A 121,896-nucleotide genomic window follows, 5' to 3' on the forward strand; every position below is an offset into this window, starting at 1 on the left:
AGTGAGGGACCACACCTGGAGAGGTGCAGGATCCATCCCTGAACATCACCTTGCAGGCTGTAAAGTGCAGCCTGTATTACCTGTTTCTACCTGTAGCCTCCCTCAGTCAGGAGCTGCACTCATGGAGAGGATGCAGAAGTACATTGTACCTTTCCCCATCACTGCCCAGCACCTCATGGGCGTGCTGACCCCTCCTCACCGTTCCCTGTGCTGGTCACACACACAGCCCCCTCCCACCCCTCACGCCTGTTCCTGTGGCATTGGCTTTTGCAGAATTCACAGAATTCATTAAGAAAATCGTTATTTACATCCAGGAGTTCAGCAGCACGGTGTGATAGAGGAGCTGAGACGAGTTCACCCAAGGTGGCTCCATCACACCCTGGCCTTGGGCTTATTGCTGACTCGGGCTCAGGGGCCGAATCTCCCAGGGCGTTTCCCATTGCCCCGGGTCCACAGCGGTGCCAGAGCTGCTGCCTGCACCCCATTGTCACTGGCTGTGTTCACCCTCAGGTAGAACCAACCCTGGGCAAGGTTCTGCACAGACACCACACCCTGGGCAATGTTAAGGCATTACAAATACACAGGAGCTATTCAGAGATTTAGAGAAACCCACTCGGAGTGTAAACATTTTTGCACATACAGTCATTGGACTTCCACACATGAAGTTTTCTGTTGTTTTCTGCATAAATCATGAGATAAGGAGCTACACAAAGACCACTCAAGCAGATGCCTGGAGCACTTGGGGATTCTCTTACAGCACAGCAGCATGCAACACGATGGACTCAAAGTAGTAAAAACATTGTAAGTCTCAGTCTCAGTCCAGGATTTCAGGTATCTTCCTACATTTCATATATAGTTTAGGTAAATGTCATGAACAACTACGTGCTGGTAACCCAGGTAAGATGGGTGGCTGTGTGATGAGCACTGGGTGATTTCAGCTCATTTCTACCTTACCTCTAAGTAGAAAAGGGAGATACTCTGCTTCTGTTCCTGCATCTATGGAGGTTGCTCAATGACCCCAGGTTGCTGTGCCAGTGGTGCTATAGGTTTAGGTATCAGTGATTCTGCCTTCCTCAGGGACTTTGGCACATTGACCCCAATTCATACAAGATCCCTGAGAACGTATCAAAGCTGCAGTACTTTACAATTTAGCCTGGCATGAGCACTTGGCTCCCTGCCATGCTCATGCCTGCTTCTTGTTGTCTATGCTGTGCAGCAGCGCCAGGAACTCCAGGATGAGGTTGGCTGTCTTGCGGGGCCGCTCCACCACCACGGAGTGCCCACAGTTCTCCAGGATGTACACGTGGCAGTCTGGAATAGCACCTGCTAAAACACTGGCACCAGACACATCCAGGACCTGGACAGCAGGGAAAAAAGCAGTCACTGCCACAGGCAGAGATGGGGTTTGCTAGACACTGCAGAAACCCTGCTGGGGTCCAGCTGAGATCTGCAGCAAGGATGCAGACACAGTCCTTGTGTGCCTGGGGACAGGCCAGGGAGGCTGCAGGGTGCCAGTACTCTCTTGTATGCTTTTTGACTGCTGTCTCAATGCAAAGGTATCATTGCAAGCAAACACTTGCATCTTTGCATCTACAGAGCCCTCTGCATGCCTGCAGCTTGCTTCCTCCCACATCTTCCCTCCCACTCCTGCCTCTGAAACAAACCCTAAGATTTTGCCTCAGAGCCTGCCCACAAACAGCATGTCTCTTCCCAGTTGCCAGGACAACCCTCTTTGCTGACACTTTATTCTTCTTCCCAGCTCTTGCCTGCTTCACCCCCCACCTGCCCCCCAGCAGCCCCCAGCCCTGGCGCTGCCCTCTCCTCCCTCTGGAAAGCTGGCTGCCAGCTTTCTGCTCATCACCCTGCTGATGCTGTGTCTAACCCACTGGGGACCCAGACGAAGTGCCAGCTGCCCACAGAGCGGTGCACAGCTCAGCAGCACAGCCCCACCGTGCCCCCGTGGCTGGGCAGGCAGACAGGTCTGTGAGGGATGTGCAGGGGGCTGCCTACCTGGTCCTGCTTTCCCCAGATGACCTGTGTCGGTGCTTTGATCTTGCTCATGTTCTCATGGAGAGAGTGCCTGGACTTTTCATCCACGATTTCTAAAAACACTAGTGGGACAAGAGAAGAGTCAGTCCTAAGGGAGATGTTTTGCCTCCCCTTCTCAAAGGGGGCCCTGTTAGTATCCCCCCACTGGGAAGCCCATGCAGAGATGATGGGCTGTCACCAAGCCCTCAGAGGGGCCCTCAGCCAAACCATCTGCTCACAGGTGCCTGTTAACCCAGACGGAAGGGCGAGGGTGAAGCAGCAAGCTCGTCACCAGTGGGGGTGGCAGTGCATTGCTACCAAGGTGTGTCCCCAAATCTGTTAATGACATCGCCCCCTCCCACCCCCAGCACGGGGATGCTGGGCCCGCCCGTGTGCTGGGTCCCCACGCCCCGGGGATCCTGCAGGAAAGCCAGCGAGCAGCTGCCACCCTGCACTCACGTTTCCGGTAGAATTCATTGTGTGGGATGCGAACGTCAACAAGGCCCTGGAGGATCTGCAGGGAGAGCAGAGCAGAGCTGCTGGACAGGACCTGTGCCCTGCACAGGGCTCAGCATGCCCAAGAGCAGCCCTTGTCTCCCCAGCAAGTCTGGCCCCAGCATGAGCTTCTTCCTAAGCATGTCGGGCTGTTGAAACCACGCTTAAGCAATGTGTATTTCAGCAACAAATAATATTGTCTTTTATGATGCAGGCCCGATTTCTGCCCCTGGCCAGCAGCCACCTCAGACATGACTGCACTTTTCTTCCTTCTTGTATTCCTTTGCCAAAAACACAAAAGGTCTTGGCATTACCTTACATTTTTTTCTTACTATCCAATCTATTCACTCCAGACTTCCTAAGGAAAACTAATTTAGTAGTAGCCCCTCACCAAGTTCCTCTCACCTGACAATGACGCAATTAGCATTTCCATCACTTCTACATAAAAAGCAGCAAACAATCCCCCTCCACATCAGACAACAGCTGCCTTAGCTATTTAATGCTTCCTGTCAGCAGTATTTACTAAAAACCCCTTCTACATCCCAGCCTGCTGCCAAAAACTTCATGGGAGGAGGAATTTCAGCAGGGACTGCCAGAGAGAGGTTGGAAAGAAGGGTTTGAAGGGAAAGCGCTGGAAAAATGCTGGGAGTGGGGCTGGGTGTGTCTCACCCGGGTGATGGCAGGGTTGGCAGCTCTAGCTCTACTCCCAGCATTGCCCCATTGCCACCATGGAGGCTCAGGGAGAAGCAAACCCACTCACCACCTCCAAGCCTCCTTTCCCAGCCACCACAACCTGTCAGCTTCTCACCTGCTGTGGCACCTTGAAGCGAACATAGGAGCAAAGCTTCAGCATGTCTGCCATCTCCTCGGGTGTGGAGGGGATTAAAGGGATCCTGTCAATGCGTTTGGACTCTTGCATCTCCCGGAGCTGCTTAATGAACTTGCTGTCAGTGGTACTTGGCAGACCTGGGTGAAATGAGAAGGGGTGAACAAGCTGAAACCCAGATGAGATCCTCTCAAACAGCCCAAACAAAAAAGAAATCCTTGTACTGACCTCCCTCATTCCTGCCTCTGGCTTCCTGCTTGCTCAATCTTTAAAAAAATTTTATAAAAAGGGGAAGAAAGCATCTGTACATACAGCCATTTCAATATGCATGCAGAGATAACCAGCCTCCCTCCTGCTCCAGGGCTTGGCACCAACCCCACAGGCTGGCATAGCATGAGGTGTAGACATGCATGACTACTTCTGCAAACTTTATAGTCCTTATTTTATTTTATTGTATTTTATTTTATTTTATCTTATCATCAGATGCAAACACTAGTGCCCAGGCTGCCACCGCACAGGACTGGACAGAAAATTTCAGCAGCCCCATCTGTATGCACCACTGAGGAAAAATTTCCCAGCAATTCAATCCTAAATCTTTCTGCAGCCCCCACACAGAGGTTTCAATGCAGAAAGAGCCAGAGAGGCAGTTGACACCTCTCCAGGAGGGGAGTGGGAACCCGACGCCCCCAGAGCCTGGTAGCTAGGTAACATTTGCCTTGTTTCATTCCTCAGTGCTTATTTGGAAGCCTCTTTCCTTGTGTGGGAGGGGAAAGGAGCTGCTATGACAACTGGGATGCAGCAAAGCCTCCCTGGCAGAGAAGCTCCCTGCCTGCTCTGTCTCCTGCAGCATGTCATGCCCAGGCTTCCCTGAGCCCCTGTCCAGGGAATGCTGGGGGTGAGGGGGGTAGAGGGGACACCCTGCTGACCTGTGCCCAGCCCTGAAGTGCTCTTCCCACTCAAGGCACCCAAAGGTGGGAGGTCAGAGCTCTCCAGCTCCCAAAGCCCCAGGCCTTCAGCACAGCAGGGCTTTCAGGAGGCCAGAATGGGGGAGCCATTCCTGTTGCAGTCTTGATTCCCTCTCCTGAACCAAGAGGCTGCAGACATGCCATGTAAATGCCTGCCATCCCAAGGGAAAAGGCATTTTCCTCCAGAGTGGAACTTGTCCCATTTGCCCTAGTCCTGACTCTAACCAAAGCACAGTGGGGCAAATGCCAGACTCCTGGAGAAGGGTAGTCAGCACAAAGCTGTGATTTGCTCTTGTGCCTGCCAGAGATTTCCAGAGTGTAAATACAAATTATTCCTAAATGCCTTACACTACATATCTATGCTGCCTCCAGCACTGCCCTGGGCTTTCGCACCAGCTTCTGCTTGCCCTCTCTGTCTTGCCTCCCCTGCCTTACCCACCTGCAGGACAGATGAGGGTCAGGCTGCAAATATCTTCTGGGTACTGAGCAGCGTAGACGCCAGCAACATTCCCCCCCATGGAAGTGCCAACCAGATGAAAGGGCCTTTTGTTCAGCTTGATGCACTCCACAAACTGGCAGGGAGCAGAAGGGGCGTTGTTAGGAGAAAGGAAACAACAGCATGGGGTCAGGTCATTAGAGAAGTTCAACTCAAAAGCTTGAGGCTGCTGGCTCTGGCTGCCTGGGCAGGGAGGGAGTGAGGCCACACAAGGCAGACTCACGGGGCTTAGCATCCCTCACGTTCCCATGTCCCTTGCATCCCCACATCCCTCACAGCCCCACATTCCCCAGAAGAGGTGATGTGATGCTGGAGCTTTACCTGGTGTATTCTCTTAGCTTGCCCACTAATGGAGTAATCATCCAAGTCCGAGCGGGTCGTGCCCTCGTGCCCAGGCATGTCCACACATACCAAGTGTAGGTTCTTTGGCAGAAACTGAAGGAACAAACCAGGAGTGGTTACAGTGCAGGGAAACTGCTGCAAAGCACAGGGATGGCAAGTGGGGAGCCTGTGTGGGAGCAGGGGAGGGTCACTCTCCTCCTGGCATGGAGCTAAGCAGAGTCCCACCATGTTACAGCAGTCATCCCATCCCTTGCATGCCAGCATTGAGACCCCCATACTACCCCCAAGCCCAGGACCATCAATTCTAAGGAGCAAGATGATAGAAATTGAATCCCACCTTGACTATGGACAGCCACATGTCTTTGTGGGCTGAGAATCCGTGTAACATCAGGATGGACGGTCGGTATCCTGGTCTCCCTCTATAGGAATAACAAAACTGATAGTCATCGTAGTTTGCATATCTGACCTGCATGCCCAAGGCTCGGCGCCAGTACCTGCAAACAAGGAGAAAACAAGTGAGAAAGACAAGACCAGGGCCCAGCCAGGATATAAGCCAGGTGATAAGTCTGAAGGCAGCCACAGATTTGTTGGTTTACTGAGGCAAGTTAGGCTGAGCTGTCACTGGTGCCATAATGGGACTACTGGGCCTAACCCTGTGCATCTGATCTCTGGACAGGTGCAGTACTAGCTGCTGGCTGCACTGCAGATGGTTTGTGGAGTCACTCTGTCTGTTAAGAACTTTAAAAAAAAATACTCTAATAACTCATTTAACAATGGAAATGGGCCAAAATAACAATGGTAAAAGAGAAAATACCCAAAGGCTGTATGAGGACTTAAGACAGAGGGGCAGCACACTTGGCAAGGCAGCACACAGGATGGGCAGGCCAAGGGAGACAGTTCTCCCAGGTGGATAAAGTGGGTCTGTCACAGGGTTATTTGGACACAGTCCTGCATCAATGGGAGTACATCATCCCACAGACAAGCACATCAGTTCCCAATGAAAGCAACCATGTCACCCTGGAGCACCACAGAAACCCAATTCCCATGGACCAACTAGACAGCCTTTGAAAATGCATTTATACACACAGAGAGGACTGGTGGACCATCCTCATACTGGGTTTAGCACCCTAGAAGACAGCAGACTAACCCTAGGCTGTTCCTCTAAAAGCAGAGGCAGACAGCTCCTGCCAGCATATACTTGCAGCCTGCTCAGAGGATGCAGTGAAACTGCTGGCCAGAAGGACCTGGACAGAGATTATCAGTGACACTTTGGACACATGATGTGTACATCCAGCCCAAGGCAGAGAATGGACTTGCTTTGTCTGTGTTTCCCCTGTGCTCAGATATAACCCTTGTCAGGACAACTCCTGAGCTACTCCTGGTGGCCAAGACACTGGCAAGTACTTTTACATGCCGTATCAGAGTTTATTTAAGATACAAGAGCAAGGTCACCAGCACTTCTGGGCTGTCCTACCTCTCTGCCCACTCAAAGCTTATGCACAGTGAAATCCTCTTTTAGCATAATCCCTTTTTCGAGGGAGTTAGTGGGACTTAAGCAGCATCTCAGCTCTGCACTGGTCCTACAAGGAGAGGTGAATTTCTCCCTAATAAGTGTCTTAAGAGTTCCTTGCCTCAAAGGCACTGGTGTGAACTACCGATGGGCAAGATGATAACATTTTTAGCAACTGATCCTAATGGATCAATTCAGTAGAAGGCAAAATAATCTGTGCAAAGCTGAACTGATCCCTCACAAGGTGTTAACTCACTTAGTGGCAGCAGCTAAACTGATTAACCCCTGTGGCAGCACAGGCAGAGCTGTTCCAGGGCTGGGGTCAGTGGGGCAGCCCTGGATATCCTGCCAGGCAGGAAGGCGCATTAGTGGCAGGGAAAGCAGCGAGGCCATGGGTGAGGGGGCCCAGCATGACCCTTGACTGCACCAGATGAGGACATACAGACTGGCAGTGAGGAGAAGGGGGGAGCAGGGAATTGTGAAAGAGGGGAGAAACTTTCCGTGGGACCTCCCAGAAACAGCGCCACATTCTGTACTGGTGCTGCATGGGGCTGAAAGAGGAGGGCAGCAAGGAATGCTGCCTGCGCCTCTCCTGCCTCTGCTGATGGGAAAACACAGACATTTCACCCCTCAAAAAAATCCAACTTGGAAAGAAGCCAATAGGAAAGGAACAGTAAGGGCAAACCCACGCTTCTTGTCCACTGTTCCTAACAAAAGAGGTGCCCATGACACACGGTGCATTGCAATTACTCCTGCAAGAAGCCCATACTGCCAGAAATGCTGGGAGACAGAGAAATGGGGGGACCACACCCTTCAAAAGAAGACAGTCCTTCTGATCCCTGCTCACATGCTCTCTCACTCACCCAAACATAGACCAAGCTGCCCACAGTGCATTTTCACCCAGCTCCTTATTTGCAACCCCAAATGAACAAAGGCAACAGGGCATTCTCTACCTTCCACTCAGCCTGGCTCCTCCAAGCTCCTGGCATCAGACTCTGTGCTGCCTTTGCCCTGTCCTGCCACCCCTGTCTGTGGCTGCTGAGGGCTTCACCCTGACCCCACTCATCCAACAGTGCTTTCCAGGGATCCTCCTCAGAACCTCAATCCATCAGAGTCCTCCCTGACTTCCACCAGCCACTCATATACCCAGCGAAATAAACCACTTCAACTGCTAAACCCAATTCCACCCAGACATCCACAGGGCAGCAGAAGGCTGTGACACTGCCTGCTCTCCTCCGAAGAGTGATGATCCCATCACTGCGGTTTTCATCCCATGCTCCCTCCTTTCTCAGATGCTTTGAATAAAAGGTTGCTAAATTAAAGTGCTTTTAGAAACAGGCTTCATCCCATTGTTGCACCTAAGTGCTGCGGTGGGCAAACAGCTTCTTCTCACAGGAGGTCACTTGGATTTGGAAACACCCCTGAGCTGAACTGTAGGAGCCACCACCTAACAGCAGCACTGTTACCAACACAACACATCTACCAACAGCCTGACATGCTGCCTGCTCTGCCTGTGCTGTCTGTCTGCTGCTGCCTGCCCCATGCTGGAGAATGAGACTCTGCCCTGACTTCTGAAGGGAGTTATTCCAGCTTTTCCTTGCAACAAACTCAAAGAGGAAAGCTGCCAGTGGGCTTATCACTGGGCAAAGGAGGACTGAAGGATTTAGTGCTTGCCTCTTGGTATCAGAAAGGAAAAGATTCAAGGGGATAAGGAGAAACATCCCTCCGTCTTCTCTGATGCTCTATTCCAGAAGAAAAAGAGAGGATGAGAAAAGCCTCATCCATAACTACTAATGAGGGAAAAGTCTCTGCTGAGCAGGCTGTCAGCTGGGATGGAGCATGTGAGCCCAGGGACACCCACACCACGGCCACATTGAGGTGGGCAGTCACCAGACTGCCACGGCTGCCAGGCCAGGCTGCACCAGCAGTGCTCTCTTCCCAGTCTCAATCCAGTCCTTGGAGAAAGCAGCCCAAAGAGGTTTGGAGAGATCTTGCGGCACTGCAGTGGCAGCCTGGCCAACTGCCCCTTGGCACAGTCAAACCCCTGGGACAGCAAGACAGACACTGGCCCCAGCAGCAAAAACGCAATAGGAAAATGCCATTTTCTTCTCCCAGACATGCACACAGCTGCACACAGCTGGCACGGCCCTGGAGGACCTCAGGTCACCTGCTGTTACTGCAGTCAGGGGCAGGAAGCCCCAGCTCTGCTCACACCACTGTGATCTGGGTGTCTGGAGTCCAGGTTCCCCCCCCACCACACGGACAGAAGAGGGCTCGTGCACTCACCAGTAGTAGATGCGGATGAGTGCCGAGGGCCAGAGGAGGAAGGAGGCCACGAAGGCCAGGATGGGGATGGCCAGGGTGCCACCAGCGATGACAAACATGTTCAGCATATCCAGGTCCATGGTGCTCTTCACTACTCAGCCTCACCTGCCTGCGTTTAGGGAAAGTTCTGAGGTTAACCACCAGAAATTATGATGTCATTACTAAATGAGAACTCTGTTGCCAGATGAGGAGGAATGCAGCTCTGCAAGAGGCAGATATCACTCAGGAGCACAGCAAAGTCTCCTTCAGTTTTAAAACCCACCTATTTTCTTCTGTCTCCTTAATGGACCTAATTACTGCAGTGTTATCCTCTCAGGAGAGAACATCTTGAACAGGCAATGAGCCTCCTAAGAGGCACGGAACATGTCTGGGGTGACACGGCTTTGCAGACACAGGAAGCACAGCCCCCAGGGGTGCAGGCAGCCTTTCCCCCACCATGAGTGCAGGCAGCCTTTCCCCCACCATGAGTGCAGGCAGCCTTTCCCCCAAGGGGTGCAGGCAGGGCCAGTTTCAGGCAGGCTCCACGCTTTGTTTTGGAGGCAGGCATCCAGCTCTGTCTCCCTTCTCTCCCCCCTGCCTGATCCCAAATCCCCAGCACACAACCACTGACCTAGAACTGATGGGTTGAGCCCATCTGCCTCTGCACAGGCACCAGCTAATCAAGGAAGCAGAGCCTATTAATGGACTCGGGAACAGAAGGAAACAACTTGGCAGGACATGCTTTGGTGTCCAGCCCTTATCAGGAACAAATTTATCCCCACCTCCACATCCTCACTTCTGCCCCACATTTTGCACTTGCTGTGGATAACAGGTCCCCATGCCTGCTCTGAAGCATCCTTCACACAAGTCTCAGGGACAGCAGGTGGAGGACACAGGGAGCGAGGGCGAGCTCTTGCACAATGTCATGTTTGTCCCTGAAATCTCCCTACCACAGGGATATATTTTTCTCATTAAGAGATTAAACGCTGCCACATACACATCTCTAATTCCCTCTGCTAACCAACTCCTGGCTCTCCCCTTCCTCCCTTTCCTTGCACCAGCACTTTTGTCCCACATTTGTGAAACGAAACATCCTCAGTGCCTGCTCTCCCACCAACCATTCACCCCCCATCACCACCTCCACATTTCTCCGTATCAGGACAGCCAGATTTTTCCAAGCTTCCTGCAAGACTCCCAGTGGTGTGTGCGTGGTATGTGATGCCATGAAACAGGAATGCAATCACCATAGCCACAGCCTCCCGCCCCTAGACGCCGTCACACCGGATCACATTGGACCCCCACGTTACACACAACCCAGAGAAAAGGTTTACAGAACCTCTGAAGCACCAGCCACGTTTGCCCTCTTCCCCCAGGGAAAATAGGAATAACTGAAATTTGAGGAATAATGTAAATACTTCCACCAGGCACCTCCTTAACAAAGATAAACCTCATTTCCGTCTTCAAACCTCAACAACACGTCGTTATTCATTTAATTAGCATTTTGTAGAAAGATCCTTGATCTGCATGGCTTGTTCACAGATAAATACTTTATGCAACCGATAAACCTTATCCATACGAGCAGGGCTGCGAGGGAGCCCACCCCAGAGTGCTCGCTGCTTTTTGCTATGTCACTAAAACAGGGCACAAATTAAGCATGGCAAATCGCCATTGTTCCCATCGGTGGCCCGTAACGAGAGAAGGCTGCAGGAAGCAAAATGCGGGATGGTGGAAGCCCCTGTGCTCCCTGGTCACCTCCTCTGCCTCCACCTCCACACCACTTTTAGGAAGCTAAACTAGCAGAAAGCCTTTAAAAAGCCCGGCCTACCTTGCACAGTTCCCCTCCTCCTCTCGGTACAAGTCCTGCTCTCTCTGGGCAGCGGCAGTGTCTGAAAACACTGTCAGAAGAAGGAAACGAAAAGCAAGGTCAAAATCGCAGTCCTGCCGTCACTCCTCCCTCCAGGCTCGGCGGCCCGGTGACTTGGGGGTATTTAAACCATCAGCATCCCTTCAAGACGTCTCATAGTCACCTTCGGACCAACCTTTTCCCTGCTTACATAGATATGATATTCTGTGTGATAAAGCCCGCGGAGTGCACTTGTTCCAAGCAGGAGCAAAGTGCGAGCTGCCATCGGGAGCGGCGGGGAGCGCCGAGCGCGGCAGCGCCGGGCAGGGCAGCGCCGAGCCAGCGCCGCGGGCTCATGCTCGCCCTCCAGGTGATTACTGCTGCTGGAACAAAGCCAGCTAAGCTGCTTGTCATCCCCTTCCTCTTTGTCTTAAGGGTTCTTTTCCAAGCGCTCTCCGAGCCCCCCCCCCGAGCCTTCCCGGTGTGAGACAGGCTGAAGCGGAGCGCAGCCGCAGGAAATTACTGGGGTGGCAGCAAAAGGCTGGCCTGAACTCGCTGGCACATTTTGGCTGTGAAATTCACGGGGAATGATCGGTAGGAGCAGCGGAGCCACGCGGCGTGAGTTCTGGGGGCTGCTTTCAGCCAGAAAATCCCCGAGAGCTGCCCTTACCCCGGGGACAGTCGGGGGCTGCTGTCCCCATCACAATGTCCCCAAAGCAGTTCGGCAGGGCCATGGCAGCCACCGCTCACCAGGGAGCCCCAGTGCTGGCCACGCACCCCGGCAAGCCCCGCTCAGGGCCCCGCTGGCCACGGGTGCCTGGGGGTGGCAGGATGCTCAGGGAGCCCCATGGCGCTTCCGAACCTCTTCTGCGTGGGCAGGGCATCGTCACTGATTCCCATGGCTAGCTCCGATGGAGGAAAATGCCAGCAGGCTCAGCTACACAATCAGGGGCAGCCACCATCACCACAGTCCCCAGCACCCCTGCCCAGAGAAGCCACCCCTGCACCCATCAGTGCTGCAGGGACCCCGGCTCCCCAAAGCCTCGTGGGAGCACCCATAATAGCAATGCTCTGCGGTGGTGCTTCGCCCATCAGGGAATGATGGCCCTTCCTGCTGCACTGAGACCCAGCTCCATCACCCCAGGCCCTGGCACAGTCCTTTGCTACCAGCTAGAGAGTAGATTCTGGAGCTGCTGTGGGTTTAAAAATAAAGCAAGTCCTCTGGTAACAGCCATGAGTCTTCACACCGCAGCTCATCCATCATTCTGAGGTGCCCTCTGACCAGGAGTCACAGCAACTGGCCCCAAGTGTTGCTACTGCTTCTCAGAAGGATCTCCACACACTTCATAAATTAACTTGCAAACATCAGCTGGGCAGCTCTAATAAATGATGCGTGATCATTGTGGTGATAATGCCGAGCAAGCTGCACACATGGCAGGGCATGGGATGGAAACCAGGAGCACTGGTTCCTATACTGGCAACATGCACTAACCACCACAGCCTGCATCCCACCTGGCAGGATCCCCAAAACAAGGCACCCCAGGTAAGGGGATGGTCCCAGGACAGATGCTAATGGGAGGCTCCACATCTCCATTTGTTTGCTACTTCCTCCCCTACGTCAGATTCAAGTAAGGGTCTCAATAGTTGAGAAGGGAGAGGCCAACAGAGGGGTCTGGGGGGCACTGCAGATGACAGCATGTTGGGGACACTCCCAAGGCCATGGGACAAAAGTATTTTTCCTCTTTCAAGCTCAGTGTGTCACTCCAGGGAGGCTGGGGAAGACCCAAGAATGCAGCTCAGGTGTATCTTTAATTTTTTTCCAAGCCCCACAAGAGAGGCAGGAGCAGCACAAAACCCACCCTAAGGCAGAAAGGCCTTGGGGTGGAAGAGGAAACTGGCAGCTGATGCACTGGGCAGCCTTGAGGAAGGCCAGGCAGGGATTTCACAAAACAGGAATCACGTGTATACCATCGCTGCCAACATTCAGGCACAAAGGCTGTCTTGGGCTGTGCTCATCAGGACTGGGCTGCACAAATGCTTTTGCACCCAGGGTTTAGCTCAGCCCACCTGCACCCAGTGCAGTCCATGTCTCACTGATCACTGAATAGCTGAAAGCTAAGCAGCACATTTAGGTATATGTTTTTTGTCTTGTTTTTAAGAGCTGTAAAAAAAACCAAAAAACCCACCAACCAATTTTAAGATTCCACTGCAGAAATAGGGAGCTTTTCAGAGACCTTGGTGACTGAGGTGGGCTCACCAGAAGCCCTGACTCACACCACTAACCATTGAAAAAAAAAACCCAAGACATGCAAGTGAACCCTTTGCCCTGGAAACTCCCTCACCCTTGCATCATCTGCAGCCAGAAAAATAATATTGACTATAAACGATGACATAACAACTGTTATGTTCCCCAGTGGTGTAGTTTGCTATGGGATCCTTTAGGTGCTAATCACAGTGAAGATGTAATTTAATATCTATTAATGTTTGAAAGATCTCTGTTACTCAGCCAGCTTTCAATCTTAATGTGGCCTCCAGTGAGCTGAGAGTAGGAAATGTGCCCTTTCACCTTAATTTATTTATAGATGGCAGAAATGTCATCATTATTTCTGCAGCGGCGTTTCACAAAGCATACATGTCTGAGCCATCTGTATCTGTGCAGCACGCTCCAACACGAGCCAGAGAGTCTGGGCTGGTTCCTGACCCTACTGCTGTACCCCGGGCTGGGAATACGCAGGGACAAGCTATCAACATCACTGCCAGCCCGCCTGGGGACAAGGTGGATGAAAAGAATGACCCAAGCAGGCTGTGCTGCCAGTCAGCTGCGGGTTTAGAAATTCATAACGTGCCCATCCTCCTTCCGGCCCCCGTCGCCATCCTCCTCCTGCCGCACACGCACGCAGCACAGCGCGCACGGCACATCTGGTGTCACGAGTGCGCTCGGACTCAGCCGGCTCCTGGGAAGGGGGTAGGAAAGAGTTGGGCAGGGATGAGGTGGGGGTATTCGGGGACCACATCCCGGCCCCTCCTGTCAGCACACAGTGCCGCCCCGCCCGCCCCAAAGCATCCTCCTCCCGCAAAATGACAGCCAGCATCCTCCGAACAGCAGCAGCTGACACCATAGAATCCTTTACAGTCATAAAACGGGTTCCTTTGGAAGGAACCTTAACAATCATCTTGTTCCAGCCCCCTCGCCCGAATGATTAACTGTTGGGGGAGGGGGAAAAATTAAAGGCAAATTAATTAAATCTTTGAATACATATTTTAATGTTTTCTTGGATTTCGTCTTTGCTCGGCATCTTCTGCCCACCCGCAGCGATACCACAGTTGGGACCCGGACGACAGAACAGCCCCCGCTCCGCTCCCTTCCCCCGGTCCTGTCATTGCCACCGTCAGCCCCGCACCCGCCCCCCCGCCTCTCACCGATCCGAGCCGAGCCGAGCCGAGCCGGGCCGTGCTGGCAGCGCCGAGAGCGGAACGCGGCGGCTCCGCTGCGCCTCCCCCCGCGCCGTGCGGGGCCGCGGGGAGGCGGGGATGCGGCTCCGCGGGGCGGGATGGAGGGGAGAGGCGGGACACGGCCGGGCTAGGAGAGGGGCCACAGCGCGGTTAAACGGGCTGTGGGACACGGCTGCCCTGCCCCAGCGACGGGGGAGACAAGGACTGCACGATGGCTACAACAGGGGGATGCCAGTGGGTATGCAAGGGGGGATGCCACCAAGCTGCAAAAGCAAGGCAGGGGAGAAGAAATGGGGCTTCCATGGGGATTGCGACAGGAGTGGACAGGAGGGTGCAACGGAGGGATTCAGTGGAGCTGTGATGGAAATTCAGCGGGGTTAAAGCGGGGATGCAGCTGGGCTGCAGCGGAGGTACAAGTGGTAGATACGGTACGACAGGGATGTAAGGGGACAAAGTGCGAGTGCAAGAGGGGACACAGATTGGCAACAGAGGGATGTGGTGCGACTTGAGTGCGGTGTAAGGGAGGGGAGGAAGCGGGCTGCAGGGGGTGGGCCGTTACAGGGTTAGGGTGAGGTTTACCCCAGCCCTGGGAGGATGATTCATCCCGCCAAGGCAGCGTGCAGTCACTTGTTAGGATTGCAAACAGCCTCATCCCTCGAGATATAAAAGAGGGCATTGCAAGGGGCACGCAGCAGCCAGGAGGATGCAATGAGGCTACAGGGCTCTCACAATGGGATTGCCATGGGGATGCAACAGGGATAAAAAAGGGAATGTAATATAGCAGCAACAGGGTACAACAAGGAGACACAAGGGTGGATACGACAGGGATGTTAAGGGGATGCAATACAACTATCACAGAACTACAAAGCAAAGTGCAGTGCTACACCCCACAGAGAAACCTCACAGTCCCCTTGCATGAGACCTGGGAGCAAGCTTGGAGTGGGGGACAGCTGTTCCCAGGTCTGGGGAGGGCTGTGATAAGGAATGGAAAGGACACAGTGGTTGAAATCAGAGCATCCCACTTATAAAAACCCTATTTCAGGTGTAAAAGTAAGTCTGTCACTTAAGTTACAAATCATTTACCTTCCCAACAGATGACACCGCTCTCAGAAGCTTCCTTTCAGCTTGCATTTTAAAACTTGCTCTGAATTTTCTTAAAACTGCCAGCTGAATCCTTTTGCTACAAGCAAAGTTACTTTCATTCTCCCTGGGTCACATATCAGGCTGGTGTGTACCTTTAAAATATGCCTAAAAATTGTGAAAAAAACCTAATTAAATCGGAAATTAATTCATCTCCCGAGTAAATGCAAACTGGGTCAAATCCTCACCCCATCTGTGATCTGATAAAGAACGTCCCTTTGGTCTGGCAGGCTGGGGAAGGTGAGATAATTGGGGTAAAGTGCTTTCCAGGTCAGAGTTTACTACAATAATCGTAAGCTTTTGATAGCATGAACTATCAAAAGAGATTTACAACCAAAAATCAGGGGGTTTAGGTGGCCTGGTGAAGCTGAGGCTCAGACAAGCTGGGCTAAATAAAGCTGAGCTTCCACTAAGGTGACCTAAGTGTAATGGGAGGTATTTCACAAGCCTGCAAACATTGTCTGCAGTCAGGGTTGTTTGTTCAGCTTTCTCATGCATGGCCCCAGGCTCCCGTGGGACACTTGCAGGGCAGTGCTGAATCACGAAGGGATGGATTACCCACCCAATGGGTATTCCAGGCCACCCACTGGGAATGCCCCTAGATACAGACACAGCAAATGATGGTGCTTAAAATAGAGAAGCTGAAGCAGAGACCTGCGGTGGTTTTGTGTCGAAACACGGCATGAGCTGAGCTCAGTGTGCAGCCACAGGGAAGAGTCATTGAGAGTCTCTTTTGGTGGTGATGAGCTCCTCTGATGCAGCCACAGCTCCAACAGGTCACAGTCCTGCTGACTTTGCCAGGCAGGGGCAGAGGCTGCTCCTCTGTCCCAGCACAGTGCAGGAGATCTTGCACAGGGAGGAACAATGGGGAGAGTGCAGGGCACAGCTGGGCTCCCTGTGCCCACAGAGAGCAGGTGAGCCTCAGGCTTCAGAGGAAGCCCAGCAGCTCTGTGGGCACCTCCTTCGGACCCTGCAAGGGGTGGTCACAATGTGGCAAGCCCAAATTAAAGGCGGTACCTGCACTCACCTGCTCCATGAGTTTTGTTTCTTTTCTCAGTCCACAGACAACTCATCACACAGCTGTGGCAGCTGGCAAGGACTGAGTCACCCCTGTGTCACCCTCTGAGGTTGCTGGCATTTCAGAGCCCCACACTGGCTATGCCAGCCCTCAGCCTAAAATTATTCATTCCTAATGCCAGTGTCAGGAGCTGGGCTTCCCACTGGCACAGGAGCACAGCTTTGATCCTGTGAGCAGGACAGACAATGACCACAACAATGACTTATGATCCAGCGAGGAACAAAATGTATCTCTAAATCAGAGCAACCACATGACAGAAAAAACATTAAAAATACTCAGAATTAGCTGTCGCATGGCCTCAGAAACCAGGACATGAGACTTTTATGTAAACAGTCTTGTTTTCCATAGGAAGGTGGAAGTTCTGGCTGGACTCAGTCCAGGATGGCTGTGGAGAACTCCGGCTTCTGCCTCACCAAACCAAGAAGCAGCACTGCTCCACTAGGTGAAAAGTTTCCATCTTATTTTCCCCTGCTGGGTGATGGATCCCCAGGGCAGGTGGTGAAGCTGTTTGCAATCACAACAAGTGGGGTGAATAATGTTGCCAGGGTGACTTGTCCCCATCTATTTCCACTGGCACAGTGGTGGCCCAGTGGCACAATCCAGGAGCGATGCCCAGGGCACTGTGGCCATGGGAGAGAGCCCACCATGGAAGCTCTGTGGAGAAAGGCCTTGCCATGCCCCATGCCCTGAGCAGTGCCACTGATAACACAGAGATTCCAAAATACACCCCCTAGGACAGGGATAAGATCTCAGGTCACCTCAGTTTGTAAACAGCAGCTCTGGGTGAGCTCAGGGGTAAAAATCTCCTCTGGGCACCACCTTGAGCAGCCACCATGTCACTCTTCAGGGACTTCATTGCACAACCTGGGACAAGCACAGGAATAATATTCCTGCCTTTTAAAACATTATAAAGCAAGACCTACTTGCCTAACAACAGCTACTCAAAGTTAATGCATATATTGTGTGCATTTTAATTACATCTTTAACTGCTAACAATATGGGTGTACTTACTGGCACAAAACCTTACTTGGTGGCTGCAATATCTTTATAGAGAATTAACTTCAAAGCTTCATCTTGTTGTCATGCATCAAAGCCTGTATTTCAGATTACCTCCTGCTCTCCTACAGCTCAGATAAGCAGCCTCCTTCAAGAAACTGAAAACCTCAGGAGGCATTTTTCTTTGGACTGCCTGGTAGTGGGCAGGCTGTCATGCTTCAAACCACTAGCTGAATAATACTGACATATTAAGTTGAAAAAGAAAACCCTACCAGAGTCCTGGACCAGCAAAGGAATTGTGCCTTGACAGTAATTAATTAAGTAGAACACTTACCTTCCAGAATTATCAATAAAAATTGAGTATCAAAGATTTGATTCAAAACATTCCACGTATCTCGCCCACCAAATACTTTTACCCAGCTTTGCACTGAAATGCCAGAGGGTCACACCATGACAACTATTGCCATTATTTTGACAATGAAACCACTCACTTCCCAAATGACCAATATGGTCTGCAGCTATGAACTTTAGCAATACAAAATAGCCCAAGTTCTTCATTACTTATTAACTCAAAAGTCAGGAGACTGATAAAATACTCTCTCTGATGGTTGAGATGAGGTCATCAAGAGCCCAAAGGTAATTTCACTTGCCCAAAGGAACCTACTTTTATGGTGATGACATCTTTGGGGCTGGCCCTTCCTCCCTCCCCCTGTCATAGCAGATGTCGACAGAGCAGCAATTTGTGTAGAAATGGTAAAATTAAGAAATGTGCAATACTTTAAAGCCTGTTATGTGGGAGGGGACGCCCTTTGTCCAGAAAACAGAGCTGTGGTGGCACCTGGGGAGCACCAGCGTGGGGGTGTTGGTCCCCACACTGCCCTTCACACCCAACATCACCTCTGCCCGTGCTGCTCCTGGTTCCCTGGAGCAAATCTCCTCTTTGGGGAAATAGGCTGATGGGGATGTCAAGTGGGGTAGCAGGGACACCCCAAAAGACCGGGGCTCAGGCAGACCAGGCCATTCTTTGCACCCCCTGCTGAAAGGGCACAGCAGCACTGGTGTCCCCAGCAGTGCCAAGCCCTGACCAGCACACAGACATCACATCTTTCCTACAGAGGAGAAATGGAGCTTCAGCCAAGCCTCAAGCACCCCATGGGTGCTCCCCCCTCGTGGAGCAGCCCCTGAGTCACTGCTGCCCTTCAAGCCCAGAACAGGCTTCCTCTGCCAGGGCACAAGGGGATGTGGGCTGGCCCAGCAGCGGCTCCCTCCAGCCCTCCCAGGGAGGCACAGGAAACCTCAGAGATCCTCTCAGTTCATCTCTGCCAACAAAAACAATTTTGTAGGTTCCCTACAGGCAGCCAGGACTGCAGCCAAAAGGAAGCAGCTGTGCCTGAAGGGAAAGGAGGAACTCCCACATGGCTGCAGGACCCTGACACCCCTGTCCATGGGGACCCTGAGCAGTGTGTGATACAGGGACTCACTCACCCCATCCATCCCACTGCACCTTCTGTGGAGTGAGGAGAAGAGGAAGGGCTGAGTTTCTGCTCCAGAGGTAGTGACACACCAGCCACAGCCCCCACACACCCAGCACAAGCTTCACCAGAGGGCCTGGGCAGCACCTTATCTCTGCTCACAGCTCTTGCCCAAATTGGTTTCTACCTTACCCTCAACCTCCTCAGCTGCCTCCAGTCTCCTGGGACTGGGGAGAGGCTGAGGAAGGCATTTCTTAATGAATGTTCCACAGGTGCTGCTCAGCTGGAGAGGTGTCCCTCCCCTGGCATCATTCCAGGTGGGGACAAGAGCTGTGTTGGTTTTACCTGCAGCTTCTTGTGCAAGAGCAGGGCAGCCCTGAACTGTCAGTGTTCATCAAGCATGTTTTATGATCTGATAAGGAGCAAAGAGAACATTCACAGAAAGCGCAGTAAACAGGGATTAAAGTGCTGCAGAGAGGAACACGAGTCACCCCACTACAGGTTGACGGGCTGCTGTTTGTCCCCCTGATGATGCCTGGGGTAACTGGAGGAGAAAGGGGGAACTGATAAGCCAGGAGCCCTGAAAATAAACACAGCACTGACAGCCACGGTTCAGGGTCAGAGCCTTCATGGGCATCGCAACAAACACTTGCTCTTTGATGCCATGGTAGCCAAAACAAGCCTGATTTTGGGGAGAGCTCTGGGTTTTGATGACTCTGACCCTGAAGCTGCAGCTGCTGTTGCAAGTGCTTGGCTCAGGCTGTGCTTTTAGCAAGGTTAAGCAGGAGATTTACACCCCTCCAAGGCTGTCACTTTCCCTCCCCTCTCTATGAGTTTCTTCCAGAGCCTGTCCTGCCTGGGGACAGCTCACTGGAGACCCAGAGCAGAGGAAGCACTGCCTAAGTCCTGTTATTTTGGAGGATCACCTGCCCGCTCCTCAGATAGCTGTGTTGGTTGGCAAACACTGGAGTAACGTGGTGACATGTTCCTTGCTGGCAGGCAGTGCTCCAAATTCCAGTAATGCCAAAAGGGATTTGTGGTGCCTATTCCAACACCTGCAGCACATTCCCTGGAGAATTTGCCTCTCCAGCAAGCCTAGATCCCACTGCTTTTAGCTGTGCCACGTCTTTGGGAGCCTTTCCATGTGCTGTCTCCATCTGAGTCTGTTCAGTTGGTTCAGTGTTGGCAGCCATGTCCTGGTGCCTCTGGATCTAGACCTGCTCAGGCAGCAGGGTGCAGGCAGGCTGGGTGCTCCTACAGAAAGGAAAGAGGATATGAAAGCACCCTGTAAGCACAGGGAGAAAAATTCAAGACACTTAAAGATGTCATTTAGCTTGAACTCTTGTTGCACCTCCTGCCTTTATAACTCGATTGAGGACCAACAGATGTCTCTGGCTGAGACCAAGCCATCCCACCTGCAGCATCCTCACTCAGGTGTTTCAGCCAAACTTGTGTGTCCCCTTCCAGCACACAGCACCAGCCAGACTCACATGCACAAACCAAGGCTGCTGTGCTGGGGACACTTGGCCACGAGTTTGAGGGGCAGTGCTGGGGCACCTTGTATCTTACTGTGGCTGCCTGGCAGTCCCTTCCAATGTCCTCCAGAAATCCCAGTTCTCCTCTTGCTGCTTCCCAGACCCTTTAACCATCCACCCCATCCACCTCCTGGTCTTGACCGCTGCCTGGAATGGCCCAGGGAGGCTGGTCCTAGTCCAGCACGGCCCAGAGTGGTCCCAGCTGGTGCCCAGTCATGGCAAGCACCCCACAGCTGGTGTCTCCCTGTGGGGAGGGATGCTGGGTTCTGGTGGAGCTGTTGCTCTGCCAGGATTCAGAGGTTGGCTCAGCCTGTTTTCCCCTCAGGCAGAAGTTCAAAGTCTCCATGCTGCTTTGTGCTGGGAGATGGAAGTGAGGGAAAGGAGGAAATGGTGATTCCTGTTCATGACTGACACAGCTGACTGCTCAGTTTGACCTCCCAACCAGCCCTAGGGGACGGATACATAAACACACACACATACATATTTATAGGCACGCTCGCAGCAACTCATTTTGCCCATTTCATTTGGTCCATGAAGATGCTGCTCTTCTTCTTACTTTCACTCTTCCATTTCAACCCATCTCTGAGCCTAAGAATCTGTTCCTTCAATGTGAGGTCTTTTGGAGAAGCTAAAATAGCCAGACCTGAAGTCATCAATGCTGTGGTGAAGGTACGTTTGTTTGCCTGGATGAGAGACACTGATCTTTCCATGGTTTCTTAGATGCACAATCTTGTACTTTTTTGTCTTTCACAGTTAGGTATCAAGCAAAAAAAAAGAGCTAATTATTTTTAAAAATTGTACTCTTAAAGTAAAAATCAGCCTGTGGTTGAACAGAATGTATGTTGTTATTTTAGCCTTAATGGGAATATAATAGAAAAAAAATATTTGCTGTTTCCTTTGGAAATTTAGTTACGAAAGGAGGAAAACCTCAATGGACAGTAAAAATAATTTTCACTTTGAATCCACAAAGCTTTGTTTTGTGATACATTATTTACCTTTTTATGTGCTAGTTACTGTCAAATATTTTTGTCTAATTAAACCTATGCTCATGACAGCAAATAGCATCTATCACATTAGAGTCTGGTAGAAATTTGAAAGACTCAATTGCCAGTCTCTGTAAACAAACCCTCACCATCAGGTTGCCTCTGCAAAAGCTGAAGACACCCCTTTAAAAAGAGCCACCTTTTAGACTTGTAGCTTTGCAAAAGCCCTCTTGAGATGCCCCAGTGAAGGAGGACGTGGGGCTTGGTGTTAGTGGGGTGGCTGTGTGTGCAGAAGGGCACCAGTGAGGAATGGCCATAGGGTTGGGTTGTATTCCTTTTGTTGTAAACTGCCAGAGAAGAGTGGTTTGCTTGGCTTTGCATTCTCAGACAGTTCTTTCTGAACTGTAATCACTGTGGGTAATACATACCGAATTTTGCAGTTACTTAGGTCGTTGTGGATAAGTTTCAGGGCATAAAGAGGGGCTTTTTTTCCTGACAAAAATCACCACAAAGTTTGAAGAACAATGAAATCAGGGGCAGAGGAAAGCCCCTGAGAATGCTGGGCTTTGGGTGAGCTGGACTCTCCCATAGGGAATCCCAGCAGTGACTGTGGGAGCTGAGTCATCAGTCCCTCTGTGGTGTGCAATCCCCTGGTGTCAGGACCTGTTTTCAGACAGTGTGTTTGGGCTTCAGGGGCTATTTCAGAGGAATCTGCAACAAGCAGAGACAGGTGAATGCTTACTGTGGGTAAGGAGTGGTGGGGGCAGAGGCAGCACCCCAGCAGTGGGGGTGATGGAATCAGGCTCACAGGAGGGGGTTTTGCTGCCTCTTCCTCTCCACACTTCCTTTTCAGGGTCAGGTTCCAAAGTTTTTCACTAAATCTGAAAGTATTCTGCTCTCGGGTTCCCTCTCCCAGTTCCTGCTGGGGCGTGCAGCAGCTCTGAAAGCAGAAAAGCTTCGCTCCAGCCCCTGCTCCCCTCCCACGGTCCCAGGCTGCAGCCACTTCTTTCACAAAGAACCTCCCCCGTGCCTATAACCACTTCTGTCTGGCCCCTTCCCAATCCCCTAAACCAGGCATGTGCACACTTCCTCCTGCTCCTTCCCCTTGCAGATCATCTCCCGCTGTGACATCATGCTGCTGATGGAAATAAAGGACAGCAAGAACCGAGTTTGTCCTCTCCTGGTGGAGAAGCTCACCAGGTAGGATGGCCGTGGGCAAATGGACAAACACTGGGAAAGGGGCAAGGGGCTGTGCTCTGCTCTGTGCCACTTCCCTGGGGCAAAATCTGAGGATCTGGGCTGTGCCGCAGTGTCCAGAAAGGACCAGACCCTGGCAGTATCACTGAGGGACAAGAGCAAGAGAAGCTCCAGACCACTGTAGAACACATTGTAAAATCAGTATAACCAAATTAAATTCAATTTGCTACAGAGAAGTTCCCGAAGGAGAAAAAAATTAAGGGGGAATGTCGTCACCAGGCTGGTATCAGGCTGCAGCAGGACAGCCACCTTCCTGCAGGGCCTGGAACTGCCTTAGATTAGGGATTGCTTGCTGGACAATCCTGACATCCAGAGGAAACCACAGCGTTCAGCTGGCTGGGCATGATACCCAGCTGAGGGAGAGACAGAGGCTGCAATGAGCAGGGAGAGGGTGGAGAGAAGAGCAAGGGATGGAGCAGGGGTCCAGCTCCTGAGAAAGGTTTGGTGTCTGTACCCACCTGCCTCTGAGGTCAGGCAGGCAGTGCCCAAAGCCCTGGGCACAGGCAGAATTATCTCGCTCTCAGCCCCTTGTGAGTGCAGAAATAAACTCAGGAACATCCCTTTCCTCCCAGCCAGCTGAAGGGGCCAGAGGAGCAGTACAGGTGCGTGGCCAGTGAGAGGCTGGGAAGGAACAGCTACAAGGAGCAGTATGCCTTCGTCTACAGGTGGGTGAGCCCCTGTGCCGACGAGCCAGCCCCTCCCTGCCCTGCGGGGCACAGCCCGCGGAGACGGGCTGGACAAGGGGCTGGCTTTGCTGAGAGGGGGCTGGAGAGGTGCAGGCTGTGCAGGCGGGCTGGGCTGTGCCTGGATGTGGGGATCATCCCAGTGTGTGTGTATCCATCCCACACTACGGCCCGGGGTCCAGGTCAGAGCATGCAGTCAGTGTTAGACACGTCTCAGTGAGCCACAAGTGTGACATCCCCTATCCTGTTCTTTCTGCTGCAGGCAAAATCAGGTATCAGTGAGACAAACCTACCAGTACCCTGACACCCAGCCTGGGGATGAGGATGTCTTCTCCAGAGAGCCCTTTGTCGTCTGGTGGCAGTCTCCCAAAACCGGTGAGGTTTGAGGAACAAGTCACTGTCCCACTGTGAGTCAGCACAGCAGTGCTGGCTGGACCCGAGCATGTCACAGGCAGGGGCTGCATCCCAACCCCACACTGCTTTTCCCTACAAGAGCAGCATTTTCCCTTTAGGGCTGCTGCCTCTGGGAAATGTCACAGCCGGCACATGCCCTGCTGGTAAAGCCTCTGTGGTTGCCATGGGTTGCTGGATGCATTCCAAGCTGCTGGCATAGCCTGGGAGCAGTTACTGTGTGGGTGCTGGATCAGGATTTGCCTGCACTGGCACAGCTCCTCAGGCCCAGATGAGTGCTGGAGGGGGTCACCATGCAACCACAGAAATCACCCTGGTCTACAGTCACAGCAGAAGCTGTTTTTTCCTCAGAAAAAAACCCTTGCTTACAAGTCAGTCTCTGTTTTTTTTGTGAGTCATTCTCTGTTTAACCATTACATTTTTCCTGTTCTGCCTTGTTTTGAAGCTGTCAGTGAGTTTGCTATTATCCCTCTGCACACCCCACCAGGCACAGCAGTGCGGGAGATTGATGAGCTCTATGATGTGTATTTAGATGTCAAACAGCGCTGGAAAACCGAGGTTGGTTGCCACATCTGTGTCACTAATGGGGCTTTGGTACTGAGTCACCAGCCACGTTTTATTTGCTACTCAGAGCTGAAAACCTTAAACCCATTGATAATGCACCCCAAGTTTTGAGTATCTCTTTGCTGTATTTTCATCAAGTTCTGCACATTTTATACAGTAAACTAGATCACCCAATAAAACTATTATCAGCATGCCCTGGTGTGCCCAGGTGTAAGGAGAAGCCCTAGTGCATCCATGGACCATAAAAATCCTCATTGGTCTTCTTTTGAAAAGTCGTACTCATGATTACATTTGGAAACCCTCCTACCTTCCAGAACTTCGTCTTCATGGGGGACTTCAATGCTGGGTGTAGCTATGTTCCCCAAAAGCAGTGGAAGAACATCCGTCTGAGGACTCACTCCGAATTCCTCTGGCTAATTGGTGACAAAAATGACACAACTGTGAAGAACAGCACCAGGTGCCCATATGACAGGTAAAGGGCTCACTGCCAAACCACCCACTGGTCATAACTCTTGAGAGAAAAATTGTATCAAAAGGTGTCAGTGACCAGCAGAGGAAGTAAACATCTCTGAGGCCATCAGAGATAAAACAGTGCCCAGGGGGAACGTGATCCAAATGTTCTAGTCAGGAGCACAAAGCCCTTTGCAGACCAGACTGGGCAGGATTTACACAGAACCAGCCGCTGCTCTGGCTCAGGTGGGATGGGTGACAGGACAGCCAGCAGCACTTCTGATCTGCAGGGAGCCCTGCAAACACCTGGCAGGAGGTGCTGCTGCCTTCTCCATGCCAGCTTTGCACCACGGCTTTTGCTCTTATCTTTGTCATTTGGATTGACAAATGCACAGCAAGGTTCTGTGACACCTGGACATGTGGCAAGTCCTGCTGCCACTGCAGTTCCCTCGGCAGGGACAAGAATACATCAGCTATTAGAGCCCAGAGTCCTCTTGGACAAGTTTCTGGGTCTTAGCAGGACTTCACTGGTACTCCAGTTGTTGTCCTGTGATTTTTGTAACCTTTGAAAATTTGCAGCATTGTTGGGTGGGTTTAGACAGAAGTCATTTAATCCTGGCTTCCAAGGCCAGTGCACACCAAGATAATTGTGTGCCTCTCTGCTGACATCTCTGTGTGGGCAGTCCAGGGGCCGGGACAAGCCACACATAGCTGTGACTTCATCAGAGCCACCTCTCTGGCCACCAGCCCCGTGCAGTGTGGCTGCCACAGGTCAGGCACCCCTTGCAGCACCCCCTTCCCTTGCTCCCTGCAGGATTGTGGTCAGTGGACAGAAGCTCATCCAGGCTGTGGTGCCACACTCTGTCAACATCTTTGATTTCCAGGAGGAATTCCAGATGACTGAGGAGCAGGTAGGCACAGCACAGCCTCTGCAGGGGGAAGGGCTATCACGGGAGCACAGAGTGTCCAGGCAGTGCTGGACACACCTCTGGCTGTGAAACCAGGTCACTGGTGACCACCACTCCCAAACTGATGCTATGTTCACATGCCACCTCCCCACATCCAGCACTGCACATCCAGGCAGGGCTTGCAGAGAGTGAAGGTGGCTCCCAACCCTCTGTGCTGTTGTCCTGCAGGCTCTGGGAGTGAGCGACCATTTCCCAGTAGAATTCGAGTTAAAAGCAAAAGGTGGCTTTTTCAACTGGCTGAGATCAAAGTTTTCAAGGAAGAGGAGACCAAAGAAGAGCCACAGATCGTGATCATGAGCATGCTGAGTCCTCCTACGTGGCATGGAAATGCACAGATGCCAGCAGATCTTGTAGAAGACTGGTGTAGAAATACTCACAGCAAGTGCAATTGCTTCCAATATTTTTACCCAATATAGTGGGTAAAAAACACCAAATACTGAGTTAAAATTCAAATATTTTGAGTGAGAAGGCAAATTAAACCTTCACGCTGTTTTTTCTTCATTGTACAGAGAAAAAAAATCAGCTAGAAGCAGCACACTGTATTTACTGTACTGGTCACAAATGCAAGGAGCTACTGCAGGGCTAAAATTCTTCTGTGTGCTTTACCTGCAACACCCGAGGGGCAGGGAACTCCATGTTCCCGTGGGCTCTGGAGCTCTGCCATTCCTCTGCAGGGGCAGAAGGATTAAAAGGACATTTTGCATCATGTGTGTGTGTGTGTCTCTGTGTGTTTGTGCTTCAGGGCTGCAACCAGCAGACATGAGGCTGTACCTGGTGGTAGAATATTGCTGAATTTAGAGTATTTCTCTGTGGGTGAGGAGTTTAAATTGGTCACAGCATCCAGGGATTCGGAGAAGACAGAAAGAAAAGACAGAGGGACAGGCAGTGAGAGCCCCTTTTCTGCACTGCCCCAGCCCAGGGCAGCAGGAAGCTGATGGTTCTCACCCTGCCCCCCTGCAGACCTCAGGTGAGATGTCCTAGGGATCCCAGATGACACTAATGTCAACAGAGTGTCATAAAATTCACATCAAAATCTGATTTCAGCATCCTGACATGGAAATGAACTGCATCCCCCCTCAAAAAAAAAAATTCTCCATGGCAGCCCAAAGTCCTCTTATGAACCAGACTTCAGTGGTGATTATTTAATGTAATGGTACAGCAATCTGTTTTCCTAGCTCAGCCCACAGGCTGTATTTAGTGCAAACCAAACCCCGTCACACAGATGGCATCTGGAGAGTGGGAATAATCCAACTGTTACTAGAGACAAATATTCATCTCCCTTCATCAATGCACCCCAGGTTGCCTGCTGAAGGGGCAGGGAGGGCTGGTGAGTGAGAGAGGCTTTGTGGGGAGGAAAACAGTCTGGCCTTTGTGAAACCCACTGTTCAGGGAGAGGAATTTGAGGAAAGAAACTAAATCAAGAGAAAAATTTCCCAGGAGGTTGTATGCAAGGCAGACAACAAATCCTCCAACATTTAGTAGCAATTATACTTGAAATGATGGATGCAGTATTTCATGTGCTCCCTCACAGTGCAATCAACACAAAGGAAAAAGCCTGATTTAGAACCAATATTTACACTGAGATTTTTATAGAGATGCTCTGTCTGGCTGACATCAGTGATGGTTCGTGTGAAGGCTGAAATCAGCCTGAGTCCCTGGCCTTGTTTCTATGTGAGCACTTTCTGTCTGCTGGCCTTCAGAAATGAGCAGGGCACAGAGAGAAATCACCCTCCAGAAAAGCAATAAAGGACACATTCAGTCATGAAAAATATGTAATTGCAACTAAGTTTTGCTGGAAATATTTATCCTTATTTGCAATATTTGGTGTAGCCCTTTATCCAGCACTTGCAAATAAGAGATGTGACCAGAGAGCAACCTTGGGAGTGATGTCAGTGGCTTTAGAGCAATGTGCTGGGTTTGGCTGGGCTAGAGTGAATTTTCTTCGCAGCAGTTGCATGGAGCTGCATCTTGGATTTGTGCTGAAAACAGCGTTGATAACACAGGGATGTTTTTGTTGCTGTTATGCAGCATTTTCTGTCTCTCACCACATCAGTGCACAAGAAATTGGGAGGAGATGCAGCCACGACAGCTGACTCCCACTGACCCAGGGGATATCCCATACCACATGGAGTCCTGCTCAGCACTTCAACCCTGGGGAAGAAGAAGGGCTCATCTGGTAGAGATGCAGAACTTCTGACCAACAGAAAGACAGCTTAATGCAAAATTAAGAGCTGGGACACAGTTCTGTGGATTGACAGCAGAGACAGCATCTGCACTCTTGTTGTACGTTTGATAGGGGCTGGGAGGTGTCCCAACCTCCTGCTGTCAGCACAGTCTGTCTCTCTGGATATTCATTAGACAATATTATAATTACATCCTAAAATATTTAACAGTTCATGTCATCTCTAGATTCCCCCCCCCGGGGACCCAGCTGTCCCAACTGCAAAGGGGTTTTTAAGTTGTTCCAGCCTGCAGGAGCCTCAATACATTCTGCAGCCAGAACAAAGTTTCTCTTTTTGATGAATAAGGCTTCTTGAGCTTTATTTATGATCAAACAGAAGTTTTTCACTGGGAATCCAAAATTCCTGGAGAGACTTTGTCTCATGCAAGCCAGATCTCAGATTATGGCTGGGAGAGAAACAAAGAGGCTCTTCAGAAGCAGAGAACTGTTTCCTCCCCAGCAGCCCTGTTCAGGCGAGAACAGAGCAGAGAGAGTTCAGCTGAACAAAAAGTGCTTAGCCCCCAGTCCCTCAGGCTGGGGTCCTGGGGAAGCCCTTCTCCAAGGCATGGTACTGGAGGCAGCCTCACTTCCCGCAGACCCAAGGGCTCCATGCCCCACAGTGACACTTCCCCAGCCTACAGAAGGTCCCTCTGCCCCTAACCCCACAGAAACCCACAAGAGGAAGGTTTTTATTGTCCTGGGGGTGTAAGTCACTCGGCAGGGAAACCCCCAGCAGCAGCCGGACTGCCTCTTCTCTACAGCCACAATCATCTCTGCTGGATAGGTCTGTCCATCTGCACCTTCACCTGAGGAGGGTTCATACCCCCTTCCTGGCCACAGTCCTGACACCTCCCTGCCTGCGCCACACAGTGAGACCCTTTAGCCCAGAGCAGGGCTCTGCCTACCTCCTTTTGCCTTTTCTGAGCTGCTGGCAGAAATGAGGACTGGAGAGCTGGCACAAAACCCCACAGGGACCCACCTGGCTTCTCCTTTCAGGGTCTGTACCTAATCTCCAATCTAAACCTGCCCTGGTGCCTCTTGAGGCTGTTTCCTCATCACTTGTTACCTGGCAGGAAAACCAACCTCCACCTGGCTACAGTCTCCTGTCAGGTGCTGTGGAGGGATGAGATCCCCCCTGAGCCTCCTCTTCTCCAGGCTGAACACCCCCACCTGCCTCAGCCGCTCCTCATAAACTCGTGCCCCAGAGCAGAGGTACACGTGTACAGATGTTTGGCCATGTAAAGATGTGCAGCAAATAACTGAGGCAATCCCGAGAAGGGCTGTGTCACACAGCAGGGCTGGTAGCACTGACAGCAAAGCCAAAGGCAGAAACAGCACAGGGCTCCCAGTGCGATGGCAGCAGCTGGCCCAAGCTGGGCTGGTCCACGGCTCCCTCGGCCTCTGAGCACTGGGCAGCCACTGGTGCCCCAGGCTGGAGCTGGCCACTCCTCAGCAAGCATCTGCCACGGAAAGGGACCGTGCGTGGGGCAGGGGCTCCCCGGGACAGGAGTGCTCTTGTGGCACTAGGGGAGCTTCTTTCAGCAGCCCAGAGCTCAGCGGTCCCGCAGGGGCTTTTCTCTGCCGAGCAGGCCTGGGAGATGGAGAGCGGTAGGTGAGGGCAGCACTCATCTTTCTCCTGCCTCGAGTCAAAAGAAAAACAAATTAAAAAATCACTTTCCCCCCTCCATCTAGGGCTCCCATGAGCTCCTTGCCCAGATTGACGCGTTTTCCCGGCTGCTCCTGCCGGAGCCAGGCACGCACAGCCACGGTCAGGGCCCCCTCTGGTGGCACTGCTGGCCGGGTCCCCTCCGGTGACATCACTGTCCAGCTTCCCTCTAGTGGCACCCTGCATGTCCCAGCTGTCCGGGCATCCCGGTGGAACTCACACCCAGCCCCCCAGCAAACTCAAGGAAAGGAAAAGGGATTTCACCTCCTCAGCTGGGAGCTCACGGATCTGCGTCACCCCTGCTCTCCACACAGAGCTCTTCGCTCACCGCACACATGGCTGCCCCAAGGAGTCCTGGGCCCACTGCGTTTCTAAATGAGTTTTGCAATTAAAAGGGAGCCCTTGGTTGGCTTGAGGTCTGGTTTTTCATTTCCCAGAGTTATTTACCTGGGAATCATGCTGTGATGACCCTCAGGAGGCAGCGGCAGCTCCCAGGCCCGGGTGCTGGCAGGTCACAGGGCACATCCACCCCCGGGACCCCCTGGTGTCCCTGCCATACCTGCACAGGGGCAGCTGCCTTGGTCCAGCAGGGACCACAGCCTTTCCTGCCTGTCCAGCCCCTTGGCATGTTTTCTTGTGCCTGTGCTTCTGCTCTTTGCTAGTTTGTACCTGGCTTTGGGAAAAAGATGTGAGGCTGTTCTGGCACCAGTGCCACCATCCCCTCTCTGTAACCACAGATGCCACCAATCCCTTTTCCAATGCCAGGAGAAACTGCAGTCAATTTGGACCAGAGGCTTTTGCTGCAACCACAGAATCATAGAATATCCTGAGTTGAAAGGGACCCACAAAAACAATTGAATCCAGCTCCTGATCCTGCACACAACAAACCCAAAATTCACATTGTGTGCCTGAGAATATTGTCCAAAGTTTTGTGAACGGTGACAGGCGTGGGGCCATGACCACTTGCCTGGGGACCCTGTTCCTGTGTCCATCCACCCTCTGGGTGAAAAAACTTTTCCTAACATCCAACCTTAACCTCTCTGAGCTGGGTTTAGCTCTCCAGCCTCCTGAGGGTTCAGGGACACAACCTCTGCACTCTCACCTGGTATAAAACCACAAGTGCCCTTTCTCTGTAGGCTGGTTTTCCAGCCAGTATGAAAAACAAGGTTAAATACTTTGTGTGCCATTTTAAATATAGAGTCTCTGCTGTCAATGTTTGCAGTGGCAATTTTCTGGTAGAGAGAAGACAGATTTATAAGAATTAATTTCCATATTGGCAAAGTAACAAAAAACCTTCCCTGAAAAACTCTGCAAATGCTGGCATTGAGGTATGAAGGCTTTCTGTGCTTCTCTGTAGGGAGGAGAGCCTGACCCCAGCCAATTCTGGGGAAGCCAGATGCAAAATCCCACCCCCCAAACAAAACACCCTAGCTGGACATCACTGTCAGAAGGAAATATCCACCCTGGCAAGGCCAGCTCCTCCATGGGGCCCAAAGGACTCAGGCTTCCAGCTCAGCAGGGATGTAAATATTTACAGTACCAAGGTCCTGCAGAAAGGCAGCTCAGCACAGGAAAGAGCTGTCAAACATACCTCTAGGTCCTGCTAGATCATATTTTCCTATTAATTTTTTTAAAAAAATCATATATACTAGCCTTTCATTCATGTCATTTAAAGAATGTGCTTTAAATCTCAGTCAAATTAACAGCGACAGGAGCTATAAATCCAACCTGATTTAGTGACAATATTTCTTCTAAGCAGGCAATATAAATTCACAAGTATGAAAATTAACTCTGAAAGTCTGAGAAATTCTGAAAAGCCATTTAAAAGCCTTTTCTCAGGAGGCCCTGGGGAAACAGCCCCACACAAGAGGGGGGTCTGGCAGCAGGGCTGTTTTGATAACCTTCAGTGAAAGGGACCTGAGAATATTAACCATTACTGAAGGCTGTGAAGGAAAAAATTGTTGCAGCCCTCCCTGCTGCATTTCCAGCTCAGATGGAGCTGTGAAGATTTGGCACCTGGGATGGGAATATCTCTAGGTTACTGTAACACAAGGAAAAATTACTTTGAAAACCAAACATTTGTTTAGAGGAGTTTGGGAGTTTGATGCTGAAATGTTCAGGTACCCAGTGGGTTTAGTCCCAGAAAGGCTGAGTGCTCCAGTGCATGTTCTGCACTGCTGCTGTAAGCAGCAAAATTCCAAACACTCCTTTCTGGTGCTCTGGATGTGGACAGATGTAATAAATAAGGAAAAAAAAACCAGAAGATCCTCCAAGCGAGCTGGCACACAGCACAGATAAACACCTGGGGATGCTGCCAGCAGCTTTGCAGGGCCCCATTCCTTGGGTGCCAGAGCTGGCCCTGACCTGACAGAAGAAAACCTGGGCAACCAATTTCATTTGGCTCATGGGAGAGCATGGCACAGCCAGCTGTCGTAATAACAAATGGTTTGGAAAGTCTTTTCTCAAACAAATAAAAACCACTGTGTAAAAAAGCATTGTGCCATTCCCTGAATTAAGTTTCATGCAACTCCATCCCAGTTTCTGTCAAGTGATGTCTGTAACCACTTTGGATAGGCCTTTCCACGTGATTTATAGAGTTTGTTGCTTTTTTTTTTCAGGTGAAAAAAGTGTATTGTCTACACAATACGAGTGCATCTCAATGTGGAATAAAAATAATTAGAAAAAAATAATCAAATGAGTTTAAAATAAATAAATGCAGAAGCTAAAAGTGAGTAGAGAAAAAAAGCATGGATTGGAAATTTCACAATCTCACTTTCAACAGACCATTAGAGGGAAAAGTAATTACAGGGTTTGCATAATCTGACCAAACCCAGAGCCCTGCTAAGCAACAGCCCCAGCACCCACATTGTCAATGTGCCTGGCTGATGTCAGAGCAGGTCACAGCTTTTTGGGGGTGAGAGGAGATCCAGCTTGGACTCACAAAATGCTCTGTAGGGCCCAGGCCTGGAGACTGACCACTGCAGCAACATGGATCAAAAAAAATTCAAGGATTAATTATATAAATTTTAAAATTAAATATTAATTATGTAAAGATTAATTATCTGAATTATTAAAATAAATAGTATATTTTAATTACCTAAATAATATTAAATATTTAAAACTGTTAAAGTTATTAAAATCATTTAAATGAAAGTATTTATTAGAGCTACAACTGCACAAGGCAAAATGCAATTCTGTTTTGCATACAACACCCCGTGAGGTATTTGCCATGCTGGCTGCAGAGATGGCCATCAGAAACACAGAGCCAAGGCCATGGACAGCCAGAGGGGTCAGAAGAGGGAGCTCCAACAGCTCCCCAAAGCAAAGGAGCCCAGTGGGCACCCAGTGAGATCCCAAGGGATGGCAGGAACAAGCACAGCCCGGGGTCAGGGACAGCTGCAGGGCAGACTCGAGCTGCAGGATAGGGACAGACTTGGGTGTGTGGGTTGTGAGGAGCTCCAGGACACCTCCAAACACCCCTTCTCTTTGCCATCGAGATGCACAGATGGATCCCACCAATACCAGGCAGGGAGTTGGAAAGCTCTGGAGTTCCCATCCCATGTAACTGCTGTGCTGCAGGACTTACCTTCCACCAGGCACCAAAGCCCCCAGTGAACCTCCCAGATGTGCCATGGGTCCCAGCACGTGTCCCCACGTGTCAGTGCCCTGCGTTGGGTCACTGCTCAGCAGCAGGCAGGGCTCCAGCTGGCTACCAGGGCACTGCCACATCTAGTGCAGCACCCACAGGACAGCTCAGGCCACCTAAGGAAGGATGAAGTTCCCAGGGGAGCTCATAGGTACTAAGTGGCCAAACCCTACAGCAAACCAGCACCAGGGAGAGACTATAAACAAAGAAAAAGAACTTAGGTTCAACCAAAGTGGTAGAAAAGCACTGCCACACCTAAAGGTAAAAAACTGATGCCAGTTCCCCTTTTATACTGAAGAATGTGCATCTTCTACCATTGCAAGTCTGCCCAGCAGGAGGCACTGGGACATCAGTAACCCGTGACCACACCCCAGCCCTACAGCTGCCTGCTAAGGTAGCCACGGCACCCATTCTGCAGAGCAGCATGTCCCCAAAGCACTGATCTGTGCCCAACACAGTCAGTCCTCAGCTGGCAGAGCTGCTGCAGGTAGCTGAATGTTGTTGTCAAAATCAACCCTGCCAAGAAGTTCTTCTGGTCACCACTGGCTGGCTGCTTGCTGTCCTTAGGTGATTTTGTGGCCACTCCTCAGCTGTCAGTGTCCAGGCTAGGCAGAGTTGGTCACTTGAAGCAGATCTCAGTTTTCATTGGCGGTATCCCCAGCCACAGTAGCAATCAGGGTCCATCAACTTCACAGACAACTCCTGCTAGTTTCAGCAGGCATCACTAAACCAAGACAAGGGGCAGGAGACAAGGGAAAGCCAGACAAGCACAGGGGGGCCTGGGACATGAGTTACACAGGTGAGATGCTCTCAAGGTTTACTCACATCAACAGCCGTATCCAGGTTTGTTTTGTTTCAAAACATTGACTAGGAGGCTCATGCTGACATACCTACCACAAGGCTAATGAAACACAGTTAACTATAAAAAGGAAATAATCTGATAAACCTGGGGTAGGAAAGTCCTTGGCAGCCACTGCATCTCAGATTTCACCAGAGCTTTCAGCAGGAGAGTGTTTGGGAAAACATCTGCTGGTTTCCATGGCTGTGTGCCTGGAGGTGCTGGCCCCAGGTGTAGGGAGACACCTTCTGCAAACACCCCCAGGGATCCTGGGGGGAGCAGTGGGGGCCGGGAGCGCTCTGGGATCACAGCCCAGATGGCAGCTCTGGGGACAGAGCACTGCCCCCGTGCCTGGGCTCTGCAGAGGGACAACCAGCACAGCTGTGTAATGCTCCATCCACACCGTGCCCACTGCACCATATGGCCTAAACTTCTGCCATTTTGTTTAAGCGGAAAAAAAAAGGTTTCGGGGGGGAAAAAATAATGATTTTGAGGTTCTGCCCAGATTTTCATGGCTACCTGCACAGCTTATAGGCTATTAGATCTGCCTGAAGCTACTGTGTGGTGCAGCTTCTGTCTGAACTTTACTGACTACATATGAAAAGAATCCGACGTTGTTTTTAACATGCACATTTTAATGAAGCAACCATTTCTATTTAATAAGTTATAAGATACAATTTTACAATCCTGCATTTTATTCCAGTTTATTTTGTTTTTACTTTCTAGTTTACAATGTAGTGAGCATTTCACATTAAGGCACAAAAAAGCACAGTAAAAAAAACCCCAACCTTCCTTTTTTTTTCCTAGTAACTGTGCTGGAGAGTAGTACATCCACACATAATTACAGAACCGTAAGCATGAACTTCTCCCAAGGGACAGTGACATGTCAACAGGTTTTCAACAAATCCTACCTTCTCCAAACAGCAGAGTGTGAGCTCATCAGAAGAGTTTACTAAAGCCCCAGCAGCTGACAGTAATTCAGATATGCACCTGGGAAGTAGTATGGAGTAATCCGGGACAAACAGACAAGTTACAAGGAAGTTTGCACTCCCTAACCCTCAGCAGCAATGCCTGTTGCAGCACGAAGGGGATTTCAGGAGAGATGAAAGAAACATTGCCTCAGGCATGTCCTTGGACTCAGATACAATAGAACACCTTGCACCAAAGAGGGGTTTTTCATTGATATTGCTATTGTTGGTATTGCTATTACTGGTAACTTCACAGACCCACCCCTGTGTCCCACTGCAGATGTGGGTTCCATTCCCAGGATGGCTTCTTTGCCCTGTCTCAGACACTGGCCTGGCCTGCAGCCCCCAGGGGAACCAGTGGTCATCTTCTCAACACACCGTGGCGCTCCGGACTGCAGCGACTCTGGGTCACACAGGTGACAGCCATGCCTGGCTTGGCAAGTTCAGGGGCTTCACTTCACCCAACCCACCCAGGGCTTGCTCTTAAACCAAGAAGTGTGTGTGGGGTGTTACCTGTAAAGTTACAGAAACATCACCAGCATCCCAAGCTCATTAAAAACCGCATTACTAGCATCATGGCCAAAATGCTACCTGTTCTCTAGAGTTACAAAGCATTAACATAGAGAGGCTGAAAGCTTACAGAAGTAATTTTCAGTCTGCTTTTGGTTTGCTACAAAAGATAAACTTTTTCTAAATGTAAACCATTAGCAAAGCATTTTCAGAAACATTTTAAATTTGAGTGGTAAAGCTACTTGTAATAGCTTTTTATAATGTTGAGTATTAAAATTGATCAAGTATACAAAGGCACCTATTATAGTACCAGTTTTACCTCATTTCTTTACAGAAAAGAATTTGAACTGGGGACAGCCCAAGTCATATTCCATAACTAAAATGTAAAGTCTCCAGTCAAATAAAATCAGTAGTTAAGATACCCAATTACAAAGACAAATTCCAGTTTTCAATTAACACCTAAAGTCTTTAACATCCGCAAGGGAAATTAGTGTCTATTCATCCACATGATTCTCCAAACATTAACAGTGACCCGGACAGTACTACAAAGGTACAATTTGAGGAGATATTAAATAAATTGACATTAGGTTGGTAAGTAGGATAGAAGTGAAATGCTTGTAAAAACAGTTAGAGTTTATGTCTGACTACTGAAATGTGAGCCGTGTGTATCTAGAAACTGCGTTTTGCAACACGACTGCACCCAGTACAACTCTAGCTCTGAACTGCACAGAGACCACCTGAGAGGACCTTTATGGAACAGAAACATGGAAGGGGCTCCCAGGAATGTGCTCGTCACCCCACTTCACTGCCAGGACATAGTCCCCCCTTTCCTTGACGACATAAGTGACGTTGTACTGGTGGCTGCCCAAGTGCTTGATGGACACCTCTTCACATGGTATTGTAGGTCCGTGGACGCCAACTAACAGCATGTTGGAACCTACAGCAAAACACACAACTGTTAACACCCCTGAGCTTAAACAAGGCAGCGTGCATAATAGTTCTGCAACACATGGATTTTTTTTTTTAATTTTAATCCAGAGTGATAGTTGAGGCATACATCAGATTAATTTGGTATAAGAAAGAATTTTATATCAAAAAGCTTTCAGCCTCATAGAGGCGAGGGTTTATCTGTGCTGTTTGCCAGACCTGACAGGTTACCACTAACTACAGGTTACCTCTAAGTAGAGCACAGGAGCCATCAATGCTGCTTGTGAAAACAAGATGCTATTGCTTTACAAGTACTTCATCAGAAGTTAATAGCAGAGGCTAGTGGACACAGCTGGCCTCTAATCCACCCACCACAGAACTCCCAGATGATGATGATGAGCATCAAAAGGTTACAGGAACACCATGCATTACACGCTACAATGCACCACAAGGGTTGCTTAAGTTCAGCAACCTGTTTGTTCTCGTGCCATAGCCCCGTGGTTCTTTCAGGTGCACCAGGCTCAGACAATGCCAGGAGAGGAACTAGCATCTTTACAGCCTCTGTATTAGGACTGACTTGGTAATCACAGTATAGTACCTAGGATTTTTCTTTAGTACCAGATCATTATCTCAAGCTCTGAATTTTAACTCTCCAAGTTGGTTTGGGGGAAAAAATGCCCAGCTAAACCACCAACCCAGAACATCCATCTGGTTTCTGTATCCATACCTGCTTTGCTGCAGTCCACAGAGAAGGAGCTTTTCTGACCCACAAAAGCCTTTGAGAGTCCTGCTCCCCGGGAAACCACTTTGCTGGCATCCGAGGTGGATTTGGGAATGGCGCTATAGCAAGTTTCAGTCGATGACCTTGTCACCGACTCTACCAGGATGGAAGAGGTTTCGTTGGCACTGCCTGGACTAACCAGTCGCTGCCCTGGAAACAAAAAAGGTTTCTGACATTCAGATTTGCCCCATCTGAAAGGCATTCACAAGGTTTCAAAACCCTCCTAATGACTAGCATGCATTCTCCATCCAAAAGGCATTTTTGGAGAGGAGCAATTTCCTGGTGGGTATTACGCTGACATCTTCCAGCAGTGCTGGCAACAATCCCATCCCAGAGCCCTCAAGTGGCTAAAGGACCACAAGAACTTCAGGATTCATTAAGCAAAGCGGGTTGCTTAAGAAGAGTTAATTGTGCTCCAATCACCAAAAATGAGTTGGCAGAAAAGCAGGTGCAATTTTGCAATAACCCATCCTGAAAGCAGAGCGTGTCCTAGCCTGGGGGAGCGCAGTCCCTGCCACCCTCTCCCAAGAACATCACCAGCTATGGGGACCAAAAGAAGGTTCACAAGCTCAGCAGGAGGAGTAGAGATGAGCTTCAGACTGTGCTTTAAGCACAGTGCTGGAGAGAGAACAAGCTTCCTATACCAGCCTTTCTCACCTCACCTAAGAGCCTCCCAGTCATTACTGACCTTTGGCTAGGTGATACCTTCACCAAAATGAGACCAAGAGAGGCAATACATGCTACAGGTGAGCAGGTTTCAGGCTTTAAGGGTGGGGGGGAAATGGGTAAATAAGACATATTTCCCTATGACCCATGCAAGACCCTAGCACTACATCAGGACTTAATATTACCCCATAAAGCTGTTTTATGGCCCATCACTGAGTCAAGCTGCCAAGCTCCGACTAATGCTTTTGTAGCTGCTCCTAAGACCCCTCATCTAGGCTTTGGAGATCATGGGGAGAAATGTTTTGCTTCTCATCGTTTTGGGCATCTAAATCAGAACACTACATTGTCTCAGAAGCATGTTTTGCTGAATGACATGACCTGCTTCAGGCACAGAGTAAATACTAGTTAGCTTTTTACCTGTAACCTTTGCCTTGAAAGGGCTGCCCACTATGTGGTTAGGTCCACCATATTTAACTCCAATTAAATAGTTTCCTGGAGCCATGGGTGTGTACATGACTTTGTAACCTTCTGGAGTTTCCTGGCAGTCCATTTTCACCTTTGATGGCCCTTCAATTGTAACAGAGAGGGTACCTGGACCAGCCTTGGTCGTGTTAATGAAAAACTCCGACTGCAGTCCTAGAAAGACGTAGCACAGTGAGACACACTCTTCCTCACACCCGATGTTACACACGCAGCCTCAGGCATTCAACAAGGGGTAATTCGGCGCAAGATCAGTCTGCCCAGGGCTGCAGGCAGGGAGGGACACCACATCCACCCCAGATGGAGCTCTGCACCCCTGGCAACCTCCCCAGCGTCATCCTGCTCCCTCCTCCAGTTAGGTTATGTGGCTGTGTGGGAGAAGGGGTCATGAGAGCCCTTCAGGACTCAAGTGGAAGTAATTTGGTATCAAAAAACTGGCTTAGAGAGAAAACAAGAGCTTTTCTGCTGGGCATCAGAGTCCACACCCATACAGCTCCAGCAAGGCTAAGTTTGGGAGAGCTCAGAGCTGTCTCGCTGCCTGGGCTGCAAATCAGCCATGAAGAGCCCACAAGAAAGCAGGAGAGACAAGGGGCAGGAGATGGCCTGGAGGAGATGGGTGTTTGAACTGCTCGGCAACAGCACTCCAAGCAGTTTGTGGAAACAAAAGCTTGTTTAATTACAGCATCTGGTTAACACAGCTGAATTATTGCTGCTAATACTAAGCCAATGACACAATGCCAGCAACACAAGAAAAAATTAAGTAAGGCTTTCAGCCCCCAAATAATTTACTGTCAGACTCTGGCCTCAAATATTTATGATCTTTGGGCTGTTACATGAGACACTGCTGAGGAAGAATAAAGTGCTCAGGCACACTCAAAACCAGGATGGCCATGGGAAAGTTTACTGCTGCTGCGATGGAAGCATGGAGACGTGGGAATAAACTCGAGAGAAGTTTCTAGCCTCCCCACAAAAGAGGCTGCTGTGTCGCAATGCTGGAAGAGCCCAGCTCCCACAGAGGATTGCTCCTCCAGCGCTCCAGCAGCCCTTTCCCCTGGCACCACCGGCCCGGGAGGTCAGGCATCAGCCGCAAGGCCCTGCTCAGCGGGAGACAAGTTAATTCTCAAAGCCGCAAGCTCCACAGCAACTCTCCTCGCTGAGAGCTCCTGCTCCAGAGGCACTGCTTTTCCTGTGCCCCAGATGAAGGCTCGCATTGTTGGAGGCTGCAGACGCTCAGCCCTCCCAGGGGGATGGTTCAGGTGCTCAGCCACTGAAACCCCTACACTGGGTCATTGTTCTGAAACGCTGCTCAGCAGCTCCCAGGGCACTGCACTTTTGGCAGTGGCCCGGATTCAACAACGGGGCACAGAGCAGCTTTGCTGAAATTAAACAGTCTATTTAGATTAAAAACAACCCCAAGCACCTTTATAGATGAAGAAATATTCCCCTGTCCCTGATGCATCACTGGCTGGTATTAATGAGTGCTTTTGTTTCCACCTATTAAAGGAGCTCAAGCTACATCTTTATTTTATAGAGTGTATCTACATGTTTCCAAAACCAACTGCTTGGTTCCTCCAGAACAGCAGAAGCTTTGTCTGAATAACTGCAGTATTTTTTTTTTCTCCACAGGAAGAAAAAAAGTATGAAATGGAGTCCACAGGAGACAGCAGTGGATAGGACAAAATGAACTAGCTACCCCTTTACACAACAAAAGGAGAGAAAAATAATCATTCTACACTGCTATTTACCTGTGTGTGTGGCCTGAGCAAGAACACAAATAAATCAAAGTGCATATCCTGGAATGTTTTCGTACTAAGGCCACAAATCATAGAAATGAAAAAACAAACCCTAAACCCTACATTCTTGAGTTGAGAACTATCAGATGAGGCAGCCACAGCAGACAACGAGGTGCCAGATTTCCAAGAAGAGACTGTTCATGCTGCATCTGGAGCATGCACAGCACACTACCAAGAGAACAACCCACCTTCTCCCTAGGGTTTACAGATCCTACAGCAGTTCACTTGAGATTTCTTGGAGGTGTAAGCACCAAAGGGAATGTAACAAGGTACACCCTCATACCCATTTAATTAACACAAGTTAAACAAGATTCCTTCATCTCTAGACAGCCAACTCAGAGTGTTCACACGTGGAAGGGAGCCAGAGCATCTCTGGAGCTTGAGGGACCACCGACGTGGAGTTAAGCTAACCAGCAGAGCTGTAGCCCAGCTGCTAACCAGCAGTTCAGTGAATGCAGGTTGCAGTTGCTGATTTACAGAAGTTTTAAGTTTGTTAAGGCTCAGTATAGGCTGCAGACTTGTGAGTGATGGTTATAAGCATGCTAGAAAGCAAAATTAGCCTGCACTCAGGTCTGCAGAGAATGTGGGTTAGTTCAGCTGCCTTAGCAGGTGAAGTAATGTAACAGTATGCCTAGAAATAGGTTCTGAACGTGTCCAAGCCCAAGTGCAAGCAGGTATGTAGGAGAAGGGTTACCCGTGGTGCCGCTCTCCAGGCCGGATCCGTAGGCTGTGACAAGGGCAGGGTTGCCTGCCTGGCCAGGCTCGCCCACGCGCACTTTGAAGGGGCTGCCCACCACATGGCTCCCGTTGAACTTCACGTCGATGGAGTGGATGCCGTTCTCGTGCGGGATGAAGCGAACGGCGTACTTATCTGCAACACACAGGGGGCTCTTCTGACGCAGCCGAGACAACAACCCAACCATAAACCACCAATTAAACACAACGCAGGGCTCATTAGCAATCCGAGCTTCTGAAAGCCTTTGACATATTTTGGTCCCCGTTTAAGTGAGCTCAGCTACACAAACTGCTAAACTTGTATTTAATCAGGAAAATGCCATACTTGTCACAGACGGTTTTACAGCTTGTATTTTCACCTTATTCACTAGGACTTGATCTCAACTGTCATCTCGTCTGAGAGTTATTTGCCTCACTCATGCACTAAACATGAAAACTGAATCACAGCCCAATCTGTCGGCAGCTGAGGGAGTCGTGTGTAGAAGAAAAGCAGCTGGTCAGAGCAAGCCAAGTCTTAGCAGCAAGCTGAGTGTGCTGCTCTAACACCACACCTTTATCTAATGAAGTCATTTAGCAATTTGCTGATATTTCACATTTTTGATTGCATGTTAACTCAGAGGTGGGACTGATCTCCCCCAGCTGGACAGCTGCTGTTTGTTCATAGTACAGACCATAACTCATACAGACTTCAAGTGAAAAAGAAAAGCTCATTGCTGAAACAGGTGTTGAGCTTTCTGTAGTGTTTGCTTATAGACAGCTTCCTTGACATTTCATGTGAAGGAGTGAGTGTGAGTTAAAAATAAACTATTAGTCAAAGATTGAAGCATAGCTTTGAGAAATAAACTTCTTCCCTGGTTAAATTCAACAAGCACATCATATTTAATTTATTACTAATGTCACTGTACCTTCCCTGCCAAGCCAAGACTTGAATACCTCTATCTTACACAAGTTGGGGCTCAATCAGTTCATGGGAAAAGATGGACATAACCCTGACTGAACAGCTCTGGACACCAAAAAGTAATTTTCCAAGCAACATGCTCATCCCTGGGACACATTACTCATAAATAATGGAACCGAATTCCCTATGTGGCAGCAAGTGCTTTGGAGGTCATGCAATTGTTTTGATCATCATGAAGCTGTGCTCACCTGGCTCCAGCTCAGACACATGGCACTCTTCGACAGCTCCGGAGGGGCTGTGGACTTTAGCATCGATCTTGCCCTTTGCCCCGTTCAGCCTTATAGCAAAGGATGCTGGCTGATTAACTTTTAATCCAGACTCCTGAGAATGCAACAGTCAGATTTATCAAATCCAAATTTTCATTTCAGATAGCACAAGATTTGTGGCAGGGAAATAACCACTTCAGCATGAGGGTTTTTCAGATTTTAACAGAAGGCATGAAGTTGAGATTTGCATTAACTCTCAAATCAGACACTCTTAGGGGTTGGCTGACTCAGGAGTCACCCACGTTGACTAGGCTGACTTTTCCCATGGTAACAGACTGTTTTTGGAAGCCAAACAATTGCACCATGTCAAAGAGAGGCAAGTTTACAGTACTAGTCACCCGTTATCACTGAGGTCAGTCCTCGGTATTCAGGCACTTGATTAAAAGGATGCTTAAGCTACAGCCCCATTTTCAGCCCATTCACTCATTCCAGATTCATTCAGGGAAAGGCCTCTGATAATCCAAATGTCTGAAAGAGTAATATGCATGTTTATATTTGCCACAAGAGGCTGCATTTAGAACGCCACCAGTAGACGTCTCAAACATGAGAAAGTAATTTAAAACACGAAACCAGATGTTGTGGTGCTGTCAAGCCATTGGTGGGAGGCGTGGCAGCTCCACATCTGAGCCACAGTGGTCCTCGACCAGCACAGCCCATGCAGCTATCCAGCAGTAATCTCTCACACTTAACATACTTTACCTCATTTTGTTTTCAACTAAATCCTGAAGAGGGAAATAAATGCAACTGAGTAGAACTGAGGTAGAATGTATGAACAAGTCCCTGATGTGGGTTTAGTGGATGCTGATGCTGCACAATGGACTCCATTACAGAATACTCAGCTTTATCTGCCTCTCCAGGATTTAACTGAAGTGAGTATTCCTGTCAAAGAGTCTTTAAATGAAACACAAGGCAAACATCAATACCACAGTGACTAATTAACGCCCTTGTAACTCCTGGTTAGAAGAGATACTATCGGATCAGGCTATCACGGTTCATTTACACAGCTGAGGTGGAGAATTCCTGCAGCTGAGGCAAACTCCTGAGGATCACAGCTGGGACATAACCAAAAACAGCCTTAACTGAAGTACTAATCACCACTCAAGGAGGACTGAGGTACAGTATATTTAGACACAGATTCTCAGTCTCACATCCAAGCTTCTGGCTTTGGAGATTTCAGTCAGGCCTTTAATGTTACTTGTATTTTAATGCCTCTAACCACACACATACACAAATTATATGGTGAGGTTACCAGATGAGCCCAGAGCAGCTACAAAGCTGTGATTCACTCTGAGATTCACTACCTTTCATGAATCATCAGAGCTGTGACTGTGCGGTTTTGTGGCATCAGCCAGAGCAAATCTGCACCGTGACCTCACGGTGGGGCCAGCCCTGTCTGCCTGGCCAAGCTGCAGTGACGTCCCAGCCATGCAGCCCTGTGCTACCTCACCCATGGAAACGCAGCTCTTCATGCACGTGCCAAATGAGGAACTTGGTACCAGCATGATCACTGGTGGTTCACCTCTAAATTTCAGTTCTCTTTGTCCTTCCCCTAGCTAATGGCATGGGAAACATGTCTTAGCTCTTCCAATGCTATTTCTGGAGCCTCCTATTCCTAATTCCCAAGTGTTATCACTTGTAACACACTCAATTGAGTCTTCTGCCTTTGACTAGCCAGAGTTACCCAGGGGCCAGCTGCCAAAAATATCTCTGGCTGCAAGGTGAGCTTGAAAACAAGCACCAACCAAGACAAGGCTATAACTAAGTAGAAAGGATAACCATTTTGGTTTTGGAGAACAAGGACGAAATCAGTCTCTGTGGTAAGCTGTAGAGATGTTTCCTTATGTCTCACCTGAAGACTAGTGACAGTGAGCCTGCGAGCATCGTCAGAGGGGGCGATGACAGGAACCAGGTAGGGGCTTTCAGGAATGTGCTCATCATTGAACTTTATGGACACCTCATAGTTGCCTGCAGAGAGAACAGAAGCAGTGAGTGTCCTTAGTTTCTTTGAAGGTCACAATCAGTGCTGTTTCCATGTGGTTTGGTCTCAGTACATACCTGGCTCTTGAACTATGTATGATGCACCACAAGATCCATCTTTATGGTCATCAAAGGTGATTTCTGCTTTACTTGGGCCTTCTACAGCAATAGACAGTCCTCCAGCTCCAGCTTCCCGTGTCCATATGCTGAACTCAGCTGTTGAAGTACACAAGAGCACACACAAGAGTTAAGTTTGCTGCTGCTGCAGGGTTGTAGCTCCCTCCTAACAGACTGTAAAGTTCCACACTTGAGTGCATTTGAAGAACAGCAGCTCATCTCATCATCCTGGGAGATACTGCTCAGCAGTTTCTGCAGGAGCTCCTGCTAGCGAAAACACTGCACTGCAGACCTGCACACAGCAGATTCTGGAGCCCACTGAGAGCAGAGAACTCACCTGGAACACCTGTCTCTCCACGCTCCAGCCCCGGGCCTCCAGCTCTCACTTTATGGGCTCCTCCCTCACCCAGAGGCCCCACGGTGAACTGGAAGGGGCTGCCTGGCACTGGCTGCCCTTTGTATTTGACATCCACAGTGTGGACCCCCATTTCTTGTGGCACAAAGCGGACACAGTAGGTGTTTTTGTCACACTCCACAATTTCGGCATCGAAGTTTCTCCCAGAGGGACTGGTTACTTGAGCTGTCATATCAGCACAATCAATTTCTGGCGAGAACAGAAAAATGTAGATTAGAAAGAGCTCAAGTGATTACCCAGTACAAATAACACAAGAGGCATGCAGATGCCCACTGCTCAGCTATCAGTGTGCTTCTGAGCAGAAAACCTGGCCAGCTGCACTTCCCAGGTGCTACAGAGGTAGATGAAGTGTCTGGATAAGTGCAGCCAGCTAAGCCTGGCCTACATGAGTCACAGTTTCCAGACAGCAGTACAAACATTCAACAGCCAACATGATCTTAAAACCCTGGAGCTGGAGTGAGCTGTACAGCCCAATCTCCAGCCTGCTGTACACACAATAAATTAAATTAAGGCCTCAGCAGTACTTATTTCTCCATGTGTTGATCATAGTTATGCTTATTTTTAACTGTTTGAGAAGACACATTACCAGTGTTTATTCCCTAAGCTATGTTAATATGAGGATGTCTTTACAAAACTGAAGTTCACATTTTCCCTGCTTCAAGTACACCATGCTACACAAGTGCAAGTTGTGGTTTTGGGGATAAAGATGTTGTTGCTTACCTGGGATTTTTAGGTTCAGATCACATATGCTTCCTACTGTTGCAACAGAGGGAGCTCGTCTCGTTCTTGTGATGCTCTCCTTAACTCTTCCTTCACCACTTATCTTCACACTAAATGGGCTGCCTGTAATATCACAGCAAGTCATTCCTCATCTGCTAGTTACACATGCCATTGAAGGCAGAAATGAAAGCTTCCTCTGACTTGTAGGGAATCATAGGGGAACTTTTATACCCAACTAACAATCAGATCCAAGTCAAATACATCCACATAACCAGAACAGTTTTGGATGCTTGCTGCCTAGGGAGAACCTCCTCCACTCTTTGGGGCTCATGGTCCAGGCCAGATCACACAGCCCACCCATAGTTTCCAGAGCACTGGTCAGCCAGGTAAGACTTCTGTTGTACTTATCAAAAATTTGCCCAACACTTCTGCTTACCTGGGATATGTTCATCTGCAAACTTAGTGGACACAATGTATACACCAGGCACAGTTGGAAAATAGGACACTTTGCAAGTTCCATCTTCGAGATCTTCAGTTTGGATCTCTACTTTGCTGGGTCCTTCAACTGCCAGTGAGATCCCACCATAACCTACAATACAGGTAAGTTAGCCTCAGATATCCAAAATTCTACTCTAAATCTGACATAAAATAGTCCAAACCCATAGCAGGCACTAGCTGGTAGGTTTGTATCATAACAGGCACACAGGAGTTGCATGATGCCTTAATGGCATTTTTATACTCCTAATCAGTCAGAGGCACAACATGCATTCAGCTCCTAAAATTCTCTGACTGTATCCCCTTTTATTTCAATAATGTTGAAAAGCTACCAAGCTAAAAGTTATCCAAGGCTCCACATTAAACCAACAGGGAAATAAGTATCTTCATTTCCTTCTTGCTATACCAAATGATACCAGAGCCAGCACCACCCCAGTGACAGTCCCTGTTGGCTGTAACAAACACACAAGCCAGGACCTTACAAAGCATATTCTAAGTTAGCAGCACTGTCTGTGGTTAATAACTGACAACACTGATTGTGTTTAATGGCAGCTGCTGCTTTGCAGCTTGTGACCTGGTGGTTGCATGCTGAGGGAGGCAGAGCTCTCATGTAGAGTCAGTATATATCTCATAGCATCTCATGGTGCCTTTGTGAGGGAACTAACCAGCATCTCTTGTGTCTACAATGAAGTCACACATTTCAAAGGTTCGTCCTTCTACCAAGCCACGTCCAAAAACTCTGGCCCGTCTGGCATCCCCGATCTCAGACTGGACCACCATGATCGTTACAGGGCTGTTTGGTACATGGCTCCCGTTTTTCTTGATGCTAACCAGATGTTCTCCTACTTCCCGTGGAATGAATGAGATGCCTACAAAGCAGAGAAATGTGAGACATTTGTTCAGTTTTTATTCATGTTATACTTAATTTAAATGCCTTAATCACAACAAGAAATGAAGTACTGGAAGAGCAGTCTCTTTACTCATGTTGAAGTGTTGCTCTCAAGTAGACCACAAGGCCATTCATATATGCTGACAAAACTCACTTCTATTGTAATCTGGCATGCCACAGGCAAGCCAAGACAAGAGGCCATTCTTCACACTCTTCTGTCTTTGGACAACTGTAGCAAACACTATCAGCTACTTGGTTCGACCACCACGGGGGAAGGAGCACACAAGTCAGTCATCTTACACAGCAAAGCAAACTGGAGCAAAGGTTGTAATAGCAATCTCTCAGAGCTTACCAATGTGGTTATTGGGCAGCCTCTTCAGAAGACAAGGCTCATCACGACCAGAGGGGGCTTTAATGCTGGCTGTTAGGAGACTAAGATCAGTTTCATTGATGTCCAACATGAAGTCAGCAGCAGAACCAAGTTTAACCTGAGACCGTCTTCTGTTATCATCTGAATACATAAAGAGAAATGAGTCACAAAACATTACAAGGTTAAGTGCAGAACAAGTCAGAGAACTTCAAATTCCTGCCACAAACCAGATTCCCCATGCTATCAGAGGTAAATTTTTAATATGAAGTGCTTCCAGAAGTTTAAACTTTATACCTGTAATCTTGGCTGTGAATGGACTCCCTGGAATGTGTTTGTCATTGTATTTGACCAGGATGCTGTAGTTCCCAGGCAGAGTAGGCAGGTACGTGACTGTGCATGTCCCATCTTTGTTATCAATGCAACTGATCTCTGCTTTTGAAGGTCCTTCAATAGCCAAGTCCAGCCCACCTAGGAAAAGAGTAGAGTGGCACTTCTGTAAATCTTTGTGAACACCAGGTCCAAAGACTTGGTCCAAAGAGAAATATCCAGTACCTGGTACTGAAAGTGACCTTAAATGCACGTTTTCAAAGGACAGCAGCAAAATCAGCTCAGACCAAACCACTAAGGCCACAGTTCTGTTCAGTCTTTAGATTTACTGAACAGTGATTCCACACCCAGTCATCTTCCACAAGATTTAAGCTGCTTTCAGTTTATTTTTAATTACACAAAAAATTTGCACCCTGTACCATAGGGTATCTAATGCTCTCAGGAAGGTAATAAGCCAGTTTTTACTGTAAGTTGCAGCCTGATATTTGCATAAGTCATTTGTGTCACATCAGAGATTCATAGTTAAACAGATGAATGTAAATTAATACCAATGTGCATTATACTACCAAGAACTTCCTTGTTTAGAGTAGGATGGGTTTAAAGAACTGACTTACCCTCTCCTGCATCTTCTGTGACAATGGTGAAAGTTGCTGGTTTATTTGCAACCCCATAAATGAGGCCAGGCCCATAAGCAGACACACTGCCACTGTTGGGGTAATTGACATAGAACTGCAGAGGGCTCTCTAAAGGGGAAAAAACAAAAAGAGGCACTTTTAAGGATGAGTGTCTGGACTTCAAGAACTAATACCCATGTTCTTGAATGCCCTTCTCATTATGTGGTATCTGAAAAATCTTATTGTGACTGTAATACACTTCTAAACCAAAAAAGCCTCCGCTTCCATCCTCAAAAGACACTTTTCAACAATTTGTGCCACATTCAGTCATGGAAGAGTAAGTGTTACTCTAGTAACCAGAGATAAGCTTAAATGATGCTGTAAAGGGTCTTGTTCATTGCAAGTTTATTTTTAGCACATTACATCAGAACATGACTCAGAAGCAGGCTTTCAGTTCAGGCACTGATTCTTAATTTTGGTAGAACAGAATTAGGAACTAGCACAGCACATTGTCTGACTCAATGAACCTGAACCAGCAAATTTGAAGGGTATCCAAAAAATGCATTTGCCAGCCTCAGATTAGCTAAGCTGATGCACAAGAACAAAAAATACAGTCACCAACAACCAATAATAGTTTCAAAAAAGGCACAGATAGCTCTTCAGTCCAAAGTTAGATTTTGCAGCTGAGGCAGTAAAAAGTTTCACTCATGACAACCTTCAAGAAAAACATTATGGCACATCATCTTTCTATCCCAGCACAGGGTAATGGTCTTAGTGAACCAATACATCAGACAGGTCAGCACCTATGGGGGTGCTTATATCCAAAAGTGCTGAAGAGACTGAAGCAGCACCATGCATCACATCACTGAGCTCCCTACTTCAGCCTAACTTATGCTGTGTTTCTGTCCGAACAGCAGTCCCTCTCAGGCAGTGCTGAAGGTATTTTGTTTCATGTCTACACATCCTTCTACAGGTCTGCCCCTTTCTGCCCAGCCCCCAAACCAGCACGCCCAGAGAACTGCAGGGCAGCCACAGCCTCCAGGCGAGGCAGTGCTTCCACTGGGGAGCTGGTGAAGCAAGGAGAAAAGAAGAGAAACAGAATGAAAGGCAGTGGTTTCTGTTTGTTAAGAAGCAGTCAGGAAGAAAGAAAGATTACAGCATAATATGCATGTGTGTTTTATTTTATTGCAATCAGATGGAAAGAGTAACTATAGTATTTTAGCCAATCGGTTCTCCCCACAGTTTTGAGATTTTTTTGCCAATGCAGTTTTAAGGACAAACACACACTGTAACCAGTAGTTTTGTTGAGCACCATGGCAGTAAATTTCAACCTAAAAAACTGGCAGTTAGAAAATTGTATGTTTCTTCTTCATAATAAAATGCCACAAGAGCTAGTTTCCCAAAACCAAAATCCATTTTAAGCCTGGCTGGTACTATTAAACCACAATGGAAGCTCATATGTGCTGGCACTTACTCCTTTGCTTTAGTTCTCTCTGGACTGCTTGCAGAGAAAGGCATGCTGAATGGTAAAATATCTGGGCAGGTCTTTCCACAGCATGTACGACTTAGCTATAGAACCTCACCAGGGAGCAAATGCATCAGCAGGACTCTGCACTCACATTTACATTGCTTGCTTCGTCAAGACTTACCTGGGATGTGATTTCCCATGTATTTTATGTGCATTTCATGCAGCCCAACCTCAGTAGGAGCATATTTCACTGTTACTGTGCCATCTTTGTTATCCACAATATCTGGTGTATCTGTCTTTCCAGAGGGCATGTGTACTTCCCCTACAAAAGGCCACCATGGGAGTTACAGAAGGAAAAACTGCCTGCTTCCCCTCTCCCACCCACAGAGAATTGTCTAGCCATTTTAAACAAGCATTTTAAATTGTTAAATTCTTTACCCACAGGCACAAATAGGAGACTAATGGGAACACTAACCAGACATGTTTTCTACTTAAGCTTCATGAATACAAGGCAGTGGTAGACATCTGGCAAACGGTCCTGTGACCTTACAAACTCTACAGGCAGAGCTGTTTGCTGCAGCCATGGAGCTTTTCACAGCAAGCAGCATAAAAAGCACTGATCTGCCTCATAGCAAGATGCTCCCTTTTCTGCTGCACTTTTGAAAAGGAAAGACTGACTGTTCTTTCAAGCTGGGACAGGCCAGGGCTTGGGGTGGGATTGCTGAGTTAGATGGCAGAGGGGACACAGGCCTTGTGTGCAGGAGCTTAGTGCAACCAGGGTGCTACTGGAGCAATGCTCGCAGCTGCCAGACCTGTAGAAAAAGGGTCACCTGCTTTGGACAAGGTATGTAACAGGAATGCAGAATTGACTGCTTTATAGCATCTGCAGAAAAGAAATAATGGAGCTTATTAAAGATGCATGTAGCTGCTCCAGAAGGGAAAAACCATCAACAGGCCCCAGCATCAACTGCACCCTACAGTGCAGTAGCTCACAGCCCAGCACTGAAGGCCACAGCAACACCAAGAATCCCCTCACTTAACTCAAACCATTGGAGGGGCATATCCTACTCATCCTCAGGGGGTACCACTCAGCGTGAAATTAAACAGCTACATTGCTGGCAGGATACAAACCTCCCACACACTGTGGTCTAGACCACCCAGTCTGTTAGCTGCAAATGGATAAACACACTAACAAAAAGCATAAATCTCCCTGAGAGGCACTCCAGGTACCTGTTATTTCTCCTTTCCTTACAGCAAATGGGATAACCATATCAAAGGGCCTGAACCCCATGCCGTTCATGTCTCCAACGGGAACATAAGCTTCTTCTGTAACCTAAAGCAAGCAAAAAGATGGGTCACTTCAAAAAGGCTGGTAGAGCCAAATGAGCACTGATCAACTCCAGTGCAAGCACAAGCAGAAGAGAGTGTGCGGTGATTATTGCAGCCAGCCAAGGACTGGGCTCAACCAGAGCAGTGTCCGGCCAAGCTCTCCTTTACAACACCACACCACAGAGCAGAGCAAATCAAACACGGTGCGGATGGAAGACATGCTGGAAAAAAGTAAGAAATAAAAATGGAACACAAAGGGATGGAAGACAATGTGCTGCACACAAGACCCAAAGTGGCTCCATCTGAAAGGATTTAGTTGCTTAAGGCCTGGAAGAGAAAGTGATTTTTCGATGGGGCAGAATGATTGCAACACAAAATGGACAAAAGGAACAAGTTTCACAATGCGACTCTGAACTCAAGACACTGTGATTTTACTGGGAAAACAAAGCAGTGCACTCAGGGTGCTTTTGCCAACAGCAGACATTTCAGAAGTGGAAGCTGTGGGTGCAATGATCCTCTTCATGTTTACATGAGTTTATTTGGAGACTCCCTTCAAGCAGCAAAGAAAAAACAAGGTCTGGATCCCAAGAACAATTGATGAAACAGAAAGAATGAACACAATGACCAGAGCGATCAAGCAGTCCCAAGAAGCAGGCTGTCATCTGAAATGGAACACAGATGGGGAGCTGAAAAATGTAAAAATTGTGTACCCAAGGGCGGAATCCGGGGGGAGAAGCGCCCACTGGCTCCTGTGACTGTGCGGCGACATCATCTGCATCTACAGCCTGGGCAGGGGTAGAGGCAGGTTAGTTGTTACTAGATGTTATTCTGGCATGGAGGCATTCCCACCTTCCACAGTTCAGAACACACTGCTCCTTCCAGTTCAATGCCTTCCTCCCACTGTGTAGCCCTCCCAGTCCTTTTGCCATAGCAAAGACCCGGATCCAGTCAGGGAAGCTGGGAAACTCCTTTACCTGCAGGCACTGGGTTAAGCCACCAATGGCACAGCAAAGGGACAAAGCCAGTACCTGCTGCTGTTGGATGCTTGGGAGGGAAGTGGAAAGCTGTGCCTGAACACTGGTGGAATTGAATAGCTAAGTTGTTTTCCTATGGGACTGATGCAGCGAGGGAAGGGGAAGGTTTAAACATAAGATGAGAGTCCCTGAGCACTGTCCAGCACGACAGCCAGCTGGGAGACGGGAGCTGGCTGCTGTGGGAACACTGCTCCAGCTCATGCTCTCGGGTGAATGACCCAGCCCACGTCCAGCCATAGCAGCAAAGCCATTCTTCTGATTCATAGCTGGGACTGCGTCGTCAAGACACCCGGTGTGTTTTCCCCTAGTGCAGCCGCTCTTCCCACCAGGCATGCCAAGAGCATGACTTGCAAATTCCCATCTCTCCCATTAGCCCAACACAACTGGCTGGGACTGACACCCATGTAGACAGCTCCACCAGGCTCAGCCATCCCAGCCCCTCCTCCCCATTCACACCACTGCAAACCACCCTAATGAAATAACCCACTGGAAACTTCTGCATGGATGGGTTCCACTAAGAAAACCAATGCGAAACAGAAATGCTGCTGTTTCACTGCTCTCTGTCCCCAGCTGAGACACCCAAGTCAAACACATACTGTATCAGTCAGCTAGGAAGCGGGAATTTTGGCTGGCCAGGACTGGACTCCCTGACCTCAAGAGGCATTTCCTGTGATGAACCTTGAGCAGTGACCAAGGGAGTCATCTCTCTCAAGGAAATCTTCAGACACTCATCAGCAAGCTGCCAGGCTGACAGGTAGGAAGAGCCAGAGCTGCTGGCCCTCATCTGGACTCAGTACAACAGTACAGTCCCGTAATTTCAGGGATTGAAATGCACCAGAGGCTGCTTGGGCAGAGATTACAAGACCAGGAATTGTTTTGCCAACACACTTGTTCTTCACAAGAAGGGCTTCTGTGAGCCCTGAGAGGCACCTAGTCTGCTTCTCAGGGGGCAGGGGTATTGTTTGCTGTGTGTGGAATACTGCACATTGGAAGGAAGATGATTAGAAAGAGGTGGAATTTGGCTATAATAGTTTAACTAGCACATACAAATAATTTTAAAGTGTGAGCTAATAGTCTGCTTCCCTGGGATCTGTCAGCAGATCGTTCCTTATTTTGGGATCAACTCAGTAAAAAGGGAGAGACAGAGAATGTAGAGCACTGTATCTGACAATGGCCAACATAATTAGTTGTAGAAGCTGATTACAACCCTTACATCATTTAGAAAAAGAACTACATGGTCAGGAAATTAAAAACAAATTTCTTCAGAAAAGCCAAGTCTTCATCCTCTGATGGTTTCTATCCCACTTCATTTAACCGTATTGCCTGCCCAAAATAAGCTCTGCAAGGAACAAGGATTCATTAGCTCCTGTTAGCCTAATAAATATCTGAACAAACATTTACACAGAGAGTTAACCTATTGCTGAATAAAATATGGCAGCAGGAATCTGAGTGGGAGGTACTTCTGGAGCAGAACTGGCTTACCATGACAGTGAAAGGACTGTTGGGAATGTCCACCCCACCAAAGCGGACATAAATCACATAGGTTCCTGGTTTGGCAGCAGTGTAGAAGATATCATAAGTCCCGTCCTCATTTTCAACAACATCTGCTTCAGCTTCTGTCCCATCTGGCGTGAGGACGGTACACGTCACTTTTCCCTTCCCTGCTGATTTGGCGTCTACCACAAAGCCAACCTCCTCACCAGTCTTCACAGTGGGTGCAATTCCAGGACCTACAAGGCAATTTTCATTACAGAAAGTGTTCACAGGACAGTTTTCCCAGGCAGACTGCCTGTGAGGTGCCTGAGGAACATGGCACCAAGACACTGGTCCTGGGGAGTCACAGATGTGGTACTGGGAGCAGAGATGTACAACAAGGGACATTTGTAAAACTGGTCAGCACAGTGGTATGCAAGAGCTGGCTACCAGCTCTCCTTCACGCAATCAGAGAGGCTGGATGGGAACAGAGAGGCAAAAAGTTAAGTTTGAAGAAAGCAATGCCTTAACCCATACTCTTACCATCCTACTCCCTTAAGCAAGGCCAAAGGCACTTTCTCCTGCCAGCAACTCGGCTGCTCTGTTTTAACATAAACCTCCCTGTGTAAGCAGCTATAAAAGGGCACAGTAGCAACCACGGCCACATTTTCTCCACCATTATCCACAAACAATTTTCCACTGTTCTGCCACACATCCTAAAAAAAGAACATCATGCAACAATGCCAAAATTGTAGCAATCAGCTCTAGTTTGAAGAACACTGTGTTTAAATGAGAACTATTATGTCTTATTTGCAGTAGCACATATTGAATACTCCTGCTTCTGACCCTCACTTGTTACTAGGTAAATGGCTCATTTTCAAGTGGCAATGAACCTGCTGGTTTAATACCTTGGCAGTATTCCATCACTTACTCCTACAGTGATTGTATTTCAGCTTTACAGCACTGAATCAGAAGCACTTCTTGGAAATGGGAAATTTTAGCTGGCATCTGGCAGTAATCTCCATCTCAGTTACTTTGAATAGTTAGCGACTTGAGTTACTTAGAAAAGTATCAGATTTACCCATTAAGGCATCTTTTAAACAAATTTTGAGGCAAAGAGGGTATTTCTTTTTTTCTTCCATTGTGTCAGGAACATATTTCTGTTTAAAACAACTTGAAAGCAGCCAGCTCATGGACAGGCTTCAGTGCACTCTAACTGCACAATGCCCAGGTCCAGCACAATGGCCCACACACTCTCACAGGTCTAAAACAACAGATTAGGTTTCCCTGTTCAATTTGGCCTTGCCTACTTTATTTATTTATTCTACAATCAAGGGACGTAATGTTCAGTGGTATTCTTGTAACTAGTTCTGTCACTTCTGTTCCCTGCCACAGCCTCCTGGGAGGTGGGAGCACACCTCAGTGAGCAGCCCAAAGCCATGTGATGAACACCCATCCTTAAAACCTGTGTGCGCCTACAACAAAAAATCTGGAGTCCCCTGCACCAAGGCAATGATTTTTTGAGTCATAGTAGTATCTTATCTTTAGGTTCTCTCCTTCCCAAAAGCCTGTTCAGACTCAGGCCAATCTTGACCAGACAGAAAAGCAGCAGAAACCTCCACTAACATCCAAGCCTGGATAGGCTTTGCCAATATAGAAGCACATGACCAGCTATTTAATCCTCAGAATTAATTCGGTTGTAGCTTGCAATGAAAAGCTTCTTGCAACTCTCACTGTGCAAGGAGTATGATGCAGTGGACACACAAGTATGTGTAATTTTTAAATGAACTTCACTGAAGTTCTCAGCTAGATTTACTGATGCCAAAATAAGCATCAGACAGTTGCATCTGGCTGTTTAAAACAGCCCAGGCAGTCTGATAAATTTTACTAAGGCAGAAATAGATCGCTGCTCACCCACAGGGTGGACACTTCAGGAACACCCCTTCTGTAAGAGCAGCCAGGCTACACAAGTCTCAAGCATGTCTTCTACACCCACCACATCCACTGTACCATGCTGAGAAGGCAGCTTTACACCCAGAATAAAAGCAAAGAGAGGAGTCAAACACTCACCTGTGGCCAAACACTTGCTGGCATCCCCAGCTGGAGATGCCCGGATCCGATAGGGAGAGGCTGGGATATCATCTCCACCATACTTAACGCCAATCGTATAGCGGCCTGTTTTGTCAGGGACATAGGTGACTGTGTAAGTGCCATCCTTGTTGTCATGAATGTCCACTCTCTTGGGTTTGCCCTCTTGGTCCTGAGGAATGCAAACCAGAAGATTTAAGCACTATGAAGGTTTTGAATTTACTTAGCTGGGCATCAAATCTGTTCACAACCATACTTAGGTGGTCTCAGACACAGAACTGCAGCTTTTCAAAGTTTTCAAGAAAGCTATTTTGCTCAAAGACTAGTAACAAAAATAGAGTATTAGGAGCAGAAAGGTATCAGACCACTACAAAATAATCAGTGCTATCATTAACTACTCTTTGGTTGAAATGAGAATGTTTACAAGAGCAGCAAGCCATTATATTAATTGTAAGAAGTTCAGGCTTCACTATCACACTGCTGTTGGAAATGAAGAACACTTCCCAGGTCCCTGAGGCACAAATGGGCAGTCACAATGTGCAGCTCTATCCTGAGTAAGCACTGGGTAGCCTTAGGCAGTTGCTCCCTGAAAGGTCAGAGGGCAGGGGGAAGCATTACTGGAGTCTGCTGTCAACTCCTGCATGAAGCATCCAGTGCTGGCACACTTCAAAGTCTACAGTTAAAAGCAGGTCTGTGCAGCCCCTTCAACTACCATTTCTTGTCAGCTGCAAAGCTTGAAGCATTTTAGAAAGTCTTCCAAGCCTGTTCACAGGGAACCACATGTTGACTCTATTTCATATTTTATGCCAACACTGGCTGGGATACAGTATAGATTGCAAAGGACTTGAGATTTTAGGTACAGCACAAAAGAGCTTACTTCTTTCATGAAGGCCTGTGAAACACTGGACATTCAACAGTTCAGTATAAGAAGCAAAGGCTGCCAGAAGAATCACCAATGCACTCCTACCAGGACTTGCGGAACTTTATCTTCAAAGTCCCAGCCAGGATAGGAGCTCTGATAAACATTCTGGATCCTTTAAGAGCACACCTGCATGCCAGAACTAATGGTAACGGCTTTGGTGCACCTGAGCAGGCAAGCGGTAAAGGACAGGAGCAAGAATGCAGATGGGCAAGTACAACCAGGCATATCATGACCTAGGCATGCCAGAGCTCAGCTATGTGCTTTATGGTCCACTAAGCAGACACCTTTTCACTAAGGCCACAGAGTCCAGGCACCAGAAACTTTGGAAAGAGCAGTAACAAAGATAAACCAAAACATTCCTGCAGTATCTCCTTAAGCTGCTTATGACTTCTGGCATTTTGGTAATTTATCATAACGTGATGCTCAGAGCAGTCGCTATCTCATGCCCTTGCTGAACACTGCTAGAAGACTGCCTCCATTTCAAATGCCAGTATTTTCATAATCTTACAAGAAATTGCTTATCTCATTTTGGGAATTTGCAGAGTGTAAGGTTAGGTAAAAGCCAAACAGGGCATATCTGATGATTTTAAGACAGAAGTTTCACAAAAGCACTCTCAAGAGCTTCACAAAAACAGTGTAAGACTTTCCTGTACCAGACCTTAGGGTCTTGTCAGCAGCCCAGTCTCCAGGACACTGGGTACATTAGGATAAAGCTGTGGACACTTCTGAAAGGAGAGACTCATGCCCATCTAGAAAATATGTTTCCTGTTCTGCTTGGCGTTGTTACTTACCGTGATCTGCACAGCCAGAAGTCCCTGCCCAGCATCCTTAGCATCCACAGCAAACTCCACAGGCAGGCTGGCTAGAATGCCATAGGAACTGAGCCCTGGTCCACTTGCTGTCACTTTACTGGCATCATACGTAGGAAGTACCTTCACCTTGAAGGGACTTAAAAGAGCAATCCATTATTTCCCCTCCTCCCAAGTCAATGGCTGATAGTTGCTGCAGTACATGCTGAGGTATATCTGTGGATACTGCCCTCTTACACTGTCTGCTGAGCTGCAGTGGGCTCAAAACACCACTGAACCCTGAAGTCATGCAAGAAGCTGCACTGGTTAAGTAGAAAGGACCACAGCTAGTCCTTAAATGGTGATCATGTGCTGGGAGAACACAACTGGATTGTTAAATCTTCAATTCTTCAAGGTTTCTCTTATCAGCTTACCTTCGAGGAATCTCTTCATCAGCATATTTGACAGTGATCATGTAGGGTCCCTCCTGCATAGGGGTGTACACCACTGTGTGGGTGCCATCTCCATTGTCCACCACGTTAACAGGTCCCACAACTCCTAAAAAAGCAACATATGATTTTATTGGTCATGCTATTAAACTATAGTCATTTGTTGCACAAAGCTACAAGATGCACGGCTCATTTACAGCTGGCAACAAATTTAGTTTTTTTTTAATGAAAGCAACAGGCATGAATCAATGATCAGTTTCCCTTATTTTGTATTCAAAGCCATTGACTTCAGATAGATTTTTTTTATCCACTGCTCTCTGGGCTCCCATCTTCTTGCTGTAAACAAAAGCTAGCATGAAAATACTGGAGAAAGATCTGCTTTTCAGTACCATCCAGGTCAAGAGCAACTGCTAAAATGTATTGAAGATTTTTCAAGACAGAAAAGAAGTAATGTTTGTAATTGTCTGAATTGTCATTTACAAGATTACTTATTATTGCTGGAATTCACTGTACAGAATTGAGCTCTAAAGCCAGCTGGTGCACAGCATTCACCAGTTGAGTCTTTCACAATCAGGTGTTTAGAAAGGCAGGCTTGCTGCCTAGGCAAGAACACCCTGCAAGCTGCCAAAGACCTAAGAAAGCAGGATCAATTATTTCAATTTGCATTAAGCTAAATCTACAACAGATTATGTGACATATCAGTTCAGATCAACACACAAAGCAGTCTACAATTACAAGTTGGCTTTAAAACACAGAAAGGATTAGCAGTAAAGCAAGCACAAAAGAAATGTATATAGTTGCCATGCACAGCCTAAAAGCAACACCGTTGGTTCCCACTCCCTCCTGCAGATGATTCTTGCTGCTGCCAACCGGATTTCCAAGAACCAAAACTGCCAGTAGTTAGTGAGAGTTCAAACCTGTCTCAGTGTCACCCTTTGGACCACCTTTAAAGAAATCCGAAATTGCTTTCAATGGGGAGCGCCGTCCCTGGGAATCCGTCTCATCCGCTAGAATTAAAGAAGTGTTACCTGCGGGGCACCTGCACAGCAAGACCTGACACTCCTGTGGGGAGGCAGCTCTCACCTCCCAGCAAGGTGAGACTTGCAGCCAACAGGTACTCACTGCCAAGATACTGTGCCACTGAGACACAGCTTTCTAGGTTAATGCAAATACCGTTAATGCTATCGCTCAAGGACCTTGTTCCTCTCTGGGGACCACTGAGTAGTTTCACCATGATTCACAGACTCCTGCAACCCACTGACACAGGTTTCTCAAGCCACTGTTCACGTTAGACTTTGGATTTACTTTTTGATGTCTAAAACTTAACACACAATTGTTCACCGGTGATGGTTACTCACATCACTTCTCCCAGCCCTGAAGATTAGGCTAAAGCTGTCAAAGACACTGTCCAAAGCAGCACTGCCTAGGACACAGCTCTCCTTTCACAGCATGACATGTGGGTCAGCTGCCAAGGGACACATGATAGATGAACAGGACCAGAGGGAAATACTCATTCAAGTGGTATCACCACCATTGCAAGCAGGGCCAGGACCACGTTACCCAAACACAGATATGGGCACAGCCAGATGGAATCCTTTGGTTCTTACCTCTGGGTCCTGTCACCACCACTTCAAGAGGTGCTATTCCTGCCTTGCTGGTGTCTACAGTGAAGGACTGGGGGATTTTGGCTCGAACAGCTGTACCCAGACCTGGTCCTGCTATCTTCACCTTGCTGGGATCCACAACATCCTTCACAGGAACCTTGAAAGGACTGCCTAGAAGTTGACAGAGTAAGTGTTAAACATCACAAGGTTAATAGTTACAGAGAACAAAAGGTCTTTTTTCTCCACTTTTCCTTAGGCTTTTTTATTACTATCCCTCTGCTGGAGACAGGAATGACAACCTCACAGCCTCCACACTATCCCTCTGCTTCTGCAAAAGCCAGAAGTGTATTGATGGTGGTTCTACATTTTCACAGGATTGTTGACAATTCTTTTGTGACTCATCTCCTTCTCACACCTCAGGAAAAAAGCCAAACATGAAAGAAACCAGAAATGCAAATGAAGCATCATGGAGGCGACACATTTCCTTGTATCTTACTAAGTTCAGTATGACAAGAAAGAGAATGGGAACAACAGGAAACATCCCCTCTTACTGCAGAACAGGATCTTTATTGCATCCACATATCAAAAGGCTATTTTTATGACCTGAAGTATTACACATCACTTGTATATAATACCAGCTGTCAAGGGCTAGTGTCTCCTTTCCTGTCCCACTCATCTGTACCCATCTGACAAGATGCCACTGCCTTTTCTGCCTGAATTCTGAGGAAAAGCAGAAAGCCAAAAACACATCAACATCCCACAGCACAAGGGAGATGCAGCCACTGAGAACTGAGTCCATAGTTTGACTTCTTCCCTCTTCTGAAAGCCACTGAGAAGGAGCTCTTACCAGGAATGTGCTCTCCTCCATAGGTGATGTTAACATCATAATCTCCTGGAACATAAGGGACGTACTCAGCACTGCAGCTCCCATCCTTGTTATCTTTACAACTAATTTTAGATTCTGAAGGTCCTTCAACAGTTATTCCAAGGCCACCAATTCCTGCCCCTCTGCAAGACAGAAACATACGTTGTTAGAATCACCTGCTTCTAAAGCAGCTTTGTAGCCTTCACATGCTCTGGCTGCATTTTCATCCTTTTTGGAAATGTGGTATCATAACTTCCAATGTTCAGCATTCAGCATGTGCTGGCAGGCAAAGCTGTACAGCACTACCTCATTCTTGTTTTCCTAGAATTTTCTCCTCGGTAACTATCAATCCCTAACATCAAATGTTTGCAAAGCAGAGTAGATGATAAGGTAGCACAGTCATCAGCTGGACACAGCTTGGCCTTTTTATAAATATTTGTACTGAGTTTAGCATCTTGCATTGCACACACCACTACATTCCTCCCTCCCTCAGATATTCCTTCAAGATCAAACAGGCCCCATCACCTGGTGACAACTGAAAAGGCATTTGGCTGATTTGTGAAAGCCTCTACAAGTCCAGGTCCCTCTGCCTTCACACGTGATGGATGGCAGCCCTCTGCGACGTTCACTCTGAAGGGACTATTTGGCACAGGCACACCGTCGTATGTCACACTGACCGCGTGCGGACCTGTGAAGAAGAGGGAAACATCTCCTGAATTCCCTAAATACGCTCATCAGCTAACATAATTCTACAAGATGCTACAGATTTAAATGTCAGTATATGGGTAAGAGCTGCTTCTTGCATTTCACAAGACTTCACTAGTGTTTTGTAATTGAGATGCGATCTACACTGTTCTAAAGTCAGTTCTTCAAGTTAAAATAGAGCTACTTCTTGCAAAATCAGCTCCTCTACTGGCAGATCTCTTGCAAAGAAGCCAACAAGTTACTGGCAGACCTCAGGGGTTTGCCAAATGAAAGTGGCAGAAGAGCTGCTTGCTCTTGGTTTTCCCCTTTTAAGTAAAAGAAAACAAGTCCCAAGGTTACCCTTTTCAAACGGCGTGTACTCCACTGAATATGTCCCGTCAGCGTTGTCCTGGATGAGACAGTCTGTGGGGGAGCCAGATGGGCTCGTGATCTGTGTCCTGATGTGGTCACCACCAGCCTTTGTTAAAGGTCGAGCATCCACAGTGAACTCAGTTGTAGCTTCTCGGAAGACATCTACAGGAAATGTTTTGAAGAGTCACTTCAAGAAGTGCATTTATTCCAACAACAAAACATTTGGTGAAGCAGCATGATAAACAACTTGTTTGGGATCATGAGACTCCTGTCTGTCCAAGGATCACCATGGAAACATGCAAGGCTTTTACAACTTTCAACACTCAGAAAGGACTGCAAGTCCTACAAATTCTAATAACAGTTAGTCTCACCTTTTCCTTCGACTCCTGGCCCAAACACTTTAACTCTGCTTGTGTCCACAGCTGGCTCCACTTTGACCCGGGCTGGGAATTTAGGCACTTGCTCTCCTCCATATCTCATCTTGATTGTGTACATGCCAGCTGAAAGTGGCACGTAGGTAACGACATAGGTCCCATCTTTGTTGTCATCAATCTGGACCTCTGCTTTGGAACCAGTATCTGACACCATGTCCACCCGCAGGTCCCCGGGTCCCGCCTCCGTGCAATCGACATTGAGCAGCCCTGCCTCGCCCACTTTACCACGCTCCAGACCTGGGCCTGTGGCAACGACTTTAGAGACATCAAACGGCATTTCTATATCTGCCTTAAAGGGCGAACCAGGAATGTGAACTTCTTCAAAGAGGATGTTTACAAAATACTCTCCAGGCTTCGTAGGCAGGTAGGAGACAGAGCAGGTTCCATCGCCATTGTCCGAACATTCAATTTTAGCTTCGCATGGGCCTTCTACTGTCAAACCCAAACCTCCAGTTCCTGCCCCTTTGGTATCTATTGTAAATTGGGCTGGTTTTCCAACAAGGCCCCCTCGAAGACCTGGACCATGAGCTTTAACCTAAAAGAGAATATGCAGTTGAGCTAAACGGCCTTTTCCATGTTATTGCCAGAAGACTTCCTAGTTAGACATCCTTATATGTGGGACTCAACTAACAGGTTCCTAAAAATACACAGAAGGTACTGTCTCCTTTGCCACTCAGCTCATTTTTACTGTAAAGTTGGTACTTCCTCCCCAAAAAGGTTTCTAGGCAAGGATATTTATAATCTCACCATAGCTGTTTTTATATAGCCATGGGAAATAAAAGGTGGAAATGTTAAAATATTTGATGTCTGTACACATGTTTTTCTTGAAATATATTTCCTTCGAAAAATACCATCTTAATACATCAGAGATGCTTATCAGACAGACTTCTATTAAATTTGGAGCAATACTTAAATTTGCCACAGTAAGCAGGATGCTTGCCATATTTTTTATTAGTTCAATGCTTTTTTCAAATACAGTGTTACAGGAACTAATTCTACAAGTCATGGAGGCTGTAAAAGGAATCACTGAGCACTCTGATTAAGGATGTTCCTGTTTTGGCCAAGACCAAGCAAAGTCACATGCAATAGCCCACAATTCAGTTTTCAGGTATCAGCCACTGTTACAGCTCTACACTGTTCACTTACCTTGGAGGGGTCTGGAGGTAATGTGGCCTCCACAGTGTAGGGGCTCCCTGGGATTGGGTTGCCATCATAACTCACATCCACCACATACAGTCCTTCTTCACGTGGAATGTATTTTGCAGTGCTGCACTCCTTACCCAGAACTGGTTCCACCAGACATGGCACAGCTTTCCTCATGGGACTGGAAATATTAACCTCCAGTTTACCTTGCCCACCAGCTCCTTTGGTATCAATTACAAATTCCTGATCCTTCCCTACTTCCACTCCTGAAAAAGACAAAGCCCGTATTACATTACTTACTTAACATTACTTAACAATGGTCCAAGGAATCTCCCACGCACATATCACTGAGGGAGCAGGTACTGGCAGAGCCCTCCCAAGTCTGCATTCCTCCACAGGCAAAACACCCTCCCAAGCCAAATAAAAAGAAAAAAAGAAACCAACCAAAAACAAATGCTTTGGTTAATTGACACTACAAAGCTACAGGGGAAAACAAGACTGTAAGGTGTGGTCTGACAATACCAGAGGCTCATTTCAGGAAAGCAACAATATTTCACAGCCTTAAGTTCTTCCACTTGTGGAAACCAAAGGACTGTATGAATGACACTGTGCATTGTAACAGTTTGATATGTTTGAACAGCCATCTAGACCTCAGGGAAACAGATTTCACCAGTGAGTGCTCAGCCTGGTAAAGCATCCAGCTCTGTTCACCACAAAGACCAAACCCCAAACACGCTTTCTCCAAATTACACATAATCTTAGCAAAAAAGAAAAAAAAAAAAAGAAAAAAAAAAGACCCAAATTGAAATTCAGTCCTCAAGAGGACCACCTAAATAAGTGTGGTCAGGTTATAAAGTTGGAGGTAGTTGATCCTCAGCTGTAGCAAGTTTAAAAGGAAATTGTTTGTTGGCTATCACCCAGACTCCAGAGACCCTCCAGAGGCTTCCAGCCCACAGGTACTTACTGTTCTCAAGTCCATTGACTTTAACTTTGCTTAGGTCTAGAGGAGCAGCAACGCCCACCGTGAAAGGGCTTTTAGGGATAGGATCACCACCGTAAGTTACCAAAACCTTCATTGGACCCTAGTGAGAGAATTTACATGTTAGCTCAGTTCCTCACTTCACACAGACACACCAACACCCAAGCAGAACATAACCACATCAATTAATCTATTTTATCTGGCCACAGTCAAATTTACTGGTTTATGGCCACTAAAGCTCTCATACCACGGCAGCCCTTCTAAGTACTAAAAGGTTTTTATTTAATACAGGAAGAGCAAAAAAGACAGTTGTCTCCAACATTTAATTAGACTATATTCAAGCTGCCTGGCAAAGCCTCCAGTTCAGGCTGGCTCCCACCCTCCCGGCGCTCAGACCCGACAGCTGAATGAATGTCCCACTGCTCCAGACCAGGTATCCCCTTCCACCACACGGAGAGGCCAAAGCTAAGACTGCAAAGAAGCCGTATTATTACAGCATCTGAAATACCAGGGGTTTAAGCTCTACAAGTCAGAAAGATTAATGCTCTTGTGTATTTTGGCTGGAATGCTGCACAGCCATGGCAAGCTCCAGCCCATGATGTGTGTTCCTTTTATTCTCTCCTACCACAGTCCATATTTTAGCTATATTCACTGTTTGCTTACTTTTCATTCTTGGCTGGTTCTGCTCCCAAGTGAAATAATCATGGATGTTTCATGCAAGCTAGTGAATAGCTTCCATGATTATTTTTAGTTGTTTTTAGAAAACACACGCATGGGTAGCTGTAGCAACACCACGAGATAGATAAGGCCAAATAAATAGCATTAAACCAAGGCTGCTCTGCAACTGACGCTGCCCCTCAGGAATTTAACTACCATCCTTCCCCTGCTCTGAAGAGTCCACAGTCTCATACATAAGCTATTGCTTAGGAACCTGAGGAGGACAGGGTCCAGGAAAGACCTATGTACTCCCAGTATGGAAGAACAATGAGGCTACTCTAACTACTGAGCAGTCTATTTTCATCTCTTTTTAACCACTGCTATCCAAGAGCATCTCTTGCAAGCCCACAGCTCTTCCATGACCCATAGTACTTCTCCAGATGGAAGATCCAAGTGGAAAATCTGGTTTGGGAATCCTGGTTTCTTTCACCAGTGATTTTTAGGTGAAACACAATCTGGTACTGCTTGTGAACACATGGAGTACAGAGGAGTGCTCCCTTCTGCACACCAATCCTGACTAAACAAGCCAAAGCCTCTCCAAACAGGCATGCTAGCCACATCCTGAGCTCATGCAACTGCTTTATCAAAAAACAAACTCTATGTTGCTTCCAAGAATTCTGAACCAGCACTATCAGCTAAATAGTACTGCAATCTTCCTTATCAGTTTCACTTTTACATAGCTCCATTCAAGGAAGCTGGGGCAGATGACCTAGCTGTGTATTTGGTTGGTCAGGAGAACAAGAGCAGCAAAACATTTTCATCTCAGCACAAGAGCATTTAGGTCCTCAAAAAGAAGAGATCTGTACATTCTGGTGTTTAGTGGCCCTTTACAAACATACATGTACAGCATAAGGAAAAATACTTCTAGCTATTAGGAGCTTCCACTTTCAGCTCTTTAATGGTGTTGCTAGAGAGGTACCAACTTCATCACTTGCCCACTAGGAACTAGTGCAGCATCATTCATACTCTTCTTTTTGTCCCTGCTCTGGTTTGCACTCCAGCTCCTTGGACACCAGCAGCTTGCTAACAGGCAGCACACCACAACCCCAATTCTGCAGGACTGTGGCAGCTGGGGCAGCAGACAGCTCCACTGTGGAGTCTGGGAAGGTTTGCCACCTTTCTTCTTCAACTGATGAGGTATGGAAGGACCATGTGAGCTGCGTGCTACTGTGTCAGTATCTCTTTGCCATAGAAAAGAAAACAGTGGTAAGCTATCAATAACTACACCAGAAAAACTGCATTACTGCTTTCTAACATCCACTGTGCTGCAGGCGTTAGGGATCCTGGGGAACACGATACTCTTGACAAGTGTTCTTCTGCTTTTTCCTCTGTGAACAAGTACTAGGGAGGGAGGTCATTACACTACAGCAACATCAGTTGTTCACTCTTGTATTGACAGGAGTTGGACCTACCTGCTGGATGGGAGTGTACTTAATAGTGTGGGAATAGTCATAGTTGTCAATGATATCCAGGTCCATCACTGCCTCTCCTGGCACTGAGCTGCTGAACTGCACATCCAGTGGTGCTTTTCCAGCTCCCTTGGTGAACACAGTGAAGTGTGTTGGCTTGCCGTTTTCCACACCTGAAGAAAAAAATGTCAATTCTAATTTACACACAGCTCACACACAGAAACTCTTCTCAAGAAGCATTCAGTACCAATAAAGCCCAGTCAAGTAAAATGCCAAGGGAAAGGTACTGCTTGCAACTGCCTGACACCCCACTCTGCTGCTGCATCCCAGCAATGCTCAGCCAGGCTGTGACCATCCTGCAACAGCTCCTCATGATCCAGTACCGATCACACGATATGAACCCAGTTCTCACCAGTTTTGTTCAGGCCAGGTCCTTCAGCTTTTACTTTGCTGGCATCATGCGAGGGGTCCACTTTAACTCTGAATGGGCTGGCAGGAATTTCCTGCAAAAGAAACACAACTCTAAAAATAACCAAGTCACTCTTCACTAGACAAAATTAAACAGATAATAATTTTAAGATAATTCTGCTCCAATTCTAGCATTTTGAGTAAAATTTCACCTCACTTAAGCATTGCCTCACTGAGTAGTATAATTTAAAATATAAGGCAAAATTAACAACTGGAAGTCTCTCTGTTTTTTATTCTCAAGGAAAACTTTTCCCTATTTTCCTTGAAAAGTCACCTAGGTTTTTTAACTTTAGAAGGCAGTCTTGCCCTACCATGGTAACCACACTCATTATGCCAGCCCAACACATTACGGAAACTTCCATGTCCCCAACTCCTCTCACTTGCATACATTCAAGTATTACAAAAGAAGTTTCCGTTTTTTACACAGTCATAGAAGCAGTGACCAAACCAAGTGCATGTGAGTTGAGGTGAAAAGAGCCAGCTGTGAACTGGCAAATGCATGGTGATCAAAGAGCAGATAAACAGATTCTTGAAAGATCAGGCTGCAAAACAAAGATTACTAACCTCTCCTGCAAAAAGCACTTTAATAGTGTAACGCCCAGCAGCAGGTGGTGAGTATTTCACTGTGAATGTATCATTGGCATTGTGGATGATGTCAAAATCTATGTCCTCCTCCTCACTGCTGACCACACGAGCATCACATTTAATTCCAACACTGACATCACCTAGGAAAAGCAAGTGGAGGTTTTGCTACTGGACAGCATAAACATTGCCAGCCAAACAGCAAGACCACTCCCATTTCTAGCTGAGTCACCATGTTAACTAACCTAACAGATCAGATCACAATTCACTGCAATGTTCTGCCAAGGTTTTTCCACTCTAATTAAGGAAAACCAGCATGGAACAGTACGTTATCCCCACCTGGCAGGACCTGTGATTCTGACACCACAGAACAGCCCAGACTGCTTTTACCTTCTCCTGCATCCGTGCAGTCCACAGTGAAGTGGGTCGGCTCACTTGCTTTCAGGCCCGTTCTCTCCACGCCAGGTCCAAACACTTTGACTTTCTGAGGATGACTGCCCTGACCTATAAGAACCTAAACAAATTCACAAGGGTGCAGTCAGACCTTTGCTCCGTACCTGGCCTCACCCAGCCGGACGTGAGCAGAAGGAAATGACACTGACTGCCCAAGCTATAAAAACCCCTGTAACCCTTCAATAAACGCCATTTGCTGTCCACCATACTGGTGTCCAGGAGCACATGGACCGAGTGGCCCGGGGGTAGGGCCGCCGTGCCGTTTCTAGAGCCAGGTCGCCAGGCCGGGAAGGCAACACAAGGGTCAAAATCACACAGTTCAGTCACACTTGAGATCACAGCCAAGTCAGAGCATTGCTTAGAGAGGAGCTACAGGATAACAGACACAAATGAATGGTCCCAAACCTCCCAGGCTGCAGCTGGGCTGATAGGAGACCACCACGTGAGCTTGTAAAAACAAAAAGATTTATACAAGTGGATAGATTTCTAAAAAAAAGATGCAGAAGGGCACACCACCTTGAAGTTCACAGAGGGTTTTATCATCCTAGTTGTACTAACAAGTAGTTGTGAGCACCAACATCCTAATTGGCTAGAATTAAGAACTACTCATCTCTGTACTTACCCTAAATGGGCTATTGGGCACATTGGCTCCTCCCCAGACAATAGAAATTGTATGTTTGATTGGTTTAACTGGCACATAGGAGCAGGCAAACACACCATCAGACTTGCTCTTCATCTGGATGTCAATAGGATTCCCTTCTGCATCCTAAAAGCAGTAATACAAGCAGAAGGTTCAGATACTTCAAAAATGTTTGCATAGTTTCAACAGCCCAAGACTGTTCCAAAATGTATCAGTTTTTTTTTCCCCCAGAACTGCAGCTCAGAAATACTGAAGAAACATGCAATTTACACTCGTGTAAGTCTTCCTCATCTAACACTTGCTCATTCATACACCATCCTACAACACATACAAAATTCACAGGCTCAGAGACACTTCAGTGCTTCCAAATGACAACTCAAGGAAATTACACCTTGCTTTCCTGAGGAGACTCCAAGTAAGGAAGCAAAACCATGTACTTCATACACTTCAGAGCAGTCACTTTGTCTTCAGTTGTTGCCTGACTACATTACACAGATCAAAGCACAGAGCTTTGACTGAATTACACATGCCCAGAATTAAGTGGTGTGTGAGTAGAAATACTTAAGGCATTTTTCTAAACAGTATTAAAGCCCTTTTGCTGCAGTTTCACACAGCTGCCTCTGGGTTTTTACCTGTGCATACATCTTTAGAGGTGCTTTCCCAGCATCCTTGGTTTCAACTGTGAACTCAGCAGGATTGTTCACTATACAGCCAGTCCTCTCCAAGCCTGGGCCATAAGCCTTCACCTAAAAGAGCAACTCAAGAGTATTAGTTTGCAGTCCAGAAAGAGAAACAAAACTAGAGTGATTTATGCATGAAGACCTGCCCCCTCCACAAATCCCATGAAGTATGCAATACTACTTCAGCAAGTTTTCATTACATTAAATCAAAACCACAACAGTGTTATTAGAAAAAGCTGGGGAATATCTGGTTGGGTAATATCTTAGCAAATTCAGAGCTTTAAGCAGAGGCAGCTTAAGAGTCTGCTACCAGAATCTTTTAGAAACATCTCTACTGTAGTTACATCAAACATGCTATGCCATGAGTGAGCTCCTATGCCTCACCTTATCTGCATTGAAGTCTCCTGAAGCCGGTCGAATGAAGGCCATGTAAGGGCTGTCTTTTATGTCCTCATCATCACACATGATGTGCACAGCATATTCACCTGGCTCTTTGGGCCAATACTTCACATCACATGAGCCATCGTTCTTGTCATCACACTCAATTTTAGCCTGAGAAGGTCCTTCTATTGCAAAGCCTGAAAAAGGAACAAGCAGGTTCCTCATGTTAGGTTTGTGGTAATTTAACACCACTTCCACAAACAGCTTTTTATTAGCCTTAGCCATGCCTGATCTCTCAGTCACCCTCCTTCAGCAACACAGGAGATAATCCATCATCTATCATTCCCTTCTGGATCTCATCCCACAAAACCACAGATTAACACTCCTGTCCTTGCCTTTGATACTCTGATAGATGTTTGTGTTTAGACCACAACATCTTACAGACTTGGGTTTTTTTTTTACTGTTGGGAAACCCATTGTTTCTCATGAGTTCACTGCTAGCATTGCAAGATACAAATATTTCAGGGAAACTAAGTCAAGTAACATACCAAGAGAGCCAACTTCTGTGCCAATGGACTCGACCACAAAGTCGGCTGACTTGCCCACAACTCCCTCGTGCAGTCCTGGCCCCCAGGCTCGCACTTTCTGAGGACCTGCTTCATGACCCACCTGAACCTCAAAGGGGCTACCAGAAAAAAACAAAGCATGATATTAGAAATAGGGACAAATACAGCATCTATGTTTTTCTGAAGACATTTTAATGAGGCTTTACATTGGATTTTCCAAATTAATAGATGCGACCATGGGGTTGCAGAGCGCCCAGCAGTGTCTTTCTAGCAGAGAGGTCATCCAACCCATCACCATCTTCCACCACAAATCCTGATGTCAAATACCTGCTCTGCTTGCTATAGGTGTGGACACTAAAATAATAGATCTCTTCAAAATCTTACAGAAAAGTCTAAACTGCATGATCCACCACATTCTATTAGGTTTTTTACTCATGATTTTATGTTAGACTAATGCAAATCACCCTTCAGAGCTTTGTCAAGTTGCTGCAGCCTGAAAACAGGCTGTTAAAAATAAAATGTTACAACAATTTCCCACTAACTTGTCTCCCCAGTGCTTCTTCAAAGCCCACCAACCACACAACCCACTGAAGGACACAAAAATGCCCAAAAAGCTGCTTTTCACTCACCTTTTTGGGATGTTTTGCCCGCCCCATGTAATTGTGACAACGTACTTCCCTGGTGTGGCTGGATAATATTCAAATGCATATATACCATCCATAAAACCTTTTTGTTTCACCAGCTCCTCCAAGCCCTCTGTTGAAAGATCAGTTCAGCATTGAACTTAACAGTTTCCATCCTGGTTTCAATTACTCAGACAAGTTCATGTTTTCTAGTATTTATTTTAGCTTGCAAGAATAAATTTCTTCCACCAGAAAAAAAAAGGTCAGGTTATAAGGGAAGTTAGCTCTAGCTGCCCTCTAGGACAAAGACAGCAAACACTTCCAGAAGAAATACAGCAGAAAGTATTTTAAGTTACCAGACTTAATAAGTTCCCTTGTGTTTTATTTTCTTAGTCTGCAGTATGATGTGTGTCATATGTTAAAACAAAAAAGCTTAACATTTGTCAGACTTGGTAACCACAAGTATGCAGGGAATGCCTACTTTTCATTTTCTTCAAGATGAAGAATTTAGGGAGAAAAGCTTAATACGCTAAAATTTACATTGATACGTCTGTTTCTTTCCCCCCCCCCAGCCTCATGAAGCCACACAGTCAGAGCTCTGTGTGTGTGTGGAGGAGGTGAAGCAATACAATGCACCTTTGAATGCTGCCCCAGGTGGGGGGAGGTGGAGAGCTCAGAGTACCACACAGGGACTGCTGCTGGCAGCCACACGAGCCAGCGGTCCCTGTGCTCCCACCCTCCCAGCCCAAAGGCAGAGGGTCACATCCAGAGCTCAGCACCAAGGGATCTGGGGATGTATCCTCACAGATGGTCTCTGTCAGTCTATGGGCTCCCTTCCTCCTCTGCTTGTGTGTCCAAGCAGCTACTGCCACCAGGAATACTGCTCTGAGCAGCTTTATGAGAGTAGGACTTCCAGCTTCCACAGATTGGATGAAGAGGCCGTGAGTACCCATAAAGTACCCACAGCAGGCAGATGCATGGATTTCCTCAGTTTTGTTAACTGATGCATTAAAATGAAAAGAACTAAAACCAGATATAATCTTACCCAGCTCTGCAGATCAAAACCTCCCCAAGAGACACAAAATATCAATAAATCCTTCTGAAATCTGGCTTTTTATACAGATCCCATCAGTTCCATCAGGACACCATCTCCTTCCTGCTCTTCCTTTTCCCAGGCTCTGCTCCTTCCCCTTCTCCAAAACACATGCACAGCACAGATTCACCCCAGTACTCACTCGGTCCCTTTATAGTCACTCCCAGATCTCCGCTCCCTGCTGCTCTCGTATCGACCTTGAAGTCGGCCGTCTCCCTGATACGGACGCCCTTGGGCTGCAGACCTCGACCAGTGGCACGACACGCGTTGGGGTTGCAGGCTGCAAGGCAACTTCAGGCATTACTACTGTCTCTGATCTCAACATGCAGGTAGCCTAGCCAGCCTGGGACAGTGTTGACTCAGGGCAACCAGAGCTTAGCTTTCAGCACAAGGTTATAGCATTAAGGCAGACAGACTTGAGTCTGCCCAATTGCTGTCTATGCCCCCTGGCTTTTAGGCAGCTGAGTATTCAGTGCAGCCAGGCAACACCGACCCCCTTCAAGACCATTTTTTAGAATGATTGCAAACAATTAATCCCTGCTGCTTTCCAATTCAATGCCAGTTATCAATATAAGACTTCTACACAGCTATCACGTAGAGGTGTTTACCACAGACACAACCTTCCTGAAGTCTCGCGTTGAGGCCCACTGCAGTGTGGGGGATAAGGGTCCCTTTTGCAGATAAGCCCCAGTGAACAGTATTGCTCTGCTGGTCTTTCAGAAGCACATGACTGGGATAACTGCTATAAGCAAAGCTGAGTTTTGCCTGTGCTTCGTTAAAAGATGTCGCATCAAACCCCCCCTGCTTGTCACAGTTCACTCTTTCACAGAAGCCAAGTCACCAAGCCCCTGCAGGCTGAAGCAGGGTGGGGCAGGAGGGTTACACATGGCTTAGGCTTATCTTGGTCTCTTTACTCCAAGCACTTCTCTGGACCTGCAGAGTGGCTACAGAAATTAAGTGCACTTAGGAATAGTTTTCATTACACAATCCCAGTTGTCATGAGGTTTTTAACGCCAGAGACCTGAGAGGTTTGAAGAGACTTACAAACAACCACAGCTTCCAGCAGTGTAAACCCAACACGCATTTTCCCCAAGCACGCCGTGCTTACAGCAGGAGCACAAGTCTGCCAAGCAGCTTGCTAGGTTTTCACTCATTATACAATGGCTTACAGGTTTTCCCCTCATCCTGCAGCAGCCCATGCCGCCCCGTATCCTACACCGGACGGTGTGAGCAAGGATTGTGCCAGCTCTGAAAGCTCAGTGGGAACACACAGGAGCGTGGCTGACGTGGAGTGGGAACAGCTTGCAGAGCACTTACACAGCTGCGTCAGGCAGCTTGTGGTTAAGCCAGTTTCACTGACTGGGTCACACAAAGCTTCAGTTCACTTGCAACTTTCCTCCCCAACCCCAACAAAACCAAAAATCCTTTTGGCTTGGACAAGCTGCAGGCTAGAAGCTTACAAAAAGCAAACATGACGGAGCATCCTGCACACCTCTTACCAACTATGAAGCCATTAGCAGTGAAGTCCAAAATTCCACAAATGGAGGGTAGCTCAGGAGAGATGAGCAGAGATCTAAAAGCATAGGAGCACGTAAGGATGGAACAGAAAGCAAATTAGGTGTCCGTTAAGGAAGAAAACAGTAAATATAGTCATTTGAGGAACAAGGGTGGAAAACAGCAAGACACTGCATAGCTGCATAAATTACTCAAAAAAATCCAAAGGCCAGCTTAACATTTGTAAGTCTAGGCAGAAAGGAAACTAGCAACAAAAGCCATATTACTGTTAGAGAGCACTGGTTTACCCTGAGAGTACTCAGGTGACCCACTGAAACAGGACCAAGTTGTTGAAAGGTACAGAGAATATAAAAGGCATGATCCAAGCATATTCTGTGATCACATCCAAGGAGAAAAGTGGCCATCTATATTTATATGCATTTTTAAAAAACATACCCTCTCCAACGAGAACAGTGCAAGGAGTTTTGGGAATTGCCTCCCCAGCAAAAGTCACTTTGACAATGTGAGGACCAGCTTGAACAGGTTTATAGGTGCAGCGGTAGACTTGGTTGCCTTTGTCTTCCACTACAACTTCAGCAAGGCTTCTCCCCTGAGGATCCTCCACTTCCACAATCACATCACCCACACCAGCACCTGAAAAGGAAACAAGCCCAGCTGAGCCTTGGCTTCCCCACCAGCAACAGGTAACCTGTTTCAGACTACCACCAGCTATCTGGGCTCAGCCAGCCATTCTCTGCTGCCAATTCCAGGCACAGCCTCTATGTTCAGCTTTTTCTGACAGCAATCAAACATTTGAGCAGTAAGTGGCAAGACAGCAGGGTGGCATTCCATGAAGTCAAACTGACAGGCCTCTGCTGCTCCAGCCACAGGGTTTCATAATACTGAATACACATATAGCCTGGTCACCCTACGGATATCCCCCTGCAGCACCTTTATCACAGATCAGCCCACAGCTTTACCAGTCAGTTCAATCTCTCAAGCTTTGAAGTGCTTCAGATTTAGAGATTAGACAAATGAATGTTGGTCTGACAAGGATCCTCTCTGCTGGACTATATGTATTCACTTTTGTTCAGACACCTGCTCCTCTCACATCTTATTCAACTCATCATACAACAAAAAAAGTTTTCTGTACACTTTCAGAGGCCAGACATGTCTTTACATGATTCAGCCCACTCCCTCTCCCAATTAGAGGCTGAACATAATACTTCCCTCACTACAACTACGTTTAATTTTATTCCTATACTCCCTCAGGCAGAAGGCAATTTCAAATATGCTACTCAGCATATTTTGGTGTTTAAATGCTACAAGTAACTGCCTTAAGTAGTTTCACATTGTTCAAAATGAATTAACATTTGTAGCATCTTATTGACTCATTCCTCTAGGCTACAGCATTGGCCTAATAGCAGGTAGCAAATAATGTGATGGAGATGCCTTAATGAAGATAGTAGCCCTCTAATAATTATAATAGAGGTTGAAACCAGTTCATCATTGAAGTATGAACTCAAAGTAGCAGGTTCTTTCTGTAGAGCTAAATATAGAACACACTATGCATTTGCAGTTTGCTTAGAGTTTATCTTATGTTCAGTGTCACATTCCTGTTTAAAATGAGTTGGGGAAAGAAACCAGCCAGGAACTTGACTGCTGCCATCCAGCAAATTCATGGCAAATTTCTGGGTCAGGCTTAGCACCCTCTTGCCCCAGCTCAGCCCTTCACTTCAAATATTTCATACACAGCTAAAGCCTTCTGAGCAGCTGGGCTGTTATTTCACCTATGAACTTGATGGGACTACAAATCCTCATCTACCTCTCAGTTTTTTGTTTCTCCAAGGCCTTGGGTTCTCACATTTGAGGAAACTGCAGGACTTCCATCATCACTCATCCTGCTTACCTGCTGTGTAGAGGTCAAAGTAAGTAGATTTATTGGCAATGTTCCCTGCTGCCTCCAGTCCAGGTCCCTTTGCTGTCACCTTGCTTGCATCTCCCTGGGCTTTGTCAACATTCACTTCAAATGGGCTCTTCGAGATGTGCTGCCCAGCAAACAGGACTGAAACCTAGAGACAGACAGCATCAGCTTGGACCCACCAGGCAGAGGAAGAGCTCAGAACACCATCATAAAGCCAAGTGCAGGGTCAAGCACCTGCATTCCTAACACAAAGATCACCCTCAGAGGTGAAGGACCATCCATCCTACAGCCCTCATCCCATCCACGCTAACTGCTGGCCACTTTCCTAAAGTTCTGTTGATTACAGAGTCAGGCACACCAGCATGGAAGCTTGATTTGGGATGTGCCAATACAAGGTGGATCTCCATTCAGCAATAAAGTGGCAGCAGAAGTTGCATTTTATCTTTTCAGGATAAAAGATAACCTTAAGAGATACCTTATAGAAACAACCCATTGTTTTCACCTGCGTCTCTGTGACAACCCACAAAACTGGCTTTGTGAGTTGCACAAAATGTCCCAACTGTAGCACTCAATACCCAAAACACAAATGTATTTTCTCCCAACACACACTTCTTTCCCCCTTGAGAAGGGAGCAGCTCGAAGGCCAGACAGAGAACTAAGGCCACATCAATTTAACTTTTCTTCAGGATGCCTGGTGTGGCTCTTACCATCATGCAACAGGGAGCCCTCAGGGGCTCATGTTAACAACCAGCAGAGCAGCATGTCTAGCAAGAGAATACTGGTTATTCACACAAAACCCACCTTGTGAGGACCAGTAACCCTTGGAATATACTGTACTGAGTAGGTCTTGTTTTTGTCACTGGATGGCGTTATCTTTGCCTAGAAGAGAAAACACATCCATTGTCAAGCTGTGCCTACACAAGCCAGCTGAAGTCTATACTGATACTGCAATCTATTTCCAGAGTCACCAATGTTAGACACTTGCTGCTGTGAGAGCAGGGATCCTTGCTATCCCCCTCTTCTCACATGGAAAAATCCCATTGGTTTTGTCTTTACAAGAGAGGAAGCAAGCCACATTCTCCCACCCCAGGCCTTTCCTTTGCTATTAATTGCTCTATTGAAGCAGGCCAAAAATGAGGAGACAGTAAGTCCAATGTACAGCTGTATTTTTCTGGAATGCTGTAACATGATCAAGTGGAACACTTGGATGAGAAGTTTCTATAAACATTAAAACCAGCATTTTAACTCAAAATGATTCATGGCATCTAAATAGTTGCTTTAGCCATTCTTGTAGGATGAGTAAATGCAGACGCTGATTTAGTGATGTATGTTATCTAAAAGCAGGTCAGAGTGTACTTGGCCAGTCAAGCCAAAGCTCTACAACTACTGGACACTGGAATTGTGTTGCTTAGTTGCCGGTAGATACTTTTTTCCAAGGCAATTATGAAGAAAATCTTGAGGCTTCTTGCACTTTAGATAAACGTTATTTTGCACTTTCTATTTAGGTTACTTATTTGTTAAGAACTCACTTGTGGAAGATGAAGGTTACTGCAAAAACTACAGTATTCAGACCAATCTGATCTTTCCATACAAGGCCCTTAGCATACATACCTCCTCTCTGTTTCCTTCTGGATCTTCTATGAAGACCATCAGGTCACCCTGCCCAGCACTGATGGTGTCCACTGTGAAGATGGCAGGCTGCTTCACCATGTTCCCATGAGGCTCAATCCCTGTCAGACAGATACAGAACAGCACATTAGCTGCTACCTCAAAACCCAGAGGACAGTTTGGAGGCTACCCAAAGGCTGTCCAACCCATCAGAATCAGTTTCCCCAGACTCCTGCACATCTACCCTCTGCCCAGAGCATCATGCTCACAGTAAGGCCTTCTCTTACAATTTAAAAATACAAGCCTTTTTAAAAATTGGTTGAATCATCGGCTCTCAACTCATCTTACAATCTTTGACCAAGTCAGGAACCCATCTGCTTTCTGGATTCAGGTGAAAGCAAGTTTACCCTGACAGGTACTGAGGGTCACCCCCACTGCTGGCAAGTGCAGGGCTGATGCTGAGAGCAAGTGGGATATGTGCATTAGCTGCTCTTTAGGAGCTGCTCTGCTCCACACAGCCAAATGTTTAAGTGTGTTGCACCACAAGACAGGTGACTAGAGATGAAGGAGAGAAATTGTGAGAAGCCTTTAGGTCAAGGCATTACCCTAGAGCCAAGAGTAAAAGACTTACCTTAAGCAAGACAATTTTTACCTGTACTGCTCCATTTTGAAACCCAGCAATGCAGATACTGCTGAGATTTGCTATTTTTTCAAATCTGCTCAAACTACCTGGCCAGAGTGTACACTGGATAAATGGCATACAGGAACATCTTAAAACCTTGCTACTCAGTGTGGTTTCCATCTAACTTTTAATCAGTTTCCTTATTCCCCAGCACAGGGCCTGCTACAGCACGCATTTACCAGCAGGGTTTCATCATCTCCCTGTACATAGTCCCAGGTCATGACATCTGTCATGGTGGTGTCAGACTGAGTGGGTGGAAGAACTTCCCAAAGTTGCTGATTCCAGACTAGCCCAAACATATACCCTTCCGTCCAAGGCAATTACTCCTTGGCTGATTCATAAAACCGTGGGCACTACTGCTCCGTAGCACAATTAGTGGAAAGTGCAACGTCTGATAGATTATAAAGGAAGTGGTTGTGAACAACAGAATTCCTGAGCTTGTTTATCTTCAGAAAACAGTAACTTGAGAGTAATGCAAGGAAGATCATGTTTTTGCTAGGAAATCTGAGCATTCTGATAAGGTGTTAACAATTGACATATTCATTCTTTCAAACTAAACCCTTGATTATCATCTAGCTGAAACTGCTACAAATTTGCTCAGTGTCTCTCCAGTCCATCCCACAAGCATTAGGATATGGTATTCAAGTTAAACATCCTGCCTTCTGCAAGCACAAGGAGAAGGATTGATTATGCTCCTCTGAAGACAATTTCAGCCAGGACACCATTAATTACAAAGCCTTCTTAACCTATACTTCACCTTCTAAATTTTACTATCTGATCAGCAGTCTGCTTTGGATGCTTAAATGAGAACTCCTAGTGCACCACTGATGACCTGCACAACTCTGTACATCCCCCTGTTCATTTCACACCCACTCTACACATGGTTGTCCTTGGCACAAACCCCCATGGTGCTCAGAGTGGTGTGCTACAGCTAAGACCTTATTGAGAGGTTATGAAGAGCTTACACAAAAAAGAGTAATAAAAAGAGCTAAGACTGACCCACTTTGCACTTGACAGTCATCTTTTTCTGGAAGCACAAAAACCTGTTTCTCACCTGTCCAAAGACCCTGCTCAGCTGAGAACTGAGCCCCTTGTTGCTGGAGTTACTTTCAAGTTCTGACATATCTTAGCAGCTGAATTATCAGTTAGTATATTTAGTGACTTTGTTTTGGCAATTAACTTCAGGAAAACATAAATCTTTCAAGAAGAACCACTCACTCTAAAGTAATTTCCATTACAATGGCTCCAGAGCAGAACACACATGAAAGCAGACAGAGTAATTCCAGTTTTTGAATGAATAAAAACACTACTAAAGCCAGACTTGACAGATTGAGTCAGGCCGATCAGTCATTTATACATTTGAGGCCTGAAAAATGTGTCTGTGTATTGTGGTTTGTTGTGGAAGGCACCAACAAAGGACATAAACCCCAAGTCGGATAGGTGCTAAACCCACTCTGACTGTAGCAACTGCTCTTAAGTGCATAAATGGAGCTCATGTCCCTTTGCTCCACTAGTTAAGTTTTAATGGAAAATCAAGTTAAAAAAATCCCAAGCAAATAAGAAAATCAGAAAAAAAAGGAAAGTTTTGTTTCTTTCCATTTCGCTCTTGTACACCCAATTCTGAAATGCACTCATTCTAAAAATCCTGAAGGACCAACAGTAGCCCAAAGATTTAAAAAAAAAATAGGAATTAAGATGGAATGGAGAGCCAAGTGTAATGTTGAAGAGATGTTTTCCAACATACCAACCATATTAAAGGTAGAAATCTGTTACTTATTCAGTCGTGACTGTGTACCAATCTAGAACAGAACCTCATCAATAGTGATATGAAATTATCAGTTTAAAAGGTCAGCTAAAAACAAGAATGCCTACATAGATTTGCAGTTGCATAAGCATCTATGGACGATCAACAAATTCAGCCTCCAGTCCTTCCAATTAGTAAATAAGGCCTTTCCAACAAAGGTTCAGCACTGTTTAATGTCTCAAGGGCTACAACACATCTTTGTACATGTGCAAAATATTCAACACCACCAATCAACTCAAGTAAGTAATTTAAAATTAGCCCATCTAACATACATCAAGCCTGGGAAATGGAAAACTGTCTCTACAGAGAACCTGCTCAGAGAGACAGTGAGGTGATGAGGTTTTTCTTCTTTTAAGGAGTGCTTTATCACAAGAAACATTCACTGCTAGATCATCACCCATCAGCAGCAATGCTGCTGGCCTGAATTCCACAGCAAAGTTGTTTTAGCCCCATAGCATGCTACTTCTTCCAGCTGTGGATGGGAGGCTGGCAGCTTGCAGAACAGGTTCAGACTGGGGAATTTACATGTTAGAACTAGGAGTGCCTTTTGGACTACATCCATGTATTTCTGAAACCAGGCACCACACCAAGAGTATACAAGTGAAACTTTGAAGTCAGTTAGTTACAGTAGGTCTGAAGTTCAACATAATCAGAAAACCCCACCCAGCCTTCTGAAGAGTTACTGCTCTGTGCAGCTTCAGTTCACCAAGTCCTTACCTCTGCCATAAGCTCTTGCTTTCTTTGGATTCAGTTTGGGTTTTAAAGGAGCTCCTGGTTTCAGCTTAGCTTTGGGGAACTGGGACAGGTAAGTCATCACAGAGTGCTCATCCACATCAGGGTGGATAATTTCTTCAGGGGTAATAACCTGAAATACAGTGCAATTAAGCATATTGTACCAGTGCTTAGTTACTGTGTGTCAACAGAGAAACAGAACCATGACAGACTTAGATTTCAAAACTCCCACATGCTAATGGGATTTCTCACATTTATTTTCCCTTTGATACACACAACATCATTTATTATCTCAGGCAAGAAAATCAAGAAGTGTGGTTTGGGGGCTTTTTGTGCCTTGATTACTAGGGGTTCTCAGGAGACTGCAACAAATGTAATGGTATCAAGGCAAGAGAACATTAGTAATGTTTCCCTTGAAAAGTGACATGGGGATAATCGATACTGAAAAATTCAGTAATTCATAATACTGTATGCTGCAGCTCTGAACTGCAAGGTTTGCAAAGTAAAACTTGTGACCAGTCTCTTTCCCTGCTTCCACAACACAAGTTGCTTCAGAGACTTCTGGAATTCTGTCCAACTTTATCAGAATAAAAATAATCCAGTTTTTAAATACATTGCTCTCTGTTTGAACATTATCATCACAGGTGATTTCTTCAGTCATTAAGTTTTTCTTTTGTGGAATTCAATGAAGCAAAACAAACTCACTTCATGGACTAATAGATCAGGCACCACCACATAGGCCCTTTCCTCCTACCTTACATGCTGCAACAGCAGTTGTCTTCAGCAGAGACACCTACACAGAATCTTACAACCAGAGCTCTGAAGTGTAACAGTGCATTTCATTACAGTGCACCCTTTCTCAGGCAACTCTACGTGAGTTAACAGTAACTTTTCAAAGCATCCAAACAGCTCCACCTGCTTTCCTCAATTTAAATTCCAGCTAGTCACAAAGCCAAAGCTGGCCACAGGCAGCCCATGTGTTGGTGGCCTTACCTGGGGCACACCCAGCCAGTCATCTGCCTGCTGCATGGCTTCCCGAGCATTGTCCACAGGCTTCTTCGGGTCCCAAGTCTCCCAGTCAGGGCACAAACCTGCAAGCACATTTCAGTTGTTGTGTGTTACCTGCCAAGGTGCTTCCCTAGCTGAATAAAGTAAGTGCAAACTCCATATCCCCTTGCATTACACTGCTTTGCAGAAAGACACTCAGAGCTTTGCAGAAGTAATCAAAAGAAGACAAGCACATGCTGCTCACTGAAACAACTCTAAGACAATAATCAGTGTAGAGTCATAGAATGGTTTAGGCTGAAAGGAATCTTTAAAGGTCATCTAGACTGAACCCCCAACAATGAGCAGTGACATTTTTGACAGAGCCCTGTGCAACCTGACCTTGAATGTTTCCAGGGATGGGACATCTACCATCTCTCTGGGTAACTTGTGCAAGATACCACTCTAAATTTAGTACAAATACATCTACCATCCTTTATGTTTCACTGGTTCTCTTGCAGCATATTTGGTAAAGACAATTTCAACGCCTCGCCACGGCAGCCCAGATTGCATCAGATGAGCACCAGCAATCCACTAGCAAGGTTGTATTATAAGAAGATGAGGAAATTTTGCTTTTTTCACACTCCATCAAATTATTTGCCTTAAGTAGCTCAGTCTCAGCTTGCTAAACACTGAAGTTTCAGTTAGTGTGCAGCTTCTGGCTGCTCTGTGCTCCCTCTGCAATCCTATTTCAGAACACATGAAGTCTCCCACTGCACCCTGAAGTTGAAAGGTTGTTGGCACTTGCCGTGGGAACAATCCTTTCTTCCATTTAGGAGCCAGCATTTGTGCCTTTGTCCCTTGCACCCACTACAAAGCTTAGAGTGGCGCCTCCCATAATGCAATCACACATTCTGCTACAGGCCAGAATTTCTCTTGGCCAAGAAGTTTACAACTTGCTGCTTCCTGCAGCTGGTCTCTTTGGACTCTTGGTTTTCTTGAAAGCTTCACTGCAGTCTCAAGTTCAGCAGTGAAAAAGTTCCCCCATAGGAAGAGTAGCCACAAGGATAACAAGGAAAACACTGTACATCAGAACAAAGGACTTACCTGGAGCACAGCTGTCAACAAGAGCACCCAGTGCTTTGCCATCCTGCCAGTTCTGATTGAAGTTTGTGATTGGCAAGTAAGGGATTTTGTTCTGGATCCAGCCCAGCAGCCTCTGCTTAGGGGTCTGCTTCTTTGCATCATCATCGCCTTCATCCTCCCACACTGGCATAGAAATGGAGTAGTGAAGGATAAGGGTCCATATCAGGCCAAGGATCAGTTTCAGGTTTCCATCAACTATGGCTTTACTATCTGGAAGACAAAAGACATACAACTCATTATTTGTTATTCTGAAGAAAAGAGGTGTGTTTTTAAAACACTGTGCCTGCACTCATGCACAGGTAATCAAGGACAAGAAAACTGACCCAGGCCACTGCAGGGACACCATTCCTCACAGCCTTAGACAGGACGAAGAGAGAGGAGTCAAAGGACTCAGTGCTCTCCAGTTGTCACTTGTCCTTCAGCTTTACGATCTTAGCTTAGGAGAAGTGGCAGTTTAAGATCTCTGGTATTTTGATTTGGCTAAGTACCACCTGGTACTTTGTAATAGCATTTGTATCTTATGAAAAAAGCAAAACAGCATGTGATGGAGGTCAAAAAATCAGCATCCCAATAGGCATGATACACTCCCGGGCAAACATAAAAGCATCATTTAGGAAATAGCATTTATATACAAAAACATGTCTCCCACACACATCAATAATTTGCCTTAAAAGTGATAGGGAAGAAAAAGGAAAAAAAGTCCTGCTATGTAGTGAAGACAAGCAAATACAGTTTAGAATTGGTCTGGATATATCAAGACCTCTATGATCAGCAAAGTAGGCAGTGGAGAAGATCAGCAGATGGCTGATCCTTCGCACCATCACACTAGACGTTATCCCTTCACACTACAAATTCAGAATTATAGGAAAGAATACAGAGTTACAAAAAGATTTGGTTTTTCCATATCATGTTCCAGCTTAAGAAAGATTTGTCACCAGAGTGGCCAGGTTACTGTTCTGCTTTGAGACACGCTATGGAGATAAGTTTAAGGCTGCTGGGAATCAGATCAGATTTCCATAAGCAATGTCTGTGGGGGCAGGATGCCCTTCTGCATCAGTTTGGCCTTGTGAAGTGACCACTACAGTTTTGAGAATTCACGTGCAAGTTACTTTAGCTTTAATGAGTCACAGATTGGATGCCCTCTGTTGTAACCAGCATTGTTACTTTTGCTTTATTGATTTTTCCCTTATTATCCTTTATAAAACTCTTAAAATTTTGAGGAGTGGGCTTAATTTCTCACACCTCCCTCCCTCTGAGCTTCTGGTTGTTACTCTGGTTGCATTACACTGCTAACAGCTCCAGTTTTATCAAGCTCACCCAAACCAGAGCTCTTCTGCAATGTTTCAGGATGCTTAGCCTCACAGTTCCTCTTATGCACAGCAGAATAACAAATTCAAATGTGGTTACAGCACCGCATTTTTCAGTTCTTTCCTCCGTTCAAGTGCAAATTGTTACAGAAATCCCTTTCCAGTCAACAGAAGTTATAAGAGACCTGGAAGCTTTTCTCTACTTTCCAGCTCCTGCAGCAGAAGCTTGAGTAAAGACAATTACAGCTGTAAAAACTCCCTTTCATACCACCAGAATTATTATACATGAATCTGACAGAGTACTAGCTAGCAAAGTAAAAGTGCTCTGTAACTGCATTGTATTCCCCAGTTCACATTCAGAGCGTTAAAGTCTTGGAGGCAAAGTCCTCCCAGGAGAGGACTCTGTGCCCAACACTCACTGGGCATGCCTTACCTGCTCCTCTTCAGCTGTAGAGACCACAGCAGCAACCCAGCACCATCTTATCAACACAAAAAGATCTACCGACTTTCAAAACAAGTGATTATACAGAATAGCGATCAAGAACAGTAATCACCCTTTAACCTAATGCTCAGGCAAAGTGGTTAATATTTACATGGTTTCACAATAGAGCAGTATGTCCTAAAGAGATAATACTGTAACTTCAGACCTTGAGTGGCATTCAGACTTTCTGGGTAGTTAGTGTTTGGTTTCTACTCAGATTTTATTCGTATCAGATTTTTTAACTCCAGTTTTGACTAATCTTACAGGATTACGATATGTGTCTGCCACTTGATTGCTCGCTGCTGACTGCACATCCAGTCCAAGATACACAATAGATATGGGGTGATTAAGCCCTACTAGGTTTTAATTACAGGTTCCAAGGTAAAAGTCTACATCACATAAACAGTGGGTCTCCTAGCAACAACTAAACAAGCCCTAGTTACCCATTTCTGTCCTCTTTCCAGCTGAGCTGCAAACTGGTCAGTGCCTTCCCTCCCCATGTGCCAGCAGCTCCCTCATCCCACTCCATGGCACAACCACCAGGTCACACTGTGGTGCAGAAGCACACCAATGGCCAGCCCAGCTCTGCTCCAGAAATGCCTCCAAGCCTCAGTTTCAGATTTATTTTGACACTGGCATTTTTACTAGAGGGATACAGCGATGATTTAGTATGCTACAAGGAAGTTCATTTCAGAAAGCTATCCAGCATTTCCAGGGAGGAATGCCAGCAGGACAGAACCACCTTGAGTACAATGCTACACACACACATTACTCCAGATAAAGAATGGCTCGTTTTATATTTATAGCACATAAAAAATGTCTGTATGTGGTTGCACTGCGGTTACTGCAGCAACCAGCTGTGTCTTCACAGTTTCCCGCAGTACCCCACTGCCGTCTCCACAGGCACAGCTGGGGTGTGGTCTATGACTTGGGGAAAAACAGCCTGTACAGGCTTCACAGCAAGAGCAAGAATATCCCATCTCACCAGCCTCATCCAGAGAGGCTGGGCACAGGGTTGCTGCCCTGATGACAGGAAAAGGTCACGACAGGAACAGGACAGCTCTTCCTCTCTGGGGTTGGTGCCATTGCCACGACTGCACTTTGTTAGCAAGTTAGCAAGCTCTCACAGCCTCCCAGCTTCCTGCCACGCATAGGGATCTCATGATGTAATTTTTTCCAAACTAAGGAGGAGGGCTTGTCTGCTTTCATTTGGGGTGGGAAGTAGGGACAGAGAAGAACTCCTGGGCAGAACAGACCTTATCAGCACCCAGCAGAGCTGCTCGCAGGCCCTTCTCACAGGCACTCCACTCCAGCACTGGCTCACAATCTCTACCACTATATAAAAGAACCCTCCATGTTCAAGAGAAGACCAAAGTCCAGCCCACAGCAGGCTTAGCTTCCCTGCACTGCTATAAAGCTCAGCTCCACCTGAGCACTCAGCCTCACCAGAAGAGTCTCTGCTTTAGTGCTGCCTTTTTCATTAATTGACTAAAAATAGTCAGTGCATCTTGGGCTTTAAGATGAAAGTGGCAACCAGGAAGACACTCATCCATTCAGGTCCTGTACAGGGAGCACAGAGCTGGCCCTGAGAACTCTTAGTACAACCAAATTTGCAAGCATCCCCCAACAGCTCTGAGTGCACACTGTCAGTGTAATACTGCCAAGGTGTTGGGATAGTGGAAAAATAATACATTCCAATGACACTTAGGCACCAGCAATCATGACTGCAGGCCCTGCTTGTACCCCTGCTCAGCTGGCTTGCCACTGAATTCCCACCATTCTCTGGTATGCTTCAAGACACTTTCTGGCCATCTCAGGCTGGAAAACAGATTATACAAACAGCAGATTTCCACTACTGCTTTCCTACAATAAAAATTACTTTTAGGCATACTTATTACTCACACAATCAGTGCTTTACAGAGCCTTTAAAGTCATGTTTCTCAATTGCTCCACTGGAGCGTATAGCAAATCTACAACATAGAGATGCACACTTGCGGTTAGCACTTCTGAAGAAAATAACCCAGCCCCTTGACAATTCATCTCCACCACCCCCAGCTGCATTTGGCTTTCAGTTTCAACGAGTTAGGTGGACAGGAATAAATTGCCTGCTTTTAGTCTCCTCTCCGTGCAGGAGACAGCCATTGGTCCCCGCCTTCCTGGGGCTTGGAGGAAGCAAGCCATTGGATCTCATCTGCCAAGATCATTTAGCAAGGCTGAACCAGCTCTTTACAGCATCCTTGTAGATAGCTTTAATGTAAGCTTTCTTAGAGAAAGGATGGGCATCTGCATAATTTGCTTTATTCATGTTTATTCAAGTGCTTATGTTAACATCTGCAAGATGCCCATACAGGTGTGTCAGAGAGCAATGTGCCCTGGTTCCCAGCAGGAGATGTGTGCTTTGGAGATCAAAGTCGCTGCACAGCTGACTCATACCTGCTGACAGCCACTGGAGTTCTACTTTCAAAGGGCACAATTTTAAGGAAAGCCCAGGCATGAAGCAGCAGTCCATAACACAGGCTCTCCCTCTTCCTTCATACTAGTATTTGGGAGGACTTAAGCTGAACTGGAAACGGGCAATTTCAGAGATGCCATCTAGAAAAGCCAATGGATAAAGGATTTGGAAAGAGGGTTTTGTGCTGGTTTCGGTGGGTTTGAGGTTTTTTATTATTATTAGAACTAAGAATATTGTGGGCATGAAATGCAAGTTCTCCTGCCTCTCTTGCTATGAACTCCAAAACTTTGAATGCTGTAATGTGACCACTTTCAGACAGTCTGCAAGTTCTTATGGCTAGACATACTGTCCTGAACCAGCAAGAAGCAAAAACCACAGAAACCTTCAAGTTCAGATTTAACACAAACCTTCCTTCCCACCTACACTGTTCAATGTGCATTTTAACTTCAACCCTCCATCCCCAACTTGCTTTCCTCCTCTAGGAGCATCCGATGGCAATCCAACACAACAGCAGCAGCCATCAGCAAGATGCAGCCCCCATTCAGCTGCAGGCAGGTAGGAGCTGTCAGCTCCTGTCAGGGGAGGGCTGCTGTCAGCCCACTGCTCAGGTCCTGCTGTCAGGGTGCATCTCGACACGACGTACATGCTGACTGCTGGGGAAAACCTGCCAGCCAGACTTAAGCTGTTCTGCAGAATCAACAACAGTATTGAATAAGCAAGCATGCACTCTTTTTTTTTTTTAAGCACCTATATATAGCCTACAACATTAAGTTTTATGTAGAAGTATCCTGCTTCCTAGTCAGCTATTAAGTGGCTGCCTAGTATGAGAAGAGGAAAACAGGCTCTAGCAGAGCTCATTTGCTTCCCCCATCACACCTCTGAGTCTAGATTTTAATTCTTCCACTTTTATTATCCTATTAACTGAGTGGCAACCAGCCCAAAAATGAATTATGGCAATTCCACAGGCCAGCAGTACATACCACCAGTCTCAGTCCTGAAAAGGAATCAATTTTCAACTGCTCAAACTGATAACTGTTGCCCTATACTAAAATACTAATACAATATGTTATACTTGGACTCCTAAAATCACACTCCTCAAAGCAAAAAGAAAGATGTTAAAGTGCCAGGGCTTCAGCTAGCAGTGCAACTAGTCTGAGCCAGCAATGTGACCATTTTGAGACAAATGTGTGTCGTTTTTATGGCTTGGGCCCCAAAAAACTTCCCAACTCAACCTACCAAGTAGAAAAGTGCCAATGCTTGGTCCTCTGTGTTTGTGCTTATAGCTGCCCCAGAAGGCGGTGCCAGAACTGAAACCTGGCACGGGTTTGAAGCTTGCACATTTATCTACTCCAGCAGAAATTCCTAAATTCTACTTGGAACACATGGCTTGAACAATATGACCTTTATTAGGTCTATAATTAAGAAAAAAAAGCCAAACAAAAAAGTTTATAATACAAGTTTGTGACTAGTATCTTCTGCTCATGTGCAAGTCTGCTCTGCATTCAGATTAAGCATAAGTACTACCCAAATCGTGGCAATGTTCCTTAAACTCTGCCCTACAGCAGAACTGCAAGTCATTCTCTGCTGGACAATTAGTGGAAACAAGCTACCAAAGTAGACAGCTTCCTTATTAAATCAAGCTAGTCATACAGACTGTGGAAGTGTTGAAAAACAAATGAAGGACTGAGAAAGCAGCTTTTGAGTAGTGAATTTTATTTTTTTTTAATAGTTGCATGGCTGAGGCTGCAGTCAACACATCTTGGTCATTATCTCACAGAGCCATCTCAGAAGCTTTGCTACTGCTTTTCACACTGAGAAGTTAAACCACAACCAACACTGATCTTTGCATCCACCTTCTCTAAAAAGTAGTCTTCCTCTTAATTTTTTATGTTGTCCATATTTAAACTTTTGTTCTATGCGTTGTACATAGGGAGAAACCAAATCTATAGTTCTCAATACAAAACAAAGGAGAAGTCTCATCAACAGTGCTTACTCCTTATTTCCAGGCATGGAAGGAATTTTGTACAGCACACACAAAGTTCATCTCAATTATGGATCTGTTATGAAGAACCTGTAGGAATTTCAGATCTTAGTGTCTTTAAATGTGTGAATATTTCCCCTCACCTAATGTTAAATAGCTATAGCAGCTATGGGACAGAAAAATTAAGCAATTATTAGGGTTTAATCTTCTGGAACAGAGACAACACCACTCTGAGCAGAGCCACATGCCAAACAGAAGCATGTAGACGAGATGGAGCTGAGCAAGCTGCCCAAGGAAATTCTTTGCTGAAGCATACAGTATGTGTTCACAGGCTTACTGAGCCTGCTAAAGACATTAGCGACATCCTCTGTAGGGATAATATGTCTTTAAATCAATTACAGGAGTTCCTCTGTGCTTTGAGAACATACTGCAACCATTTCCTCCAGTCTCCCTGAAGCCCAGGTCCACATCCCAGCTCCTCAGGGTCAGCACATGGCTTGTGTCCCGCGGCATGCAGCCGCTCACCCCATGAAGCGCAGGCTGTGCCTATCACACTGAGCTAGTTCAACTTGGGCTGTGTGGATATCCAGCTGTGACCTGCCAGCCTCTGACTGCCACGTGCTCCAGTCCCACTGCATCTCTGCTTCTCAGCAGCATTGGCAGGCAGTGCTGTGACCTCCAGGCCAGCTGAACCTCAGCATCCAGCCTACCTGAGTCGCCCTGAGCTCTCAGCTCACTGGTTCCCAGCTGAGCTCCCACACCCGGCCAAAGTACAGCCACTCCTCAGCTTCACTGTCGAGCCTCAGGGATTTTGTAACCTGAGGAAGTGCATCTTCAGGAAGTCTGAATGATGCACCATGTACACTCAGATCCACTAAGCTTTTTACAAGGTAGATTTTCCAGAGGAGAAACGACTTTTCACTGATGGTTGTAAGAAGTAACTGAGTGACTATCTGGGCATTGACAGGAGGATAGAAAAAAATATGGGGTTTTATTTTTTTTTGCAAGAGACAGAAACCATTTTCTTCTAGGTATACCAGGGTGACTGTTTATTAAAAAAAAAAAGTAGTAAGATTCCTTTGCGAGACAAATCTTTGTATTTGAGATATTAAACATCACAGTTCAGAGGGTTTACAACTATTACAATACTGTTTACTTCAACTGGATTTGAAAGCAATTATAGCAGAGAACTTCAGGCTACTGTTGCATCCATCACCCTGTACAGCCTATTCGTGCAATGTTGGGCCTCTAGAAAGGATCTCATGAGAAGCTGGCAACTGAAAAAGTAAGTTCAAATCCAGTCTTTTTAGTGTAGGTTTGGCAAGAAAAAAATATCACACAGACTTCTAATACAGTAAAGAATAAAAATAATCAAACCAATGGAGCTCTCAGGAGCAAAATACAGATTAAAATAACTCTGCCCAACTCCTTAATAGGTACTCAGAGACCACTTATGTCTCACATCCAGAGGAGAAAAGCATAACACAAAGCAAGTTTAAGCCAACAGTATAACAGCAATAGCAACCAACCCAGCTTCTCCAAGAGAAACTGAAATCACCCAAGGGGGCTTAAAGGAAAAGTCAATAATTTCAAAATTAGGAATTGTTAAGGCGGTTGGGGAAAAAAGTAAAATTGAGGGTGACTTATGATCAAATTCCTTAATACTTTCAGTCTGAACACACCTAGGTTTCTGCTGCCTTAAGTGCCACATCCCAAGTCAGGATATGAGAAGGTAAACACATTACTCTTATGTCCAGGAGGAGCTGCAGACAGGTGTTAGTGCACATCCAAGCCTTGCTGTGAATACTGCCTGGGAGCACCAGGAGGGCTCCGCACTGCTGGCACGCTGCTGGGACGGGATTAGCAGCGAGCAAGGATGCCGTACAAAACAATAGGAGCCGCCATTCACAGTGGCTATTTCAGAGCCGGCTGCTCCCTGCCAAGCAGCTCCCCACTCAGCTGCAGGACTGGAGCACAGACACCCCGCCGAACAGCATACAGGAATGCTGCGCCCATTATCCGAGATCCTTCTGAGGCGGGGGAATAAAGGAAGGCGTCTGAATGTTCAGCCTTTGTGGAGCAGCAAGTTGCCATGAGTGCTGCTTTGTCCGCAGCCAGCGAGCCCCTCGCCAGCCTGGCGGGGCAGCGAGCCAGCGCCACACTGACCCCAAAACCGCGGCTCGCCCCGACAGCTGGCGCGGCCGAGCAGCCGGGGGACAGCGGGCATCACAAGGGGGATCCCCCGAGCCTGGAGCCCCTGCCCCACCTGCAGCTCTCGCCCCACACACGGCCAGCGGCACAGCGGGCTCTGGGCTTGCCACAGCACGCCGCCGCCCATGGCATCAGTGCCAAAACCAGCCCACAATGGGCCCTGTGAGCACGGCCCCTGCACCAGCAAAGCGCATTCCCGGCTGCTGAGCTCATCCCAACGCCCCTCGGTGCTGCTACCGGCCCCAGGAGCGGCCCGGACACCGCGGCTCCCACATCCTGTGCTGGGGACAGGCAGGGCAGGCATCCTGCACCGCCACCGAACCAGCAAGTGACATTCAACCCCTTGGATGGCAAAGATCCACGTTTCCAGGGAGCAATGCGTGGAAGCCGAGTGGCAGAGCAGTCAGCCTTCATGTTCCACAATGCCAAGGGAGCCCAAGCTTTGATGGGACAATCCTGCACCCCCTAGGCACCCCATCCTCCAGGACAGCAGAGCTGGCAGCATGCCAAGACCAACCAACCGCACAGACAGCCTCTCAGGTGGATTGGGAAAGGCCCTGGACCACCTGGCAGCATGGGATCGGGCTGTAGAGAAGAGCACCCCACGGACACCCACCCCCAGCAGCCCCGGGGTCAGGGGCGGGCAGAGAGGGAAGCTCCAGGAAGCCATGGGGACAGCACAACACAAGGGACCCAAGTGCTAATTAATCATCCAGGAATAGCTTGAGAAGGAAAATCCCTGCAGTGGGGAGTGAATGTGCCAGACTTGGATTTCTGTTAAATGACGGAGGGAGGGGGAAGAAGGCATCCTCCTGCCTTTATCACACTCTGCCGAGAAACACTTGGCTCAACTTTTAAAACCAAGTGACATGACACAAACTACACCTTCCTCCTCCAGTCATGAGACAGGAGAGAAAAGGGAATGATCCTACACCAGGTCTGCGCTCCCCATGACATGGGAAGGCTTCACCTTCCCATCAGAGCAGACAGCTACACCAGAGACAGCAACACTGCTAGCCAATTAACAGGAAAGGAGTTTCAGTTTAAACAAGACATTAAAATTTCAGTCAAATGTTTAACTGTCTACCCCTTACAAGAAACACTTCCCTAGTCTGACCAACTCAAGGTTGTTTCATTCACATGTGTAAACAAAAAAAGCACATCCTCACAACACAAATTATGCATACACAGTAGAAAGCTAAGCCTCAATCAGAAAGGCTGAACTGAAAAAAAACCGTAGGGCCTGAATACTGCAAGTGACACAACGAAGCTACAAATTGTCTCTGAATGTAATCCTAAATCTCACAGGTTTACTTCAGGTCTCATCAAGGTCAAAAACCTGTCTACTTCTTGCAAAGACCTCCCAGGGGCTGGCAGAGGCACTCGGTGACAAGTTGGTAGCAATGTGCTGTATCTCACATTACCGAATGAATGTTACCTATCTTCAGTGCGGGGGGGAACAGGTCCACCCTCAGGCACCTCAGGCATTGGCGATGAAAAAATTGTAAGAGACAGGGCTGCAAAAAAAAAAAGATGCCTCAATAAGACCAAGAACCAACAAATAATGCAGAGGTTTCCAGCCACCAAAGTGACCTCTGTGCTACTAACAACGTGTTTATTCACACTGGGGGTAGGTCAAGACAGCTATATGAAACAGCATGTAAAATCTTGCTGAGATAAATGAGCCTATTCAGATAGGGCTGTCTAACATCTTCTGTGCAGCAGACGCCAGGCACAAAAGCAGCAAGGGATAGACTTTGTGAAGCCAAAACCAACACATTTGAAATTATCAGAAGTGATTACTGTTTGGGGAAATCCTTGGCCACAACATCCACCAAGATTCAATTTTTCCATTTGAAACCAGAATTGCTACACTGACTGTGATTCAAAGGAAATCCCCATTCATGTAGCCCTGCATAGCTCAACCCATCTCCACTCAACACTGAAGCACCAAAGTACTGAGAATTGGAGCACATTTTGTGGTCTGGGGTTAGTAACACATCAGAAAGTAACCTACCAGTTACTCTAGCTTTGCAAAAGATTTGTGGTTTGTCTCAGTTTTGATCATCTCTGATTCTGAGCACCTAACAGCCCTGCTCTGTGCAGGCTTGTTTTGAAGCATATAAGCCCAGCTACCATGCTACAGATGGCCTGCAGCCCTCTGCAGCTTAAGGACAGTGCTGTCCCAGCTATCTCTGTCCAACTATCTCCCTGAGAAGCAACAGGAAAGTTAGTTAACTCTAACAGGCTCAGTTTGGCTGGAATAGAGTGAATTTTCTGTACAGTAGCTGGAATGGGGCTAGGTTTTGGATTTCTGCTGAAAACCATGCTGATAACACAAAGATGTTTTTGTTACTACTGAGCAGCGCTTACACAGAATCAAGGTATTTTCTGTCTCTCACCCCACCAGTGAGTTGGCTGGGGATGCACAAGAAATTGGGAGGGGACAGCAGATCTCCAGTCACTCAAGGGATACCCCATACAGTGTCATGCTCAGCACAAAAACAGAAGGAAGCAGAGGGGGGCACATTTAGAGTGATGTCACCTGTCTTCCCTAGCAACCATTACACATGACAGACAGCTGAACACCTTCCTGCCCATAGGAAGTGGTGAATTAACACCTTGCTTTGCTTATTAAACTGTCTTCATCCCAACACACCAGTTTTCCCACTTTTACTCTTCCAATTCTCTCCCCATCCCACAGCAAGGTAGTGAGTGAGCAGCTGCCTGGGGTAGAGTTGTTGGCTGAGCTTAAACTATGACATGTGCAATTGTACCTTCAGTGCAGATTGGAACACGCACTTTGGAGTTACCCTCCAAATCTGAATTTTATCAGTTCATTTTGACATTCAGACGTAGCACTCACTCAACACTTTGAAGCACCAGAAGCAGCCCAACACCCACATGTGCCAATACCAGAACTCTCACCAGGCCACTGCCCTTCAGCACTGCTGTGATGTGAAACACCCAAAATGAGCTCTCATCCCGTCTTCAAGCTCCAGCCATCACCACAGCATCACCATGTGAGTGTAGAGCAGGAGGGGGTGACACACAGCCAGGCTGCTTTCTGCAGCTGCACACTAAGCAAGGATGTGCAGGACACAGTCACTACAAACACATGGCCTGGAAAACACTGCTGCTTTTCCATGACCGTTATGAAGAGGTCTTCAAGCTTCTGTGTGTGAGCCAGCTAGATTTAATTCCCTATGAGCTTTCACATACAGATACCTATGCACCCCCTCCACTGGAAGCCATGACTAGCCCTCCCTAGGAAGGAATGGGGCTGCTTTCTTCCAATTTTTAAGTAAAAAAACATTGTGCACTGCATCTTGAAATAAAAATGCTCTCTCCCTCTTTCTGGGGAAACAATGAAACTTGAACACATTTTTGTGCAACGCAGCCATAAACACACTTCCATCTGCACATGACACAAGGCTCTCCCCCTGCCTCGTGTGGATTTGAGCCCTGTGTGTTTAACACCCCACACACGACAGCGCTGTGTTTATACGGTTTCAGCTACAAGCCGCTAACATCAGGAATAGACGCTTGGCTTGAGGCCCAGGTAATTCATCCAACTGTGGCAACCACTATCAGACAGACCTCTTTTGAGAGGAGCTTTCATGGCCAGGAACACGGTGCTGAATCTGCAGAGGCACAGTCTGAACGGGTGGTCTAGAGGACCATCTGGGATTAATGGTACAGCTTGAGCACACATTAGCCCCAGCTGTGCGACACCCGCTCATGCAAACCATATACCGCCACCTCCCACTCAAACTCACCCCTGCACAGCAAAGCCTTGCTTCAAAGGTGTGGATTTTGCATGTCCCTGAATAGTCCAAGTCCCCATCTCACCCCAGCTGCCATGGGCTCGCCAGTCCCAGGCCCCAGAGCTACCCTCCTGCACCATGGGTCCTGTGCCATGCCACGGCTCTGCTCAGGGGCCATCTTCTCACTCTCCTAGCAAAAAGCAGAGGCAGGTTTGCTCATTTGACACCATCAGCCTAGTCCAACTTAGTCAGGAGCTGCTCAGCCATAACAGGCTCTGGTTGCTAACAGTTTCCAAACCAGCCAGTGCTCAGAGGGATAACTACCTTTCCTCTCCAGAGGTTGGACCTCAAATCCTCCAACTAAAGGCTTCATGGAAGTCTTTCCAAATTTCACAAGCTTGCAGATCTCTCCCTAGTCCTCAGGGACAGCATTCCATCACACACATACTGACCAAGAAGGGTACAGGCAATTACCCAAAGTCTCACCAGCTGCAAGATCCCATTTTTAATCTGCAGTCTCACATTGTTCACATTTGCAAGCCTATTGTATTGCACATTTTTAAAACACTAAAAATGTAGAGCACTGGCTCTAGGGACAATTTTTCTAGAGCTGGAATAGCTGTAGCAACTTCACAAGCTGCTCTGATCTCCCATAGCTCTTCCAGGTTCCTATCACATTTGATGCAGCATTAGACAACATCATTTTTTATCAATTCCTCCATTTCACTGAAAGATGTTAACTGGCATACTATTACCTCCACCCAGATACAACAAGAGCCCCACAGGGGTTTATCTTACTCCCAGAGGAAGTTTGGGCTGTTTCTTTTAGCTTCTACATTTGAGCTTAAGTACTCTCGCTAACCAGGTACTGCTTCAGAAGTTTGAGTTATTTTTCTTGCAGGTAGAGTAAGAAATATTCTGCAGCTTGTTAAAGCCTATGTTTAAGTAATAAAGTTGGTTAATTCAAATATTTGAACTTCCTCTGCCTTAGGCAGTACTTTCAACCAATAGCTGCAGCACTATGTGTGAAGCAGCTCATTTTTGCTCTCTGCAATTAAAACCTTCCAAAAGGACATAGTTTTCTTCAGTTATTTATCTATATCAGAAGAAATACTTCTTCACTCAAACAACAAACTCAGAGCTCGGCTACAAAACCACAGAAAATTTTGAAGTGTTAAAATAGAGGGCTTCCCTGTTTGAGTCAAGAGTTATTCAGCAGAGCTTTCCATCCAGGAAATCCCAGACATCTCCACTGTTTACAGGGCCTGAACTAGCAGTTCCTCACTCAAGTCTGGTGCTCATATGCTTTCACAGTAAAGCAAACCTTCTCCACAAGATGACCTGTGCAGAGTAGCTCCAAATTGCCTCCTTCCAGAAAGTGCTGGGATTGGGATACACTCCAGTGAGAATGCCAATGGCAGTGCAGTTAATTCTCTAGGACAAGGTCTTTGCAATACCCTTGTCCAGGAGTAGCACATGCATCTCTAACTGCACATGTCTGCAAGTCATTAGCACGCTCAGCAATGCTCACTGAGCAGCCACAGATCATTCCATGTGACAGCACCAAGGGTAGTGCTGAGCCACCCCACTGTACAGTGGCTGTGAGCTGAATGCAGTCAGTGTTTCTTCACTCATGTTTTTGGAGAGAACCTGGACCACTAGAACAGCATCTCAGGTTCTCCTATGTTTTTTGGATGCAAAAAGTATAACTGGCCTCCTGGGAGCCATACCTGCTTCTGCATGGTTCTGGGCAGCCCCAGGGCACACTGCAGCTTGGGGACCTGCAGGGGCAATCCTGGGCCACCTGACTTTGTAGCCTCCCACCAAGCAGACAACTCACTCACTGGCACCTTGATTGAGCTGGCAATCCCTGCTCCTGTCAGCTCTCAGGTTAGGCAAAGAAGCACTATTAGTACAGGAGCTGGTTTATCAACATGCAGCAACTTCTGCAAGCTGGGGTCTTCTCCAAAGCAGCTGTATTGGGCTGTGGCAAGTTACCCTGCTCCCTTTGGCCACCCACGTTCAATGTCCCTGTTCAGTTTTCCAGCACAGATACTCTTAACGGAGGATGCTGCATATAACTCACATAAGTCAGCACTAAATAGCACAGGAATACATAAACACAAAGAACTGAGAACATTAAGTGGGTACCACTATACAAGGTCCTGCAGACTTGGTTTAAAACCCTCCATGTCTTTGTCCTGACTTCTGACAGTAGCAGTGTCCAGCACTGGTGAGCTCAGGCTGTGGCACCATAAGTCACCGCCTTTTCAAGTGTCCCCACAAATTTTCCTGGCAGTCAACAGCCTAGATTTTCTGCTTCTTCATAGCTGCATTTTTACTGCATGCCTAGAAGAGTTACCAATAGAAATAACCCCCAGAGACAACTAAAGCTGTTTCTATTTGGCTTTTAATTAGATCATTGATCTTATTCTAGCAGTTACATGAGCTATAGGATATTTGCATGCAACCGCACTGGTAATCAACAGCCGGAACAAAACTGAAACAACATGATTAACATCCCAAGTCTTCCCACAGATGGTATTTTAAGTCTGCTCAGACACCAACTCGTCCCCCACAAGGGAATTTGATAAGCCATATCTGAGCAAGTGACAACTGCTCAGAGTCACTGCAACTAGAGTGACATCAGCAAACAGTAGCCCTTCAGGAAAATCCAGGTGCTGGCGGAGGCTCAAAGGTGCCTAGATTTCAGATTATTTGGGAGACTAACAAGCAGAATTGCTTAATTACTTCTAGTTTTGCAGAGAAACCCTACAGAAATTCACTGTCTAGATGTGATGATGAAGCAACACATGATACCTTGCACCATCAAGATGACAGTTAGACACCAATTTTGTTTAGCAAGCCAGCATTTCCTGTTCTGTAGCAAGGATCAAAAGCAGAGAGATAAATCCAAGATTTGTGTCACACACCATGACAGATATAAGGTGTATTTATTATACTGTCAGTTCCCACCATGGAAAAAGCATCAAAGACAAATACAGGACCCTGCACATTATACCCCAGAACAGGCTCTTTGCTCCTGCAGTCTGAGGCCAGGCAAACCTGCTCCTACCATGCACCTTACAACAAAGGGAGGATCTGCACAAAGGTAAAGCTCACCTCCAAGATGTACCCAGCAGTGTTTTAGCACTCAGACAAACTAGTTCCAAGGCCTGGCTTGCCAGTATTTGCCTATGGAAAGTCCACTAAAACTGCTGCACCTACACTCCTGCAAGGCTGTTGTGAGAAAAGGGAATGCAAAACAGTTAATTACACCAATTAAAGGAAACAGATAGAGCAAGTTAGTATCTAGCCGAGGGGAACAGTATTTCCTCTTCTGTGTTTGAATAACCTTCAAATGCACATATCACAGCTGTTTGCTCAGCACAGCCCTGTAAGCTGTGCCTTCTGCTGCAGGGCCTCAGAGCAGACGTGTACACAACATCACTCACCAGTTGCTCAGTTTAGGCCCACCAACTACGACAGTGCATATTAATACAGACTCAGAAATACAGAATACATTGTCTCCTTACAAGAGAGGCCAAAGACTAATCAAAACCAGCCACAAGCACACAGGGTAGCCTGAAATTGCCATAGGCTGTGAGCTGCAGAGGAGAGCAGCCACCAACTTCCTACTCCCAGGTCAGGCTGGGGCAGCCCCCAGCCATGCACCAACACCAGACACCCACAGCACAATGCAAAGGATAAGAGTTGGCATTTCAGAGTAGCATTTAATAGCTCAGCCCAGAGCTCATCACACAGGTTTCAGCACAAAGTGGGTGGAAGCACACCAGCCATGGGCTAGCAGTTGTCTCCAGTGCTTTCAGCTGCTGCTCTGCAGCACAGCAGCCATGCAGAGGGCTGTGGTCAGTGTTGCAAATGCCTGCACCCCACCCAGGCAAGCAGGAGGCAGCAAGAGCCACCCCAGGAGCACAGGGAGAGCAGAGGGCAGCCGACAGCCTCTGCTCAGCACAGCACCTACACCATGCCAGAACCGACGGCAGCAATGTGACAGTGGGATGTGCTGTGACAGCCACTGCCCACTGTGCCCCTCTCAGCAGGCAGGCTGAGTGTCAGCGTGGCAGTCTGTGCCCACCTCACCCTCAGAGGACCCATCCTTCGGGAGCTGTGCTGCCATGCAGCCCAGCCAGCTCATGCCAGAGTAATTCAATGCTCTGACAAATAAATGCGTCATGATTTACAGCATGGCCTGAAGCAAGGGAGAAGGAGCCACAGCCCATGATGTCATTGCAGCCTACAGTAATTTTTGTGCTGTTACTGGGTAACATTGGCATGAGAGCTCATGCAACCTGCTGCTGCTGTTAGATGAAAACAGCTTGTCCCTTTGCAAGAAAGGCCACAGCTTGGATGATCAAAGCTCTGCCACTACCAATTCATCAGTCTGATCAGTAAAACTTGCTATATTTCAGTGACCCAAATGAACTCTGAATATTTGCTGAAATTATGCTTTAAAGTAAGAGACTGTCTTCTGTATTTACGGGTTCCTTCCCATTAGTTTAGTTGTTTACTTCTCCAAGTTGTAAGGAACAGCAAAGGCCATCACCTGACTCAGAGAAGCATCCCAACAGTAACCCGACAGTGCAGCTGCTTGTGTGGCCATTGTTCTTAGACACTTTAGAGAGACAAGTCTGGTTTTTTTCAAAAGCAGTATCAGCAGGAGGTTCAAACAACTTCAACCCATCCCACCAGGGGAGGCAGGATTCAGCTACTCCACCCTCTGCCCACTCCCAGGCAGCCCAGGGCAGTGTCTGTTGCCTCACTCACCACAAGGGAGGATGTGCCAGGCAGCCCTCATTTCCCCAGGAACTTGGGCAAAGCTTCATTTGGCTGCTGTTTGAAGTGGGCTAGCTTGTTTTCACTAACACAAAAAAATCCAGTTTATTCTTGCAGTGGTTGTATCCCAGTTGCCATGTACAGGCACAATAGGAACTAGGCAATGCATTTATCTCACCATGGATGTTAGACTTCAACTGCTTACAGCAGAACAGTGCTTACACTAGGATTTGCAATCCATTAGCTGAACCCAAAGTCCACCACAGCAGATCCAATCCCCAGTGTGATGTACCAGGTATTATGTAGGCATCTTCAAAATTCAAGGTTAGTTGCAGGAAGGACAGAGCCAAGGGAGGCTGACAGACAGGTTAGAGACCACATGGCATCCCAGAGAACCATCTGGTTAAGATACAGCATGCACTTACTGCAAGGCTTTTGAGTACAGAACTGGGATTTATCTCCTAATGATGACCTTGAAGAAAGTCCTCCCTCTTAGATTACAGAGCACTAGTTCTTCCTTAGGAGGAACACAAACAAGTAGGAGTGCAACTACACAAACTTTTGCCTTGTGGGGAAAGAAAATCTGCGCCAAGTCCCCAGAAGCAGAACCTGGGGGGGGAAACTCACTAGAGTTTCATTGCATAAATCCAAATAAACAGGCAGACCTTGCTTAGCCCATCGCACAGAACCTCAGATCTCGGTTGACTCAACTCTGAACCCGAGGTCAAGTTGCCAGGGTAGCTCTACTCACTCCACCCGGCGGGGGGGTTGCAATAGGGTGGGGTGACTATCCACTTTTACCACACACACACAGACAGACAAGAACAGCAATCAAGAAAAGATACAGAAGCAGTTAGCACCGGTTTCACAGAGACAGTATTTTCATGAAACTGCTACTCTTATTCCTCCAAACACCACCTAAAGACACATACTGTTTCACCACCACCTTTGACCATTAGCAGGAATTCAGCCTGCAAGGGAAGGCTGTAGCACACCGCTCAGATCTCCTTAACAACGGTAGGTGGTGCCCACCCCTGGTCTTTTCTATGTATATTTTGGGTTCCATTCTTCCCACAGCAGTTAACATTCAGCTACACAGCATTTCCTTTCTCTGGCAGTGACACACTTGCTATAGCCAACTGCATTTTTCTTGCCACATCCAAGTTGATTGCAGCTACCCATCCTCACCTACTTCCACCCACCATCACTACCATGATCCTCCTCTCCATGGGTGGGTACTCCTGAACAGGATCCACACTGCTATCAGAGGACACCAAAAAAAAGCAAGAAAATCCCACAGGCACCTACAGTTTGTCTGTCGAAAGTCTGGCTACCTCCCCAACAGCCAGAGTCACACTCAATGCTTTGTAAGCAAGAGCCACTGTGACAGGCTCTTCAGGCACACTGGTATCACACCAGACAGAGCCAAACACCAGCCCACTGAGCTCTGTGTCTTTTTTACAGTAATGACTTATGAGTCAATTGACATATTCATGAGGTCACTATCATGCCAGGCAATAAAGGAAAACAGGGACACCTGTTGCTGGTGGCAGGGACCTGATAAGCATCACAAGTACAGCAGAGGTTTGTTCACTCCAGCACGACCAGCAATACACTTTCACTCTGGTGTGCTTGCTAAACACGGATTAGAGGTCTAAACTTAGCAGGCCCTTGTTCAGGACCCAAACTAGCTGCTCAAAATCTTTTTCTGAGGGGCAGAGAGAAAACAGAATTCCTCTGCAGCCTGGGGGATTCAGAGACCATTGTTTTACTTCCCATTGCTTGGAGCAGACAGAGAACAATGCTGGCAACATAGCAGCATGACCACACACAAGGCTAACCACATTCTTAGGTTACAGTTGTAGGCTAGAAAAGAGTTATCCTAACCCATTTAGATTTAAACATCCCCATGTAAGTCAATACAGGACGTGGCATTAGAATATGGAGCAGTTAAGATTTCAGTCCATCTTGAATAGCTGGCATAGCCTTCAGGGCCTTAAATGAAAAAGCTGTTTAGCACATTAGTCTAACTGGCCCTAAGTCATTTTACTGAAGTTTGATCACTTTACAAGTTTCCGCTCATATGTAAAAGAATGCAAGAACAGTCTGTGTAAGCTACCTTAAAGTCTCCTGTAACTTGGAAGTCATACTTCAGGCAATGGCACTTTTTCATTAGACCAGCAGTCCAACTACTGAAACAGGAGGTCCTGAGGAGACCAAACCTTCCAAAGCTGAAGCCACCTCCAGCAAAGAAGTCCACTCCCCATCTATCAAAAATTATTTTCAAGGGGAAAGGAAAGTGTCGCATTTCCAAGAAGCAGAAATCTGCTTCCAAGACACACTGGATATTTTCCAGAAAGCAACATCCAGGGAAGTCACAGATAAGTGGCAGACAAAATACAAGTGTATTTTGACTACCTCCTTATGATGTGTCAGTAGAACATTGAGGGAGACACAGGAACCCTTAAATCTACATAGCCTGAAAACATATTTGTTTTTGGTTTTTTTTCAGTTTTCAAGGACCTACCTCTAAGCATTACAGGACAGCACATTTACTGTTTTACAAGAGACTATTTTTCCCTCTAGAAATGTACAGTTTGCTTTGTTGCTCTTTAACATATCAGCATCATAGAGAAGAAACTTGGTTTTCAACTATTTTCCTAAAATGAGATTTCTATAACGTCCTCAGACTGACAGGTACTTTCATCTTAAGCACACTATACACCACAGTGTGTACATCAAGTACTTGGTCATTAACCAAAACCCCACCCAATGCACAGGTTAGGTTTTGTCAGCACTCCTGCAGCTGGGACATGGTACCACCAAACTCCATGAGGGAAGTACCAACAGACCATGATTAAAACCCCATCCTCTCCTCAACCATCTCCTTCCTGGCATAGCTTAATTCCCTTCAGGCACTGCAGCAGGACCACCACAGAGACAAAGCTGTAAACAAATCACACAACTGCAGCCAAGGGCAGCACTGGCTCCTACTGCCACGGGAACAGATGCACCACTGCCCATCCCCTTACTTGCATTGCCACTTCACACCCTGCTGCTGTGAGGTAAGCCAGGTCAGCTCACTTACCTGGTGAAAGTGCAACCTGGCAGAGAAATGACATTTTTCAGCTTGCTCAATCTGACTGTAGCAGCCCAAGACTGCAGTTTTACTCAACAAGGTAGCTTGGCAGCCATCCTCCCTCTACAGTGATGCAGCCTGCTGGGTGAGCAGCACCCGTGAGAACACTGAAAGGTACTGAGCAGTAGAGTATGCACCTAGGACCTGCCAGCTGCAAGCTTGGGTGCAACTTGGCAGGTCTCACCCAAAACCATTTGCCAGCCTTCAGCCACCCAACTCCTGTTTCTAAGCTACATCAGTTGACTTTTACTGCCAGTTACCAGGGTTTCAAGGGACAAACTCCTCACCAAATTAGCTTCAACTCCCCTCCCTTCTCTGCTAAGTAATCTGTAGAGTCGATCAGCCCCTTCAGCCAAGAGCAAAGCCCTTGTGCTCTACATTCCTGGCATCCTACTCCCAGTGCCTGTCATGCAGCATGCCACTCAGCACCCAGGAATTTGCAATTATCTCAGTCTAGCAGACAAGGAAAAAAGCTAGACTTAACACTTGTTAACACTTGAGCAGCATAGCAGTCACCTCATGTTGAGCAGAAGGCTCCATGAAGTCACCTGCTCCCACAGCAGCTTTTTCAGACCATTCACTCCCATCTTGCTGGGTGGCACATAGCACCTATGTGCTTCATGGCTTTTTTTACAGTAGATCATACATGCAGTCAATTTGGCATTGAAGTGAAGATATGCCATGCCTAGAAGAAAAGCTTCTTGAAACTAGCAAAAGACTTGGAGCAGAGACTACACAAGCAGCATGAGAGGCTGGGCTGCTAACGTGCATCCAGAAGGGTTATGGTCAAACACTGTGTATAGGCAGACTTATTTTAAATAGACAAACACTGAATGTCAAAACCTTGCTACTGAAAAAGTTTTAAAATGTGGTTGTAGTACAGCAGCAGTAGCTGAGCCATAACACATGGCTTCCAAAATGTTCCTGGAAGTTAAATAATAACTGGAACAGGCACTGCATCCACTTAGCAGAGGTCTGATGGCATTATTAATGCCAGAAATCCAGCAGGCGCAGCTGTCAGGTTTTCCCAGTTGATTTGGCTCAGAGTTGGCCCTAAACACCAACCTGGTCATAAAAGTTCTCCACCTAGAGCCTTTACTAGTTTATTTTTTCTCACTTCAGCTCCAGGGTCTGCAATGGCCCTAGTTTTGCTCAACAACACAAAAGAGACTAAATAGTAGAAACAAAAAGAAAGCCTCAAGTTCTTCAGAACCTGCAGGGGAGAACACACCAGGGGCAGATAGTAAACCCAGTGGACACTGCACCTGCAGGACAAGTGCCGAGGGCTTCAGCCCTTCAACCCAGCAGAGCGCCGCAAGCCTCACTTGGAATGTCTTTTTTGGAAAGGGCATTCAGAACATTTTTTCAGGACAGGCTCAGTTTATCCAGGACTGTACAGTAGGACTCCTGTGCTACTCCTTGGCTCCAGCTCAGGTGGCAGAGCACAGATGGAGCTCTACACTCCTTCATGCAGAGGGGCTGGGATATGGCAAAAGCATCAGCATAGTCATTCCATTCTCTCAAAGCTTGACGTTTTCTCAGGGTTTGGGTTTTTAAAATTTTATTTGTCTTTTTTAATAGCCAACACAATGCAAGTAAGCTGTAAAACAAATAGACATGTCTTAAATGATTACAGACACCCTGCAGTTCAGCCTAACCATGTAAAGGAGCTGTGCTGCTGCAGCAACATTTCTAGAAAGGAAATCACTGAAAGCCAGACCTGACTGGAGTAGCCTTGATCTCCCAAACCCGTCACCCTCGGGAAGTTCCACAGACAAAGAGGAAGGCAGCTGGAGCAACAACATTTTTCTAGGGAAAACAATACAATAGGAGGGGAATGCTGGCCTGGTGTTGGAGCTAGTTCAGCCTAGTTCCAGCTGCCACAGAAAGGTGAGCTCTGATGTTAGCAAAAGCTCAGCCCAGGAATCAGAAGCTGCAATTTGAACCCCACTGAGTGCAAAGGGAAGCCAGCTCTAAGTAAATAATTAGCACCAGCTTCATTCCCAGCTGCAAGTACATTAGGCTGTTCTGCGCAGGGAGAACAATCAGCCAGAGTCCTCACTTCTTGTCCAAAGCTGCTGTTACACATTAGAAGAGAGGAGGAAGAGGGTACCCAGATACAGGTTTCCAGAGAGCGCCAGGTCTCCCCCAGACTGGAGAAGTTCCTATTTTCTTGCTATTGTAGTCAAAGTCTTTGAAGAGAAACAGCTTTTACCTTGGCCAAGCATTTTAAACAATTGAGGAGAGCTACACTCGCCCTAATTCAGCTCTGCAATTCATCGAGGCCAAAATCATGAGGAAACAGTAGTTATAGCTATCCAGTAAAGAACTAGAAAAGACATTCACATTTCTTCCCAGAGATCTCTCAGGCATTCTAATTACTGCTTTACAGACTAAGTTGTGGCCACACCTGAGCTATTCCCCAAACGGTAACCGAATGCATTCCTGAGGGATCATCCGCAATCCGACGTGCATGCCAGCAGCCTTCCAAACCACCAGCTATCAACCAACTGCACGCTCCAGTACAGCGCAAATCCAATGGCAGCCAGAGTGGCAGTAGGTCAAAGCACCCATTGCTTGGGCTTAGTAGGGTTCCTTGAACATTTTCTGCCGTAACCTACCGCAGCAGAAAGATTGAGCAGAAAGTGCAATCCTGTTCAAAAGCTGCAACCGTGCTTAAGCAAGCATCAACGCTAATCTGAACACTGGCATCATCTACTGGGCTGTGGTGAGCAAAGTCTCCCCACTCTCCTATACTATCCACGGCTCAGCTATTTCCGCACAGCCCTGAGTCTGGCTCCAGCACCCTGCCAGAGGCCAGGTACGCCCAGCTAGAGCGGCATCGTCCAGCCGCACACGCCTGCCGGGCTGCAGCAGGGGTCAGTGCCGGGAGGAATCGGCTGCACAGCGAGAGAACACGCTGCGGCACCAGGTTTATTCAGGAAAGACCTGAAAGCAAAGCCTCACCTTTGAGGTAATGACCAAGAGGGACGCTGAGGAGGACAGGAGCTCACTGCCAGCCCCGGCAGCCGGGCTGTGGGGCAACCCCACGGCGCACAGAGCTCTTTAAAAATAGAAGCAGCAGAAACCCCTCAGTTGCGAGACCGCAGTCCCCACTGCCCTGAGCCCCGTCGTCAGAGCTCCGCCAGGCAAAGGTCCAGCGCAGGAAAAAACACAATAAAACGAGAAAACAACAAAACGGCCCGCCGGAGACGCACTCACCGATGGAGACCAGCTTGATGCTCTCCCGCTCCAGGAACTCGAGGGCCACCGAGACGTTTTCCAGCTGCATCTGGCGGAAGGTGGGCCGCTGGTGGTACTTGCGGTACATGCGCTTCTGGCTGAGCACCTCCAGCAGCGCGATCAGCCGCAGCCCGTCGCTCAGGTCATGCTGCAGGTTGCCGATGCGCTTGTTGACGCAGCGCAGGTGCTCGTTGCACCAGCGGGTGAAGGTGTTCTGCTGGATCCGCTTCCAAGGCGCGTCCTCCGCCAGGTCCTTCTCGGTGGCGGGCATCTCGCCGTCGGGATCGGCCGCTCTCCGCGCGCCCTGACCCCGCGCCTGCGTGCTCATGGCCAGCCCCGCTCCGCCTCTTGGACCCGCTGCGCTCCGCCCGCGCCCCGCCCAGTCGCCTGTGGGGAGGGAGGGAGAAACTGAAGAGCTCGGCGCTCAACAGCGACCCCTCTCCTTTTCTTGCTGTCACGCCCGCTGTTCTTCCCTCCGCCGATCTTTTCTCCGCTGCTGCCTCCCGGCTGCCCGACCCACCCGCTCTGCACGGTCCCGCGCCTCCGCCCGGCCTTTATCCGCCGGGAGCGGCACGCCCTCCGCCGCATCCACCCCGCGCCCCGCCGCACCGGCCCGCGGGGGTGGGCCTGGGCTGGGCTGGGCTAGGCTAGGCTGGGCTGGCCTGGTCGAGCCCTTGATGGCCGGGGGTCCACGCTGGGCCGACTCTCACCTGGCCGAGGTGCCGGGCGGGGCCAGGGCGCGGCCCCCGGGCAGGGGCAGCAGCGCAGCTGGCCTGGCGCTAGTGCCCCGCCGGGGTGCAGCCCCCTCGTCCCACGGACAAATGAAAGCCGCAGCAGGAACAGGAGCGCAGCCCCCGACCCACCCGCACAGCCCCACTCAGGCGACACAGCTCAAGCCGCCACCCGTGCGTGCCGCGGGTGGATGAGCCACGGGTGGATAACCCTGCAGAGCTGTGCAGGGTGGCCAGCAGAGCCTGGGCTCTCGGCTGAGGGGATTCTATTCTGCACAGCCCGCGCCGGGAGAGGCTGAGGGTGCTGATACGAAATGCGATGTGGCAAAGGGACAGCAACCTCTGTGCCGGCATACACGATTTTATCGGCCATTTGAAAAGAATAGAAACTTCTAAAAGCATTCAATTACGGTTCGAATTCTAGGGGGTTATTTGCTTCCCCCCCCACTTTTGTAACTGATTTCCTGGCGCGCCACTCCCTGCTGACCTACGAGACTGTGACTTGCCGCTGACTCATTTGATGACAGCAGGGTCAATAGAACTACTCCAGCTGCCTTGCTGCATACTGAATTCTTGCAGGTCGGCGAGACATCTCGTGATACTTACTGGGTCCCTGAAAGCTGCGGTGAGGTGTCCCCGTGTGTCCCTATCCCGAGGGAAGCCTGTGCCCACCCTGCTCACCCTCTGTTCCTCCAGCACGCACTTACGGTCTTGGCTTTGCTACCAGGAGCTGCTCCGCTGATTCAAGTGAAGTGTGTATGTGTCTACCTATTTACATCAAGGCTGCCACACTGGAAGGTGCAGGTGTCTGTCAAAGAAAACAAATCCATTAATAGAGTCTTATTTAATTAAATGACTATAGTAATTCTCAGCTAGAAAATTAGAATACACATGTTCAATTATTTTCTTTCAAGGGTCTTACTCTAATACCTCCACTAAACCACCACACCATGGTTTCTTTCCAGTGACTTAATAGATCCTTCCCCCAGACTAATTTATATTTGATGCATTTGTTGACAATAAATTAAGAAATAAGCAAATATGAAGGTGAAGTAAAGTGGGAGTTATGTCTAAATTTCCATTGTTCACTAATCAGCATTGCCTCCTGTTTAAAAGCTATCAAAGAAATCAGAGATCAGATTTGGTATACTGAAATGTTGAGGTGTATCTCATAGCACAGCAGTCACTGCGCTTTCCTCAAATTACTGAGCCAAGCAGCAGGAAGCTGCTTTTACTTTTCGAATAAAAACTCACCTTATGTGAGAGCTTTAATTTACAGAGCAAAACCAGTGACAGGACTCAGAGATGCTGCAGTCAGGGCAGGTTGTGTCTCTGCAAGCAGCTCTCTGCTGTCAGTGCAGGCTTGTTCAGTCCAGGGGAAGGCAGCCTGGAAGTATGGAGCTAAGCCTTTTCTCAAGGACTTTTCTCCCATCATCCTATACTTCATCTTTTAATAGATACTAATTGCTTATTGACTTTGGCCTGGGCTGGGACTCCTTAGCAACCATTCCACATCCGGATTAGCTGATTGCTTATAATATTTTAATTTCTGTTCCTTTTCACTCCCACACCTAGTAATACAAACTCTTTAATATCATTTTGTGCCCATGCCCTGCTGAAAGTTGAAGCTACAGCCATTGTTTTTTCTGTAACAAAGGCAGTGAATAGGAATTACACAGGAAAAAGACAGAATTAGTATTAGGACTTCTATTTTTAACTTCTGTATTTAGTTAAAATTTTCGATAAAAGTAATTTTTTCCATAGACCCAGCAAAGAAAATTTTCATCCCAACGATATACTGTGCAATGACAAGCTCTGCACACATAAAGACAGTGGTTTCTTTGGGTGGCTTTCCACCACTCCATTCCATTCCATCCATCCATCCATCCATCCATCCATCCATCCATCCATCCATCCATCCATCCATCCATCCATCCATCCATCAGAAGCACTGAGGCACAAAACCAGGTTGAAGTGCTCAGCAGAGCGCTGGCATGCAAGCCCAGCTCACTCCATCAGACTCAGGACAAGGGCAGTGGCACAGTTGGGCTGTTGCTGTTGGGACCATGCAGGGTTGGTGGGGTGCTGGTGGTCTGAATGCAGTAGCCCATGTCACAGCTGCCCTTCTCTGCACATCATGGGGCTTTAGATCAGAATCCAGCTTTTTGCATTCTGACTGCTTTCATGATTATTGGGAAACAAAGATTGCTTTATGGGTAGAGAATGAAAAAAGTAAAATAATGTCTGCTCTGAAGAACAGATCTTGTTTCTTTCCTTTCTTTCCAGTCCCAGATGACCCTTGCAGCTATGGTCTGATCAAGATTTCTGGTTAATGGAAAGCAAAGAAGGGTAGCCCCTGCCTGCATGGCACCCCATTGCCTGCACAGGTGACTGAGAGCAGGAGAGGTGCCCTGTCTGGGACCTGCCTGGCCAGAAATGTTATATCCAGCTGTGGCAGCAACTGCAGGGCTGGGCATCAATGCCTGGTCTCATCTACGGATGAGAGTCCTTCTGTACTGCTCTGTGATCGGATTCTTCCTGGGGTCACATTTGACCTGGAAAACTGTAATTTCTTTGAAATGAAGTTGGAAGACAATTTAACACATGTGAACCCATGTTTCAAGTTTCATCAGGAGACAGAGAAATAAAAACAAGCTGACCTATGAATCTGAACTTGCTAGAAAACCTTCTTGGTACTGTATATTATTACAAATTAACTAATGTATGCCTTGCAAAAATACCTTATGTGCATATTTATATGGGTAGATATTTGGGTGAATGTATGTATAAAGGCAGAAAGGGAGGGAGATTTCAATACCATGCTCTGGGGTGGATACTTTTTTCTTTTGAGTTGTCCTGTATGACAATGATCTTTCCATTCTGTTCTTCCTTTACTTGCTAGATGCAGATACAAGGAAGGAAGAACACTGTCATTGCTTTCTTGGTTCTCTTTAGGCGGTTGTAAAATCACAGCAATGATTTTTTTTTCTGTTTTAAAAATACTCTTCCTCTATGGTAATTCACCGCAAGGCTGAATTTAAAAAGACCCTGTTTAATTCAAAAGCAGAGGGCTTTCTCTGCCACATACTCACTTTTTTATCATGGAACTGCTCAGAATATTTTGTGTTTGAAAATACAGCCTTGACAAATTGGATAAATTGTAAGGGCAATTCATTATGGCATGCTCTATTTTTAGCAAAAAGTCACTGCAGAATATCTCTCAAACCAGAATATGACATTAAGCTCTCCAAATTCACAGTGAGTTGCTTTGCTGGCAGGATTTTAAAAAATTAGGGGCACAGTTTAAACTGTAAAGGTAAATAAAAGTTGGCTGGCCTTTGCAGGTCTGCTGCTGCTATTTTTGGGATCACTGACAATCCTTAATGAAAATTTAATCCCATTTATCATATCCTCGAAGGCCCTGGAATGGTACCATGAGGTCCATGGTGGACACTTGCCATTAGTTTTTTGGAGCATACTAACAGCAGAGGGAAATGGCAGTTCAAACACTGGCTATTTCATTGAGGAAAAGTCTGTTGAAGCCTGGTTTTGCAAAAGCAGAAGGGTGTGGGGACTGGCGGCATGGGCCCCCGCTGACATCAGTGAACAGCGCATGATGGGCTGACTAATGAAGTCAGGTCTATTTCAGGATAATCAACTTATCACAGTCTCATGTGATGATATGTTCTTGGATTCCTCCAAGTCATGGGCCATACATGAGAGATCCCAGCCATTTGGGACACTGTACATGCTCTCTGCTTGATGCATTTTTCAGCAACAGCTTGCTTTGATTGTAAGAGTATAAGAATCAGAATTAATCTCAACTGTTAATCCAACATCTGCACATCTGCACATCTGCATACTTTGCTTAGAGCAGGAATCAGCCACAGCTGAGCATTCAGGCTGAGTCTTTGCAGGTAAAAGGACTTTTCTCTGCTCCTGGCAGGTCATGCCTTAGTTATTACCTCTCTGAGAATCTGTGCAACAGAAATGTCATCTTTTAAAGATTTCAGTGATGCTGCTAATACACAAGGAGCAATGACTTTTTTCTTTTCCCACACTACAGCTAACCCCACACAAGTGACTTTGAAGATGCATCATATCTCAGCAGAAATGTGTGGTGAAAAGCCAGGAGGATGCCTCAATTTTTTCCAAAGCTTCCTGTCAAAGCAGCAGCACACTGAAGGTTTGTACCCTAGGGCCATCAAAACTTGTGAGTTGTCAGGGCAAAGGCTTGGAAAAAGAATAAGTGGGCCATGGGCTATAGCACCCAGGTAGCTTTAGAAATTTATCACGAGATTTTAAATATTTATAGTTTTTTGCCACATAATAGCCTTATCCAAACACAGGACAGCATTGTGCATTAAAACAAAAGCCATGCGTAACAAATGCCATAAAATAAATTGTAGCACATTCAAACCAGTGTGCAGATGCTAATCCTCATCCCCGCGGGGCAGCTCATCCACTAACCCAGCACGCAGCCAGTAACGCTGGCTGAAGGTTCAGCAGCTGAGGCTCACAGTAGTTAAAGGTTTGCCTTTTCAGAACAGGAACTGTAACTTGAAGGGATTTAATGACTAAGTGACCATAAATGGCAATGCTGCGCATTTGGCAGCACCAAACCTGGCTCAGCATCACAGCCAGGTCCTCCCAGCCTCCCATGTCAAAGGTTTCCAAACACACTGCTCATTTTCTTCACCCATTACCTATTTACTGGGTTCTGAAAGACAATAGAAGTGTTTCTTCTCAATTGATGAAGTAGTCATTATGCCTCTCCTTTTGTTACCATGATCTCTACCAAATGAAACCAAACCCAGACAAGCCGTTCAAGTCAAAGCATGAATCAAATGAATTGCATCATATGGATTGCATTTTCCTTATTCAGCAGCTCTATGGAAGGCAAAGAAGCTCTGCATTATGCAGATATTGGCTAGGACCTTTGATACAACTTGTTCTGAGTTTTTCCATCTTCTGTTTCCTCCTCTGTTACCCAAGGAAGACAGCAATATGAGAGCCTGCAGCAGCAGTTCAGTCCAAATCAGACAGAGGCATGTCTTTAGGCAGAGAAATTTCTAGAAATATGCTGAAAAATATAACTTGTTCTAGAATTTGCATTGAAATTTATATTTGGAAAGACTATGCAAGCAACAGTTGCTTCTAGTAGCAGTTGTGTCTGGGGCAATTTTCATCTCTCTGTGTCTGGAATAACATGGTTTTTCTTCTACACAAAGTTCTTGCTGCATTATATATGTGTATATATATCTCTTGCTGCATTATATGTGTATCCAGAAGCTGAAACTGGTGCCAAAAGCAGCCATCCATCTGGCAAACACAGTGTTTTGCAAGAACCTGCAGTGCTGCTTTTGCCTTGGGTCCCAGGGAGACTCGCAGCTGGAATTTAAAGGTCTGGTTTTGACACAGTCTGTAAACAGCCCACGAGCAAGGCTGCTTGTGTTTTTGCTATCCTGCAATCAGAGGAGACAACTAAACTGAAATCCATCTAGCACATACTGGAAGAGCAAGGACAGGGCATTCCCTGGGAGTGTCTCATGCAGGAATTCACCTAATTTATTTGTCCAAAATACCCTTGCTGCTTGTTCCCATGGAAATGTTACGAAGTTCATATCTTTTTCTTGGTTCATCTATTTTTCTGACTGATAAACTGCTGCAGGGCATTTAATTTAACTTTTGATTTGTGAAGTTGATTTTAAATGAAAAAACACGTACTCACAGCCATGTATAAGCATTTCTTTTCCCAAAATCCAAACAAAGTTGTGTTGGTACCTGAGAACAATGCCTGGCAGTGCAAATGTCCCCACAGCAGTGCCTGCTCTCAGCAGAACACCCCCCCAGCATCAGGAATGCGGCGATGGCTGCGCTGTGGGTGTCCGAATGAAACATAGCTTACCCAAATAAATGTGACTTGACATATCAAACATGAAGTTGAAAAATAATTTGAAATAGCAGCTCATTTTTAAAATAACTCAGGATCTGATTTCATGACCTGGGAAGTCAGATCCTATACAAACCCACACAATGCTCCAGTGTGCAGCTAATCAGGGCTTCCTGCCCCTAGCAGATACCACAGGCACGGGCCTCATTAGGCATTTTCTCTGCTTACTTCCAATCTTACTGCTTGTGTTTGCACTCAGGGTAACCAGAATTCTCTTCCTAAGATGATACACCCATTTTTCTCAGGGTTTGAATTTCTTTTCTTGTGTTTTTACTCCGCGGAGTTTGCAGGAGCGACCATGTAAAGTTGGAATTAAGCATCTCACATCTGCCAGAGCTCATGTATGCACAGAATTCTGAGTGTTTCCCAGTTACTCTTCAGGAGCTGCTGTAACCTGAGATATAGATGAATAGTTTTGTTTGACTTCAGAGGGGTAGCCAAGCTCCTCCTTGGGACAGCTGGATGTAGCATAGGAAAGGAACGCTTTCCAAGGGAACAGTGTATATTTTTTAAACAAACCAAAACTCTTCTGTATGACATAAACAAAATTGTTGACCTATGTCCAGCCAAAGGGGAGTTTGTTTGGCTCTCCTGGCACACACCCCAGGATGCAGCAGTGGGGTGAGAATGCCAGTGTGCAGAGTGAGTGAAAACATAACATCTCAGCTATTTCAGAGGAAAGGCATGACACTGCAGTGCTCACTTCTACTGTCCCCACTGCAGGGTTCTCATGATGGCGAATAACCAACCCCAATTGCACTTTTAAGTGGATTTGCTTTCTGCAAAAGGCTGAAGTCATGCTCCTTTCTCTTTTTTAAACATTCTCACAAAAATATTCCCAGACAGAAATCTTGCATAAAAGAAGCCTTAAGTCTACTGAGTCATTTGAAAGCTGCTTTATTAGCCCCTACATGGCTGATAAGCCTTGCCTGGTGCATAAGGACACAAGGGCTGTACATTGTTCTGCTGCTCAGCTCAGCACAGTGCTGGCAGCCTGGGATTGATCCAGCCAAGCAATTAGAGCATTTAACTTCCTCCATAAATGCTTGTACGTGTGAGGCATGTGTTTGAGGGCATTCCTCTACTTGAAAGGAATCTAAGGTTTTAAACATGTTGCAGAAGCAGGAGGAATGGCAGAGGGCCCTGTGGACAACCCACATTGAGTTGGGTGACAATTAGGAATAATAAAAAGCAGAAGAAAAGCACTTGGACCTGGCTAGCAGTCTCCAGCCTCAAGCCACCCTTCCGCCTGCATAGTTGTTAGTCAGTTCTGCTATTAGCGAGTATATTGCAGCATAACAATGTCCTGCAGCTCAGCTCTGCCCAGCAACACCCTAGAAGAGGAAAGGCGGGTGTGCGGGTGCAAGAAGCACCAGCAGGGGAAAGAAGGCGGGGTGGTGCCGCTGTCCCAGAACAAATGGAAGACACCACCCCAGGGCAGGCAGAAGGAAGGAGGCAGTTGGGAAAACCCTGAGATGCGTGTACCCTGCATGAACTAGGGGGCTGGGTGTCTGGAGACAACCCAGCAAGGGTTTGTCCAAAGAAACTGGAGTTCTCAGATGAGAGAAAACAGGGCAGGAAGAAAGCTGAATAGATCACTCACCCCATGGCACAGTTAATGCCTTACCAATTCCTAGGATCTTCTCTGGCTGTATACTTTCTCTAAAAAAGTGAGATTCCTGTGGGGGGATCCACACTCTGCTCTGGCTCAGCCATTGGCTTGTAGGGCAAAACCTGCAGTTTCCAGGTTCCTGCTTTTCTCAAAATGATGATTCCTGGATTTTGTGAAGCAAGCCCAAAATCACCAGCTCAGAAAAAGCAAAACAAAACAAAACAAAAACCGAAAAGGTATACTAATGGGAGATGATGACATCAGAAAGGTGTTACTGGTGGAGCTAGCTGGGCAGCTGGCACCTCTTGCTCTTTGTGTGCCTGGCAGTCCTGAAGTGGGAGACAATATTGAGAATGAGCCCAGTCACAAGCTGTCTAATTGAAAAGGACCAAAAAATAAAAACAGACCCTTTTCAATTAAGGAACTGTGTATTTCAAAGGGCAATTCAGCCACCACAACAGCTGGCACGGCATTTCACATCAGCCATCTGTATGGCACTCCAAGCAAGGAACCTTATATTTGTAAGTACTGTCACTTCCCTACAGGCTAAAACACCAACCAAGAGCCTGGTATGACACAGAGGGGGAAAACCAGAGCCCTGGCAAGCCCAGTCCTACTAACCAGAGTGCGCAAGAACCAAATGTAAAGGGGGAACGGGGTTGGGGCATGGTCAGAGAAACTTTTTTGAGGATTGCTGCCCTGCCTTAGTTCCAACTGCGTCATTGCTACAATACTGGTTTTAGAGAAGGGGGAGGGAAGAATGACTTATATATAGAGCAGCCTCAGGTAGGTGGTTTTATCTTTACAGCCCTGGTGATAAAATGGTTTGCAGCAGGATGGGGGTGATCTGATCCAGCTGGGGCCAGTTTTGCTATGTGGAAGCCCCTCAGGGGCCTGGCAGTGGGGATGTCACCATTGCAGGGCTGCAGGAGCTCTGCAAAGCTCTGGGTTATCACCACTGCCCTCTCAGAGGCACTGGATGTTTGCACAAGCACAATATGGTGGCCACCCAGGTGCCTCTGGGGGCCCTTGTTTGCTTTTAGCTCCTCTGAGGCTCAAGCCTGGGAAGGGAGATGGCAGCAGCTCCTTTAGGGAGCCCCCAGATTGCAAGATGCACTAGGAGGGCCAGGTGCACCTCCTTCTCCTGCTCTCTGCAGAGCAGTTGTCTCCTGGATATATGTCCTCTTTGTTGAACTTTGTGTGTATTAACTCTTCCTCTGTTTTTCACGGACTTTAGTTCCTTTGGCACAGCCATCGCTGGCTGGCAAGCAGCTGGTATGACTGTGTCTTAAAGCATGGGGCTGAGCATGGCACATGCCAGCACACCTGTGTTTTCTCCATCTCTCTGGGAGCAATAGGTGGGAAGACTCCACAGTGAAAGACTTCGATCCTGTGGGAAAAGCACCAGTCTGGCTGTTAACACACTGCTGCTGCTGGTGCTCAGCTGGCACAGGTACCGTGGCACAGCCCAGCCCAGAGCCTGGGAGCTCCATACAGATGCATGAGCCATTCCCTGTCCTGTGACAGGCTGTTTGGCCCCACAGGAGCCTTCCTCCTGCTCCTTCGCCAGCCTTGGCAGCGGTGTGCTGAGTTTTCTGTAGTTCTCACAGTAACTGCAAATCTTCCTCCTGCGAAGCAGAAATCCTCTCCCAGGTTCTTTGACAGCAGCAAAGATCCAGTACCGAAGCGGCAGGGGGTGATGAGGCAGTTACAAACTGCACAACAGGAGAACGGCTTCGTTGTCTGAGGGGGGCAGAGCGGTTTCCCTTCAAGGCAGATCCAGCCGCTCTGACAGCTCCCAGGAACACTGCTGAAGTGGGCAGGGGTCGGTGCGGGCACAGCCCGGCCCCGTGAGGCGGCTCCGTGAGGCGGCTCCGTGCCCGCGGCTCCGTGCCCCTCAGGGCGAGCCGCCCCCACAGCTCCCTTGGCGCTGCTGCCCCCTGCCGGTGCGCGGAGCCCCGCTTGGCCCGGCCCTCACGGCGGCCCCGCCGCTCCCGGCGCCGGACAAGCCCCAGCAAAACGCCTTATTGGTATAATTTGATAAAAATCCCCACAATAAAAAACACCGCGGCGGTGAAATAATAGACCCATAGAATCGCTTAGGCTGGAAAATCCCTCTAAGATCACCAAGTCCAACCATTAACCCAGCACTGCCAAGCTACCCCTAACTCATGTCCCTCAGTGCCACAACTGCACGGCTTTTAAACACCTCCAGGGATGGTGATTCCACCACTGACCTAGGCAGCTCATTCCAGTGCTTGACAGTGCCTTTAGTGAAGAAATTTTCCTTAATATCCAATCTAAACCTTCCCAGGTACAACTGGAGCCTGTTTCCTCTTGTCCTATCACTTGTTACACCTGGGAGAAGAGACTGATCCCTGTATGGTTACAATCTCCTTTCAGGTGTTGTGGAGCCATGAGGACCCCCCTGAGTCTCCTTTTCTCCAGGCTGAACACCCCCAGCCACTCCCAAGGAGCCCTGTGCTCCAGCCCTTCCCCAGCTCTGTTCCCTTCTCTGGACACACTGCAGCCCCTCAGTGTCTTTTGTGCAGTGAGGGGCCCAAAACTGAACCCAGGATTTGAGCTGTGGCCTCAGCAGTGCCCAGGACACAGGGACAATCACTGCCCTGGTCCTGCTGGCCACACTGCTGCTGACACAGCCAGGATGCCACTGGCCTTCTTGGCCACCTGGGCACACGCTGGCTCATGTTCAGCTGCTGTCAACCAACATCCCCAGATCCTTTTCCAATGGGCAGCTTTCCAGCCACTCTGCCCCAAAATAACCCAAAGGCTGCACAGCCGAGGGATTCATCCGCACTCCCCAGGCCTTGAGAACCACAGTGGTGGGGTGGGAGCAGGGAAGGGGCTGTGCTGCCCCTGCTGCGGCCTGGGAGTATCTTCTCATGCTGCAGGAATGTGGTTATGTCATGGTGAGTCCCCCACACGCCCCGCTGCTGCCTCCCAGCCCGCTGCCGGCTGACAGCTCTGGGAAGCATCGTTACTGCTGAAATGGAGGCATAAATTTCTGCTGGCAGGGCTCCTGGCTGTGAAAACTTGTAAGCCGTAACAACTGCTCACTGCAGCAAAGTTACTCCGACATTTCCCATGGTCCTGGTCCCATCCCTCAGAGCTGGGGGCAGGAAGAGGGGGAAAAGGTTTTTAAAACTTCATTTTCCTTATGTAGTTGAGCGTTACCAGGGGCGATATTTCTGCCTGTGCATGAATCCTTCCTGCTGAACTCATGGAGCATGACGCACCCACAGGAGGGGAGAGCATGCCCGAGACAAGAGTGGCTGAAGTACGCTCCTGCTGAGCTGCTCTTTCTGAGGATTTGTATTTCTTTTTCCAGCCGAGGAGTTTTATTATTACAGAAAGAACATGAGATTTTTATGAGTGATATTACAAATTAGTTTCTCAAATTGTTTGCAGCAGCACAAGAAATGTTGCAGTCGTTAAAGTTCATAGAAAGTATCAAATGCTCCATCACCACAAAGTTTCCTTGTGCAAGAGAAACAAAGCAAAGTCGCCCCTGGCATGTTTAGACGTCTGACTCAGAAATGCTGTTCATCACCTCTCCACCATAGCGTACAGCAACTCATCCTGCCCTTGTGCACATTGCTAGAACGAGCCCAGAGCTGAACCAGCACAAACCCAGCTACAAACATGATTTTAAAAACAAACAACTAATTATTTCCATTCACCTCATTTAATTTGGGCTCATGCAGAAATGTTGTTCATCCAATAGTCCAAAATATGTCACGTATTAGGAGCTAAAGAGTCCAACCCAATGAATGAGTCATCACCCAGTGGATGAAATCCCATATCTTCATGGCTGCTCATAAATAAGACAAGCTCAACTTTATAGTAAGTCATAAGTAAACAATGAACTATATGAAAATCAGACTCAGCTGTGTTATAACTGCACGGGCACAGTGCCCACACAGAAATGAAAAGCGAATGTGATACCATCACTGTTTGTCTTTGGAAACTCAATTTGGGACTGAGACTATGAGAGGGGTTTTGATGCGTGTAGTAGGGCAGTCGGACATCCAGGCCTTTGAGGCATTGGAGATGCCTGTTTGCAATAAATAACACGTTATCCTGGCCATTAGCACTTCTGAACCTCAGAATTTTCTGAAATTATCGTGACAACAGCCCAAAATCTCCAGGGGGTGCTCTCATGTTCTTGCAGCCTGCTCCTTCATTAATGCTCTCTCCTAGAGGGAAAAGAAGGGCAGCAAAAAGCTGCTCCTTCATCCTGAGATGAGCATCAGTACATCCTGTGCATCCCTCATAAGCATACCCTGAATGCTGGGCTGAATTCACAGAGCTGTCTGGAGCTTTTGATTTAATAACCATTTGAACCAGTATTGTGAAAGAAGGCAGGAAATAGCAGAAAGTATTGGTCAACCTCTATCTTGTTATAAAATTAAGAGCACATAAAACACAGTACTGGAATAACTGGAAGCCTGACCACACTGCAGACAGCCCAGCAGAAGGGCCAGGTGAGAGAAGGTGTGTTGATGGCACTGAGAAAGACTCTGGTACATGGTCAGGAGGATCCTTCTGCAGTAGGTGCAGCTGAAGCCAGTTCCAAGTTTGAGCTCCATTGTTACCCCAGGGCCCTGGCCACAAGCAGCTCATAGGGCTGCAGCCAGTTTTGCAGGGGCATTTACTCCAATAAAAAACATCTTTCTGCTCCTGAGAAAGAGAAGTGTTTTGCTATCTTGTCAAAGACTCTGGGAAATGTCTTATACTTTCCTACTTGTATTCAAGTTAATGGTGCCAGTGGGATACAAAGATCACAGGAAGCAAATCCTTGAATTTTAGGGGAAATCCAGGATGTAGTCGGATGTGCTAGAAGGACAATCAAAAAGGCTGACAATCTCAAAGGATATTCTCTTTATATTATACTGACACTGTGCAGGTAACCATTAACGGCAGAGCTGCTATTGTCTGAAGAAAGTGCTCCAGGGATAGGTGCCTGACAGAGGAGTCAGCTTTGAAGTCTTTCAGGTCTGCATGGGCTTTGTGGTACACTCTGAAGTGGAGATGTCCTGCTGCTCCCTCACCATAGCCTTCTCTCAAATACAGTAGAGCAGCTCAGGCTGCCTTTCGGCTGGTAGTGAGGCCAAGACAGTAGCTGTCTGGCTACAGGAAGGGAAGAGACCAAAGCAACTTTTCCCTGAGAGAGCAAAGCTCCAGCATCTGCCAAAATACACAAGGACACAGACCGCCTTGTGGCTGTCCCTGCAGAACAGGGGCTGGGGCAGATGGGGATATCCGTTCTACAGTGATGTGGCCAGACACGGGGGAGGACTTCGAGATGTGTCACAAGAATGGAAGCCCAGAGGAGGCCCAAGCCTGGTCACAGGCACTCAGTCCATCCCAAGGGATGCAGGGTCTCATGCTGGGGAATGGGGCCTGGCTCCCTTCCTCCTTCCTGCCCTGACATGACTGCATTTCTCTAAAAGGCTGAGAACAGTTGTGCCCTCTCAGGATTCCACAGATGATTTCAAGTCCTCTCAGGAGACCTCAGAAGAGCTCCTCTGGCTCCTTGCCTTCCTGATGGTCCTTGACCCAAATGGCTCTGGCAGTCAGAGCAAGCTGGGCAGTACCACAGTCTCAGCTCTGGCTTTTCCCTAAAAAAGATGCTCTGATTGAGGAAGTTGTTTCATTTTCTCAACCCTTGGTACAGTTGTAACACGGCAAAGCACAGATTATATCCAACCAGAGATGTGACTGCACAAGCCCAGACCACTACTTGCTGCCCAAGCAGAGATCCTCTGTATACATTCTCTTTTTAAACTGAAAATTATCGTACTTTAATAAAGTTCTGTAAATGGATGAATAATTTCCACAAGGAAAGAATGTTAAACTTGTATTGGCACAACATTACTTCTAATCAAATGATCTTCATAATTCTCCAAAGCAAGCAAAACTTCATATTTTCCATATGTAACCATCTTTGTCACCCAAAGTACTTTGTATTCAATACAAATACCAGCTTTCATTAAAGAAAAAAACCCTCTTGGTGCACTATTTTTCTGGCATTGCACATCTCTGGTTCACTCACTCAACATGTTTAGAATTAAATCACAAAACCTTAACTCACCCTCTAATGATCTGTTTGTTTCCAGATTCATATTCCCACAATATGTTTGCTGACAGCAGTTGGGCTCTTTGACAAAAGCCAAGAAAATTTTCCCAACAATGTATATTTGCTTGGTTCTGGTGAATTACAGGGGAAGGGTGCAAGCTGTACAAGCTGTCACCAGTAACGTGACTGTAAGACCAAGTGTAATTTATTTAGTACAAGCTAAATGTTTATGCTAAGTGTTCTTTGTTCCGAACATTATCACTTCAACATTGAGCTTTTTATGAAGAGAGTTGTGAGAAAGGTTGAGCCCTGTTGTGAAAGGATTTTTAAATTTAGCATCACTATGACTTGGAGCCAAAACCCTGATGCATACAGTTCTCAGGAGAATGATGGCAAAAAGCTGCTCCCCTTGGTTGCAGGGGCTTCTAAACTGTTCATTTTGACTTTGTATTACGTCTTAGAACTGAATAAGAGCAAACCAGTTCTGAAAAGATATCAATTGTTTCAAAAAGAATCCAAACTCTTACACTCCAAATAATGTTCTATGTGGTACTTTGATATTATTGCACCTTATCCCTTTCTCCCACTCTTAAAATAATCTCTTCAAATTCATATCGATTTCACAAAGCACTTTGACCTCCACAGGAACAAAACACACTGGGATGAAATCTGGTCCTACCAATATTCCTCAGCCTTTCTCATCTACCCACTGATGGATGGGGTCTGGAAGGTGTCCCCACCTTGGTGTCCACACACAGCTGCACTTCAAGCAACAACGACAAGCAGCCCTTCTTTAATAAACCAGTGACACCAGTTTATTAAACCAGAGATAAAGTGAAACTACGTCTGATACCTGGAGAGCCCAGGATATCTTTTAAAAGTCAAGCGCAAGTTACTCTGTCAGAAGAGTATTGGACTTTGTCAGCAGCACAAATAATCTCATTCCATATAAACACACTTGGAAACTGCATCCCAGTATGATATTTGCCACTCAGAAAAGACAACAAGAAAAAGAAAAGCAGCGAGGAGGATGATGACTATGGCAAAGGAAACCCACCTTGCCGTGAAGGACTTTGGGACCCTGGTCTGCTGCTGAGAAGGTCAAGGCCAGACGTGATTACGTGCTGCAGCACCTGCATGGAGAGAGAGATGTCAGAGGCCAGGGGTTTCCACTTCCCAGGGGAAAGGTGACTCATGGCAGAAAGCTGCAGCTAAGCAGCCACACACTGGGGAAATATATATTCAAACAGGAGTAACCTGACCTGAATAGCTAACTGCACCCTTAACTATCTCTTACAGTACATCCTCCACCTCTCATACGGAAGGAAGAATCAATGTCAGATTTTTGTCTAAAACACATGTAATTTAAATGGGAACAGTTGAAGGCAGTTGTCTCACCTTACATACTGTACTTTATTCTAGTTCCTGTTTTCTTGGGAGCAATTCATCCTATGAACAATGATTCCAAGTTTTACTCCTAGAAAGCACTAACATCTTAATGTTACTTCAATTTTTACAGCTAGGATTATCCTTGTTTGTTCATTGAAAAATATTTTAGACACAACAAATAGAATACCTCTGGGTTTATCTGAAGAAAGGAAATCCTGTCTGCAGACTCTCCTTTGGTCTCTGCTGAGTTGCCAACTCCTAAGCCTGCAGAATGCCCAAGCAGCATGTAAGGGTGTGAACTCTGCTACAGATAACAGCTTTATGGCACAGGCATTGTTCTTTACCAGTGCCCTGTTTACACAGGTATTTAATGAATAGGCTTTCAACTGCAAAAACACAGGCTGAGATCAAGAAGGCAAATGACCTTTGTGATCATGATTGTATGTTCACATAGTTACGCTTATTTTCCTCATTAACATATAGGAATCCCTTTTGTGTTAATGCACTTTATTTAATTCTAATAGGCTTTTTGTTGTATTTAAAAATCCAGAGGAAAACAGAAAAAAATGTCCCATTGTTCTCCCACATGTTTGTTTTCACTACAACTACTAAGAGGAAAAGTCCTTTACAAAAACAGGATACAGCAGACTCCTCTACCCTGTGCACCCCCTGCACACTCGCGCACTCTGGGCATGGCTGCAGTGGTAATTGTGAGTCCATAGAAAGTCGTCAGTGATTGAAAAACATCAATGGGAGTTTTATTATCTACTTGAATGAGAGTAGTATCAAGTCTCTGCTGAATAAACCTCACCAGCCTGGGCAGGTTGTGCTCCCTTGGGACAAATTACCACCTGCCTTAGGACACCTTCTCTGTGACATCAGTTATACACAGAGGGGCAGACGGGGATGTCTGCACCACTGTGGAAGGGCGTTAAGT

The 121,896-nt window shown here is 47.2% G+C and overlaps 3 protein-coding genes across 6 annotated transcripts in view; 1 reads left to right on the plus strand and 2 right to left on the minus strand.

The window, feature by feature from the left end:
• Nucleotides 1-14,313, minus strand: part of ABHD6 (abhydrolase domain containing 6, acylglycerol lipase) — a 14,802-nt gene extending 489 nt beyond the window's left edge. The window contains exons 1-10 of one of the 3 annotated variants that reach the window (XM_033071873.2): nt 14,230-14,313; nt 10,792-10,861; nt 8,949-9,096; nt 5,490-5,646; nt 5,132-5,245; nt 4,754-4,886; nt 3,332-3,489; nt 2,488-2,542; nt 2,011-2,111; nt 1-1,357 (exon numbers count right to left, since the gene is read on the minus strand). The exon at nt 1-1,357 is cut by the window's left edge and continues 489 nt beyond it. In XM_033071873.2, coding sequence (XP_032927764.1) covers nt 1,184-1,357; nt 2,011-2,111; nt 2,488-2,542; nt 3,332-3,489; nt 4,754-4,886; nt 5,132-5,245; nt 5,490-5,646; nt 8,949-9,067 — 1,011 coding nt within the window. In that variant the 5' untranslated portion in view covers nt 9,068-9,096; nt 10,792-10,861; nt 14,230-14,313 and the 3' untranslated portion in view covers nt 1-1,183. Of the gene's footprint in view, nt 1,358-2,010; nt 2,112-2,487; nt 2,543-3,331; nt 3,490-4,753; nt 4,887-5,131; nt 5,246-5,489; nt 5,647-8,948; nt 9,097-10,791; nt 10,962-11,020; nt 11,102-14,229 lie in introns of those variants that run through there. The other 2 variants (XM_033071875.2, XM_033071874.2) reach the window with 2 other exon arrangements.
• A 6,701-nt stretch (nt 14,314-21,014) lies between these two features.
• DNASE1L3 (deoxyribonuclease 1 like 3) lies at nt 21,015-26,499 on the plus strand. The gene is made up of 8 exons (XM_033071807.1): nt 21,015-21,152; nt 22,578-22,666; nt 23,296-23,388; nt 23,669-23,781; nt 24,263-24,375; nt 24,696-24,853; nt 25,646-25,742; nt 25,968-26,499. The coding sequence occupies exons 1-8, from the start codon at nt 21,015-21,017 to the stop codon at nt 26,088-26,090; spliced, it is 924 nt and encodes a 307-aa protein (XP_032927698.1). The 3' UTR covers nt 26,091-26,499.
• Nucleotides 26,500-34,784: 8,285 nt separating this feature from the next.
• On the minus strand, nt 34,785-120,704 carry FLNB (filamin B). Of its 2 annotated transcripts, XM_033071248.2 has the most exons (48): nt 120,628-120,704; nt 106,613-106,713; nt 105,154-105,561; nt 81,758-82,006; nt 80,660-80,757; nt 79,652-79,799; nt 76,452-76,570; nt 75,642-75,719; nt 74,826-74,988; nt 73,373-73,570; nt 71,565-71,702; nt 70,336-70,462; nt 69,689-69,825; nt 69,144-69,337; nt 68,712-68,825; nt 68,062-68,205; nt 67,377-67,500; nt 66,969-67,129; nt 66,349-66,439; nt 65,940-66,109; nt 63,796-63,913; nt 62,835-63,097; nt 61,626-62,223; nt 61,243-61,416; nt 60,724-60,886; nt 60,181-60,341; nt 59,337-59,504; nt 57,715-57,838; nt 57,284-57,440; nt 55,553-55,742; nt 53,492-53,739; nt 51,686-51,760; nt 50,877-50,979; nt 49,828-49,968; nt 48,179-48,307; nt 47,532-47,705; nt 47,220-47,378; nt 46,644-46,847; nt 45,920-46,072; nt 45,484-45,606; nt 44,686-44,952; nt 44,310-44,447; nt 44,104-44,219; nt 42,177-42,309; nt 40,990-41,166; nt 38,440-38,658; nt 37,303-37,506; nt 34,785-36,585 (listed from the first exon to the last, which is right to left on the minus strand). In XM_033071248.2, the coding sequence occupies exons 3-48, from the start codon at nt 105,500-105,502 to the stop codon at nt 36,398-36,400; spliced, it is 7,869 nt and encodes a 2,622-aa protein (XP_032927139.1). In that variant the 5' UTR covers nt 105,503-105,561; nt 106,613-106,713; nt 120,628-120,704; the 3' UTR covers nt 34,785-36,397. The 2 variants fall into 2 exon arrangements, with proteins under 2 accessions (XP_032927139.1, XP_032927140.1); XM_033071249.1 differs by lacking the exon at nt 51,686-51,760.
• Between the last annotated feature and the right edge of the window lie 1,192 nt (nt 120,705-121,896).

Source organism: Catharus ustulatus, chromosome 13 (genome assembly GCF_009819885.2).
Source record: "Catharus ustulatus isolate bCatUst1 chromosome 13, bCatUst1.pri.v2, whole genome shotgun sequence".
Classification (NCBI taxonomy): Eukaryota; Metazoa; Chordata; class Aves; order Passeriformes; family Turdidae; genus Catharus; species Catharus ustulatus.

Coding starts and splice junctions, on each gene's coding strand:
- FLNB (XM_033071248.2), bottom strand. CDS start 105,502: ATGAGCACGCAGGCGCGGGGTCAGGGCGCGCGGAGAGCGGCCGATCCC. Junction 79,800..80,659: donor ACTGGCTGGGTGTGCCCCAG/GTAAGGCCACCA, acceptor ACTGTATTTCAG/GTTATTACCCCTGAAGAAAT. Junction 41,167..42,176: donor TGTGTCTGAGCTGGAGCCAG/GTGAGCACAGCT, acceptor TGTGTGTTGCAG/ATAAGTACGCCGTTCGCTTC.
- DNASE1L3 (XM_033071807.1), top strand. CDS start 21,015: ATGAAGATGCTGCTCTTCTTCTTACTTTCACTCTTCCATTTCAACCCA. Junction 23,782..24,262: donor GTGGCAGTCTCCCAAAACCG/GTGAGGTTTGAG, acceptor CTTGTTTTGAAG/CTGTCAGTGAGTTTGCTATT. Junction 25,743..25,967: donor TCCAGATGACTGAGGAGCAG/GTAGGCACAGCA, acceptor GTTGTCCTGCAG/GCTCTGGGAGTGAGCGACCA.